The sequence below is a fragment of the Sebastes fasciatus genome, chromosome 4 (assembly GCF_043250625.1).
Source record: "Sebastes fasciatus isolate fSebFas1 chromosome 4, fSebFas1.pri, whole genome shotgun sequence".
NCBI lineage: Eukaryota > Metazoa > Chordata > Actinopteri > Perciformes > Sebastidae > Sebastes > Sebastes fasciatus.
Window position 1 is genome coordinate 31202609 of NC_133798.1, and position 115868 is coordinate 31318476.

Genomic DNA, 115868 nt, shown 5'->3' on the forward strand with positions numbered 1-115868 from the left:
TATATCTGTGCAGTTCATGTTCAGATGTTCATTTCTAAAAATGTATTGTGGTATTTCTAGATAGCCTACTTTATATTTCTGGTGAAGAGAAAAGGAGATATATACTATATGGAGTCTGGACAGACTTTTACTGTGTTTAATGATAGTAAATTAATCAACTGATATATATAAAAAAAAACTGTCACAAATGTATTAATTCAATTTGCATTAAAATGTTGAATTAATGAACATTTTAATAATAAAATATAAACAATAATATATCAAATAAAAAATGTAAATATAAAATGTGTTAATATAATAATAAAGATAATTAAATATACCAATTAATTCATATATTAACTTATTCTGTCTTTAATTTCTGAATTATTATTACATTTAATAATCTTATTATTACATACATTAAGGAAATTGACTTTATAATTAAAAAAATATTTTTATGAATTTATTTAAATGGGTTTATTTTATAATGCCTTATTTAACCAAATTTAAATACATAAATTGAATTGATTTTAACTGAACTCTGTAAAAGGTTTCTAATTATTCCACCAAGCTCCACGTGCACATGCGTTTTATATCACAAAATATTTTGAATATTGGACATTTAACGATATATGTCTTTGTTTATTACTCATTTATTTGCCAACCAGTTGCAGCGTTTTGTTAATCGGCTGGTTGTTTCCTGCTGAGCGATGAGGCGTTCAGGGTCAGGCCTTTCTCTCTCCTCTCTCCATCATGGTGTGTTTATGTGCACTCTGACTTCTAAGCGCTCTGCTGTCTCTCCCACAAACAAAGGTCACCTGCTCGCCTCCTCACCTGTCAATCAACCTGCTGAGACAACACGTGTTGAAACTGGGAGCATGTGGAGAGGATGATACTGCCTCTACGTGTGTGTGATCCTGTACTCCTCTCTTTGTGAGGACCAAGTTATAGTCCTTTAAAAGTGAGAACATTTTTTTGCAAACTGAGGACATTGTTGACAAGATTTTTTCCACCTCAACCAACTACAACAGTAAAATCCTGCTTTTACATGAGTAATAATAATAATGATATGATGTATAATAGTATCACAGTCACAGGGGACATTTTCTGCATTGAGTACTTTTACTTTTAATATTTTAAGTGCAGTTTCCTGATTATTATACTTATAAATACTTTTACTTAAAGGTGCTAAATTCCACAAACGCTGTAGCATTAAACCTGTAGCATTAAACCTAACTTGTTTATTTTGAAAGGACACTATGCATGTAATGAGCGTATATTGACACGCTGTCCCTGACACGTCCAAAAGTAACACAAGAGGGGTTCCCGTGCAGTCTCCAATGCCGAGGGGCACTGACCAAGCCGGGGTATTTGACGAGTTTGGAGTGAGAATGTGTTGGCGCTAAAGGGTGCCGTGTGCGGCAGTATCACACTACGATGGTTGTGACAAAGCCGCGGTATTTGACACCCTTGGAATGAGAACAGGCTGGAATTTCACATTTTGTACGTAACATTTCAATGCAGAACTTTTACTTTAGGTATTAGTACTGTTACTTTAGTTAAGGATTTGGAAACCTATTCAGTAGAAGGATGTTCATGATCACTATCAAATATTTTTTCATTTGTTGAGCACACAATCAAACGTCACCAGGCAACAACATTTTGTCCTCCGTGTTCAGTGTTTATGGATGAACGATGGGAGATGAAACAGTTGGTTGTTGATGGAGACGTTTGACGGTGACAGCAGCAGCAGAGTGTCTCTCCTCTCTGAATGAACCCATCCAGCCGATTGATCGTTCAGGTTACGTTGAGACTCTTATCAAAGCTCTCAGCAGCTCTCGTCTGTCAGACGGACTCACCGCTGCCCTCCTGCTCTGACGGGGATCTGTCTCCGTCAGGTCGCGCTCTCTGAGCCTCTGGCGGCGGTGATTATTGCTGATGTTTTCCCGCCATCGATTAGCTTTCCACAGAGACGTCAGTCAGCGGCCGGAGGCGTCGTATGAGATGAGTCTGTAGAGAGAGAGATCAACACAAACGCTGTCAGGACTCATCTGGTGTCTGTAACAGGAAATGAAATCTGTCTGTTTGACAGGGTTGGAAATGAACACCTGACACATAACTGTGACCCGGTGGAAAGTAACTATTTACTCGTATTAATACCAGAACGTTAAATGTCACCCAACTACGAAAAACACATGACAGATGTTAATAAAAAACCTGTGATAATCATCACGTGACAAACGTCACTAACGTAACTTACAAAACCTCCCCACCCGCCCATCATAAGTGGCCTTTCTCGCTTTTCATACTACGTCACTAACTCTTACCGTAGCATTTATACGCAGATGCGTTTACATTGTGTTCAGTACAGGATACATGGAGTAAAAATTACATGTGGAAATCAGGAAAGGCGTAATTATTGCACGCTAAACGCCTTGCGCATTACCGTAGCATTTATATGCAAAGTATTGTATTTAAGAACCTGTAAGTCCAACCGTAACAAAGTTAACACAAGTGTTTTGTGGTTGTTTGCAGAAGGAACACTGAGATAGTTTTTATTTTGACAGAAGTGTGTCGTAAATTTTTTGGTGAAGAAGTGTAAACCCCATTAAAAACCCTCGCAGGGGGGTTGTTTGTGTTTATTTCATGGAAATCAGCTCCATGTGTCCTTCGCCTTCAAAACTCCTCCAGACTGTGTTACAGTGATTTTCAGCAGCCGTGAAGGAAGCAGAGGATACGCTTCAGTCAGCATGAAACAAATGCAAATTCACCAAAAAGCTACACACAATCAGCGACAAGCGATGCAGCTGACTTTAAAACGAAGAGCGATTCTCCTGATTTCTTTGAGATGGAGAATCTTCTTCTGGAAATCCGTGCTGAGGATCAATTTTCTCTGTTTGTTTCTTTAGTGTTTGGGGTTTATTTTGATCCATCTGGAGCCAAATTAACTCGGTAGCAGTGACGGAGGTGACAGCTCTAACCTAAACCTAACTCTAAAGCTAAACCTAATTTCCGGGGAAACGGAGGTTTATTTTGAAAGGACAATATGCATGTAACAAGCCTATATTGACACGCTTTCCCTGGTCCGTCCAAAAGTACCCCGTGCATCGCTCTCTGATGCCGAGGGGCACTGACCAAGCGGGGGTATTTGACGAGTTGGGAGTGAGAATATGTTGACTGATCCTGCGTTACAGGAAAATTAAAAGCATCGAAGAGCAGTGTGTGAGTCATTCAGAAGCTGAACGCACAATAGTGTTTCTTTAATAATCGAATCATTATAATTACTCTAAAATATATAATAATCTAAATTTGATTATGTGATGCTGTGTGTTTTTTCTTTATCCTAGTGGACTGTGGAAACAAGATCATTTTTTCTTATCTTGAGTGATCTCGACCACTCGCGAAATATTCTCTTACCTAAGAGAAGAGCAAAAATAAGAAAACGTGGTGAATCCTAGAAATCAATGGGTACAAACAAAATAAGAGGAAATTTGTTCTTCTATCGCTTCAGTTTGAGTCCGTCCGGAGTCTTTTATCGCATGTCAATATCCATTTTCATATTCAGATGATTGTGTCATCAGGGCACGTGTTCCTCCTTTTTCGTTTATTTTCCTACGAATGTCCAGCAACACGTCTTCACAGGAAACAACTTTCTTAGGTTTAGGCAATTAAACTACTTAGTCTGGTTTAGGAAAAGATGGTGGTTTGGCTTAAAATAACTACTAAAGTGGAGCTACTTAAGTACGTAACTTACGTGACAAATAAATCAACTTTGACTTTTGGTTTCACACGGGACACGAACGCCGGCCTGCTGGGCGAAAATCCGGTGTTTTTTGACACACCTATCCACCATGACCTTCTCCCTTCGTAGTGTTCGCCGCTATATACTGTATATTTCCTGGTTCACGATTACGTTAATTACACACAAATTGATTTTGTGGGATATATACGAATTACAGTGCATTACTTTTCGTAGGTATAGCTACGAACAGTGTATGAGACTAGCCTGTCAAGCCTGAGCATCCAAAATGTAGCCGAGTAGAAGTAGAAGGTAACATCAAATGGTAATACAAAGTTTGGGTCTTTATTTGATGTAAAAATAAAAATAAAAAATGAACGCAATAAAAATTATTTGGTTCTTTCAGTTCACATACTGTGTATGTGTGTGCGCGTGTGTGTGTGTGTGTGTGTGTGTGTGTGTGTGTGTGTGAAATACGAGGCTCGGACAGCAGCAGCCTGATTACACACAGCGGCAGTAAAAACGTAAGTATCAGTGACTAAACTCGACACATTTTATCACCGTGTGAGTTTGTGAATCACTGCAGAACACTGATCGTCTGCAACACTCTAAGGAAATATTATATAAACTATGCTATATATAATTGCCAGATTAAATATTTAATAAACTTGTGCTACAAAGAAACAAGAAAATCCCATCAACAAACTGCAGCGCAGCCTCTTGAGGAGGGACGACTACTATCAGAGACAGTTTGTTTGTCTTTCACTAACACACTTCTTATCTTCTTGTTTTCTCTTCTGTCAATAAGAAGACACAACAAGGTGGATATTATTCAGCATTACAATAAATTATTTGTTCTGTTTTATCATAAAGAAATATAGATGCATGTCTAGGGGGTTCAGTGAACCAACAATGTAAACTGCGCCTGTGCCCATGGGACCATATTTAAAAAACAACAACAACCTTTGTACGGTAGTCAAGGAGAGAGTTTCCAAATTGGCCAACAAACTGCATTTTCAGGAGATAAAAACAGCCTTTAAAATGCAACGTTTTATTCTCCTGACCTTTCTGTTTCCTGTACAGCTTCATACTTGTAGAGAAACGTAACTGTGCGTGAAAAGAGTCGTCTCCAGTTCTGCCTGCAGTAAAAATGAGCGATGGATTTTTTAACAAACAAGCAGAGACAATTCAACGAGCCATCTCTCCTGCAGATATTGCAGCTGTAAAACAACTTGAACATCGTCTGAGAGCGAGGGCTGGTTCTTCAGCCGGCGGAGGGAGAGAGAGAGAGAGCTGAAATAAGTTTAATGTTCCCATAAAAAGAGGAGGAATGAAGTGAATGAAACTGGCCTCAGGTCAGCAGTGAGCACATTTCATCCAAATTCAATCTGAAATTTACATTCTGCTTCCTGTCATTGCTATGCAGAGCACAGTTTCCCAAGGTGACGCATAAATAAGAAAATATCTAAGAGAACGGGTCTAAAACTCAAGTTTTTTCTTCATCTCTCTCTCTCTCTGCAGAAGTCCATCAGGAAAATGTGCAGAAATTAAAAAACATAATCTATTTTTTTTTTTTTTTTTTTTTAATTAAAAATGGCACACTGGATCAGATGCATTTATTTTTTTATTTGTATTTATTATTCTCAGCAAACATTTGTACTACACAATAAAATACATTCCTCCAGCAGTGATGTAGAATTTCACTCATACTGAGGGTATCAGAAAATTGTTCAATGACAACATATATTATTTATTTTCCTATAATATCCACTCTCACAGCTACAGTTCACCTCTTTTGAGCCTCCTCAGGTGTGAAAAACGTGTACATTTAATTATTTTCTAAAACCGTTTATGATCTTGTGGTGTGTTTATTCCGTGTTATTGTTGACATTGACATTTTTGGATGGCCTTGGATGGTTTGTCTCATACACTGTTTGTAGCTACTGTATAGAGTGGAATCAGGTCAAATGGACCAGACAAGGTTGGAGCATCATAGCTCTATGAGATTTTACAACCAATCACAATAACTGATCTTGCATTGTTGCTACAACACTAGTTGACAGGTTGACAGGTTGTTAATGTGGCCCATTTTACCTGACTCCACCCACAAAAAGTGGTGCACTGTAATTCGTGTACATCCCACTAAATCAATTAATTCATGGAATTGTGATCCAGAAAATATAAAGAGTGGCGAACGCCACATAGAGAAGAGGTCGAGGTGGATGGGTGGGTCATAAAATACCGGACTTTCACCCAGGAGACCGGCGTTTGTGTGAAACCAGAAGTCAATTGTTGATTTATTTGTCACATTATTTACATCACTTCCGGTGTTATTATAAACCAAACCACAATCTTTTTCTAAACCAAACTAAGTAGTTTTCTTGCCTTATCCTAAATAAAGTTGTTTCTTGTGAAGATGGAAGTTTATTTTGAAAAGACTGAGTGCATGTAACGAGCGGAAAATGACACGTGTTGCTGGACATTCGTAGGAAAACGAACAAAAAAGGAGGAATGACTTCCTCCGAAAATATCATACGAACCGCTGTATGAGAATACGTTGAGATGTTAGAGGTGCATATGTTCCCTCAGAGGTCGACGGCTGTATTTCAGGTGAGTCCTCTCTCACAGGTTAACCTCAGAGCTGAGAGGAAGCCCCTCCCCCTGACCGCGCCCCCTCCTGCACGTTCCTCCTTATCATCTAATGGCCACATTATTCAGCCGGCGTCTCTAAAGGCTCTTCTGGATTTATGGTCCGGCTTTAAGTCAGAGGTAGAGCAGCACATTAGGTAGATCAGAGCGGCCTGTGTGGAATTATTACGCTCACTTTGCTGCACAGGAGGAGGATTAATTAAAGGAAACACAGCGGTGATACATCACCGCGCCGTCACTTCATTTCCCACCGCAGACACACACACTGTGGTTAAAACACAGCGTGAGGCTGCTGCACTGAGTATCAGTAGTATAAAGTACTACAAAGAGTCGTCTTCACTGCAGTACAAGCTTTCAAAGAGCAGGCTTCATATACAGGATATATACTTTTATGCAAGTGTTAGACTCCCAGAATAGTAAAAACAAACATGTTGATGTCAGAGAGTTCATGTAAAATTGGCTGCAACGTCACATCCAAGGCTGCAATTGACAATTCTTTTCATTACTGATTCATCTGTTGGTTATTTTCCCAATTAAGTGATTAATCTTTATCAAAAATCACCCACCAAAATTTTCAATTTACAATCACAAAGGATGAAAAACACCATCAATTATTCACATTTAAGAAGCTGGAACCAAATCATTTTTATCCTTTTTACTTCAAAATTGACTTAACAATTAATAAATTGTCAAAATAGTTGCCGGTTAAAATGCCGTTAATTGAGTTATTAACTAAATGACTACACAGCTAAAATGTATTTGTGCTCTCTTGTGAAAAAGGTGGTTCTGGAGGTTTGGTGACGGTCTTCCTTCGAAGGCGTCCATGTTGAAATGAAAAGTGCAGCGCTCGTAGTCGGCGCATAGTTACAAGAATTCAGAGGTGCACGACAAACCACCGCGACATGTTGCCGAGCCTTCGCGCACCACACGAGAGCTGTGATGACGTAATTTTCTGGCACGCGGAAGACCGGCCGAGCAGGTTGGTCTGTACAGACATCTCTATGACTGTTCATTGAGAGACAACAGGGACAGTCACATGACATTAAATACTTTGAAAGAAATAGGCAACACAATGGAGAAAGAAGAGGCTTTTTTCTACGCCCCCCCTGACGTTTCAGAGCATACTACAACGAACAACGCGTTGAGCATAAACGCCTCTGTGCATGCTCGTAGCACACGCCAACTACGGAGGCCCGCGCCAACTACGGAGGCCCACGCCACGGTGTTGCACGCAAGTGTAAAGAAAGGTTAAGCGTCAGTGCGTTGCTCAGAGGCTAAGAACAAGAGCAAACTGTGAACTTTACCTTCTGTTTGGAACTGAGACAAGTTAATCCATGCTGACATTTATCCTGATATCTTATTACAGCAGAAATCTGAGTTCAGGGTGAAAGTTTGGAGGAAACTTACATTTTAAATATTTAGTTAATCCACTTCCCTCCAAGCAGAGCACGTTTCAGCACACACAGCTCCCTGAATCCGATTCACACAGAGCCGACCTCCTGGCGTTTACTGTCATGAAATATCATTAAATACCAGATATTATAAGCAGTCTGGACTCACAGAAACACTGTGATCTCAGTCGGATTCCCCACAGGAAGACAATTAAACATTACAACGATGAACATGAAGAAATATAAAGATAATCTAAAACTAAATCACAGCTGCTAACATGTTTTACCCTCTGCTAAGACAGATACTGAAGGTAACATTTTAGACTGAAGTCACCAGATAGCTTCTATACAGCATACTGTTGCCACAAAAAAAACATCAACAAAAATACAAATAAAAAATTGCTCACTTCCTCATTATAATTAGACATATTTGGGGGCTTTTACAAAAACTTTTTCACATTAGAACAATATATTTTTCATGATATAATGACATATTATGCAAATCAACGGTATATACCGCAAGCCACCGTCTGACTTATTTTGCTCTTAAACTAGTGGCGAACAGCGTTAAAACGGTTTTGCACTCGGCGGAGGAGTGAGCGGAGGGGTACTCAGTTGGTTGCAACCTGCAGCCGCACCACTAGATGCCGTCAAATCCGACACACTGCACCTTAAAGGCCACTGTTGTATCTTTATGTTCGGAGGATTCAGACTGTAAAAATGCTTCGTTGTCTCCAAACTCTCCTTTAAAAGCAGAATTAGTTTGAATTCAGTGTCTCCTTCAGGTATTTTAATTTCCAGGAGTACTTTTAAACATCAGCATCTCCATTTAGAAATAAGAAATAAAGCTCATTTGTAACCGTCCCATGAATTCATTTGTGTAATGAGCCGTTGCTACGGTTTCTCTGCTGAAGAAATATGAAGCTGCAGCTGATTAAATTAAAGTGAGTCTCTGCTGAGCGGGTTCCGACACTCAGTCCACTGTTGTAATCAGCTGTGTGTGGACCCAGTTGAGCATCGAAAGTGTTTCAACACCGGCTCATTTCTCATCATCCTTTTAGCAACTTTATTAACTTTATTTAATGAGATTCATCTCATTGAGATTCAACAGAGACGTGTTAACGACGACGTTTCAGTCAGACAACCAGTGGTGGAGGAAGTACTCAGATCCTTTACTGAGGTGGAAGTACTAATACCAAACTGTGAAAATATCCCAAGTAAAAGTCCTGCATGCAAAAAACCCTTACTTAAAGGTGCAATTGATTGATACCAACGTTGGCTCACAAGCCTTGTTAGAAGTGGGAACCAAACGTCTGATATCTCAGCCCAGTCGCACAGCAGTTTGTGAAATAGTCATGAAATTTAATGTATTGATTGTGACACAAATTAAAAAATGTTTTTGTGATGCTCAGCACGAAAATAATTCATATGTAATTCACGTAATTGTGAACTAGGTAGTATAGAGAGAACCAAACACCAGGGTTGATCGGTGGGTCAAAAAATATCAAACTTTCGCCCAGGAGGCCGGTGTTTGTGTCCCGTGTGAAGTCAAGTTGATTTATTTGTCACGTAACTTCCGTACTTAAGTCACAGCACGTCCGGTGTTATTTAAACCCAAACCGCAATATTTTCTTAAAGTAAGTAACTAAGTAGTTTTGGCAAAATGTGTTGTAGTTTCACCTAATTGATTAATCTGAATCACATAACCAAATCAAATAAAAAAATCAAATCTCTAAGTGTGAAAAAGAATCAAAGAAATCACAATTTATTAATGACGTTTCAGTCCTCAGACTGTGAAAAACACATTTTTGTTTTTCTTTTCACACTAAAGTTGACAAAGACTTCATTTAAAGGTCCAATAGTTTCTTATAAAGCCCTAAAACTGTGAATTCAAAGCAAGTTTGCAGGAGAGAACGTTATTGTTTGGTCCTCATTATATCAAGAAGCAGAAAACATTCAGAACGACCGGCGGACTTTAGAAATAATATTTTTGAAATATTTTACCTCTCTTCCTTCCATCCTTTTTTCTTCCAGTTTCATGAGAAGACAACAACATTTTCTTGGTTCATTTAGGACTTTTGATTGAAGATATTCTAGATATATCTTTGATGGCTCTGCGTGATCCACATTTAAATATTTACATGTGAAAACAATACTTATATGTGCTTTTTAAAAAACTTTTAGGCATTGTCCGACCCTGATTTCCAGCTGGGGTTTATTGTTTAACTCCTCCGTGCAGCAGGTGTGATATCATTTCAAAGTGTATGTTATTGTCAGTTAAATTCCCCCAGATATCATCGTCTGTGACACAGGACACCGTCTTCCTGTCTGCCGTGCATGTAAACTCCTCAGATAAATGGCGACGGGGGAAGGCTCGGTGCGTCGGTGGAAAAGAGGGCTGCAGGTGACGCTGAGAAGCAGGTGATAAGAGAGCAGGATGAATCAAAGTCTTATCGGAGAAGAACTCTTATTGCTCTTTTGTTTACTGCTCGTCCTCAGACGAACGAGCTGCTGGGGAGCGTCATCAAACATCCTGCAGAGGTTCCTCCTCTGGCTGAACCGCCACAGGAAAATAAAAAGCTAAGTGAAGTTTTATGGAACATGTTAGCTTTAAGTCTGATTGAATGAAATCAAATTTAAATCTGGATGTAAATGTCTTTCAGAGCTTCATCAGAATTCAAACACAGAAATTGTATATAGAGAGCTATAGGAATGAGTCTATAACCCAGAAATGAGTCAGCATTTTAGCACTTACAGTTCCCTTGTCTGGAAGGTTTTTTGAATGGGTTTTTAATTACATGCCTGAAATAAGGTCTGTGGTTAACACAAGCTGAAGAGATTTTAACATTTTGTTCTACTACATAAAATACATCAGTAATCGGCACATGAATTTTATGTGTCTTAAATGAGGCTACTAAACATCATCATGCTAACTCATCCTCCTTTACAGCCTTGTTGTGTATACTCGTGTTCATGTGACCGTGGTGTAGTTTGTTTATAGCCTTAATGTTAGCTTTTTACTTCTGGTGATTGCATTCACACTTCAAAAATCATAAAGTGGTATTCCTTTGTGGAGATTATCTTGCTGAACAAAACGCGTAAGTATCATAAACGTGTGTTTGCCACAGGGCTTATTTTATTTTTTATTTGGGAACAATCCCATTGGCCTTTTGTCGAGGGAACCAGGGCGATGCTAACTTCCTGGTTGGCCTACAAAAACACACCATCCCTGGATCACTCTATTCAGAGTTCAAATGGAGCATCGAAGTCCCGCCCCTTCCGGTGTCTCTCTCTCACTTCTCTCTCGCTGAAGCTACGATGCCTGTGTTTCCTACTGGGATATATGGTGCCAAATGAAACTCGTGAGCTCGTGTTTACAACATGGGAAATTAATTATAACGTGTAAATTGTGAACTTGTAAGCAAGTAAAAGTTCATACCTCATATGTGACAGATTTATTTCTCAAATTGTGTCGACACTATCAAGTTTCAAGTCTTTATTTGTCATATGCACAGCAATAACAGTGGAGCAGTCGTTTGCTCTAAAGCTCAAAATGTATAAAAAGAATAAAACGCAGTAAATTTGAGAATCCAAGACATCAGTGTAAAACACAAAATATAGTGCAGAAGTTGAAATAGGATTAAACTAGAATATAAAATAGGATAAAAAGAAATATCGTGGTAGACAAAAAAAGATATATAAACGGAGGTGTGTCAATAGCATCACCTGTAGACCCGGAGTTTTCAATATTATGTAAATAAATAAGACATTATCTTGTTTTTTTCTTCATGATAAATAAATAATGAATGAACACAAAAACATATTTAATATAGCCATGAAATTGTGAAATAATCCAATAAATATATAACACAATGTTAATTAATTCGATGCTGCCTCATCCTGCAACAACATTTCCCAATGACCATTTTCATTAATTTTCATCACAAAAAATCCAGCAAAGAATCATCTTTTCCCGAGTAAAAACAAATGAAGTTAAAGTTTAGATGTACAGTGAAGAAAATAAAGAGGAGGAGAAAAGGCAGACAGGAAAATACAAAGAGAGGGAGGATACAAAACAAAAAGAGGATGAGGAAGGATCAGGAAGAGGAAGAAAATGTGTAAACGTGTTTGAAAAGGCCAGTCATTTTTCATCCATTATTTTCTGACTGAATCAGATTACAGACGAAATATTAAAAGAGTGAAAAATGTTTTGTTTCAAAAATAGAGTGAAGTGACTGTAATGAGCAGATATTAGGATCACATCTGCTGCACAAGACTTAAATAGCTCCAGTCTTTAATAACTCCAGCAACCAGCAACCAGTATTACGTAAAACTGCTGTACATGAAGTCATGAGTCCTTAAATCCAGAATAAAAGAGACATAATGTGATATTATTCTGATGAGTAATATAAGTATATAATGTTTTTTTTTGTCTTCTAAGTCTCATTAAGAAGAATAGTTGGTAATACTTTATAATAAACATAATTTATAAATGGTAAATTGATTGTTAATGAAACTTAATTAATAGTTATTTTACTGTTAACAATGAAATGATAATTTATAATGTTTACTAATTATTAGTAATGCTATAATTTCTGTTATATTATCATTAGTTTGTGTATTTGGATATGAAATAATGTGAAATAATTAGTTTATAAATGATTGTATCATAGCTGATAAGAGACGAAAACAATTACATCCTGATTACATTAGTAAAATATGTATTAACAGTTTATTGTTGCACACTTTACAACATTTTATATATACTAATATTATTAGGTATTTGTTAATTATTCCAAAATTATTTTTTAACCTTTAAAAAAATGTTTGTAAAACATCTATAAACATTACAGAGATAGATGAACCAGTAACCAATTATTATTAACCATAACAAAGTATTAACTATCTATCTAAATAATGATCCATTACAAAGTATTTTTAACCATTTAACAAGGTATTATAATCATCAGTTGAAACTAAAGTAATTAATACTTTACACTATATATATATATAATATATATATATTATATATATATATAGTGTATACAAGGTTAGAATGTGTGCAACAGTAAACTGATAAAGTAACCGAAATTATAGCATTACTAATAATAGGTAAACATTATTTATTGTAATTTTGTTGATTTTAACATTAAAATAACTATTGATTAAGTTTGATTAACTATCAATTCACCATTTATAAATGATAGTTATTATAAAGTGTTACCGAATAGATAAGGGATAATGTACAGCGAGCCGGTCATTATTGTGAAATAACAATCTTGCATCGCTCTGAAGGCGTTTATTTCACAACAATGACCCGCTAGCTGTACATTATCATGCTTATTACACGGCTAATTACTTAAGAAACCAATAATTTAACACAAAAACGGTTCGACAGAGTCCGACATCAGAACTGCGCCCATAGCAACGGTCTGTTAGAAAGAGATAACAGACCGTAGAACGCCGTGATTGACCAATCAGAATCGAGTATTTAACAACGCCGTGTAATCATAAGTTATAACCATGTGACTATTAATATTCAGGCTGAACACTACGTAAAGTAAGTGAGTAAAGTTTATTTAATATAACACCTTTCCTAGAACAAGATCACAAAGTGCGGCACAAGAATAAAACCATATTAAAAAATAAGAGCATAAAAAAAGTGTCATAAAAATCTTCATGTCTGTTGGTGCTAAAACCAGTTTATAGGCACATTATACCGCCAACATCTGGACAGGTGTGGAGCAGTAGACCGTGGTGAATTGTGTGATAAACTTTAGTGCTACAAGCGTGCACCGTTAAGTGGACTTTGTGTTGGCATTTTTCCGACGTGGGACACACAAGCCTGTATTCTCCCTGCAGGCACATAAACTTACTGTTCTGGCTGTTTTTACATCCTGATGAAGATCCAGAAGTAAAAAGAACTCATGGATATTTGCTGTAGGTCACTGATGTGGAGTGAGGAACCCACAGTTTGCTGTTTAACAGATTGTTTAGGTCACTAATTTTATCTTTTATCTTTTATATTGTGTTTAATATTTTCTGTAAAGCATTTTTAATTGCCTTGTTGCTGAAATGTGCTATATAAATAAACTTTCCTTACTGTGATCAACCGCTTATAGTGATCAAAAAGCATGGGACAGAATCATTCTCATACAAATGTTGTTTAAATAATTCACAAATAGTAATCGAGTATCTTTTCATGCATGACAACATTTGGAAAATTTTTTTAAAAATATAGTAATTCTATTAGAGCTGTCAATCGATTAAAATATTAGTAAAAATATAGTTAATCGTGATTAATCGGAAATTATTTGCACATTTTATATCTGCTCAAAATGTACCTCAAGTATTTAATACTCTTATCAACATGGGAGTGAACAAATATGCTGCTTTATGCAAATGTATGTATATATTTATTATTGGAAATCAATTAACAACACAAAACAATGACAAATATTGTCCAGAAATCTCACAGGTACTGCATCTAGCATAACAAATATGCTCAAATCATAACATGGCAAACTCAAGCCCAAAAGGACTTGCCCCAAACTGCATGTGATTAGCATAAAGTGGGCATGTCTGTAAAGAGGAGACTCGTGGGTGCCCATATAACCCATTTACATTCACATATCTTGAGGTCAGAGGTCAAGGGACCCCTTTGAAAATGGCCATGTTGGTTTTTCCTCGCCAAAATGTAGCACAAGTTTGGGGCGTTATTTAGCCTCCTTTTTTACAAGCTAGTATGACATGGTTGGTACCAATGGATTCTTTAGGTTTTCTAGTTTCATATGATACCAGTATCTCCACTGTAGCTTTAAAACTGAGCCCACTATAAAATCACAAGTTGCATTAAAGAAATTTGTATCATTAAAACGAATTTGTGTTAACGTGTTGTTATCACGTTAACTTTGACAGCCCTAGTTTCTTTGTTTTGTTTCAATTTACAACATTAACCGCGTGTTTAAAACTGCGGTTAATGAAAATATGTTTCCCTCAAAAGGTATATATAAAATATGTATAAAAACAACATACAATGTCTTTATACAAGTGTTTCTGTAAACTGTAAACAAATACAATAGTGCAAAGGAATGAATATTGACTGAAATGATGCGTACATGTTAAAGCATGTAAAAGATGACAGTATCTGCAAATTTAATGCAAAACTGGCAGATGTTCCCGTCCGACTGCAGCTGCACCGACACTAATGTTAACCAGCAGGAGCTCCGTGAATCCATCACTGATATACTGACTGATTGGTCTGCCATGTCGCCTCCTGGAGCTCTAAACAGCAGATTTCAGCAGTCAGATAACAACCGTCATCATCTCAGCAGCAGAAATAGCAGAGCCATTATCCTGCTGTGTGTTATCAGGCGACGGATGAGGAGGCAGGATATCAGCTCCTAATCTCCCTCCGCCGCTGTCGCTCGCTGCCGCCACTGCAGCAGCAGGCCGAGGAAAATGGATTCTTCATGCTCAGCGCCAAAACATTCCTCCTCCTCCTCCTCCTCCTGGCCAACAGTTTGGTGAACAATGAAACGTTGGCAGAAGGAGTGGAGATCTCTGACCACAAACAAACAGTCAGTCTGACTTTTAATTAATGTAAAGAGAGACAAACTTTCTCTGTTTAAAGACGGTGAGGGAGGTGTAGAGTCCAGGACACAATACTACGGTCAAAACAAAACAGTAAAGCTACTGATGAGAATGAATTTATGTTTTTTGGGGGGAAATTATGTTAAAGGGCCAGTGTCATTTCGAGGGAGCTAATGTAATTGAAGTGTTCTGGGTGATAATTAGACTTCTGCACTGTTTTATAGGCTTTAAAAACTCTAACCCGTGACGGGACACTTTGGCCAATCACAGGTCATTTCAGAGAGTGAGAGAGCGATCCTATTGGCTGTGCTCCGGCTGGTGGGCGGTGCTTGGTATTTCCTCAACAGATCTCAACATGGCTGCCGGGTCACAAACTTTCTAATTTTACAGCTAAACAGTACACTACAAGATGTTTCTGAAAACATTTGAGGAGAGAAATAGGCATTACAGTAACAGAATATTGATTCATATTTGATCAGCGCTGCCTAGTTTGACCATTTGATCAAAATTTACAAGTGATTGACAACTGCTCAGAGACGGCAGGCTCCAGCTCAGCTCTGACTGGTTGTTTTCCTCCGGTCTGTGAAATCTTGCAGATGCCGTTAGGAGCACCGGAGGACACAGAGGAACATGATTTTTTTCATATAGTTTAGATATAGTAACTGTTTCAAAATCAGATTTGCTCCAACCTGCCTACTGCTGCTTTAATAACTATGTTTTCTTTTGTGTATAATCACCTGAAACTAAGAATCATTGTGTTTTCGATACCGTAGAATGAGCCGTTCATATCTACATAGGAAGCGGGACCTCTTCACGGAGTGTCGTGTCTAGAAGGTAACCCACATTTGCAAAATCTGACCTGAGATCTGCAAAAACTCTCGTGAGACTCGCTGCCCGTCGACCTATCCTAACTATTCAAGATCAATGCTTAACGTTAACCATCTCACGAGAGTTTCCCCTAACTCCGCCATATTGCTCCTCCATGTTTCTACAATAGCCCAGAACGGATAAAACCAAACACTGGTTCACTGAGAGCCTTTCACGTTTTTATGCTACCTGAAGGCCACCGTCGTTCTCCAACACACTTGTGAAAATGCAGTAACATGAGCCGCATAGTGCAAAACCGTGGTACCGCCAGCCGCCGTCTGACTACCGTTGCTCCTAAAATAGTGTTATTATGGTAAGGATGGCCTCTGAGTGAGGCGATTGGCATTTTTGCACTACAGTTTTGCACTTGCCGACTCCCGTTACTGCAGTCATGGAAAGGGAGGTGTGAGCGGAGGGGTACTCAGTTGGTTGCAATCTGCAACTACACCACTAGATGTCACCAAATCCTACACAATGTGCTGTTGAATAATTGTGTGAAGGATATGTGTAAAACACATATATAGGTGCAGTATACAGGGGGAGAGTGTAGTCTTTGGTATTTGCTGTCATTTCCCTTTTCCCCAATTCATTTGAGCTGAAAAGTTGTTGAGTTGATTAGAGGTTATTCAGATCACCTGTTGACCACGGTGGGGAGGGGGGGGGGGGGAACTGACTCCTAATTAACAACTGAGAGCAGCTTGGTGCATTCCCCCTCTCAGACAATTAAGGTGTGACGGCGCCCTTTCTTTAGGGTTAAAGAGAGGTGGGGAATTGCACACCCAGTGTATTCTGATCCTGCAACAAAATCACTTAGTAAAGTTTAGGAAAGACATCATGGGCTTGAAATAAGTATGTAAACTGAGTAAAATACATATGGAAACAATGTGACAGAAGTAAAGAAAACAAGTCCCACACGTAACTTCAAACTCAACAACACTTTGGGACACAAACCGGTCTCCTGGTTGAAAGTCCTGTGTTTGCTGGACAGATATATTTTATTGTAAATTTATATTTCGTATTTATGATACCTGACTTTTGCAGTTGCTTTTTGCTTTTGTCTTACTTTTTTTATTGTGACCTTTATGCACAAAAATGCCATCGCAAATTTCTTGTTAGAGAAAAAATTATGACAGCTATTTCATAATTATGACTTCTTAAGTCCAAGTATCTGAAAAAATAAATCTATTAAAATTATTACTTTATAAATCAGCAATTTGAGTAAGTAGTGCACAAACATTTTTGATGTATACCAGAGTGTTTATGTATTTTTAGTTTTATCATTTCAAACTTTTCATCTGTTGTTTTTCCCTGACAAAAATGGGCTTCTATCGCTGCCAAGTAATAAATGAATGAGAATCGTCAGTGTGTGAAATGTTTTGTCGTCCTGCAGGTTCAGTTTAGCTTCATAAATGCTGAAAACTCAGAGAGACTGTGTGCTGCTGAGGTGACAAACCCTCCAGAGAGGTTTATTAAAATGTCAGAGAGGAGGAGACGCAGGAGGACCAACAAAGACACAGATGGCAGCAGGTTTCTGACCTTTGAACGCTTCAGACAACTTTACTGTGAAGACGTGCGGAACTGCAGGATGGCGTCTCTCCTCGTACTCCAGACAACTGTGAAAAACTGAAGATGTTTTAAGAGCAGAGAGCCTGAGACTAACTAAAGTTAAAGTCCTCTAGATTACAACTCAAAATCCATCATAACTGCCCTTTAGATCGACATGTAGAGCGATTTCTGATAAAACTACTGAAAAATACATGTTCTGATCAACACTATGGTTTAAGTGGCTATAATCAATATATTTTATATTAATAATGTATCATATAACAATGTGAAAACAGTGTTTGTGATGAACCTACAGAGAATGATCAGCTGCTCTCGGCTCAATCCGGTCTCACAGGAAGGCGTAAAAATAGCACGACATTACAAGGACATTGCGCGTGTCATGAGGACGCATTTTAGCCTTTTCACGTGTCCTTTTTACGCCATGCAACAAAACTACTAACCACTAACTCATCAGTGTGTGAAAAGGTTGAATATACATTCTTCATCATTCTTCACCTGTCCACCAGATACCCTCGGACTCTCCCGCCAACCCTGGTCACCTGACTCCCACATCCACAGGTTCACCTGTTCACCATCACAAACCACACTCACCTACTTACACACCTGCCTCTCATTATCTCGTCAGTCCTTCAGTGTATATAAACCAGCTCACCGGTAGTACAATATTTACCCTTGGGATGTAATGGAGTAGAAGTAGTATAAAATGGAAATACTCAACTAAAGTACGAGTACCTCAAAATGTTCTTACCCTCTCACTGCTAGTATCTGCTGACCCGAGTCTTTAAACTGCAGCTCGGTGTGTTCAGATACAACTCGTCCTGTAACCGAGGAGCCCAGTGAGAAGTCATTACTGTGAATAATGACTCGCTGAAGGCGCTCGTGGCCTTCGCCTTATTAGAGCGCTGATGATGACACCACCAGCAGAGAGAACAGAGAGAAGCGACGGGGGGGCCGAGCAGGACCAGGATCCAATTACCACCAGCGCTGAAAGCTCTCCGTGGGCGAGAGGCGGCCTTTTCTCCAGGCGGTGGCAGTCATGGAGGGTTTCTGTCGTCAAGGTCAGACGGTGAAGAGCTCTGAGACAGTTTTTCAGGTCAGAGAGAGAGAAAAAAAAACGGTATCTATCGTCTCTGTTGGAGGTCAGAAGTGACATCCTGGTACTGGATACATACTTGTAATCCATTTAAAAAGCACTCCAGCTGCTGCGATCTTTGACCTTGTCTCTCTGTGTGAGATAGACCAAGAGAAGAGACTACGGATTTTATCCTTGAAAAAACATACAAGACATATAACACCCTCTCTGTTAAACCAGCCTTCAATTAAAGGCACGTTCATCCTTGAATTACAGTCTTTTAAAGCTGCACTAACCGATATGTTTGATACTCAAATAGCTAATTAATAAGTTCTGCAGCAAAATGGAATGGAATATTAGGCAAAAAAGAGTTTGTGTGTTGTGTGTTAAGGTCCAGACACAACAAGCCGACATCAGAGAGCTAATGACTTGCGAAATACCGTGTTATTCATACGCTGTTTAGTGCGACCGGTCCGCATTATTCACAGTAATGACTTCTTCTCTGAAGCTGTGTTTGCCAAAATCACCCGAAGAAGATTATTTTAAATCAGTAGAAATCACTATAAACAGTGTTTCATCTTTTACATTTTCTACATTTAAACTCAGAGTTCATTAAATGTAGCACCTTCATCAGTGACTTCATCATCGTCACTGCAGTAAAAAAAAAAAACTGCAGTTGGTTTCTGTGTGTTTCTCTGAGCGGCTGAATCCGATGATTTGGTGTCCTCAAAAAACCAAACCCATGTTTTATTCATCACTTTCTGCCTCAGAAAGAGTCCATTTCTTCAGTCGCAGGACAAAACACAGCACGCTAACAGAGAATAAAGACAGAGGAAATCCTTCAATCAGCCTTTTTATTTGAGTCAATTCTTTTCTTCTTCCTTTCCTCCGTCTGTTGAAGGAAGGAGACGGTTTATAATATTATTAGTATCACTGCTGCAGAGAGATAAAGTCACTGAATTCAAGAGCAGTTTCACCTTCCTGTCAACGTAACATCTTGCGAAATCTGAATAGAATTGGTGATTTTCTTTCTATAGAAAATACCTTTAAGTCTTCTCTGACTTAACAACTGCATCATTTTATTATATTTTTTTCATTATGCATTGTGGTTGGTTAATAATATGTAGACTTCACTTTAATTTATGGAAAACAATTGTAATTTTAATCGCAATATTTGTCAGAAAAGTCATATTTTCCTCAAATCATTCAGCCCTAGTTTGTGTAGTTGAGGTGATTTAAGTCTATTTTTGTATTTCATATAAAGTGTGTTTATTTCATGTCCTCCGCAGATCAACTGAGTGCGATGTTATGAACCGGAGCTTCTCCTCCATCAGCGTCATTCAAACGGCTTCAGACAGTTTGTTGGTGATTCGCTGCTGTTAGTGTTTCCTCCACAGCTCAGCGTGAATATGAAGTGGAGAAGAAGACTCATTGATGTCTTAAAGAGCGGTTTTCTATCAAAGAAGAAGAAGTAGCGGCTTGAGAGGAGATGCTCAGCGGGAGGCTGAGGACTCTCCGGAGACTGGAAACTATCTTCAGAAACAAAAAAAACTGCATTTTAAACTCTGGTGTTTAACTGAGGTCGTGTGGACGTCATGATTTATTCTCAAAGTCTGTTTCTATTGCACTTTGTTTCATTTTGTTTTCATCAAAACAACAACTGTTGTCAGTCAGATGGTTTGGTGCCGCTTTGGCCTGTTGTTTTAGCCATGGTTTTGTCCAATATTCTCTGTTCTTTGCCCTGGTTTTGTCCAGTATTCTCTGCTGTTTTAGCTTCAGTTTTGTCCAATATTCTCTGTTCTTTGAGCCCTGTTTTTGTCCAGTATTTTCTGGTGTTTAAGCACCGAATTTGTCCAATATTATCTGGTGCTTAAAACCTGGACTTGTCCAATATTCTCTGTTCTTTAGCCCAGGATTTGTCTAATATTATCTAATGTTTCAGCCCTAGATTTGTCCAATATTATCTGGTGTTTAAAACCTGGACTTGTCCAATATTCTATGCTCTTTAACCCTGGGTTGCCACAATATTCTCTGGTGTTTTAGCCATGGTTTTGTTCTGTATTCTCTGGTGCTTTGCTTTGCTTTACTCTCCCTCCTCCATCCACCGATTGATCAATATCTTTCATCCCTCCCCTCATCCTCCTCTCTCTGCCCCTTCTTCATTTGCAGCACTTGACCTCTGACCTCCGTATGGATCCAGTCCTCTTCAGTTCATCTTGTCCTCTCTGACAGTCTGAGTTGTTCTTTGGCTCCAGAAAACATCCGCAACTCCAACTCAGATGCTCACAGAGGTCACAAAGGTTAATGGGATCAGGATGTGATCAGTAGTATCAGTTTGTCAGATTAACTGTGGGGATATTGATTACTGTAGATGTGATCGGCTGTAAAAACACAGATGGAGAAAACACAGAAACACAGCTGACTGTTTTGTCTCTGGAGACAAATTAACCCCAAAATGTCAATAACGGCTCAGTTTGTCCTGAATTGCCTCCACGAGTCACTCTGATCAATATCGAAAGATGGTGAGTAATGTTATACTGAACTAAGACTTATTTTCGATTCTTATTTATTTGTATTTATTTATTCTTCCACTGTTACCCTCCCACTGAGGCTGCACACACACTGCAGTCAGTCAGTTCTCACTGGTTATAAACTGTATCAGTGATGTTGCTGAAGTGTTTCAGTGAATCTAATCTGTCATTGTGTCTCTGCAGCTTTTTTTTTCTTCCTTCCAAACTCTTCCCTCATTAGTGCTTCGTCGGGTACAGGAGTCCTGTTGACAAGGTCACCGTTGCCTCGGCGACGTTTTGCAGGCAGGACGATGCTGGGAATAATGACGAGGCCTATCAGAGCGACATCAGCTGCATCAGGAGATAAAAAAAAAAAATATCCAGAGAGAGAAAAAGCAACTTTATCAAGAAGATTACAGCCTGAAGGAGAGAGGAGGAGGGTCAGTGTGTTCAGGTCCAGGTCCTGTTCTGTTTGTATCAGCAGTTTGAGTCTGAACTTTGTTACATGTCACACTGCCTGTCTGTCCGTCTGTCTGTCTGTCTGTCTGCCTGTTCTTCTGCACACTGAGCCAACCTGTACGGTGACGACATTATAGAGCCTCAAAACCCTCTCAGGGTTGATGGAAAGATGTGTGGTCTTTTTGTGTTCGTTCTGCTTTTCTTTGTGTTCATTTTGCGTCTTTGTGGTCATTTTATGCCTCTTTGTGGTCGTTTTATGTTTTATTGTGGTCATTTTATGGCTCTTTGTGGTCGTTTTTTGTCACGTTGTGGTCATTTTGTGTCTCTTTGTGGTCGTTTTATGTCTCTTTGTGGTCGTTTTTGTCACGTTGTGGTCATTTTATATCTCTTTGTGGTCGTTTTTTGTCACGTTGTGGTCCTTATATGTCTCTTTGTGGTTGTTTTATGTCTCTTTGTGGTCGTTTTGTGTTTCTTTGTGGTCGTTTTGCATCTTGTTGTGGTAATTTATTTGTCTTTGAGGTCATTTCCTGTTTCTTTGTGGTCATTTTATTCATCATTTATCACACACTGATGATACCGCGGCTCCTGTTTGATGCATGAAGTCAGAGTCTCTAATCTCTCGATCTGCCTGAGTCAACTCTGCTAACAGCCTGTACAAACTCCAACAAACCTCTGAATTATTGATCAGCACCCAGTGTTTCCTCTCGTCAGCTGTGGATATCTGATCAATACGTTTCAGACCACACAGTCGTTTAGCAGCAGCGGAGCATCTTTTATCACAGGGTTTCACCTGTGAAGGTTACAGCAGGTCATTTTATAATTTTAGCAGTTTAATCAGTGGCTGCTGCTGCACAGCACCCTTCTTCTTCTACAGCTGTAATGTTTGAAGAAGAACGAGTTGCTGTCTTCGTGCTTTGATATAACGTGTCCATTAGGGTCTGCTTTTTTCAAGAGATCATTTAACACAATATTTCAATAAGTGCATTTCCATCGACCACTATTTATGCACCTGTCAATATATGCATACAAGTGGAAATCCCTCACCAAAAAAAAGTTTTTTCCAGTGTGCTAATAGTATACTTCTTTAAAACTTAAAATAGGATAGTATGATTTCACTTTACTTTTTATGTACTTATCAGAGATATACTTAACAAAATGATACTTAAGTATACTTGGCTTATACTGACAAGTTTGCAGAAAAGAAGTATACTAATACCACACTTGAATAAACTTATTTTTTGTAAGGGCAGATTACCATGTATTACATTACATGAATCACAAAGTAACCTAAATCTGTAGCTAATGTACTACATGTTGCAAAATCTTCAGTACCACGAAAGATGAATCACTTGACTGTCTGAGTCTCACTCCACTCGATCATAAAATATGCAGGTTGTACAACGAACTGGCAACCACTTGTTGTGAAGTGAATGCAATTGAACGGGGGAGGAAGAGTGAGACATGTAGTGGCTGAATGTTATCAATGTTACCAATAGCACCTTTAATAAAAGACACCATTCTACTAATGTTCCTAAAACGAATGTTGCATTTTGAGTAAATTGGTTTATGCAGAGACAGTGAAGGAAGTTGCAACATTCGCTCGTTGGGGAAACCCGGTGCCCTCGGGACAGGGTGGGTGTCAGAGAGGGAGATGATGTGTTTGACGTGTGAGGCTGGTTTGTCATGTCGGCGCCTTAGTTTATGCCTGTTAATGTCACATTAAGCGTTGATGAGACACAGAGGATGATGGGAAACAAACGGAGGGATCAGCTGGAGGGGATTTTTGATTGACAGGTAGTATTTAAAAAACATTTGACACCAACATGACATCACATCCCGTGTCCGTCACTCGTCGCGAACGCATCATCATCGCTGACTCGGAGCGTCTCCTGCTGAAAGGTTAACGCCTGCTGCACGAGCTGCACTCCCCACACGTCTCTCAGCCAATCACTGACGTCCCACTGACAGGTCGTCAGCCATCGTTACGGCGTCAGACAGCAGGAAGTGCCACCTGTCACCGTCACAGTGTGAGACATCAGCACGGACAGACAGACAGACAGACGCGGAGTCGCCTCGGGCAAAGTCACGACGAGAGGACGGCGGCGCTGCAGCGAGAAGGGCGCGATGATGACGAGACAGCTGCAGAGAGCTGAAACAAAAGCTGCTGAAAGAGAAACAGAGAAAAAGATCACTATTATTTATTTATTAATCACCTGTTAATACGAGAGCTAATAAAAAATTAGTATTTTATCAGATCTAAAATGGAAACAGCCATCAGAATCCAACTGTAGTGAAAGTATTGTTTCCATATTCAAAGTCTGAACATTTTAACATTTATCCAATCAATGTTCTTTTAATGTTCCTGTTGAACTCGTCGTGAACGTTTCCTTGTTGTTTTAGTTCAGCTCTGGAGAACAAATGACGTCACAACCACAACATTTAGTCACACAAGAAGTAAGGCCTTGTTCACACTGCCAGCCCAAATCCGCTGTTTGGCATATCCAGATTGTATCCAGAAATGCGATTCCAGTCGGATTTCTAAAGAGGCGTCTCAGTCCGGACGCTCTGGACGCTCAAATCGGATGCTGAGCCGAATCCGTGCTGCTTCTAGCAGAGCGCTTCTCATTTTGAATAAAGCGGTCAGCCTGAACAGCAGCTGTTGATATTTACGATCCTCGTCATCCAGTCAGCAGCAGGATTCACTTTTATGGAGGGGAGCATTAATACAACTGTTATTCAGCGATTTATGAGTCCATCCTGCAGCGGCCGTTTGTCCCAGCAGGCACTAAAACGCACCACAGTGTAATAACCAGCATAAGATGTTCAACAGCAGACTGTAAAACTTCAGAGTGAGTGTGTGTTAACACATGTTGCTTAGAAGTGATCAGACTGTATCATCACTACAAGTAAATATTGAAATATTGGAGGTCTGTCCAGCAGGTGTAACGAAAGATCTGTTTATCAGTTCATAAGCAAGACTTAGTTAGATGAGAGGTTTGATACCATGCAGGGTCCGACTGATCAATAAGTCAAAGTGAGATGGAATAAGCTCACTGATAGGTATGAGTATCGATTCAGACACTTTCCTCATCATCTTTATCTGCTTTCATGACTTCTCCAAACACGTCTGAATATAAACCTGCAAGAATGACTGACAGCAGATCTGTGAGAATATCTGAAGACGCTGCCGGACTGAGAGTTTGCAGCCAAACTAACAGCTCTGAGGCTGTAGCCTACTTATAGGCACAGTGGTGCTTTGAGCTAAACGCTAACATCAGGATGCTAAGATGCTTACAGCGACAATGGCAATGTGCATTGCATGCCTACCCTGGGTTTAGACCAGATCAGACTGAGTTTGCGCCAGATTAAACTCAGTTCAAACCAGATTAGACTGAGTTTAGGCCAAATTAGACTGGGTTAAAATCAAGATAGACTGGGTTTAGGATAGTTTTGAACCAATCAGACTGGGTTTAGACCAGATAGGTTTCAATAACATTCAATTTTCCCTTTTATTTATATATGTATTTATTTTTATTAATTTTTAAATGCATCATTTTTTTAATTTATTTTCTATTTATTTATTTAGTTTGCATATATTTTTATTTTATTATTAATTAATGTCTACATTAATTTTTTTAATATTATTTTGCTACATTTAATTATATATTTATTTATTTATTGAGTAGTCTATTTATATATTCATTTATTTTAAAATTTCAAAATTTCTTTGGTTAAGGACAGCCCTAGTTTTTAGATCAGGTTATACTGGTTTTTGATCGAATTAGACTGGATTTAAAACAGTTTTTTTTTTTTTCAAGAATCCCTGCCTGCCTGCTGTGGATAATTTGTGGCTGGAAGACAGAATCGAACATATTTGATTAAAGGTTCCACATCTTCTGATCAGTTCAACAAGAAATCTCAGGAAAAGTTTTAAAAACTGCAGCTTGTTGTGTAATCGAGCGTCTCGCTGTTTCTGAAAAGTTCAAGTGAACTCTGAGCCAACAGAAGGAGTTTGAGTTTTCTGAGCGGGTGGATCGATATTTATTACAAAATGAGATTCTGCTCAAAGTCTGCAGGTGAGTCTGTCAACTGGAATGAGCTCATTACTTCAGCAGAGGTGAGACATCCAATCACCGACTGTCTGACTGTCTGACTTCCAGCTCTGAGAACACGCACGCTCAGCAGGGTGAAGATCACTGTGATCTTCAAGTCTATCAAAATAAACACTCTCAACTCTCCATCGCACCGTGCTTTCAAAATGTCTGTGGCTACCTGTCCTTCATCAAGGTGGTCACTCTAATGAAGGACAGGTAGCTGATCTGAATATTAATCATCTCAATAATGACTCATAATATTCACACGCAGACAAAATATTCCTGATTCAATGGGTTTTCTTCACCTTGTCACAATCAACACGACAGCTGTCAGTTACAATCATAGACTGTATATAAGAAGTGGACGTAGTGACGTCACCGATAGGTTTGTGCACTGCGGTTTTGAAGCCTCGAGTTCGGCATTTTGGCTGTCGCCATCTTGGTTTTTTGACCATCGACATGTTGTTTTTTTGCAACAGAAGTGACACGAGAGGGTGGAGCTAAGTCCAATCATGGACTGAAAACACACTGTGAAAGGGTTAAAGTTGTAAGACGAAAACAAGGACAACTACCAGACTGGACAACACCGTGGTAGCGGCCTGTCAATCACAAAGTAGCCTATTTAGTCTATTTGGTTCTAAATGGGATCATAATTCACTAAATGAACATCATGCTGTATTGAAGAAGACTTGAAACTAGCGATTGAGACCATAAACTCATGTTTACAATGTTTACTGAGGTAATAAATCAAGTGAGAAGTAGGCTCATTTTCTCATAGACTTCTATACAATCAGACTTCTTTTTGCAACCAGAGGAGTCGCCCCCTGCTGGCTGTTAGAAAGAATGCAAGTTTAAAGCACTTCAGCATTGGCTTCACTTTTCAGACCTGGAGGTTATAAATAAATAAACCAACACTATTTTGATCGATCTTCCCTGGAATGCATAATTTAAAAAAAATGATTTAAGGAAATAAATAAAAACGGAGATATCTGTATTTGCAAATTAACCCTTCTTCTTTATCCCCCTTTTATGTTCTCAAAACTGTAAATTATTTCATTCAATAAATTAAAGAGGGGAAAAAGCTCTCAGCTCTTTAGCTTGCTCACTAACAAGACAATAAGTTCACAAAGACATATGTATGTATCTTAGCTTTTTATGGGTAATGCAGTTTAGCTTTCAACTCTGCCAGTTTTACTATTCATTTTTTTTCAGGAGTGCAGTGCAAAGCATTCACGCTTTACGATTTCTGCATTTTCAGCAATGCTTTGCAATTTCAGCTGTCAGCGTTCACATGCATTTTCTGCAGGAAATGCATGCTGTAGTTTTGAGTGAAGTTCACTCCTCACGTGTCATGTTTGGTTTTACTTCTCGTCTTTGTGTGTTTTCCCGCCTTTTTGATTGTCTGCTACGCCCTGATTAGTTTCACCTGTCCTTCGTTTACTTTACCTGCAGTTTCCTCATCAATCCGTCTGTGTTTAGGTCCAACTCTGCAATGACCTGAGACTGCATCCAAATATGGTCACTTCTGGCTTCAAAAAAACAAGATGGCGACGTCCAAAATGCCAAACTTGAGATTTTAAAACCGTAGTCCACAAACTAATTTGTGACGTTACTGTGACTACGTCCACTTATTATATACAGTCTATGGTCTCTGCTACAGAGGAGGTTAAACCGGAGCGAATGGTTTATTTTTATTTAACCACAATGTCTTAAAACAAAGACGCAGTCAAGTTGTCATTTCTTAAATTGTAGATATCTTCTTTTAGAACCAGACTTCAGATGTTCTCGAGGAGTTAAAGGAACAGAAAACATGGCTTCTGAGTTCACTCCCCTCAGCTGTCACTCTCTGAGCCGGAGACAATACATTTTAAAGTAGAAAAGAAACTTTTTTGATCCAATAAATCTCAGTGCGGACGAAGTTGAAGTGTTTCTTGAGAGTTTCCAACAAGCGATGCCGCGCTGCAATCACGCCGAGGCCTTGAAGAACCGTTCGGAGGGCGGAGGTGTTTTATTGCAGGTGGAGGACGCAGCGTCTCCAGGCATCGTGAACAGACTTCTGATGGAAATGTCAACGTTCGTCTCCACCTTCGATCCGTGTCTGGACGCCACGCCGCTGTCACCGCCTCGCCTCGGCTGTCCATCACACCTGGCAGGGATATTATTGTTGTGACGCAGGTGTGAGCTGATGACAGATGAGGCGTCCTGCTCAGAGAGGACCATGGGGAGGAAAAACATAGTGCGAGAAATGAAAAACTGGAGTGGGGATGTCAGAGATGAACAGCTGTCTGCTGTCAGACAACATGAAACATCATCATCATCAACAACAACTGGAACTGTCTGGCATTAAATCTGCAGAGAGTCTGAGGCCTTCACCTACCCCTAAAAAATATTCTGCACTGCGTTTATGTGGATTTGCACCGAAGACTTCATTCTCTTTTTAATTTTTAATGTTTTGTCTCTGTTGTAGAAAGAAAGGGGAAATTGCAGACCACTTTTAATGTAAAAAGTTTCTCACTAAATAACATTCTTAAACCTCTCTTACGGTACATGTCCACAGGCTCCGTTCTTTCCACGCTTCCCATTCATTGTCTATGTAAGCTGTCATGCAATGCATTCTGGTAACGTGGCGGCGCAATTCTAGAGGGGGGCGTCACGTTGGCCGCTCCTCATTTGCATAATGTTGAGGTCTAGGCTACTTTATGCAAATCAAGGGCGTCCGACGCAAGTTGCCACATCTGCAAACTCCCTAGAAACTTTTAAACTAACTGTTGTCGATCCAAAATAAAGACAGATTCAGCAACTGCATGGCTTATTTCTCACATAAAATGTTTTCAGAAACCCATTTCGCTGAACTATTTTCATGATATAAGAGAAGAAAGTTTCCAAACGAGACGCCATGTTGCTCCAGTTTGAAAGCTGGGAGAAGCAGCCCATGAGGGAAAGTGTTCGTTCAATCAGGTGCCGAGTGCCTTATATCTCGTGGCAGCCCATCAAGCGTCCAATGCTGGGTTGCGAGGCGATCCCTCGCGATCAAAAACCCCCCATTTTGTACCATTCATTTTCTTTGAGGTTTGCAAGTAAAAAGGACTGAGTGGGCTATAATCTGTCACATATAATCCTCATGAATGATACCAAACCATTCTGAGTCAGAAATAAACTTTCAGTCACAAGGCAGGAGCTGCAGTCACTTTTTGGCAGGTGAAAACTATGAGTTGTAATGGTCCTTTAAAGGAATTTCAAAAGGTAAAAAGGACTGAGTGGGGTATAATCTGTCAGATATAATCCTCATGAATGAAATCAAAACCATTCTGAGAGAGAAAAAAACTTTCAGTGTGGCAGCCGGTTACAGCGTTACTGACTAATTTAAAAAAATGTTGTCCCCGTTAGTCACAGAAGAAAAGGGTCCAGGTTGGTCACGTTTATGTACGTCACGATTAATTCACTAAGTCTGTTTCCGTTGTCGTATTTTATTTTTAATGATACATTAACTTTCCTACATTAGCCAACAGTAAAGACTAATCTGAGGTTTTCTTTATCAAATTTCTAACGCTTCCACTCAGGATTTTTTTAATGCATAAATTTAAAATGCACATAAAAACACACCTAAAGTGTCCTTGAGCAAGACACTGAACCCCATTTGTTCCTGATGGTTAGGCCGTCGGGAGCTCACTGCCATCAGTGTGTGTGTGAATGGGTGAATTAGAGTAGAGCGCTACATAAATTCAGTCCATTTAGAAACCAGTTAACAGGTGAAGTGAGAAGTCCTAACAAACAGGTGTCTCAATATGAATTTCAGATTGTTTCACAGCAGTTTTGGGACTGAGGAGCCACGGCAGATAATGAGGGTTGAAGCTCTTTAATAAGAGGCAGATTTCTAATAAATTAGTGCTAATAGCTCACTATTTATATCAGACTAATGTGGCATAATGAGCTACGCCCTCAATTACAGCGTGTTTCATTATAGAATTGATTTTCATCTTCGTTTCATTTCATTCAGAGACACGCAGAAAGAGAGAAAGAAAGAGGAGAGCTCAGCCTGCGGGATAAAAAAAAAAAGAAAAATGTTTGAAGTTTAAAGAATCGCCTGAAGGAATAAAGTTTCTTAGTCTGATCAGTTTACACGAACACAAAGAGTCAAGTCTATGTAAGTTGACCGATCAAATCCAAAACCCCAAAATGCCCCAAATTCACTGGTTCTGGCTTCTAAAATGTGATGTTTTTCCTTGTTTATTTTATCTTTTATAATGGAAAACTGAATATTTTGGGGGGTTTTGGACTTCTGAAGATGTCACCTTGGACTTTGGGAAATGGTTACAGGTGTTTGTTTTTTTTAACTTTTTTTCTGACATTTTAAAGATTACACGACTAATCGATTAATTGAAAGAAAATAATTGGCAGATTAATCGATAATGAAAAAAATATTTTATTTGCATCCCAATTTTTTTTTTTTAACTTTAAAAAAATATCATGTTTAATTTGTTTGTTTTTCTCTAACTGAGAGTGCAGCTATTCACATTTTACATGAAAACAACTCAAAATGTTAAAAGTTGTTATCACAGCATTTTCTCAAAATAAAGAACGTCCACCAGCCATTATGTTTTAATAGTAGCAGTAGTAGAGGAAGTATTCAGATCTTAATATAGAGCAAATACTCTCCATTCAAGTAAAATTCCTGTATTAAAAATGTGAAATAAGTAAAAGTAAAGAAGTATTATCGACAACGAGGGCAGCTTTAATGTGCACTAAACCAACAGCAGAACAACACTCAGCAGAGGACGGACTCTGAACATCTCTTTGCATTTAAATCAGCAGTTTCCTCACTGACCAGCCTTAGAAACCTTACCCACAATCCCTCTGCAGCCCCTCAAACCATGCAGACTGACATCAGCTCCGTCAGATCGTCTTCCAGCTGACAGCAAAGACTCAGAGAAGATCAGACAGACAGAGACGCTGGTCTGAGTCTAGGTCCCTTTTATCTTTTATCTGTTCAAAATGTATCTTAAAGGGAGATTCGTCAAGTATTTAATACTCTTATCAACATGGGAGTGGGCAAATATGCTGCTTTATGCAAATGTATGTGTATATTTATTATTGGAAATCAACTAACAACACAAAACAATGACAAATATTGTCCAGAAACCCTCACAGGTACTGCATTTAGCATAACAAATATGCTCAAATCATAACATGGCAAACTGCAGCCCAACAGGCAACAACAGCTGTCAGTGTGTCAGTGTGCTGACTTGACTATGACTTGCCCCAAACTGCATGTGATTATCATAAAGTGGGCATGTCTGTAAAGGGGAGACTCGTGGGTAACCATAGAACCCATTTTCATTCACATATCTTGAGGTCAGAGGTCAAGGGACCCCTTTGAAAATGGCCATTCCAGTTTTTCCTCGCCAAAATGTAGTACAAGTACGAAGCATTATTTAACCTCCTTCCCGAAAAGCAAGTATGACATGGTACCAATGGATTCCTTAGCCACAGGCTTCCAATGTATGATCAAGTAGGATTCTTCATTCAGCCCACCTGAGCAGATTTGGATGGTTATGAACGTTTGGTGCATCTGAAGTTGACTTCTCTTATTTTTTTTCTTAACAGAAAACTAAGAGAAAATAATTTATAAGAGAAATGTAAGAGAATGTTGCTGCATGAGGCCCATTGTCTCTGGTTCTGCTGCATCAATTTTAATCTTCAGACAATGTTACAGAAGTGTGATGCTAAATCAGCAGAGCACTCTTTTAACCAACCCCTCAGACATCAGAGCTTAAATTACTTCATTATAAGTCTTTCCCTGTCCTCTGAACGCCGTTGGTTCGCTTTCTTTCTCCCAGTGTCGGCTCTGTTTGTTCCAGACATGAATAATACAGTTGAGCTGAAACATGTTTTGACTCCTCAGAGTGGATGTTGGAGAGGCTAAATATCTTCTTCTTCTGCTCCTCCTGGACTTCCTGTCTCCTTCCATCTGCTCGTTCTGAGCTGCTCTTCAGTTTATCCCACACATGTCTGTGTTTTGTGCTCCACCTTCTCCACCCTCTGCAGCGCATAGGGCCTAATGTTAGGAAGCTTTCAGACACAGGGTTTCTGGCATACTTGCCAACCTTGAGATCTCAAAAAATAAGGAGGATTTCTCACCCAAAGAGGGGGGTCTGGGGGTCCTCCTCCAGAAAAATCTGAGTTTCAGAGACTTTGTTTCCTGCATACTGGTGACCTTTAAAGAATGAAAATAACAAAATAATAAAAAAGAAATGAAAGTCAAAGAAAACTGAATAATTAGCCTCTCTGGTGTGAATTTTTTGCCCCTGCTGGAGTATTTCTTTCTCTTAGTTCTCTCCATTTCTCTCTCCATCTCTCACTCACTGAAGGTCCTTTCAGACACAACTTCCCAGGTACCACTGCGCTCTGAAACCCTTTTTTTTCCATTTCAAGTGGTTTGCACTGATCTGCAATGGCTTTACGCTGCGTCGAGCAAATACCAACTTGGGCGCTGCATGTTGTGATGTGCAGCAGGCGCAGCTCAAACTGCGTTGTGTCGGTCGTGAGCATATATATATATATATCTATGGTTGCCAGCAGCTCTCTCAACGCCAGGAAACGACATTAGGTGTAGCTCTATTGTCGTCCGGGTGGAAACAGTAGGGATTATACACTCTGTACAGCGCCAGAAACAGGTTGAGATAACGAAACGAAACAAAAAAGTGTGAAAATTGGGTGAAAAATGGGAGAATTGTGACGCCGAGAGGAAACCGGGAGAGGGCCATGAAATACGGGAGTCTCTCGGGAAAATCGGGAAGGTTGGCAAGTATGGTTTCTTGTTTGATGAGGCATCAACATGATGATGTTGATGATGATTATGAGGATGATGAGGATTGTGATGGGCAGTGGTGGAGGAAGTATTCAGATCTTTTACTTCAGTAAAGGTATAAATACCGCACTGTAAAAAATACTCAAGTAAAAGTCCTGCAATGAAAATGTTACTTAAGTAAAAGACTGTAATTATATTCAGGAAAATGTACTTAAAGTTCTCAATGCAGAAAAATGTCCCCCTGTGACTGTTATATATATTATATCATATTAATTATTATTACTATTGAAAATAGTGAGGAATGCAACAGTCCAAACCTCAACATTATTACTAACAAATTAACATTATTAACATTATTAAAAGGAATAACAGCAAATATTCACATTTGAGGAGCTGGAACATTTTTTTACATGAATTTTATACATTTTATACATACAATTTATAATCAATTATGTGAGGAAATATTAAGCAGATTAATCAATAATGAAAAAAATCGTTACTTGCAGCCCTATTCCGAGGTATGATAAGCAAAACGTAAATAAATAAATACAAAAAAGAGTGCTGATCGTGATTTCAACTTTGTTTATTTCAAAAATAAGGGTTCACCTTTATTCAAGATAACTTCATCTAAAGTAAACTAATCGAGATTTACTTTATTGTTTGATGGAGATGATGTTCGTAGCTCTGTTTTAAATGGTTCTTTATTCATTAAACCAGACACACAGTACCAGTTGGTGTATTTTTGATTCAGAAAGCAGAGGGGGGCGGAGCAGGAATGTGTTTATGGGATGGATGGTGGAGGTCAGAGGTCAAACAGGAAATGCAGCACTCAGCAGATTCCACAACAGCGCTCGCTTGTCTTCTGACGACCTTTGACCTCACCTGTCCGAGCAGCTATACCTCCACCATGTCCCCAAAATGTCTCCAATAACACACAAACACACAGTAGAGTACAAAAATTAAAAAAATAAAAGCCTGTATTATATTTATACTGTTTAAGAAATTCCTGAAAATATAAAGAAAAACAACACAGAACAGAAATTTTATGTTGTTATGCAAATTATTATTGTAATAAAACGTATATCCAGATCTCTCCTTACAGTAATAAGATTGTATTCTGTATACTTACACGTACTTTTCTACATTTATTTTACATGTATATATTTAATTTAATTTAATTTAATTTAATTTAATTTAATTTAATTTAATTTAATTTAATTTAATTTAATATTTATTTATTTATTTATTTATACTATATTATATTCAAGTGTGTGGACAATATTCACAATAAAACTCATGATTTCAAACTTGCTTTCACCTAAATCTGTATCATATTTTTCCTCACCCACAGTATTAATCCCTTTTATTAACTGTTAATTTAATTTGTTATGAAATATTTGTTTTATGTATCTTAAATATATTTTTATTTTTGGTCTGCTTTACAAATTCTTGCTCTTTTGTTTTTAATGGTTCTTTATCCATCTGTCTTTTTAGGTATACCTTTTTAATCTCTCATGAATAAGACTGTATTATTATTATTATTATTATTATTATTATTAATAATATTATTATAAATAGTATTAATATAATAATTATTATTATAATATAAAAGTATTAACATTATTATTATTATTGCCTGTGACCATCCTGTCACAGCAGAGTTTTGTCATCTACAAACTCTCTGCTTCTTCATCAAGGTCGTCCCAAAAACTTGCTGCCATCATCATCATTAACAAACTGCTTCGTTTTCGAGAAACAAAAAGAAACAGCCACGTCTGCGTAAAAATAACAACATTAAACTTAAACGACTGAACTCCTTACACACACGCGCACACACACACACACACACACACACACACACACACACACACACACACACACACACACACACATACACACACACACACACACACACACACACACACACACCTCTTTCCTCTGGCTGTTAGCGGTTAATAAATAAAGGAAATGAGCAAAGAGAGAGGGCTCATTAATATCAGTGAAGGTGAGCAGCCAGCAGCCCCAAGAGGCAGGAAATGAATGGAGAGAGACGACCAGAGCTAACGCTAATGCTAACACACACACGCACACACACACGCACACACACACACACACACACACACACACACTGGTTATCTGGTGGTGAAACTCTATATATTTAAACAACACTACATATCCCAAAATAAAGAAAACTAAATTCATAAATCACTAACAACAACATGCTTTGTGGAGGCATCCGAATATTATTAAATATATTATTAAATAGTCCAGCTCACCTTCTTCATGTATCAAACTTAAACACACCACGATTTATTTTTCATCTGTACACAAGAATATTTCAGGGTTTTTACCAGATATTTCCCAATAATCTGAATATTTTGCTGATTTTCTTTCCCTGATATTTTACTAATAATTTCTTGGGATATTTAACAGATTTTCACTTTGATATTTTACAGTTCTTGTGTAAATTTACTTTTGGATATTAACAAAAAAATTTCAGGTTTTACTTATTTTTCATCAGATATTTTATGACTAATTTTCTGATACTTTAAATTTTTTTCTGATATTTTACTTTTTTAAATATTTTATAAATAATTTTGAATATTTTTTCCAATATTTTATCACCTTCCTTTACTATGTACTATGTACAATATACAGTACGAAAACACTTTGCAAAATATTAAAGATATGTTCTCTATTTCACAGAGGGAAAGAAAAGAATTACTACTAATAATCACTCAAGTTTTATTACGTAACGTACTTAGAAAATCATTTTTGTAATATTTGTATATTGTTTCGTCACAGTCAGATGTTGCTGGATGTTTGATTAATATAAGGGGCAAAACTATATCCATACCTCATATATTATCATATGTTAGAAATTATTTATTATTTATGCATACCGTATATAAATAATATGTAAATACATATTGTAGGTATGTAACTGACACACTGACAGCTGTTGTTGTTGGGCTGCAGTTTGCCATGTTATGATTTGAGCATATTTTTTATGCTAAATGCAGTACCTGTGAGGGTTTCTGGACAATATTTTTCATTGTTTTGTGTTGTTAATTGATTTCCAATAATAAATATATACATATTTTCCCACTCCCATGTTGATAAGAGTATTACGTACTTGACAAATCTCCCTTTAAGGCACAATTTGAACAGATAAAAAATGTGTGATTAATTTGTGATTAATTGTGATTAACTATGGACAATCATGCCATTAATCGCGATTAAATATTTTAATCGATTGACAGCCCTAGTTTGAATATCTACACTGACTCCTGAGTAATAGTAATTGTACATAATATTGTGCGTAAAACAAGTAAAATAAAGGAAGGAGGCTTCACCTCACTTCCTCGTCTTCTCTTCCATCTTCCTGTTTTCTGTCTCTTCTCATTTTTCTCTCGTCTTCTCTTCCCTCTCAGGACCTCCATCACCAAAAAAAACAGTGTGTGTGTGTGTCGGTGTGTGTGTGTTTTTGTGTGTATTAGTATTAGTGTTAGCACGAGTGTTGGTGTGACCTTGGCTGGACTAATTATTTATGGAGGACACAGGAGGGTGAGCACGTTTTTTCTGCCTCTAATGATTCATAAACAATTTTAACAGGATGAACTCCATCAGGACCTTAATTAGTCTACGACACACACACACACACACACACACATGCTTCACACAAAACTCTGTTATATGGCCATATATGTAAATTATATTTCCATGTTATGCTACTTTATACTTCTACTCCATTAACTGTTAAATGCAGTACCTGTGAGGGTTTCTGGACAATATTTTCATTGATAATAATAATAATAATGATAATACATTTTATGTATAGAGCATTTTTCATAACAAGGTTACATAGTACTTTACAGAAAAAAACAGCAGATAAAAACCAAAAAATATAAAACAACACTGATTATAATTAGTGCTGTCAATTTATTATAATATTTAATCGTCATTAATCGCATGACTGTCCATAGTTAATCGCAATTAATCGCAAATTAGTATTTAACACTCTTCTCAACATGGGAGTGGACAAATATGCTGCTTTATGCAAATGTATGTATATATTATTATTGGAAATCAATTAACAACACAAAACAATGACAAATATTGTCCAGAAACCCTCACAGGTACTGCATTTAGCATATATATATATATATATACATATGTATATATATACATATGTATATATGATATTGTACACGCATATTTTTAGAATAATGTCTGCACTTTGGCATCTTTGGAAACTTTAAGTTTAGGGTTGTGTGTGTTTTTAAGGTGAGTCTCATAAGGTCGGTGCAGGTGAACGAGGCTCAGCTGGAGAGCAATCAGGTCAATCAGGTGGTGGGCGGAGCCAAACTTCCACTCTACAAATCAATCTGCTGCACAGCTGACTTTGTTTCAAACACAGGAAACACAGAATAAACTCTTCAGCATGATGCTGTCCGTCAGAATCTTTTTCTGTCTGTTCTGTGGAGTTTTATCAGCAGCGCAGAATTTAAAGGTGAACATTCGCCCTGCAGCCGGCAGGTTTGGAGGCCAGAGACCAGACCAGCCTCAAATCCAGGAGCCAGCAGGTAGACCTGATCCACACCACAAGAATCACTACAACACTGACCACTTTTAGTAACTGATAATAATAAAACTAATGAGTTTTATTAATGTGGTTGATTTAATACTCAAATGTTTTGATTAGTAGAAATTAGGGCTGTCAATCGATTCAAATATTTAATCACGATTAATCACACATTTATCAGTTTAAAATGTACCTTAAAGGGAGATTCTTTTCAAGTATTTAATACAATTATCAACATAGATATTGCATTAAGCATAACAAATATATGCTAAAATCATAACATGGCAAACTGAAGCCCAACAGACAACAACAGCTGTCAGTGTGTCAGTGTGCTGACTTGACTGACTTGCCCCAAACTGCATGTGATTATCATAAAGTGGGCATGTCTGTAAAGGGGAAACTCCTGGGTACCCATAGAACCCATTTTCATTCACGTATCTTGAGGTCAGAGGTCAAGGGATCCCTTTTGAATATGGCCATGACAGTTTTTCCTCGCAAAATTTAGCGTTATTTAATCTCCTTGTGGACAAGCTAGTATGACACGGTTGACACCAATGGATTCCTTAGGTTTTGTAATTTCATACACCATCTTTACTCCAGCTTTAAAACTGAGCCCGCCACAACCTTAAAATTGCAAGTTGCGTTAGAGAAATTAGTGGCGTATAAATGAATTTGCGTTAACGCTATATAATTGCGTTAACTTTGACAGCCCTAGTAGAAACGTCAACACTGAAATGGATATTCAGTTATTTTCGCTCAGATTACTGTGACTCAATGATAATTTTTCAACACTGAAAACCTGCATTAATACATGGAATGAGAGTTATTATTTGAGGATCAGCATTATTTGGAGAGACTGATTTTGACATGAGTGCAGGAAGGGGGATGCCTTAAAGGAAACGCTACTGCGTCTGCTATATGGTCCCAATGGATGCGGAAGATCGCCGGATGATCCGGGTACTTTATCACTCGGCAGTCGAGCCATTTTGGCTTCATGCACCACTGAGCAACTCTCGTAGGAATGACCGGGAGCCTCCAACGCTGTATCCAGTTATCTTTATACATCCGTGGTTTGCATACTGTAATATTTCACCTGAAATGGTATGCAAGTTACATGCTATTGGCTTCATACTGAGGTTTTGGACATACTAAAAAATCTCCTGTACTAAATAGCATGTTGGTATGGAATTTCAGACGCAACCTAAATCTCATCTGTGTGAGACTTGTCCACGTAAGTGTCATCGTTAAATGTTTCAGTTTTACAAGAGTAAAAACATCAATGATGAGGACTAACTGGTTGTTCTGGTAATGATTTAAAGCTGATCAATTTAATCATTTGACATTTTCCAAGGGTGAGAACGCCTTTCAAGTACTCGTTTGTATTATTTATAGCATAACAAATCAAACTGATAGATAATATCCAACCTCCCTCCCAGCTGTCCTCCAGGAGAAGCAGTCTTTCACTGAACCGTTGACTTGGAGGTTTCCAGAGCCGCCGGCTGAGGAGGAGCCTCTGTTCCCTCCAGACTTTGAGCTGAAGGCTCCGTCGATGGCCGACAGCGTCAGCGCAGTCTGCAGTGAGAGCTCCGTCCAGGTGGAGGCCAAGAAAGACCTGCTGGGGATCGGTCAACCTGTCCTGGCTGCAGACGTCACGCTGGGAGGATGTGCTGCCACGGGGGAAGATCCCGAAGCACAGGTCCTCATCTTTGAGTCGGAGCTGCACGGATGTGGGAGCCAGCTGCTGGTGAGGGTTTAATGTGAAAAAATTACATCTTGTTTGACTCCAAATGAGTGTACATTTTCAGTAAAATTCAGTTTATTTGAAAATCAGGAGTCTTTGTGTCCACCTGATAAATTTAACTCCAATATTCAGGTTTTTAGCTCCGTTTTTGGTCTCCACCAACTCCTGAGAGAAATTTCTGTCTCTTTAGCTGCTAAATAGTCTCTAAGGGTACGTGTCCACATTATCCGTCATTTCCACGCTTCCATTCATTGTCTATATAAGCAGCCGTGCAATGCATTCTGGTAACGCAGCGTTGCGTTTCGAGAGACGGTCCTTGGCGGCGGTCCTTCGCAGCGGCTGCTCCTCATTTGCATAAATTTGAGGTCTAGGCTGAACATTTCCCGCCTCACATGTTTTCAGAAACACATTTCGGTGAATCATTTCAAGTTTCCAAAAGAGCAGCCATGTTGGTTCCGGTTTGAAAGCTGGGAGCAGCAGCCCACAAGTGAAAGCATTCGTCTAATTAGGTGCCTCGTGGCGGCCCATCAAGCATCCAATGCTGGGAAGTGACGCGACCTCCCGTGTCCAAAAACGCCCTTGTGGACATGTACCATAACACTAAATATCCACGGTCATGTCTAGAAGGTAACAAATGAGTTGGGAAACTCTTGCGAGATAGTTAAAGTTAGGCGTTGACCTCGACTGGCTGAGGTTAGGCGTCGACTTCAACTGGCTGAGGTTAGGATAGGTTGTCAATAGTTTTTGCCAGATTTCCCAATTTGCAGGTTATCTTCTAGACACAACCCAGGTCCGGCGAGGACACTAGGGGATGCGCTGCTCCTCTCAACTGGCCATTCAGATGGCAATCTACCCTACTGTTGAATGCACCTGATTGGTCCGTGGTTCTCTGCTCGCCGTTTCAAACAGGAAATAACATGGCATCCTGCTCGTAAACTTTCGAGTATTCCATCTAAACAATCCACCGAAATCTACTTCTGAAACATTTGAGAGAAATAGTTTATGCCACTGCTAAATCTCGTTTCATTTAGAACTACATTGCCTAGTTTGATAGCTTGGTCCAAGTTTTGTGAGCCGGACGTGACGTGCTGGATGGGCTCGTATGCATAAAGACCCTCTCCAACTCGCCACAACACTCTTCCTCGCACTGGGTGACTGCTTCTCCTGCTTTCCACAGGAAATGAATGGAAAGCATTGAGACGCCCTCTGTCACTGGATCTGGTGGGAATGCGCCCTAACTGTCTGTCAGCATGTAGTGTACTGCGGGTTTATCAGAGCGCGTTTGACGAAAACATTGAAACTAAACCGCAGTAAATGTGCCGTAAAAGACAAAACGAGGAGCTAAAAGAGACTAAAAAGCTTCCCAGAGCTGCAGAGTTGGTCCACAAATACCAGAGACACTTTACCATTAGTTATTTGATTGGTGTTAATTTAAAAAATACAGATTAATGTCATGTGTTTTCAGACTTGACACTGTAGTAAACTGTGCTTCAGATGTCTGAGGACTCGTTCATCTACGCCTTCACGCTGCTCTACACTCCCAGTCCTCTGGGGGACAGTCAAATCATCCGAACCGGAGATGTCGCAGTCGGCATCCAGTGTCACTACCAGAGGTCAGATTTTACACAATGAACCAGAATAAAGCGGTTTTGTCTTGAGTTTCTGTCATTTTAGCCAGTAGTGGAAGAAGTACTCAGATCTTTTACTTCAGTAAAAGCAGCAAGCCCACAGTGTAGAAATACTTAGTTACAAGTAAAAGTCCTGCATTGAAAATTAAAACATTTAAGTACCAAAAGTAAAAGTCACAATGCAGAATGTCCGATTTCAGAATAATATACATTATTGGATTATAATTAGTAATGCATTAATGTGTACATCATTTTAAAGTTGCAGCCGGTAAAGGTGAGGCTAATTTAAACTACTTTATACTGCTGGATAGCTTAAACGATAATAATGCATAATAATTTATTAGTTAATAATATTTTGTATTAAGATCTAAATCTGCAAAGTAATTAAAATTGTCTAAATATAGTGGAGTAAAAAGTGCAATATTTTCCTCTGAGTTGTAGTGGAGTTGAAGTACTGTGCATTTCCATATGCTATAAAGTAGCCTATACCTCAAAATTGTACATAAGCACAGAACTTGAGTAAATGTACTTCCACCTCTTAATTTTCTGTCTTTAAATGTTGACAACTGGACTTTTTGCTTTCAGAAATCACAGAATTGTTTTTTTTAGATCTTTGCTGTTAATGTCTTTTTGTTTTTTAGGAAGCATGATGTGAGCAGCGGGCTGTTGAAGCCGACCTGGAGTCCGTTCAGCATCACTAAAGCTTCAGAGGAAAGTCTCTACTTCTCCATCAGACTCATGACTGGTGGGTGTTTCGTTCTAACGTAATAATTTATTGTTGAATCACTTTCTTACATGTGTGTCTTGGTGGTACATATCCGTGTCAGTTATTTTAATAACCAAACACTAGATTTTTGTAGCTTCAAAATCAGCAGTTGTGGGAGAAGTTTTCAAATATTTTTACTTAAGTAAAAGTAGCAATACTACAGTATAAAAATACTCAATTACAAGTCCTGCATTCAAAACTTCTCTTGAGTAAAAGTCCAAAGTATTGGCAGCAAACTACACTTAAAAGTATTTAAAGTAAAAGTACTAGGGCTGTCAAATTGAACGTGATAATAACGCATTAAAGTAAATTTGTTTTAAGGCCATTAAGGCATTAACGCAACTTGTGATTTTTAGATTGTAGCGGGCTCAGTTTTAAAACTAGAAAACCTAAGGAATCCATTGGTACCAACCATGTCATACTACTACATCGCGAAGGAGGATAAATAACTCAAGTTATGCAAAATTAACAAGGAAAAACTGTCATGGCCATTTTCAAAGGGGTCCCTTGACCTCTGACCTCCAGATATGTGAATGAAAATGGGTTCTATGGGTACCCACGAGTCTCCCCTTTACAGACATGCCCACTTTATGATAATCACATGCAGTTTGGGGCAAGTCATAGTCAAGTCAGCACACTGACACACTGACAGCTGTTGTTGCCTGTTGGGCTTCAGTTTTGCCATGTTATGATTTGAGCATATTTCTGATGCTAAATGCAGTACCTGTGAGGGTTTATGGACAATATGTGTCATTGTTTTGTGTTGTTAATTGATTTCCAATAATAAATATAGACATACATTTGTATGAAGCAGCATATTTGGCCGCTACCATGTTGATAAGAGTTTTAATACTTGACAAATCTCCCTTTAAGGTACATTTTGAACAAATTAAAAATGTGTGATTAATTTGCGATTGAGCGCGATTAACTATGGAATCATGTGATTAAATATTTTAATCAATTGATAACCCTAAAAAGTACTTCTAATGCAGAGTGGCTATTGTCAGTGTTTAACTATTGTCTAATTGATGTATTAATATGTAAGCGGTAATTTAATGTTGGTGTTTATAACATATTTTATAAATCAGCTTTTGTCTGTAAAGTCTTAATTTGAAAAGTAACTGTTAAATAAGTGAAAAGTACAATATTTCTCTGAATTGTTCTAATTGTTGTATTGTTGCAGTACTTAAAATGTTTTTGGTTACCTCCCACCACTGAGGTTCAGTCAGTTTGTCTCTATTATAGAATATTTTGTTAGATTACCTGTAAAATTGAGATGAAGGTGAACACCTCCTCTGTTCTGAACACTCCTGTCTTTTCTTTCTTTCTCTCAGATGATTGGCAGTTCTCTCGCCCGTCCGCTCAGTTCCTGCTGGGAGACATGATAAAGTTTGAGGTTTCAGTCAAACAGTTTCATCACGTCCCCCTCAGAGTGACGGTGGACAGCTGCGTGGCCACCGTGGTCCCAAACATCGACACCGTCCCACGATACGCCTTCCTGGGAAACAACGGGTCAGTTTACTGTACTGGTGGTGGTTCTTAAAGTCCACCTCACTCAGAAATACTAAACATTACATCTCAGTTTAACAGGTGTGTATTTCTTGCGTGAGTTTTATTCCAAAGCCTTGCAAACATTTTTCCTCATATCTTTTATTAAGGTCAGTTGTCTGTCTGACTGTACTGCATGTGTTGCATTCAGGCGTCTTGTCTCTGACGGTCCTCTGTCTTGCGTTCAAGTGTGCTGCGTTCAGGTATCTTGTCTCTGACTCTAGGCTACTCTGTGTTGCCTTTAGGTGTCTCGCTTCTGACGGTGTTCTGCGTTGCCTTTAGGTGTCTTGCTTCTGACGGTGTTCTGTGTTGCGTTCAGGTGTCTTGCTTCTGACGGTGTTCTGTGTTGCGTTCAGGTGTCTTCTCTCTGACGGTGCTCTATGTTGCGTTCAGGTGTCTTGTCTCTGGTCCTCTGTGTTACGTTGAGGTGTCTTGTCTGTATGACGGTCCTCTGATTTGCGTTCAGGTGTCCTGTCTCTGATGGTGCTCTGTGTTGCCTTCAGGTGTCTTTTCCCTGACTGTAGGCTGATCAGTGTTGCCTTCAGGTGTCTTTTCCCTGACTGTAGGCTGATCAGTGTTGCCGTCAGGTGTCTTGTCCCTGACTCTAGGCCACTCTGTGTTGCATTCAGGTGTCTTGTCTCTGACAGTCCTCTGTGTTGCGTTCAGGTGTCTGTTTGACAGTCAGCTGACAGGCTCCAGCTCTCAGTATCTGCCTCGGTCTCAGGACGACACACTGCAGTTTGAGGTGGAGGCGTTCAGGTTCCAGCAGGACGACAGCGGTGTGGTGAGACTCAAACACATCACACACTTCCTGTTTATCTCCTGGTTTCCTGTCCAGACAGCTGTTGGTTTCTATGACGACCAACTTGAATGATCACCTTCTATGTGTCTTTTTAGATCTACATCACCTGCAGTGTGAGAGCCACGGCAGCTGCTGCAGCTGTTGATGCTACCAACAAGGCTTGTTCATTCTCCAACAGGTGAGACACTACAACTCCCATCATGCCATCTGCTGCAAACACTACAAATACCATCAATCTCAGACAGTGGAGTCTGTGCTTTGTAGTATTTCAGCACAGAGACACACTGAGTTAAAAACATCTGTCTAAATGTTGTGTGCTCAGTGAAAACAAACTTAAGATATTTTAGGGACAGGTGATGGGTAAAAATCTCATGTTGGAAAGGGATGAAAGAATTTAAATTCTATTTAATCGTTTTGTTGATTTGACAGGTGGAGGGAGGCCAGCGGAAGCCATCAAGTCTGTACCTGCTGTGATACAGACTGTGGGACAGGAAGACAGAGTCCCCTGACCGGAACAGGTGAGTGGGTGGACTCCAAAACCAGTTGGCCTGCCTGACGGTCCTCTGTGTTGCGTTCAGGTGTCTTGTCTGTCTGTGACTGTCCTCGGTGTTGTGTTCAGGTGTCTTGTTGCCGGACGGCCCTCTGTGTTGCGTTCAGGTGTCTTGTCTGTCTCGCACTCCTCTGTGTTGCGTTCAGGTGTCTTGTCTGTGACGGTCCTCTGTGCTGTGTTCAGTTGTCTTGTTGCCGGATGGCCCTCTGTGTTGCGTTCAGGTGTCTTGTCTGTCTGACGCTCATCTTTGTTGGGTTCTGACACTCCTCTGTGTTGCATTCAGGTATCTTATCTGTCTGACACTCCTTAGTGTTGCGTTCAGGTGTCTTGTCTGTCTCTTGACAGTCCTCTGTGTTGCGTTCAGGCGTGTTGTCTGTTTGCACTGACTGGAACAGGTGAGTGGGTGGACTCCAAAACTAGTTGGACGAGCTTTTCCACTCCAACTGGATTCAGCACAGAGACGGCACATGCTGCTCGGGCCAACCTGAGTCTACTGTTCTGTAAACAAAATACCTCATACAGCATTGAAAACATAGACTGAACTTTAATGTTAAATTAAAGAATTAGAGTTGTTTAATTTAGGTTTACAGGTGCCTGGCATATAAAAGCTTTTTATAGTGTGACCGAATAGAGAGGCGAAGTCCCGCCCCTTCCGGTGGACCACCATGGGACCTTATTTCGGAAAAAATATGTACAATAGTCAACGGCGAGAGACAAATATTTTTTTGATCCTGTTTGATTTGCGCCATGAATCACACACATGATGTTTGTCAATTTAAAACATAATTTTGCAAGTCAAGAAAGTCTCAGTTTGTTGTAAAACTGTTGAAGTATAAAACTGAAAATACGTCATTAGAAAGACAAAACGCCCAAAAGTGTCGTAATGGCGTCTCTCTCTCTCTCTCTCTCTCTGAAGCTACGATGCCTTTGTGTTTCCTCCTGGGATGAACTCGTTTCAAATCGTTTGAACACCAACAACGGATCTCACTCTTCTTTCACTTCCAGGCTGATAAAAATACCAGAAGTTGCTGAATGAAACACAATTACTTTAATTAAATTCTAAGGTGTACCTGTAATGGTGTTTTTATAGACATTAAGAGTTTTGTGTTGTGTTTCTGTTGCAGGTGTTCAGTGGGAACAGGAAACAGCTGTTGGACCAATCACAGTGAAGGAGAGACCTCTAGAGAGACAAAACAAAATAACAACTTTTAAAATGTAGGAGATTAAAGTTCTTTATACTCTGAGATCTGTTTTTTTTCTCGTGGTTAAATCGGAAGAAGTACAACTGAGTTTCCAATCTGCTGATGATTCAGTGGGTCCAACTGATTTTTCTGAACACTCTGATATATTTGACTTTGGCGTTTAAATTATACAGAAATCCAACAACAAACAAACAAACATGGAATCAGCCAAACTCCTATCAGCCAAAATCTTTTTTTTTTTTACTGTTATTTATTCCCCTTTTGTGCCAGAGACAGAAAAAAAATTAGCTCTTATTGAAGTCATTGAGCATTTCATAAGTCTTTGATTGAGCACAAATTCAATCATACAAATATATGAACCATCTTTTAATATATCCTTCTTTAACAAGAAAAATAGTATTTTTTTTTTTTCTTTTTTTAAATAACTGCTTCAAAAGGCTTTCCAGCTGCTATACAACTACCTTCTCAATGAGGAGAATGTTTCAGTACTTGCAGAGCCCGACAAAAATATAAGCTTTTGTTTTCTGAAATTTAAATTAAATGTAAGTGATTTAAAAACAAAAGCTGTGTTTCTCACACACAGACTTTACTGCCAAATCGTTGCATCCCTAATTATTTTAACCCTCGCACAACCAACTCTGTGGTCATAATTTTTTCTACCATCCGTCCCATGTGACTTGAACGTTAACATGCTCTTTGCTGCAGAGTTCAGCGGCTCAGAGCTTCTCGACCGACTTCATTACGTTTCAATTATCTGAAAAAAATCAGTGTTCTGAGACAATTGGTTGAAAAATCTACGTGTGATTAACAGGCAGCTCCACCATCACACTCATATACACAGATTATTCTAGATGAAAGTGAAATCACAAAGATTTAAAAACTTCTGTGGAAACTTGTTGACTTTGTTAAACTTTCCACTGTGCAATAGCAATATTCAATATTCTGTGCAATATCAACAATATCTTACTGACTTTATCTTTATTGTTTGCTTGCTTATTTATTAGATCTTTTTTTGTTTTTTACTGATGCTTCTTGTTGTCTGCACTGTACCCCTTTGCTGCCATAATCCTGCAAATTCTGAATTAATTAAGGATTATCTAACTTTATCTATGCAGTCTGCAGAGAGGTGGACAATATGGAATGAAAATAACACAACAGACACAACTTTTCTTCTTTTCTGGTGTTTAAAACCACTGCAGCTTTATTCATATTTAATATTTTAGGATAAGATTTTGTTGATGTTCCAAATATCTGTCAATTTTGTACCATTAGGAATTAACCCTTAACTTACCCCTGAAAACATACCAGAGATCACTTAATTTGTCCTTTTTAATTTGAAATTATAAAAACTAAAACCATTAAAACACCTTATTAAAATACAATTAAGGTACATGGAAATGTTTCTTATTAATTGATAAATTGTTTATGATGATTTTAATAGTCTTGAAGGCAGGTAATGCAGTCTTTAGAATAAATTAGACTACATTAGATAATATAAATCAGTGCTGTAAAATCAGTGTGTTGTAAGTAGCAATGTGAGAGATCAGAGGGAAATAAAGGAAATGAAACATAATGATCAGAATCTGGAAAAACAATGTATACACCCTAGATCACCAATAATATACATTCATTACATTAAATGATAGAGAATATTTCTGTAGAAAATCAAATGGTTGTTCTACTCAGTGTGATTGACAGGAGAGATGATCAGAGGGGCAGAGTTTTCACCACCATAGTTAATACTAGGATTAAAGTATGGGTAGAGTTTCTCAGTGAAGGAGCAGCCAGTAAAGGAGTAGATAAGAGCTGCAGCATCAACATCATAAAAGGAGACCAGACCCTCCTCATAATCCACAAACACCCCCACCTTCTCAGGCTGAGACTCCAGAGAGAGACAGACTGAAGGGTTAGTACAAACGTTGTACTCCTTTTTATTCCTCAAACACATCGTCCAGTAACCATCCTCAGGAGACAGTTCGATTCGTCCCTTCCTGTTGATCGACTCTCTGGCCACTCCTAAATCCCAGGTAGTCTTCCCTTTAACCTGAACCTCGTAGTAAAACCTTCCTGAAGAGAAACTCTGCTTTGCTAAAACAGTAACACAAGGATTAAATCTCTCTGGATTGTCTGGGAGATTCTTCTTTACATCACCACAGTTTACTTGTTTTCCATCATCAGACAGGATGAGGTTGGGATGTGCTGTATCAGGATCAAGTGTCACATCCACTGCAGACTGCTGGACCCTCTTCAGCTTGGCCTCAAACAGCTTCTTCATCTGTTTACTGAGCGTCTCCCCCAGCTGATTCACAGCTCTCACCACAGTCCCCTCATATGAAGGTGGACGGACGCTGACTTCTGTCCAGTCCTTGGTGGGTGGAGCAGCATTCAGGGCTGCTCCCAGCTTTCAAACCGGAACCAACATGGCGGCTGAAATGGCTGAATGACTGAAATGTTTCTGAAAACATTTTATGTGAGAAATAATCCATGCAGTTGCTGAATCTGTCTTTATTTTGGACTGACAACAATTAGTTTAAAGGTTTCTCTGTATTTTCCAGAGGCATCGAGTCACACTGGTCGGCCGCCCCTGATTTGCATAAAGTAGCCTAGACCTCAACTTTATGCAAATGAGGAGCGGCCGACGTGACGCCCCATCTCACGAATTGTGCCGCCACGCTACCAGAATGCATTGCACGGCTGCTTATAGACAATGCATATGAAGCGTGGAAAGGACGGAGGCTGACATGTACCATCAGCTGTCCGGGCTGGACGGACCCACGGCGGAGACGCGGGATTACAATGTGGCAGCCCCGATGTGCTGGTGCACTCTGCTCACCTGGGACTGGATACCGGTATGTGGGACGGACTGCTGCACAGGCTGCACGGCATGGAGGATGTTCCCACTGTAACATACAGGATGTTACGTCATCCTCATCGGACTAACGGGCTTCTAGTGACACATTACGCACACATGTGGTTTGTTAATCCAGACCGCCAGGATCGTTTTTAAGAAATCTTGTAAACCGTCGTTTTACTGCTTAATTTGACACTGAACATAACAACGTTCTTGTTGCTGATCTGTCTCCAAGACGGTGTAATTGTAACTGAGGAATCTTTCTTAGGCTGGTGGATATATGACACTCGCCACTGGGTGTCGTTCAAGACACAAAACTCCACTCTCTGTTAACTGTTAAGTCCTCTCTTCTTTATTGATGGATGTAGGTTATGTATGTGTGGTCTATGTGTGTTGTGGTCCTACAGAAACAGACAGAGAAATACAATATCAGCTTACTTGACTAAAAGTAACTTACAATTTACCCAAATAATATAAGCAACTTAAACAGCAGTATTTCTTGTGTTAATAATATAGCCACCGTGAACTCAATACTGTACATTTACACATAACCTGACAGCCGCTACATACTGTAAAACCGTTTCTTTCAGTACAATATACACACTGATTACCACAATACTATAGAGCTGAATTAACATAATGAATAAGCAGTGACATGTGGTGGCATATAGAGCAGCCTTAATTAATGACACTTAATGACCTACAGACTGAACATGAGCTGAACACTAGGCAATGTGTAATGAGACACATTTAACCACTCTATACAGTAGACAATACTATAACAGAAATATAGCAATATAGTCAAATATCAATGCACGTGAATAAAGACTGGAGAGCCTGATATTCCAATAGCATGCTAATTAGCCTATACTGTAAGCACAGCACGGTACTTTTGAAGCACGAGATAAACCAGCACAGAAAGGAATAAATTGACAGTTTCTACATAGGAGTCAAAGGAGAGCAAATAAGAAACCACTTACTGTATGTCATGAACGCACAGCAACACATGAATTAGCTCCCTCTACTCAGCCACATACCAACCACCGAGCCTCTGCTTCCCCTGGTGCTTACTAGGATATTACCTCAGTCAGCCAGCAGGGAGCGTATTTTGACTGTCACTGCATACTCATAGAAAGGTGGGAATTAAGTGATACAGTTATTATAAACCTAATCAACAGTAGGAACTTTCATACAAACAAATTCTGAACTTTACATTATCATAGTCCTATTACAGTCCAGGCCTTTCTAATAGTAATACTCCCTCATGGCAGATGTTTTTTTTCCACTTTTATTTATAACCAAACCACACGTGCACACGGCGCCCGCCGTCAGAGTCATGTCCAGCTACTGGCTCTGAATCAGCAGCTGGTCACTGTTGTCAGAGACCGACCGCAAATAACTAACACATCATTTAGCCGGCGCAAAATTGATGAAACGCAACAGATAAACATCGGCCACTGCCATCGGCAAATGTCATCGTATTTGGGCAGTCAGCAAGACGAATATCGGACAATACCGATGTTCAGACGATAACTCATTGCATCCCTAATTATTTTAACCCTCGCACAACCAACTCTTAGGTCATAACTATTCTCTACCATCCGTCCCATGTGACTTGAACGTTAACATGCTCTTTGCTGCAGAGTTCAGCGGCTCCAAGCTTCTCAACCGACTTCATTACGTCTCCAATTATCTGAAAAAAAATCTGTGTTCTGAGACAATTGGTTGAAAAATCTACAGTATGTGTGATTAACAGGCAGCTCCACCATCACACTCATATACAGAGATTATTCTAGATGCAGGTCAAATCAAAAAGATGTAAATAAAATCCTGTGGAAACTTGTTGACTTTGTTAAACTTTCCACTGTGCAATAGCAATATTCAATATTCTGTGCAATATCAACAATATCTTACTGACTATCTTTATTATTTGCTTACTTATTTATTAGATCTTTTTTTGTTTTTTACTGATGCTTCTTGTTGTTTGCACTGTACCCCTTTGCTGCCATAATCCTGAAAATTATTAATTAATTAAAAAAGGATTATCTCATTTTATCTATGCAGTCTGCAGAGAGGTGGACAATATGAAATAAAAATAACACAACAGACAAAACTTTTCTTTTTCTCTGGTGTTTAAAACCACTACAGCTGAATATTTTGTTATCAGATTTCGTCGATGTTCCAAATATCTGTCAATTTTGTACCAAAATGAATCAAGAATTGATCCTTAATTTACCCTGAAAACATACCAGAGATCCCTTAATTTGTCCTTTTATTTGAAATTATGAAAACTAAAACCCTTAAAACACCTTATTAAAATACAATTAAGGTACATGGAAATGTTTCTTATTCATTAATACATTGTTTATGATGATTCTAATAGTCTTGAAGGCAGGTAATGCAGTCATTAGAATAAATTAGACTACATTAGATAATATCAATCAGTGCTGTAAAATCAGTGTGTTGTAAGTAGCAATGTGAGAGATCAGAGGGAAATAAAGGAAATAAAATGTAATGATCAGAATCTGGAAAAACAATGTGTACACCCTAAATCACCAATAATATACATTTTTCATTAAATTAAAGAGAATATTTCTGTAGAAAATCAAATGGTTGTTCTACTCAGTGTGATTGACAGGAGAGATGATCAGGGGGGCAGAGTTTTTACCACCACAGTTAGGACTGGGACCAAAGAATGGGTAGAGTTTCTCAGTGAAAGAGCAGCCAGTAAAGGAGTAGATAAGAGCTGCAGCATCAACATCATAAAAGGAGACCAGACCCTCCTCATAATCCACAAACACCCCCACCTTCTCAGGCTGAGACTTCAGAGAGAGACAGACTGAAGGGTTAGTACAAACGTTGTACTCCTTTTTATTCCTCAAACACATCGTCCAGTAACCATCCTCAGGAGACAGTTCGATTCGTCCCTTCCTGTTGATCGACTCTCTGGCCACTCCTAAATCCCAGGTAGTCTTCCCTTTAACCTGAACCTCGTAGTAAAACCTTCCTGAAGAGAAACTCTGCTTTGCTAAGACACAGGGACAAGTAACAAATCTCTCTGGGTTGTCTGGGAGATTCTTCTTTACATCACCATGTTTAATTTGTTTTCCATCATTAGACAGGATGAGTTTGGGATATGCTGTATCAGGATCAAGTGTCACATCCACTGAAGATTGCTGGACCTTCTTCAGCTGGACCTTCTTCAGCTGGACCCTCTTCAGCTCGGCCTCAGCGAGCAGCTTCTTCATCTGTTTAATAAGCGTCTCCTCCAGCTGATTCACAGCTCTCCTCACAGTCCCCTCATATGAAGGTGGACAGACTTCGACTTCTGTCCAGTCCTTGGTGGGTGGAGCAGCGTTCAGGAATGTGAAGCTTTGGAGGAGGTGGAGGTGGTCTTCAGAGCGTGAGAGCTGCTCCACCTCAGTGCTTCTCTTCTTCAGCTCAGAGATTTCCTGTTCCAGCTCTTTGATGAAGCCTTCAGCCTGTTTCTCTGTCTTTCTCTGCTTCTCTTTGATCGAGTCGATGAGCTCGGCCTGGCTTCTCTCAACAGACTCTTTCAGGGCGGTGAAGGCCTGAACACCATCTGCTATCTCTCTGTCTGCATTTTCCTTACTGAGTCCCACTGAGTGTTTCATCTCCTGAATCTTCAGTCGTCTCTTCTGGATCATCTGCTGAATTTCAGCCTCTGTCTTCCCCAGCTCGGCCTTCTTTCCTTCATATTCTTTTTTCAGAGGAACAACATTATGTGTCTTGTGGTCTAAAACAGTGCAGAGCATGCAGACACACATCTGGTCGGTCTTACAGAACAGCTCCAGCAGTTTATCGTGCTTCGTACACATCCTGCCTTCCAGGTTCTCCACAGGGTCGATCAGCTGATGTCTTTTCAGGCCTGACCTCGTCAGATGAGGCTCCAGGTGAGTCTCACAGTAGGATTCCAGACACACAAGGCAGGACTTCAGGGCCTTCAGTTTGGTTCCAGTGCAGACGTCACAGGGAACTTCTCCTGGTTTGGCAGCTTGTTGCTCTGAGCTGCTGCTGCTGGCTTTCTGTTGAGCTGACTGTCTGAACTGAGCAGCCATCTCAGAGATGAAAGTATTGACCCACAGCTCAGGTCTGGTGTAGAAAAGCTCTTTACAGTTGGGACACTGAAACGGGACATTAATATCCCAGTGTTGAGTGATGCAGGTTTTACAGAAGTTGTGTCCACATGGTGTGCTGACTGGATCAGTGAACACATCCAGACAGATGGAGCACAGAAACTGATGTTCAGTCAGCACACAGCTGGCAGCAGACATATCTACACTCTGAGGACAAAAAACAAAACTGTAATTACATTTCTTTTGATTATTTGTTTAATAAAATCAAACACACACAGTAAGTTGGGCTGGTAGTTTGCTTTTTACTTGCCCTTAACACATTTATTACAATTTACTGTGATATATTTATCCAGTAATTTACTTTATTATTTGTTTTATTGAAGCGTCTGAGGGAGCAGAGTAAAATAAAAATCTCCTTCTCTGTCTAAAGAGCGTTAGAGTCAGAGAGTCGGCTTGGACAAAGAGGAGGAAGAGGAGGATCAGAGAGAGGATGAAGATACAGAGAGCAGAGAATCAGACACATTCGATGTGCAGAAGAAAAGATGGAAGCTACTGCTCTGGACTGCAGGACATTATATATATATAATATCATTTCTCTCCACAACCCCCACGGCCACCGATGGACCTCAATGAAACATTTACCCTGAGGGGAACTTCCTGTCTGAGTAGAGCTGAGGTTTGGAGTTCAGACAGGAAACAGGTCTGTGAATTAGCTCAAACTAATGCTAGCTGTGACTGTATTCTGTCTAACCTTAACTAGCCGGAGTTCAGTCACTGTGGTTTACCTCTGTTTAGTATTTCTGGCAACATTTCCAGGTTGTTTTTATCTATTCTTTAAACAGATGTAAAACAGTCAGATTCTGGTTTGAACTATATTTAGTTAGTGTATTTAGTCTCTGTAGGTCAGTGTACTCACCAGCGTTTGGCAGAGATTCTGCTGTGTTGTTGATAAAAATCTGCTGGATTCAGTTGAATGTTTCTTTAGAGAGAAACGGAGAGACTCGTCTCGACTGCAGCTCTGCTGTCGCTCAGACAAACTTCACTTTCCTACCGGGAAATGTGACGCTGAAGACTTCCTCTTTCAGTGTTGCTCCACCTCTCAGTGGCCTGTCGCCAACAGGGAGTAGTGGAGGAAGTATTTAGATCTGATCCGTTTTTTTCTACACTACAAATAAATGTCTTGCATTCAAAACCTTTACTTAGAGCCAAATATGTAATCTACAGCAATGCATCATGGTCTGTAAGATCATCATGTGTTTGTAGCGTCGCTGTCCTGTGAGAACCACGTATCTCTAAAAGGTCAACTTTTCATTGGTGTCAAACAAAACAGCTCTGCTTTAAGCTTTGTGACGATGCATTTTCCAGCTGATCCAAGAGGCTTTTTAAAGGGACCGTTTGTAACTTTTTAAGCGTATAAATGTACCGGGTCGGGACACATGCGCGCTCGCATATGCGCGTTCGCGTGTAGCCGCTGCCTCTCCTCCGCTGCCTGCTCGCCTTCACTCAGACAGAGCCCGCGTTCTCGCTCAGCTCGCTCCACCTCTAGACGTGAACGCGCGCTCACTCCACACTGCAGAAGAGTTAGTTTAGCTCTGAGAATATCTAGTGAGGGTGCCGGTGTCTTCCTGTTCTCTCCGGCTGCGGGCGGAGACGAGACGTTACTCGCTGCTGAGCCCCGCTGTCTCAGCCTGCGCTGACACAGGAAAAGCCAACACTAGTATCTCCTTCATGGAGAGACCTTCGTCTGGTCAGCTAACATTACTGCCAGGCTGCTGAAATATAGAGTGATATTGTGGTTTTAGCTGACGTGTGTCGCATCACTGTGTTGAGCGATGCTCGTTCAGGTATATTTAGAGCGAGCAAGCGCGAGCCCGACTCTGACTTTCGTTGATTTCAAAGCCACAGGTGTCGCTGTTAACAAGCATTTCTGAAAGTTACAAATAGTCCCTTTAAAGAGTTTATTTAGCTTAAGAAGGATTTTCTCAACACATAAAGGAACACTTCATCCTCCATGAACATTCAACATCAACATATCTAGAGATACGTGGTTGTCACTGGACAGGAAGGGGATGAAGGATTATAATCTGAAAAGATACTCAAGTACAAGTACCTCCGATTTGTACTCAAATACAGGACTTAAGTAAATGTACTTAGTTACATTCCACCACTTACCTGTAACAGAGTATTTTTACAGTATGGTATTACATTGGTGGACTCAGGATGTAAAGTGCCCTCTTGGTAACCCCATGTCTGAAAAAACGCAGCAAAACTGCCATGTAGTGTGTTGACCCTAAATTTATTTCAATTCCCTTTATCCCTTATTAATGTAATCAAGGTCATTTTAATGAGCTTTTAAATTAATACTGTATTACTGTTGGATAGATTATCTGCTAAATAAGGGATTTTTTAGAAGTCAAACTTCCCTTAAACTTGACCAACTAACACAAAATGTACACCTTTTTTTTCAACTAAGTGAAAATTAAGGGATGGCTGATTTTAAACCCTGCCATGAACCACTAAACTGTATCTTACAATAATCCATTAATTAACTGCAAATTTGATTACTTAATTACTTTAATTAAATTTTAAGGCGTACCTGTAATGGTGTTTTTATAAACATTAAGAGTTTTGTGTTGTGTTTCTGTTGCAGGTGTTCAGTGGGAACAGGAAACAGCTGTTGGACCAATCACAGTGAAGGAGAGACCTCTAGAGTGACAAAACAAAATAACAACTTTTAAAATGTAGGAGATTAAAGCTCGTTACTCTGATGAGATCTGGTTTGTGTGTGTGTTTTTTTCTCTCGTGGTTAAATCAGAAGGAGTACAACTGAGTTTCCAACCTGCTGATGATTCAGTGGGTCCAATAGATTTTTCTGAACGCTCTGATATTGTCACAGTCTGGCGCTGTGCCCAGAGGCCGTTGGACTTTTCCTTTTTGTTAAGACTTCCGACTATCTTGTGTTCATCTATTTAGTGGCTTATTGGTTCTGAAATTGTCTTGAGGATTTTGGGGGTTTTCTGTTATATGCCTGGTTACATTCATTCTAGTGTTTCCTGTTTTATTTTGATAAGTTCACTCCTCTTGTGTCTTGTCTGGTTTTACTTCCTGCCTTTCTCCTTTAGTGATTGTCTGCCCTGTCCTGATTTGTTCCACTTGTGTTCAATCACCCTGTTCTTCTGGTGTATTTAGTCTGTGTGTTTCCCCTTTTTCTCTGTCAGTTCGTTGTCGCTCCTCATGTGTAGTGTCTCACCTTTGAGAGAGTTTTTCCAGTGTTTTGTATTTCAAGTTTATTCCTTTGGATTGTTTTATGTGAACCTGCCTGACGGACAAGCTGCATGTTTGTTCCTGGTAAGTTTTCTTTCATTGAATCCTTCACCTCTGACTGCTGCCTCCTCATCCTTACCTGCATCTTGGGTCCAAGCCTGTTATCCCAGAAACCCTGACAGATATATCTGACTTTGGTATTTCAATAATACAGAAATCCAGCAACAAACTCAAAGAAACATGGACGCCTCACATCAGCTGGATTAACGAGTAATAGGCTATATTTGTACACCCATTTTAGCATTTTTCATTTTTATTTTTTTTAATCTGTCCGAAAGAACGACAACATCCGTGATCAGTTAGCTAGTGGACTAGTTGCGTCAGAACGCTGCCAGGGAGCGGATGAAAAGTTCCGGCTTCGCTGCCTCATGGTGCGTGTCCACAGGGGTGTTTTTTTATCGCGAGGGATGGCCTCGCTTCCAAGCATTGGACGCTTGATGGGCTGCTACTAGACACAAGGCACTTTCTACCTGATTGGACGAACGCTTTCCCTCGTGGACTGCTGCTCCCAGCTTTCAAACTGGAACCGACATGGCGGCTCGTTTGGAAACTTTCTTCTCTTATATCACAAAAATAGTTCACTGAAATGTTTCTTAAAACATTTTATGTGAGAAATAATCCATGCAGTTGTTGAATCTGTCTTTATTTTGGACCGACAACAGTTAGTTTCAAATATTCTCGGGAGTTTCCGGAGGCATCGAGTCACGCTGGTCGGACGACCCTGATTTGCATAAAGTAGCCTAGACCTCAACTTTATGCAAATGAGGAGCAGCCAACGTGACGTCCCGTCTCTTGAATTGCGCCACCACGCTACCAGAATGCATTGCACGGCTGCTTACATAGACAATGAATATGAAGCGTGAAAAGGACAGAGGCTGACATGTACAATCAGCTGTCCGGGCTGGACGGATCCACGGCGGAGACGCGGGATTACTATGTGGCGGCGCCGACGTGCTGCTGCACTCTGCTCACCTGGGACTGGATACCGGTATGGGGGACGGGCTGCTGCACAGGCTGCACGGCATGGAGGATGTTCCCACTGTAACATACTGGATGTTACGTCATCCTCATCGGACTACCGGGCTTCTAGTGACACATTACACGTTACACATGTTTTTTTTTCACTTTTATTTGTAACCAAACCACACATACACAAGGCGCCCGCCGTCAGAGTCGTGTCCAGCTACTGGCTCTGAATCAGCCGCTGGTTACTGTTGTCAGAGACCGACCGCAAATAACCAACACAACAATTAGCCAGCACAAAATTGATGCAGCACAACAGATAAACATCGGCCACTGCCATCGGCGAGTGTCATCATATTTGGGCAGTCAGCAAAATGAATATCGGACAATACCGATGTTCAGACGATAACTCGGTGCATCCCTAATTATTTTAACCCTCGCACAACCAACTCTGTGGTCATAACTATTCTCTACCATCCGTCACATGTGACTTGAACGTTAGCATGCTCTTTGCTGCAGAGTTCAGCGGCTCCAAGCTTCTCACACACTCACACACTCATATACACAGATTATTCTCGATGAAAGTGTAAGATGTAAAAAATCCTGTGGAAACTTGTTGACTTTGTTAAACTTTCCAATGTGCAATAGCAATATTCAATATTCTGTGCAATATCAACAATATCTTACTGACTTTATCTTTATTGTTTGCTTGCTTATTTATTAGATCTTGTTTTGTTTTTTACGGATGCTTCTTGTTGTCTGCACTGTACCCCTTTGCTGCTATAATCCTGAAAATTATTAATTATTAATAAAGAATTATCTCATTTTATCTATGCAGTCTGCAGAGAGGTGGACAATATGAATTAAAAATAACACAACAGAAATAACTTTTCTTCTTCTCTGGTGTTTAAAACCACTGCAGCTGAATATTTTATGATCAGATTTCGTCGATGTTCCAAATATCTGTCAATTTTGTACCATTATGAATCAAGAACTAATCCTTAATTTACCCCTGAAAACATACCAGAGATCCCTTAATTTATCCTTTAATTTGAAATTATAAAAACTAAAACCCTTAAAACACCTTATTAAAATACAATTAAGGTACGTGGAAATGTTTCTTATTCATTAATAAATTGTTTATGATGATTGTAATAGTCTTGAAGGCAGGTAATGCAGTCATTACAATAAATTAGACTACATTAGATAATATCATTCAGTGCTGTAAAATCAGTGTGTTGTAAGTAGCAATGTGAGAGATCAGAGGAAATAAAGGAACTAAAACGTAATGATCAGAATCTGGGAAAACAATGTATACACCCTAAATCACCAATAATATACATTTGTTTCATTAAATTAAAGAGAATATTTCTGTAGAAAATCAAATGGTTGTTCTACTCAGTGTGATTGACAGGAGAGATGATCAGAGGGGCAGAGTTTTTACCTCCATAGATAGGACAGGGACTAAAGTATGGGTAGAGTTTCTCAGTGAAGGAGCAGCCAGTAAAGGAGAAGATAAGAGCTGCAGCATCAACATCATAAAAGGAGAGCAGACCCTCCTCATAATCCACAAACACCCCCACCTTCTTAGGCTGAGACTTCAGAGAGAGCTGGACTCCAGGGCTGGCAAAAGCTTTGTACTCATTTTCATTCCTCAAACATATCGACCACTGACCATTCTGAGGAGCTGCTATGATTATTCCCTTCCTGTTGATCGACTCTCTGGCCACTCCTAAATCCCACTCAATCTTCCCTTTAACCTGAACCTCGTAGTAAAACCTTCCTGAAGAGAAACTCTGTTTTGCTAAGACAAAAGCACCAGTATCAAATCTCTCTGGGTTGTCTGGGAGATTCTTCTTTACATTACTATCATGTACTCGTTTTCCATCATCAGACAGGATGAGTTCAGGATGTGCTGTATCAGGATCAAGTGTCACATCCACTGCAGATTGCTGGACCCTCTTCAGCTCGGCTTCAAACAGCTTCTTCATCTTTTTACTGAGCGTCTCCTCCAGCTGATTCACAGCTCTCACCACAGTCCCCTCATATGAAGGTGGACGGACACTGACTTCCGTCCAGTTCTTGGTGGGTGGAGCAGCGTTCAGGGCCGTGAAGCTTTGTAGGAGGTGGAGGTGGTCTTCAGAGCGTGAGAGCTGCACCACCTCAGTGCTTCTTTTCTTCAGCTCAGAGATTTCATGTTCCAGTTCTTTGATGAAGCCTTCAGCCTGTTTCTCTGTCTTTCTCTGCTTTTCTTGGATCGTGTCGATGAGCTCGGCCTGGCTTCTCTCAACAGACTCCTTCAGAGCGGTGAAGACCTGAACACCATCTGCTATCTCTCTGTCTGCATCTTCATTACTGAGCCCCACTGAGTGTTTCATCTCCTGAATCTTCAGTCGTCTCTTCTGGATCATCTGCTGAATATCAGCCTCTGTCTTCCCCAGCTTGGCCTTCTGTCCTTCATATTCTTCTTTCAGAGGAACAACATCATGTGTCTTGTGGTCTGAAACAGTGCACATCATGCAGACACACATCTGGTCGGTCTTACAGAACAGCTCCAGCAGTTTATCGTGCTTCGTACACATCCTGCCTTCCAGGTTCTCCACAGGGAAGATCAGCTGATGTCTTTTCAGACCTGACCTTGTCAGATGAGGCTCCAGGTGAGTCTCACAGTAGGATTCCAGACACACCAGGCAGGACTTCAGGGCCTTCAGTTTGGTTCCAGTGCAGACGTCACAAGGAACTTCTCCTGGTTTGGCAGCTTGTTGCTCTGAGCTGCTGCTGCTGGCTTTCTGTTGAGCTGACTGTCTGAACTGAGCAGCCATCTCAGAGATGAAAGTATTGACCCGCAGCTCAGGTTTACTGTTGAAAACCTCTTTACAGTTGGGACACTGAAACGGGACATTAATATCCCAGTGTTGAGTGATGCAGGTTTTACAGAAGTTGTGTCCACATGGTGTGCTGACTGGATCAGTGAACACATCCAGACAGATGGAGCACAGAAACTGATCTTCAGTCAGCAGACAGCTGGCAGCAGACATATCTACACTCTGAGGACAAAAAACAAAACTGTAATTACACATCTTTTGATAATTTGTTTAATAAAATAAAAACACACACAGTAACTTGGCTGGTAGTTTTCTTTTTACCTGCCCTCAACACATTTATTACAATTTACTATGATGAATTTATCCAGTAATTTACTTTATTATTTGTTTTATTGAAGCGTCTGAGGGAGCAGAGCAGAATAAAAATCACCTTCTCTGTCTAAAGAGCGCTAGAGTCAGAGAGTCAGCTTGGACAAAGAGGAGGAAGAGGAGGATCAGAGAGAGAGGATGAAGATACAGAGAGCAGAGAATCAGACACATTCGATGTGCAGAAGAAAAGATGGAAGCTACTGCTCTGGACTGCAGGACATTATATATATAATATCATTTCTCTCCACAACCCCCACGGCCACCGATGGACCTCAGTGAAACATTTGCCCTGAGGGGAACTTCCTGTCTGAGTAGAGCTGAGGTTTCGAGTTCAGACAGGAAACAGGTCTGTGAATTAGCTCAAACTAATGCTAGCTGTGACTGTATTCTGTCTAAACTTGACTAACCAGAGTTCAGTCACTGTGGTTTACCTCTGTTTAGTATTTCTGGCAACATTTCCAGCTTGTTTTGATCTATTCTTTAAACAGATGTAAAACAGTCAGATTCTGGTTTGAACTATATTTAGTTAGTGCATTTAGTCTCTGTAGGTCAGTGTACTCACCAGCGTTTGGCAGAGATTCTGCTGTGTTGTTGATAAAAAGCTGCTGGATCCAGTTGAATGTTTCTTTAGAGAGAAACAGAGAGACTCGTCTCGACTGCAGCTCTGCTGTCGCTCAGACAAACTTTCACTTTCATACCAGGACATGTGACGCTGAAGCTCTCCTCTTTCAGAGTTGCTCCACCTCTCAGTGGCCCGTCGCCAACAGGGAGTGGTGGAGGAAGTATTCAGACCCTTTACTGAAGTAAAAGTACTAATACCACACTGTGAAAATACTCCACTAAAGTCCTGCATTTAAAACCCTTACTGAAGTAAAAGCATTTAAGTATTATCAGTCAAATGTACTTGAATTAGTCGATCTATATATCCTATATGAGTGGCTGGACTCCAAAACCAGTCGGACGAGCTTTCCCACTCCAACTGGATTCAGCAGAGAGACGGCACATGCTGCTTGGGCCAACCTGAGTCTACTGTTCTGCAAACAAAATACCACATACAGCACTGAAAACATACAGACTGAACTTTAATGCTACATTAAAGAATTACAGTTGTGTAATTTAGGTTTAGCCTGGTACATGACATATAAAGGCCTTTTATAGAGTGACTGAATTCCTTTTTAAATTTTTACCTTATATATTTCTATTTATTCCTTTTATCCTTTAGTAATGTAATCAAGGTCATTTTAATGAGTTTTTAAATTAATACTGTATTACTGTTGGATGGATTATCTGCTAAATAAGGTTTTTTTTAAGTCAAACTTCCCTTAAACTTGACCAACTAACACAAAAGCTATCCCTTAATGTATACCTTTTTTTTTCATCTAAGTGAAAATTAAGGGATGGCTGATCATTTTTAAACCATGCCATGAACTGTATCTTACAATAATCCATTAATTAACTGCAAATTTGATTACTTAATTACTTTAATTAAATTTTAAGGGGTACCTGTAATGGTGTTTTTATAAACATTAAGAGTTTTGTGTTGTGTTTCTGTTGCAGGTGTTCAGTGGGAACAGGAAACAGCTGTTGGACCAATCACAGTGAAGGAGAGACCTCTAGAGTGACAAAACAAAATAACAACTTTTAAAATGTAGGAGATTAAAGGTCTCATATTATGCTCATTTCCAGGTTCATAGATGTATTTAATGTTGTACTAGAACATGTTTATATGCTGTAATGTTAAAAAAAAACTTTATTCTTCTCATACCGCAGCCTGCCTCAGAGCCTAATTCAGCCTCTGTCTGAGAGACCCTAAGTGTGTTCCAATCCGCGTACTTCTGTACTTACACTTACTATTTTGAGTTCATAAGTGCGTTCACACTGGGAAGTACGGCAAAATGCAGTGCACTCAAAGTACCCGGATGTTGTACTCAAAACGGTCAGATCGTTGAGTGTGGAACGCTGGACACTTTCCACACTCAACTGTCGCCATCTTGGCTCCGTAGCGGAAGGGGCGGAGCCACGACCACTATTCAAACAGACGTAGATAACAGAATAAAACAATACAATACGTAAACATACCGGTGCATTTTCAGCCAACAGGAGGACACATCGAAGGCATAGGCGACGACGCTGGAAACGTAATTTCCACTTTCCTTTCATTTCTTTTCAGAAGATATTTTGGCTGGTAGCGAGCCGCGGTCAAATATTGCGATCGTCATTTCCGGTCAGTGCGCCGCAGAGTATTCGATTAGAGACGACCCTACCCCGTTGAAATTTACGCACTACTCAAGTGAGCACAGAGTGCACAAAGTGCACTACATTGAAGTGTACTTCTGGAAGTACGTGGATTGGAACACACTCCCTGATTTAGAGCCTGTCTCCTCCCACTCTGCTCTGATTGGTCAGCGTTTCTTGCTGTCCTGTCAATCAAACGCCCTCAACACAGCATCACTTTCTCCCCGGAGCTCTCCCTGTAGCAACCTTGGCTGCAACTAGCTGAGCACAGAGAGAGAAGCAAGCCGCAGGAGTTTCACATATAAACTACTGAAAAGTTTATAAACCAGAAACTTCACTCCAGGTTTTCCTGACGTTTTTTCTCAGGTAAATAATGCTATTTATAGCTCTGTTAGTTAGCTCAGTATTTACGTTATGCATAAACTCTGTAAACCGTAAACATACACTCTGTTTTACGTTTGTCTTTACAGGTCCATCTATGAGAAATGACCGACAGAATCATCCCAGAGGAGAGCAGATAGCTGAGAGCAGATAGCTGAGAGCAGATAGCTGAGAGCAGATAGTTCTATTTACATGGCGATACAGAGCTAACATGTTAGCATGTAGATACATGACACGGTGTGTAAACACAGCAAACATCAGGGTGGAAAATAGAAGATGTGAAACAGTAGTCAATTCATTATTTCTGGTAAAAGACACCTGATAAACGTATGAAAGTAATCAGAGTAATGGTGTATTAGTTACTGTAGAAGCTGTCTCTGTGTTACCATGACTACAGGCCGGTTAACGTTTCACTCACCGGAGCTTAGCTTGCCGTAGCTGAAAGACTTTCTCCTGTACCATGTCAACATAACTGCAGGTGGGATGATTAAAAATGCTGTGTATAATTAATATTGTCATCTGTCTACTCAAATAAAGTTTGACTGTGAAACAGAAATGTGTTGTGTTGCTTACAAGTCACTATTTACTACCTGTACTCTTCTACATGCATGACATCAAATATATATAATATATAAATATCACCTGTTTAAACAGTGTAATTACATAAAGCCTTTGTGAAAGAACATGTTATATTTAGATGATGGGAGTACATGAAGCCTTTTCTGCTGGTTCTTGCAGACTAACAGAAGTAGGACCAAACTTTGCTCATAGTTAGGATGCGGAGGAGAGAGTGACGCTCTGTGGGCGGGGTCACCTAGCTGCTGGTTCTGCTCATTGTTCCACCAGGAAACCCTTATATGGCTTTCAATTCGTCCCCGACGTCACCAGTGTAAAGAAAAGCTGCTTAGCGTTTTTTTAGACCCATTTTTGGACAGATGGAGCAGGAGAAAAAGAGAGAGGATGTTTTTTTATGATACTATGGTGACCTGTAGACACACTGGGGACAGACATTGATGTTTAAAAGACATGAAATAGGTGACCTTTAACTCTACACTCCCTCCCTCACACTGGCGTGTTCAGGGAGTGGCCTTGGGTGGCACAGGCCACCCCTGAAATCTGATTGGCCACCCCAAGTGCCACCCCAATATCTTAAAATATGATTGGCTATATGCCCAGTCAGAGGCGGGCCACGGCACTGAATGTAAACTGCACTCTTGTTTAGAGTTGCAGTTCCTTCTCAAACCTGAGAGGCAGAGATGCGCTAAAGTAGTATGTAGCCTGCAAAAAAAAAAGGCGCGAAGAAGAAGAAGTTTGAGCAGGTGAACCTACAGGTGAAACAAACTTTTTTTCTACAGTCAGTCTATCGAAGCAACACGTCTCTGGAGCGTCGTCGTGAAAGATGTGAGTAGCCTACATTTTACTACACTTACTGTGCCTGTAGTTAAAAGCTGTAACGGTCTTGTTTTATTTCTTTTTATTGTAATTGGCACAAGGCTGTCATCATCTCATCTCATTAGCAAACACTGTTTTGACTGTCAACGATGCTAAAGCTAACATTTAGCTATTCTGTACTGCGTAACATTGTTATGTTAGACCCGTGTAACATCAATTACATTTCGTTTTCATTCGTGTGTATGCACAATTATCTATTGTACAACATATAAGAATGTCGTGCATTATGGGACTATTACAGTATGAAAAGAAATCAGAATATAAAGGATTTCTTCAAAAGAAAGAAATCCAAAATAGAGCCAGAGCAGTCAGTCAGAGGATGAGAGCCAGCTTGTCCTGAAACAGCCTTCAGCTTCAGCTGTACACATAGGTACCATACCAAGAGGTGTTTGTTGAGCTCTTCAGGCTATGCAAAATAGCTCTAGCCCTCCCAGTCAGCAGTGCTGCATGTGAGCGGAGTTTTTCAGCTCTAAAGCTCATTAAAACTCATTTGAGGACAACCATGCTAGACAACAGACTAAGCCATTTAGGTTTGCTAAGTATTGAGTCAAGAAGAGCGAGGGCACTCAACATGGATGATTTTATCAAAGTGTTTGCAAGCAAACACAAGAACAGGTGAATTGCACTGTTTTAACCCTCCTGTTTTCCTCAGGTCAAGGAAGGAAGAAGGGAGGGAGGAAGGACGGAATAAAGAACAGAGGAAGGACAGAGGACAGAGGGAGGAAAGAAAGAGAGAAGGACAGGAAGAAGGGAGGGAGGAAGGAAGCAAGGAAGGAAGGAACTGTCAAAACAGATTGGGTCTCTTGAATGGTAATACTAGGTAATACTAGAGTAACCAACACTAGCACATGTAAAGTTTATAATTTGTTTGGTTAAATAATTTGTTCAAAGAGGCGTATGTATTTTAAATATGTTTGCACTTTATAGGCGGAGAGTGACTGTGTTTTTTAATGTGCATTGTTTTCTTATGTTGGCTTTTGGGGTCACAGGTTATTTTGTAGCATTATTACTGTAACAAATCAGTGTTGAAACAAGATTTGTTACAAGTGATGTAAGCTTTTTTTATGCACACATAAGCTCTGGTAAGGTCAGCTATCTCTGTTGATAAAATATTCTACACGGTCTGTACCTCCAACCATTTACATTGTTGCACATGTAAAGTTTTGCACAGTTTTGTCAAGTAAATATTTTGCCCAAAGAGTCTTATTTATTTTAATTTTGTTGGCACTTTATAAAGTGACTGTTTTAGAATAAGGATTTTCTTTTGTATGTAACCTACTTTGGGAATTTACAAATTATTTTGGCATTATTTAACGGTTCACTTTACAATGTTAAAAGAAGATTTGCTGGTATGTGAGGAGGGATGTGACTTTTGTTTATACCTGGGAGTTCAGGTTTCTCTGTTGCTGAGAATACTACAGTAACTTACTACACTGTGGCACATGTGACAAGTTTTGTCAAGTAAATGTTTTGCCCAAACAGGCTTATTTATTGTAATTTTGATGGCACTTTATACAGTGCACTTTATACAGAAAGTGCATTGTCTTTTTTGTATGTACTGTATATCATACCTTGGAAGGTTGTTTTGAGGTTAGAATAAAGTATGGTAGTTTTCAATCACATTTGTATGTTGCCTTTTCCTGAATGTTGTGACTAGTAGGTCTATTCTTGCTTGCAGTGTTAGTAAGTGAAGTAGATATGGGTTGTGGAGACAAAAATGGTAAATTAATGCTATGCCGACACCTGGGTGTGGGTGTGTATTTTCTTGTGTGTGTGTGTGTGCGTGCATATGTGAGTGTATATGTCTGTGCGCAGGCGCTCCTGCTCACACTTCATGCCACCCCTGCATAAGTCAGTGCCCCACTGTTGCCACCCCTATCAAAAATGTCTGGACACGCCCCTGACTGTAAGCACAGCACGGTACTTTTGAAGCACAAGATAAACCAGCACAGAAAGGAATAAATTGACAGTTTCTACATAGGAGTCAAAGGAGAGCAAATAAGAAACCACTTACTGTATGTCATGAACGCACAACAACACATGAATTAGCTCACTCTACTCAGCCACATACCAACCACCGAGCCTCTGCTTCCCCTGGTGCTTACTAGGATATTACCTCAGTCAGCCAGCAGGGAGCGTATTTTGACTGTCACTACATACTCATAGAAAGGTGGGAATTAAGTGATACAATTATTATAAACCTAACAAACAGTAGGAACTTTCAGACAAACAAATTCTGTACTTTGCATTATCATAGTCCTATTACCGTCCAGGCCTTTCTAACAGTAATACTCCCTCATGGTAGACGTTTTTTTCCACTTTTATTTGTAACCAAACCACACGTGCACACGGCGCCCGCCGTCAGAGTCGTGTCCAGCTACTGGCTCTGAATCAGCAGCTGGTTACTGTTGTCAGAGACCGACCGCAAATAACCAACACAACATTTAGCCGGCGCAAACTTGATGAAACGCAACAGATAAACATCGGCCACTGCCATCGGCGTATGTCATCGTATTTGGGCAGTCAGCAAAATGAATATCGAACAATACCGATGTTCAGACGATAACTCGGTGCATCCCTAAGTATTTTAACCCTCGCACAACCAACTCTTAGGTCATAACTATTCTCTACCATCCGTCCCATGTGACTTGAACGTTAACATGCTCTTTGCTGCAGAGTTCAGCGGCTCCAAGCTTCTCAACCGACTTCATTATACTTACTTTACTTAATACTTTATTGTCAGACAGGTCTGAAATTTGTTTTGCATAACAGCAGCTCCGTTTGCAACATCACAGAAAGGACAAAGACAATAAACAAGGATACAAACATTTAAACATTACAATCACAGAAGACAATATTCAGGGCCCTTTAACGCACATTTGATCTGGGATTAGGCTCCATATTTAGTTTAAGGATTGACTGATGCAAAAAAGAGTGCTTCAGTCTAACCTTATTAAATCGTGGAACCCTGTATCTCCGATTCGATGGTAACAGTTGATATTCACTGTTCAAAACATGGTTGGGGTTAGAGACGATGTTGTTAGCTAGCCTTAAGATGTTATTATGATAGGCTGATTCATAGAGTTTCTCAAGGGGTTGACCAACAATCTTTGAGCAGATTTTCATTTGTTGGAGCAGTTTTGACTTTAAAGTAGTTGACAAATTCTTGTACCATGTAGTATAAAAATACTGTAGAACACTCATAATCACAGAAGTAAAAAACAATAGAAGAATTTGTTTACTCGCCCCAAAAGACCTGAGGCGGCGGAGAAAGTAAATTCTTTGTTTTGTCTTTTTACAGACAAATTCAATGTGGTCTTTCCAAGATAGCAGATGATCAATCATTACTCCCAAATATTTATATGAAAATACCTGCAGGATTTTTTCGTTATGAATAACAATAGGAACTTTATGAGAATCAGATGGTGAACCAAATACAATTTCTTCCGTTTTCTTTGTGTTAATCTGAAGAGCATTACTGTCACTCCACTCGGCCATTTTGTTCACGCCATGTTGGTGCAGCTCAGGGTTGTCCGAGTGACTTAACAGGGATATTATAGCCGTATCATCAGAATACTTTAGGATGTATTGATTTGGTGTATTTGTACGACAGTCATCGGTGTAAAAGGTGAAAAGCATAGCTGAACTCACGCAACCCTGAGGGGCCCCGACGTTGGTCGTGATGGCAGTGGAAAGGGTTTTATTTATTTTTACAATTTGAACTCTGTTAGTGAGAAAGGAGGCATACCAGTGTATCAAATAGGGATTCAGTTCCCGCTGGACCATTTTTGACACCAAGATGTCATATGCCATTACGTCTCCAATTATCTGAAAAAAATCAGTGTTCTGAGACAATTGGTTGAAAAATCTACAGTATGTGTGATTAACAGGCAGCTCCACCATCACACTCATATACACAGATTATTCTCGATGAAAGTGAAATCACAAAGATGTAAAAAAAATCCTGTGGAAACTTGTTGACTTTGTTAAACTTTCCACTGTGCAATAGCAATATTCAATATTCTGTGCAATATCAACAATATCTTACTGACTTTATCTTTATTGTTTGCTTGCTTATTTATTAGATCTTGTTTTGTTTTTTACTGATGCTTCTTGTTGTTTGCACTGTACCCCTTTGCTGCTATAATCCTGAAAATTATTAATTCATTAATAAAGGATTATCAAATTTTATCTATGCAGTCTGCAGAGAGGTGGACAATATGAAATGAAAATAACAGACAAAACTTTTCTTCTTCTCTGATATTTAAAACCACTGCAGCTGAATATTTTATGAATATTTTGTTGATGTTCCAAGTATCTGTCAATTTTGTACCAATATGAATCAAGAATTAATTCTTAATTTACCCCTGAAAACATACCAGAGATCCCTTAATTTGTCCTTTAATTTGAAATTATAAAAACTCAAACCATTAAAACACTTTATTAAAATATAATTAAGGTACGTGGAAATGTTTCTTATTCATTAATAAATTGTTTATGATGATTTTAATAGTCTATAAGGCAGGTAATGCAGTCATTAGAATAAATTAGACTACATTAGATAATATCAATCAGTGCTGTAAAATCTCTGTTTTGTAAGTAGCAATGTGAGAGATCAGAGGGAAATAAAGGAAATAAAACGTAATGATCAGAATCTGGAAAAACAATGTGTACACCCTAAATCACCAATAATATACATTTTTCATTAAATTAAAGAGAATATTTCTGTAGAAAATCAAATGGTTGTTCTACTCAGTGTGATTGACAGGAGAGATGATCAGAGGGGCAGAGTTTTTACCTCCATAGTTAAGACTGGGACTAAAGAATGGGTAGAGTTTCTCAGTGAAGGAGCAGCCAGTAAAGGAGTAGATAAGAGCTGCAGCATCAACATCATAAAAGGAGACCAGACCCTCCTCATAATCCACAAACACCCCCACCTTCTCAGGCTGAGACTTCAGAGAGAGACAGACTAAAGGGTCAGCAAGAGCTTTGTACTCATTTTCATTCCTCAAACATATCGACCAGTAACCATTCTGAAGAGACGGTGTGATTCCTCCCTTCCTGTTGATCGACTCTCTGGCCACTCCTAAATCCCAATCAGTCTTCCCTTTAACCTGAACCTCGTAGTAAAACCTTCCTGAAGAGAAACTCTGCTTTGCTAAGACACAAGCAACAGTATCAAATCTCTCTGGGTTGTCTGGGAGATTTTTCTTTACATCACCACAGTTTACTTGTTTTCCATCATCAGACAGGATGAGGTAGGTATGTGCTGTATCAGGATCAAGTGTCACATCCACTGCAGACTGCTGGACCCTCTTCAGCTCGGCCTCAAACAGCTTCTTCATCTGTTTACTGAGCGTCTCCTCCAGCTGATTCACAGCTCTCACCACAGTCCCCTCATATGAAGGTGGACGGACGCTGACTTCTGTCCAGTCCTTGGTGGGTGGAGCAGCGTTCAGGGACGTGAAGCTTTGGAGGAGGTGGAGGTGGTCTTCAGAGTGTGAGAGCTTCACCACTTCAGTGCTTCTCTTCTTCAGCTCAGAGATTTCCTGTTCCAGCTCTTTGATGAAGCCTTCAGCCTGTTTCTCTGTCTTTCTCTGCTTCTCTTGGATCGTGTCGATGAGCTCGGCCTGGCTTCTCTCAACAGACTCCTTCAGAGCGGTGAAGACCTGAACACTATCTGCTATCTCTCTGTCTGCATCTTCCTTACTGAGCCCCACTGAGTGTTTCATCTCCTGAATCTTCAGTCGTCTCTTCTGGATCATCTGCTGAATTTCAGCCTCTGTCGTCCCCAGCTCGGCCTTCTTTCCTTCATATTCTTCTTTCAGAGGAACAACATCGTGTGTCTTGTGGTCTAAAACAGTGCAGAGCATGCAGACACACATCTGGTCGGTCTTACAGAACAGCTCCAGCAGTTTATCGTGCTTCGTACACATCCTTCCTTCCAGGTTCTCCACAGGGTCAATCAGCTGATGTCTTTTCAGACCTGACCTTGTCAGATGAGGCTCCAGGTGAGTCTCACAGTAGGAGTCCAGACACACCAGGCAGGACTTCAGGGCCTTCAGTTTGGTTCCAATGCAGACGTCACAGGGAACTTCTCCTGGTTTGGCAGCTTGTTGCTCTGAGCTGCTGCTGCTGGCTTTCTGTTGAGCTGACTGTCTGAACTGAGCAGCCATCTCAGAGATGAGAGTATTGACCTGCAGCTCAGGTCTTGTGGAGAAAATCTTTTTACAGTTGGGACACTGAAACGGGACCTTAATATCCCAGTGTTGAGTGATGCAGGTTTTACAGAAGTTGTGTCCACATGGTGTGCTGACTGGATCAGTGAACACATCCAGACAGATGGAGCACAGAAACTGATCTTCAGTCAGCAGACAGCTGGCAGCAGACATATCTACACTCTGAGAACAAAAAACAAAACTGTAATTACATATCTTTTGATTATTTGTTTAATAAAATCAAACACATACAGTCAGTGGGGCTGGTATTTTGCTTTTTACCTGCCCTTAACACATTTATTACAATTTACTGTGATATATTTATCCAGTAATTTACTTTATTATTTGTTTTTTTGAAGCGTCTGAGGGAGCAGAGCAGAATAAAAATCCCTTTCTCTGTCTAAAGAGCATTAGAGTCAGAGAGTCAGCTTGGACAAAGAGGAGGAAGAGGAGGATCAGAGAGAGAGGATGAAGATACAGAGAGCAGAGAATCAGACACATTCGATGTGCAGAAGAAAAGATGGAAGCTACTGCTCTGGACTGCAGGACATAATATATATAATATCATTTCTCTCCACAACCCCCACGGCCACCGATGGACCTCAGGGAAACATTTGCCCTGAGGGGAACTTCCTGTCTGAGTAGAGCTGAGGTTTGGAGTTCAGACAGGAAACAGGTCTGTGAATTAGCTCAAACTAATGCTAGCTGTGACTGTATTCTGTCTAACCTTAACTAGCCGGAGTTCAGTCACTGTGGTTTACCTCTGTTTAGTATTTCTGGCAACATTTACAGGTTGTTTTGATCCATTCTTTAAACAGATGTAAAACAGTCAGATTCTGGTTTGAACTGTATTTAGTTAGTGTATTTAGTCTCTGTAGGTCAGTGTACTCACCAGTGTTTGGCAGAGATTCTGCTGTGTTGTTGATAAAAAGCTGCTGGATTCAGTTGAATGTTTCTTTAGAGAGAAACAGAGAGACTCGTCTCGACTGCAGCTCTGCTGTCGCTCAGACAAACTTTCACTTTCCTACCAGGAAATGTGACGCTGAAGCTCTCCTCTTTCAGTGTTGCTCCACCTCTCAGTGGCCCGTCGCCAACAGGGAGTAGTGGAGGAAGTATTCAGACCCTTTACTGAAGTAAAAGTACTAATACCACACTGTGAAAATACTCCACTAAAGTCCTGCATTTAAAACCCTTATTGAAGTAAAAGCATTTAAGTATTATCAGTCAAATGTACTTGAATTAGCCGATCTATATATCCTATATGAGTGGCTGGACTCCAAAACCAGTCGGACGAGCTTTTCCACTCCAACTGGATTCAGCAGAGAGACGGCACATGCTGCTCGGGCCAACCTGAGTCTACTGTTCTGTAAACAAAATATCTCATACAGCACTGAAAATATACAGACTGAATTTTAATACTACATTAAAGAATTAGAGTTGTGTAATTTAAGTTTAGCCTGGTACATGACATATAAAGGCCTTTTATAGAGTGACTGAATTCCTTTTAAAATGTTTACCTTAAATTTCTATTAATTCCTTTTATCCTTTATTAATGTAATCAAGGTCATTTTAATGAGTTTCTAAATGAATACTGTATTACTGTTGGATGGATTATCTGCTAAATAAGGTTTTTTTAGAAGTCAAACTTCCCTTAAACTTGACCAACTAACACAAAAGCTATCCCTTAATTTATACCTGTTTTTCAATTAAGTGAAAATTAAGGGAAGGCTGATCATTTTTAAACCATGCCATGAACCACTAAACTGTATCTTACAATAATCCATTAATTAACTGCAAATTTGATTACTTAATTACTTTAATTAAATTTTAAGGCGTACCTGTAATGGTGTTTTTATAAACATTAAGAGTTTTGTGTTGTGTTTCTGTTGCAGGTGTTCAGTGGGAACACGAGACAGCTGTTGGACCAATCACAGTGAAGGAGAGACCTCTAGAGTGAGAAAACAAAATAACAACTTTTAAAATGTAGGAGATTAAAGCTCGTTACTCTGATGAGATCTGGTTTTCGTGTGTGTTTTATTCTCTCGTGGTTAAATCAGAAGAAGTACAACTGAGTTTCCAACCTGCTGATGATTCAGTGGGTCCAATAGATTTTTCTGAACGCTCTGATATTGTCACGGTCTGGCGCTGTGCCCAGAGGCCGTTGGACTTTTCCTTTTTGTTAAGACTTCCGACTATCTTGTGTTCATCTATTTATTGGCTTATTGGTTCTGAAATTGTCTTTAGGATTTGGGGGGTTTTCTGTTATATGTCTGGTTACATTCATTCTAGTGTTTCCTGTTTTATTTTTGATAAGTTCACTCCTCTTGTGTCTTGTCTGGTTTTACTTCCTGCCTTTCTCCTTTTGTGATTGTCTGCCCCGCCCTGATTTGTTCCACTTGTGTTCAATCACCCTGTTCTTCTGGTGTATTTAGTCTGTGTGTTTCCCCTTTTTCTCTGTCGGTTCGTTGTCGCTCCTCATGTGTAGTGTGTCACCTTTGAGAGAGTTTTTCCAGTGTTTTGTATTTCAAGTTTATTCCTTTGGTTTGTTTTATGTGAACCTGCCTGACGGACCAGCTGCATGTTTGTTCCTGGTAAGTTTTCTTTCATTAAATCCTTCACCTCTGACTGCCGCCTCCTCATCCTTACCTGCATCTTGGGTCCAAGCCTGTTATCCCAGAAACCCTGACAGATATATCTGACTTTGGTATTTCAATAATACAGGAATCCACCAACAAACTGAAAAAAACATGGACGCCTCACATCAGCTGGATTAACGAGTAATAGGATATATTTGGCGACCCATTTTAGCATTTTTCATTTAAATTTTTTTAGTCCGTCCGAGAGAACGACGCCATCCGTCATCAGTTAGCTAGTGGACTAGTAGCGTCAGAACGCTGCCAGGGAGTAGATGAAAAGTTCCGGCTTCGCTGCTTCATGGTGCGTGTCCACGGGGGTGTTTTTTTATCGCGAGGGATCGCCTCGCTTCCCAGCATTGGACACTTTGGACACTCAGCATTGGCTGCTACTAGACACAAGGCACTCGGTACCTGATTGGACGAATGCTTTCCCTCGTAGGCTGCTGCTGCTCCCAGCTTTCAAACCGGAACCAACATGGCGGCTGAAATGGCTGAATGACTGAAATGTTTCTGAAAACATTTTATTTGAGAAATAATCCATGCAGTTGTTGAATCTGTCTTTATTTTGGACCGACAATGGTTAGTTTAAAATTTTCTCAGGAGTTTCCGGAGGCATCGAGTCACGCTGGTCGGACGCCCCTGATTTGCATAAAGGAGCCTAGACCTCAACTTTATGCAAATGAGGAGCAGCCAACGTGACGCCCCGTCTCTCGAATCGCGCCGCCACGCTACCAGAATGCATTGCACGTCCCTAATGAATGGGAAGCGTGGAAAGGGCAGAGGCTGACATGTACCATCAGCTGTCCGGGCTGGACGGACCCACGGCGGAGATGCGGGATTACAATGTGGCGGCCCCGACGTGCTGCTGCACTCTGCTCACCTGGGACTGGATACCGGTATGGGGGACGGACTGCTGCACAGGCTGCACGGCATGGAGGATGTTCCCACTGTAACATACTGGATGTTACGTCATCCTCATCGGACTAACGGGCTTCTAGTGACATATTACGCACACATGTGGTTCTTTAATCCAGACCGCCGTGATGGTTTTTAAGAAATCTTGAAAGCCGTCGTTTTACTGCTTAATTTGACACTGAACATAACAACGTTCTTGTTGCTGATCCGTCTCCAAGACGGTGTCATTGTAACTGAGGAATCTTTCTTAGGCTGGTGGATATATGACACTCGCCACTGGGTGTCGGTCAAGACACAAAACTTCACTCTCTGTTAACTGTTAAGTCCTCTCTTCTTTATTGATGGATGTAGGTTGTGTATGTGTGGTCTATGTGTGTTGTGGTCCTACAGAAAAAAACAGAGAAATACATTATCAGCTTACTTGACTAAAAGTAACTTCCAATTTACCTAAATAATATAAGCAACTTAAACAGCAGTATTTCTTGTGTTAATAATATAGCCACAGTGAACTCAATACTGTACATTTACACATAACCTGACAGCCACTACATACTGTAAAACCATTTCTTTCAGTACAATATACACACTGATTACCACAATACTATATAACTGAATTAACGTAATGAATAAGCAGTGACATGTGGTGGCATACAGAGCAGCCTTCATTAATGACACTTAATGACCTACAGACTGAACATGAGCTGAACATGAGCTGAACACGAGGTAATGTGTAATGAGACGCATTTAACCACTCTATACAGTAGACAATACTATAACAGAAATATAGCAATAATCAAATATCAATGCACGTGAATAAAGACTATGGAGAGCCTGATATTCCAATATAATGCTAATTAGCCTATACTGTAAGCACAGCACGGTACTTTTGAAGCACAAGATAAACCAGCACAGAAAGGAATAAATTGACAGTTTCTACATAGGAGTCAAAGGAGAGCAAATAAGAAAACCACTTACTGTATGTCATGAACGCACAACAACACATGAATTAGCTCCCTCTACTCAGCCACATACCAACCACCGAGCCTCTGCTTCCCCTGGTGCTTACTAGGATATTACCTCAGTCAGCCAGCAGGGAGCGTATTTTGACTGTCACTACATACTCATAGAAAGGTGGGAATCAAGTGATACAATTATTATAAACCTAATAAATAGTAGGAACTTTCATACAAACAAATTCTGAACTTTGCATTATCATAGTCCTATTACAGTCCAGGCCTTTCTAACAGTAATACTCCCTCATGGCAGACGTTTTTTTTTTCACTTTTATTTGTAACCAAACCACACGTGCACACGGCGCCCGCCGTCAGAGTCGTGTCCAGCTACTGGCTCTGAATCAGCCGCTGGTTACTGTTGTCAGAGACCGACCGCAGATAACCAACACAACATTTAGCCGGCACAAAATTGATGAAACGCAACAGATAAACATCGGCCACTGCCATCGGCGAATGTCATCTTATTTGGCCAGTCAACAAGACAAATATCGGCGATTACCGGTGTTCTGCCAATAAATCGTTGCATCCCTAATAATTTTAACCCTCGCATAACCAACTCTTAGATCATAACTATTCTCTACCATCCGTCCCATGTGACTTGAACGTTAACATGCTCTTTGCTGCAGAGTTCAGCGGCTCCAAGCTTCTCAACCGACTTCATTACGTCTCCAATTATCCCCAAAAAATCTGTGTTCTGAAACAATTGGTTAAAAAATCTATGTGTGATTAACAGGCAGCTCCACCATTACACTCATATACACAGATTTTTATCGATGAAAGTGAAATCACAAAGATGTAAAAAAAATCCTGTGGAAACTTGTTGACTTTGTTAAACTTTCCACTGTGCAATAGCAATATTCAATATTCTGTGCAATATCAACAATATCTTACTGACTTTATCTTTATTGTTTGCTTGCTTATTTATTAGATCTTGTTTTGTTTTTTACTGATGCTTCTTGTTGTTTGCACTGTATCCCTTTGCTGCTATAATCCTACAAATTATTAATTAATTAATAAAGGATTATCTCATTTTATCTATGCAGTTTGCAGAGAGGTGGACAATATGAAATGAAAATAACACAACAGACAAAACTTTTCTTCTTCTCTGGTGTTTAAAACCACTGCAGCTGAATATTTTGTGATCAGATTTTGTTGATGTTCCAAATATCTGTCAATTTTGTACCAATATGAATCAAGAATTAATCCTTAATTTACCCCTGAAAACATACCAGAGATCCCTTAATTTGTCCTTTAATTTGAAATTATAAAAACTAAAACCCTTAAAACACATTAAAATACAATTAAGGTACATGGAAATGTTTCTTATTCATTAATAAATTGTTTATGATGATTTTAATAGTCTTGAAGGCAGGTAATGCAGTCATTACAATAAATCAGACAACATTAGATAACATCATTCAGTGCTGTAAAATCAGTGTTTTGTAAGTAGCAATGTGAGAGATCAGAGGGAAATAAAGGAAATAAAGCATAATGATCAGAATCTGGAAAAACAATGTATACACCCTAAATCACCAATAATATACATTTTTCATTAAATTAAAGAGAATATTTCTGTAGAAAATCCAATGGTTGTTCTACTCAGTGTGATTGACAGGAGAGATGATCAGAGGGGCAGAGTTTTTACCACCATAGTTAGGATTCGGACTAAAGTATGGGTAGAGTTTCTCAGTGAAGGAGCAGCCAGTAAAGGAGTAGATAAGAGCTGCAGCATCAACATCATAAAAGGAGACCAGACCCTCCTCATAATCCACAAACACCCCCACCTTCTCAGGCTGAGACTTCAGAGAGAGACGGACTAAAGGGTCAGTCCAAGCTTTGTACTCATTTTCATTCCTCAAACATATCGACCAGTAACCATTCTGAGGATTCGCTGTGATTTTTCCCTTCCTGTTGATCGACTCTCTGGCCACTCCTAAATCCCAATCAGTCTTCCCTTTAACCTGAACCTCGTAGTAAAACCTTCCTGAAGAGAAACTCTGCTTTGCTAAGACACAAGCAACAGTATCAAATCTCTCTGGGTTGTCTGGGAGATTTTTCTTTACATCACCACAGTTTACTTGTTTTCCATCATCAGACAGGATGAGGTAGGTATGTGCTGTATCAGGATCAAGTGTCACATCCACTGCAGACTGCTGGACCCTCTTCAGCTCGGCCTCAAACAGCTTCTTCATCTGTTTACTGAGCGTCTCCTCCAGCTGATTCACAGCTCTCACCACAGTCCCCTCATATGAAGGTGGACGGACGCTGACTTCTGTCCAGTCCTTGGTGGGTGGAGCAGCGTTCAGGGACGTGAAGCTTTGGAGGAGGTGGAGGTGGTCTTCAGAGTGTGAGAGCTTCACCACTTCAGTGCTTCTCTTCTTCAGCTCAGAGATTTCCTGTTCCAGCTCTTTGATGAAGCCTTCAGACTGTTTCTCTGTCTTTCTCTGCTTCTCTTGGATCGTGTCGATGAGCTCGGCCTGGCTTCTCTCAACAGACTCCTTCAGAGCGGTGAAGACCTGAACACTATCTGCTATCTCTCTGTCTGCATCTTCCTTACTGAGCCCCACTGAGTGTTTCATCTCCTGAATCTTCAGTCGTCTCTTCTGGATCATCTGCTGAATTTCAGCCTCTGTCGTCCCCAGCTCGGCCTTCTTTCCTTCATATTCTTCTTTCAGAGGAACAACATCATGTGTCTTGTGGTCTAAAACAGTGCAGAGCATGCAGACACACATCTGGTCGGTCTTACAGAACAGCTCCAGCAGTTTATCGTGCTTCGTACACATCCTTCCTTCCAGGTTCTCCACAGGGTCAATCAGCTGATGTCTTTTCAGACCTGACCTTGTCAGATGAGGCTCCAGGTGAGTCTCACAGTAGGAGTCCAGACACACCAGGCAGGACTTCAGGGCCTTCAGTTTGGTTCCAATGCAGACGTCACAGGGAACTTCTCCTGGTTTGGCAGCTTGTTGCTCTGAGCTGCTGCTGCTGGCTTTCTGTTGAGCTGACTGTCTGAACTGAGCAGCCATCTCAGAGATGAGAGTATTGACCTGCAGCTCAGGTCTTGTGGAGAAAATCTTTTTACAGTTGGGACACTGAAACGGGACCTTAATATCCCAGTGTTGAGTGATGCAGGTTTTACAGAAGTTGTGTCCACATGGTGTGCTGACTGGATCAGTGAACACATCCAGACAGATGGAGCACAGAAACTGATCTTCAGTCAGCAGACAGCTGGCAGCAGACATATCTACACTCTGAGAACAAAAAACAAAACTGTAATTACATATCTTTTGATTATTTGTTTAATAAAATCAAACACATACAGTCAGTGGGGCTGGTATTTTGCTTTTTACCTGCCCTTAACACATTTATTACAATTTACTGTGATATATTTATCCAGTAATTTACTTTATTATTTGTTTTTTTGAAGCGTCTGAGGGAGCAGAGCAGAATAAAAATCCCTTTCTCTGTCTAAAGAGCATTAGAGTCAGAGAGTCAGCTTGGACAAAGAGGAGGAAGAGGAGGATCAGAGAGAGAGGATGAAGATACAGAGAGCAGAGAATCAGACACATTCGATGTGCAGAAGAAAAGATGGAAGCTACTGCTCTGGACTGCAGGACATAATATATATAATATCATTTCTCTCCACAACCCCCACGGCCACCGATGGACCTCAGGGAAACATTTGCCCTGAGGGGAACTTCCTGTCTGAGTAGAGCTGAGGTTTGGAGTTCAGACAGGAAACAGGTCTGTGAATTAGCTCAAACTAATGCTAGCTGTGACTGTATTCTGTCTAACCTTAACTAGCCGGAGTTCAGTCACTGTGGTTTACCTCTGTTTAGTATTTCTGGCAACATTTACAGGTTGTTTTGATCCATTCTTTAAACAGATGTAAAACAGTCAGATTCTGGTTTGAACTGTATTTAGTTAGTGCATTTAGTCTCTGTAGGTCAGTGTACTCACCAGTGTTTGGCAGAGATTCTGCTGTGTTGTTGATAAAAAGCTGCTGGATTCAGTTGAATGTTTCTTTAGAGAGAAACAGAGAGACTCGTCTCGACTGCAGCTCTGCTGTCGCTCAGACAAACTTTCACTTTCCTACCAGGAAATGTGACGCTGAAGCTCTCCTCTTTCAGTGTTGCTCCACCTCTCAGTGGCCCGTCGCCAACAGGGAGTAGTGGAGGAAGTATTCAGACCCTTTACTGAAGTAAAAGTACTAATACCACACTGTGAAAATACTCCACTAAAGTCCTGCATTTAAAACCCTTATTGAAGTAAAAGCATTTAAGTATTATCAGTCAAATGTACTTGAATTAGCCGATCTATATATCCTATATGAGTGGCTGGACTCCAAAACCAGTCGGACGAGCTTTTCCACTCCAACTGGATTCAGCAGAGAGACGGCACATGCTGCTCGGGCCAACCTGAGTCTACTGTTCTGTAAACAAAATATCTCATACAGCACTGAAAATATACAGACTGAATTTTAATGCTACATTAAAGAATTATGTTGTGTAATTTAAGTTTAGCCTGGTACATGACATATAAAGGCCTTTTATAGAGTGACTGAATTCCTTTTAAAATGTTTACCTTAAATTTCTATTAATTCCTTTTATCCTTTATTAATGTAATCAAGGTCATTTTAATGAGTTTCTAAATGAATACTGTATTACTGTTGGATGGATTATCTGCTAAATAAGGTTTTTTTAGAAGTCAAACTTCCCTTAAACTTGACCAACTAACACAAAAGCTATCCCTTAATTTATACCTGTTTTTCAATTAAGTGAAAATTAAGGGAAGGCTGATCATTTTTAAACCATGCCATGAACCACTAAACTGTATCTTACAATAATCCATTAATTAACTGCAAATTTGATTACTTAATTACTTTAATTAAATTTTAAGGCGTACCTGTAATGGTGTTTTTATAAACATTAAGAGTTTTGTGTTGTGTTTCTGTTGCAGGTGTTCAGTGGGAACACGAGACAGCTGTTGGACCAATCACAGTGAAGGAGAGACCTCTAGAGTGAGAAAACAAAATAACAACTTTTAAAATGTAGGAGATTAAAGCTCGTTACTCTGATGAGATCTGGTTTTCGTGTGTGTTTTATTCTCTCGTGGTTAAATCAGAAGAAGTACAACTGAGTTTCCAACCTGCTGATGATTCAGTGGGTCCAATAGATTTTTCTGAACGCTCTGATATTGTCACGGTCTGGCGCTGTGCCCAGAGGCCGTTGGACTTTTCCTTTTTGTTAAGACTTCCGACTATCTTGTGTTCATCTATTTATTGGCTTATTGGTTCTGAAATTGTCTTGAGGATTTGGGGGGTTTTCTGTTATATGCCTGGTTACATTCATTCTAGTGTTTCCTGTTTTATTTTTGATAAGTTCACTCCTCTTGTGTCTTGTCTGGTTTTACTTCCTGCCTTTCTCCTTTTGTGATTGTCTGCCCCGCCCTGATTTGTTCCACTTGTGTTCAATCACCCTGTTCTTCTGGTGTATTTAGTCTGTGTGTTTCCCCTTTTTCTCTGTCGGTTCGTTGTCGCTCCTCATGTGTAGTGTGTCACCTTTGAGAGAGTTTTTCCAGTGTTTTGTATTTCAAGTTTATTCCTTTGGTTTGTTTTATGTGAACCTGCCTGACGGACAAGCTGCATGTTTGTTCCTGGTAAGTTTTCTTTCATTAAATCCTTCACCTCTGACTGCCGCCTCCTCATCCTTACCTGCATCTTGGGTCCAAGCCTGTTATCCCAGAAACCCTGACAGATATATCTGACTTTGGTATTTCAATAATACAGGAATCCACCAACAAACTGAAAAAAACATGGACGCCTCACATCAGCTGGATTAACGAGTAATAGGATATATTTGGCGACCCATTTTAGCATTTTTCATTTAAATTTTTTTAGTCCGTCCGAGAGAACGACGCCATCCGTCATCAGTTAGCTAGTGGACTAGTAGCGTCAGAACGCTGCCAGGGAGTAGATGAAAAGTTCCGGCTTCGCTGCTTCATGGTGCGTGTCCACGGGGGTGTTTTTTTATCGCGAGGGATCGCCTCGCTTCCCAGCATTGGACACTTTGGACACTCAGCATTGGCTGCTACTAGACACAAGGCACTCGGTACCTGATTGGACGAATGCTTTCCCTCGTAGGCTGCTGCTGCTCCCAGCTTTCAAACCGGAACCAACATGGCGGCTGAAATGGCTGAATGACTGAAATGTTTCTGAAAACATTTTATTTGAGAAATAATCCATGCAGTTGTTGAATCTGTCTTTATTTTGGACCGACAATGGTTAGTTTAAAATTTTCTCAGGAGTTTCCGGAGGCATCGAGTCACGCTGGTCGGACGCCCCTGATTTGCATAAAGGAGCCTAGACCTCAACTTTATGCAAATGAGGAGCAGCCAACGTGACGCCCCGTCTCTCGAATCGCGCCGCCACGCTACCAGAATGCATTGCACGTCCCTAATGAATGGGAAGCGTGGAAAGGGCAGAGGCTGACATGTACCATCAGCTGTCCGGGCTGGACGGACCCACGGCGGAGATGCGGGATTACAATGTGGCGGCCCCGACGTGCTGCTGCACTCTGCTCACCTGGGACTGGATACCGGTATGGGGGACGGACTGCTGCACAGGCTGCACGGCATGGAGGATGTTCCCACTGTAACATACTGGATGTTACGTCATCCTCATCGGACTAACGGGCTTCTAGTGACATATTACGCACACATGTGGTTCTTTAATCCAGACCGCCGTGATGGTTTTTAAGAAATCTTGAAAGCCGTCGTTTTACTGCTTAATTTGACACTGAACATAACAACGTTCTTGTTGCTGATCCGTCTCCAAGACGGTGTCATTGTAACTGAGGAATCTTTCTTAGGCTGGTGGATATATGACACTCGCCACTGGGTGTCGGTCAAGACACAAAACTTCACTCTCTGTTAACTGTTAAGTCCTCTCTTCTTTATTGATGGATGTAGGTTGTGTATGTGTGGTCTATGTGTGTTGTGGTCCTACAGAAAAAAACAGAGAAATACATTATCAGCTTACTTGACTAAAAGTAACTTCCAATTTACCTAAATAATATAAGCAACTTAAACAGCAGTATTTCTTGTGTTAATAATATAGCCACAGTGAACTCAATACTGTACATTTACACATAACCTGACAGCCACTACATACTGTAAAACCATTTCTTTCAGTACAATATACACACTGATTACCACAATACTATATAACTGAATTAACGTAATGAATAAGCAGTGACATGTGGTGGCATACAGAGCAGCCTTCATTAATGACACTTAATGACCTACAGACTGAACATGAGCTGAACATGAGCTGAACACGAGGTAATGTGTAATGAGACGCATTTAACCACTCTATACAGTAGACAATACTATAACAGAAATATAGCAATAATCAAATATCAATGCACGTGAATAAAGACTATGGAGAGCCTGATATTCCAATATAATGCTAATTAGCCTATACTGTAAGCACAGCACGGTACTTTTGAAGCACAAGATAAACCAGCACAGAAAGGAATAAATTGACAGTTTCTACACAGGAGTCAAAGGAGAGCAAATAAGAAAACCACTTACTGTATGTCATGAACGCACAGCAACACATGAATTAGCTCCCTCTACTCAGCCACATACCAACCACCGAGCCTCTGCTTCTCCTGGTGCTTACTAGGATATTACCTCAGTCAGCCAGCAGGGAGCGTATTTTGACTGTCACTACATACTCATAGAAAGGTGGGAATCAAGTGATACAATTATTATAAACCTAATAAATAGTAGGAACTTTCATACAAACAAATTCTGAACTTTGCATTATCATAGTCCTATTACAGTCCAGGCCTTTCTAACAGTAATACTCCCTCATGGCAGACGTTTTTTTTTTCACTTTTATTTGTAACCAAACCACACGTGCACACGGCGCCCGCCGTCAGAGTCGTGTCCAGCTACTGGCTCTGAATCAGCCGCTGGTTACTGTTGTCAGAGACCGACCGCAGATAACCAACACAACATTTAGCCGGCACAAAATTGATGAAACGCAACAGATAAACATCGGCCACTGCCATCGGCGAATGTCATCTTATTTGGCCAGTCAACAAGACAAATATCGGCGATTACCGGTGTTCTGCCAATAAATCGTTGCATCCCTAATAATTTTAACCCTCGCATAACCAACTCTTAGATCATAACTATTCTCTACCATCCGTCCCATGTGACTTGAACGTTAACATGCTCTTTGCTGCAGAGTTCAGCGGCTCCAAGCTTCTCAACCGACTTCATTACGTCTCCAATTATCCCCAAAAAATCTGTGTTCTGAAACAATTGGTTAAAAAATCTATGTGTGATTAACAGGCAGCTCCACCATTACACTCATATACACAGATTTTTATCGATGAAAGTGAAATCACAAAGATGTAAAAAAAATCCTGTGGAAACTTGTTGACTTTGTTAAACTTTCCACTGTGCAATAGCAATATTCAATATTCTGTGCAATATCAACAATATCTTACTGACTTTATCTTTATTGTTTGCTTGCTTATTTATTAGATCTTGTTTTGTTTTTTACTGATGCTTCTTGTTGTTTGCACTGTATCCCTTTGCTGCTATAATCCTACAAATTATTAATTAATTAATAAAGGATTATCTCATTTTATCTATGCAGTTTGCAGAGAGGTGGACAATATGAAATGAAAATAACACAACAGACAAAACTTTTCTTCTTCTCTGGTGTTTAAAACCACTGCAGCTGAATATTTTGTTATCAGATTTTGTTGATGTTCCAAATATCTGTCAATTTTGTACCAATATGAATCAAGAATTAATCCTTAATTTACCCCTGAAAACATACCAGAGATCCCTTAATTTGTCCTTTAATTTGAAATTATAAAAACTAAAACCCTTAAAACACATTAAAATACAATTAAGGTACATGGAAATGTTTCTTATTCATTAATAAATTGTTTATGATGATTTTAATAGTCTTGAAGGCAGGTAATGCAGTCATTACAATAAATCAGACAACATTAGATAACATCATTCAGTGCTGTAAAATCAGTGTTTTGTAAGTAGCAATGTGAGAGATCAGAGGGAAATAAAGGAAATAAAGCATAATGATCAGAATCTGGAAAAACAATGTATACACCCTAAATCACCAATAATATACATTTTTCATTAAATTAAAGAGAATATTTCTGTAGAAAATCCAATGGTTGTTCTACTCAGTGTGATTGACAGGAGAGATGATCAGAGGGGCAGAGTTTTTACCACCATAGTTAGGATTCGGACTAAAGTATGGGTAGAGTTTCTCAGTGAAGGAGCAGCCAGTAAAGGAGTAGATAAGAGCTGCAGCATCAACATCATAAAAGGAGACCAGACCCTCCTCATAATCCACAAACACCCCCACCTTCTCAGGCTGAGACTCCAGAGAGAGACAGACTGAAGGGTTAGTACAAGCTGTGTACTCATTTTCATTCCTCAACCATATTGTCCAGTAACCATCCTGAGGAGACGGTGTGATTGGTCCCTTCCTTTTGATCGACTCTCTGGCCACTCCTAAAGTCCACTCAGTCTTCCCTTTAACCTGAACCTCGTAGTAAAATCTTCCTGAAGAGAAACTCTGCTTTGCTAAGACACAGTGACAAGGATCAAATCTCTTTGGGTTGTCTGGGATATTCTTCTTTACATCACCACAGTTCACCTGTTTTCCATCATCAGACAGGATGAGAGCAGGATGTGCTGTATCAGGATCAAGTGTCACATCCACTGCAGACTGCTGGACCCTCTTCAGCTCGGCCTCAGCGAGCAGCTTCTTCATCTGTTTACTGAGCGTCTCCTCCAGCTGATTCACAGCTCTCACCACAGTCCCCTCATATGAAGGTGGACGGACGTGGACTTCTGTCCAGTCCTTGGTGGGTGGAGCAGCGTTCAGGGCCGTGAAGCTTTGGAGGAGGTGGAGGGGGTCTTCAGAGCATGAGAGCTGCACCACCTCAGTGCTTCTCTTCTTCAGCTCAGAGATTTCCTGTTCCAGCTCTTTGATGAAGCCTTCAGCCTGTTTCTCTGTCTTTCTCTGCTTCTCTTTGATCGTGTCGAAGAACTCGGCCTGGCTTCTCTCAACAGACTCCTTCAGAGCGGTGAAGACCTGAACACCATCTGCTATTTCTCTGTCTGCATCTTCCTTACTGAGCCCCACTGAGTGTTTCATCTCCTGAATCTTCAGTTGTCTCTTCTGGATCATCTGCTGAATTTCAGCCTCTGTCTTCCCCAGCTCGGCCTTCTTTCCTTCATATTCTTCTTTCAGAGGAACAACATCATGTGTCTTGTGGTTGTCGTATCTTTTCTGCGACCGTGCTGTTGAAGTGATGATGAAGGAAGCTCCGAGGACACTGTTCTTGCTGGTAAATAGAGTTTATTACAAACAAGTCACACATGTCATACGGACGTCTCGAGCAGTCCGGAGGCCTCCAGTCGAATATGAAAGTCCTGCTCGTTTGGGTCCCTCGCACCCCCATATATTGGGTTCAGATCGTCCAATCCCTGAGCTAAGATATGAACTCATGCCTTAGGTATTCCCTACATGTTATCTTTCAGCCCCTGGCCTTTGCCCTACTTCTTTCACATATGTTTACAATTAGGGGCCTCTCAGTCCGGCATCAGACCTGAAAATATACCACATGGTCTAAAACAGTGCAGAGCATGCAGACACATATCTGGTCGGTCTTACAGAACAGCTCCAGCAGTTTATCGTGCTTCGTACACATCCTGCCTTCCAGGTTCTCCACAGGGTCGATCAGCTGATGTCTTTTCAGACCTGACCTTGTCAGATGAGGCTCCAGGTGAGTCTCACAGTAGGAGTCCAGACACACCAGGCAGGACTTCAGGGCCTTCAGTTTGGTTCCAGTGCAGACGTCACAGGGAACTTCTCCTGGTTTGGCAGCTTGTTGCTCTGAGCTGCTGCTGCTGGCTTTCTGTTGAGCTGACTGCCTGAACTGAGCAGCCATCTCAGAGATGAAGGTATTGACGCGCAGCTCAGGTCTGGTGTTGAAAACCTCTTTACAGTTGGGACACTGAAACGGGACCTTAATATCCCAGTGTTGAGTGATGCAGGTTTTACAGAAGTTGTGTCCACATGGTATGGCGACTGGATTAGTGAACACATCCAGACAGATGGAGCACAGAAACTGATCTTCAGTCAGCAGACAGCTGGCAGCAGACATATCTACACCCTGAGGACAAAAAACAAAACTGTAATTACATTTCTTTTGATTATTTGTTTAATAAAATCAAACACACACAGTCAGTTTGGCTGGTATTTTGCTTTTTACCTGCCCTTAACACATTTATTACAATTTACTGTGATATATTTATCCAGTAATTTACTTTATTAATTGTTTTATTGAAGCGTCTGAGGGAGCAGAGCAGAATAAAAATCACCTTCTCTGTCTAAAGAGCGTTTGAGTCAGAGAGTCAGCTCGGACAAAGAGGAGGAAGAGGAGGATCAGAGAGAGAGGATGAAGATACAGAGAGCAGAGAATCAGACACATTCAATGTGCAGAAGTAAAGATGGAAGCTACTGCTCTGGACTGCAGGACATTATATATATATAATATCATTTCTCTCCACAACCCCCACGGCCACCGATGGACCTCAGTGAAACATTTGCCCTGAGGGGAACTTCCTGTCTGAGTAGAGCTGAGGTTTGGAGTTCAGACAGGAAACAGGTCTGTGATTTAGCTCAAACTAATGCTAGCTGTGACTGTATTCTGTCTAACCTTAACTAGCCGGAGTTCAGTCACTGTGGTTTACCTCTGTTTAGTATTTCTGGCAACATTTCAGGTTGTTTTGATCTATTCTTTAAACAGATGTAAAACAGTCAGATTCTGGTTTGAACTATATTTAGTTAGTGCATTTAGTCTCTGTAGGTCAGTGTACTCACCAGTGTTTGGCAGAGATTCTGCTGTGTTGTTGATAAAAAGCTGCTGGATTCAGTTGAATGTTTCTTTAGAGAGAAACAGAGAGACTCGTCTCGACTGCAGCTCTGCTGTCGCTCAGACAAACTTTCACTTTCCTACCAGGAAATGTGACGCTGAAGCTCTCCTCTTTCAGTGTTGCTCCACCTCTCAGTGGCCCGTCGCCAACAGGGAGTGGTGGAGGAAGTATTCAGACCCTTTACTGAAGTAAAAGTACTAATACCACACTGTGAAAATACTCCACTAAAGTCCTGCATTCAAAACCCTTACTGAAGTAAAAGCATTTAAGTATTATCAGTCAAATGTACTTGAATTAGCCGATCTATATATCCTATATGAGTTGCTGGACTCCAAAACCAGTCGGACGAGCTTTTCTACTCCAACTGGATTCAGCAGAGAGACGGCACATGCTGCTTGGGCCAACCTGAGTCTACTGTTCTGCAAACAAAATACCACATACAGCACTGAAAATATACAGACTGAACTTTAATGCTACATTAAAGAATTATGTTGTGTAATTTAGGGTTTAACCTGGTACATGGCATATAAAGGCCTTTTATAGAGTGACTGAATTCCTTTTTAAATTTGTACCTTATATATTTCTATTTATTCCTTTTATCCTTTAGTAATGTAATCAAGGTCATTTTAATGAGTTTTTAAATTAATACTGTATTACTGTTGGATGGATTATCTGCTAAATAAGGTTTTTTTTAAGTCAAACTTCCCTTAAACTTGACCAACTAACACAAAAGCTATCCCTTAATGTATACCTTTTTTTTCATCTAAGTGAAAATTAAGGGATGGCTGATCATTTCTAAACCATGCCATGAACTGTATCTTACAATAATCCATTAATTAACTGCACATTTGATTACTTAATTACTTTAATTAAATTTTAAGGGGTACCTGTAATGGTGTTTTTATAAACATTAAGAGTTTTGTGTTGTGTTTCTGTTGCAGGTGTTCAGTGGGAACAGGAAACAGCTGTTGGACCAATCACAGTGAAGGAGAGACCTCTAGAGTGACAAAACAAAATAACAACTTTTAAAATGTAGGAGATTAAAGGTCTCATATTATGCTCATTTCCAGGTTCATAGATGTATTTAATGTTGTACTAGAACATGTTTATATGCTGTAATGTTAAAAAAAAACGTTATTCTTCTCATACCGCAGCCTGCCTCAGAGCCTAATTCAGCCTCTGTCTGAGAGACCCTAAGTGTGTTCCAATCCGCGTACTTCTGTACTTACACTTACTATTTTGAGTGCATAAGTGCGTTCACACTGGGAAGTACGGCAAAATGCAGTGCACTCAAATTCCCCATGATGTTGTACTCAAAACGGTCAGATCGTTGAGTGTGGAACGCTGGACACTTTCCACACTCAACTGTTGCCATCTTGGCTACGTAGCGGAAGGGGCGGAGCCACGACCACTATTTAAACATACGTAGATAACAGAATAAAACAATACAATACGTAAACATACCGGTGCATTTTCAGCCAACAGGAGGACACATCGAAGGCGTAGGCGACGACGCTGGAAACGTAATTTCCACTTTGCTTTCATTTCTTTTCAGAAGATATTTTGGCGCCGCAGAGTATTCGATTAGAGACGACCCTACCCTGTTGAAATTTACGCACTACTCAAGTGAGCACAGAGTGCACAAAGTGCACTACATTGAAGTGTACTTCTGGAAGTACGTGGATTGGAACACACTCCCTGATTTAGAGCCTGTCTCCTCCCACTCTGCTCTGATTGGTCAGCGTTTCTTGCTGTCCTGTCAATCAAACGCCCTCAACACAGCATCACTTTCTCCCTGGAGCTCTCCCTGTAGCAACCTTGGCTGCAACTAGCTGAGCACAGAGAGAGAAGCAGGCAGCAGGAGTTTCACATATAAACTACTCAAAAGTTTATAAACCAGAAACTTCACTCCAGGTTTTCCTGACGTTTTTTCTCAGGTAAATAATGCTATTTATAGCTCTGTTAGTTAGCTCAGTATTTACGTTATGCATAAACTCTGTAAACCGTAAACATACACTCTGTTTTACGTTTGTCTTTACAGGTCCATCTATGAGAAATGACCGACAGAATCATCCCAGAGGAGAGCAGACAGCTGAGAGCAGATAGCTGAGAGCAGATAGCTGAGAGCAGATAGTTCTATTTACATGGCGATACAGAGCTAACATGTTAGCATGTAGATATTGTTGAATCTGGAAATCTCAAGCCTTGGGCCAAGAACGGCAGAGATCCCAGCTCAATATTCTTCAATGTTCAATTCTAATAGTGTCAGAAAGTCAACACAGGTTACTCAAATGAATCACTTGATGCTGTATAAGTATGTTGCAAGAAAAATAGAGTTTTATTGTGTTTTAAAAATCAGAAGACAAAACACAATCAAACCCGAGCCGATCCGGAACACGACTGCCCGCTAGCTTAACATCATATGGGTATATACTTGAAACAAAGGACACATCCTTCTTATCTTGTCATCATAAAATTTACGTTCTCCACTTCTACTGGTCGCCGTCAAACTAGCCTACAAATCAGCATAAACTCGTCCTCCTCTGCCATCCGTTAAGTTAGAGATGTCCTTTTTTGGGCCTCTTGGGGTGGCATCTTTTTCTACACAGCTATGAAGCGACTTGAAGTTCGTTTGCGTTACGTCATTAGAGCTGTGAGTTACAGCGGCCAGTGTGAGTATTACAGCACTGGGGTCTATATCCTGTACCATGTCAACATAACTGCAGGTGGGATGATTAAAAATGCTGTGTATAATTAATATTGTCATCTGTCTACTCAAATAAAGTTTGACTGTGAAACAGAAATGTGTTGTGTTGCTTACAGCCACTATTTACTACCTGTACTCTTCTACATGCATGACATCAAATATATATAATATATAAATATCACCTGTTTAAACAGTGTAATTACATAAAGCCTGTGTGAAAGAACATGTTATATTTAGATGATGGGAGTACATGAAGCCTTTTCTGCTGGTTCTTGCAGACTAACAGTAGGAGCTACTTTGCTCATAGTTAGGATGCGGAGGAGAGAGTGACGCTCTGTGGGCGGGGTCACCTAGCTGCTGGTTCTGCTCATTGTTCCACCAGGAAACCCTTATATGGCTTTCAATTCGTCCCCGACGTCACCAGTGTAAAGAAAAGCTGCTTAGCGTTTTTTTAGACCCATTTTTGGACAGATGGAGCAGGAGAAAAAGAGAGAGGATGTTTTTTTATGATACTATGGTGACCTGTAGACACACTGGGGACAGACATTGATGTTTAAAAGACATGGAAAAGGTGACCTTTAACTCTACACTCCCTCCCTCACACTGGCGTGTTCAGGGAGTGGCCTTGGGTGGCACAGGCCACCCCTGAAATCTGATTGGCCACCCCAAGTGCCACCCCAATATCTTAAAATATGATTGGCTATATGCCCAGTCAGAGGCGGGCCACGGCACTGAATGTAAACTGCACTCTTGTTTAGAGTTGCAGTTCCTTCTCAAACCTGAGAGGCAGAGATGCGCTAAAGTAGTATGTAGCCTGCAAAAAAAAAAGGCACGAAGAAGAAGAAGTTTGAGCAGGTGAACCTACAGGTGAAACAAACTTTTTTTCTACAGTCAGTCTATCGAAGCAACATGTCTCTGGAGCGTCGTCGTGAAAGATGTGAGTAGCCTACATTTTACTACACTTACTGTGCCTGTAGTTAAACGCTGTAACGGTAATAAGCTAAACATTTACCCTGTCTTGTTTTATTTCTTTTTATTGTAATTGGCACAAGGCTGTCATCATCTCATCTCATTAGCAAACACTGTTTTGACTGTCAACGATGCTAAAGCTAACATTTAGCTATTCTGTACTGCGTAACATTGTTATGTTAGACTCGTGTAACATCAATTACATTTCGTTTTCATTCGTGTGTATGCACAATTATCTATTGTACAACATATAAGAATGTCGTGCATTATGGGACTATTACAGTATGAAAAGAAATCAGAATATAAAGGATTTCTTCAAAAGAAAGAAATCCAAAATAGAGCCAGAGCAGTCAGTCAGAGGATGAGAGCCATCTTGTCCTGAAACAGCCTTCAGCTTCAGCTGTACACATAGGTACCATACCAAGAGGTGTTTGTTGAGCTCTTCAGGCTATGCAAAATAGCTCTAGCCCTCCCAGTCAGCAGTGCTGCATGTGAGCGGAGTTTTTCAGCTCTAAAGCTCATTAAAACTCATTTGAGGACAACCATGCTAGACAACAGACTAAGCCATTTAGGTTTGCTAAGTATTGAGTCAAGAAGAGCGAGGGCACTCAACATGGATGATTTTATCAAAGTGTTTGCAAGCAAACACAAGAACAGGTGAATTGCACTGTTTTAACCCTCCTGTTTTCCTCAGGTCAAGGAAGGAAGAAGGGAGGGAGGAAGGACGGAATAAAGAACAGAGGAAGGACAGAGGACAGAGGGAGGAAAGAAAGAGAGAAGGACAGGAAGAAGGGAGGGAGGAAGGAAGCAAGGAAGGAAGGAACTGTCAAAACAGATTGGGTCTCTTGAATGGTAATACTAGGTAATACTAGAGTAACCAACACTGTAGCACATGTAAAGTTTATAATTTGTTTGGTTAAATAATTTGTTCAAAGAGGCGTATGTATTTTAAATATGTTTGCACTTTATAGGCGGAGAGTGACTGTGTTTTTTAATGTGCATTGTTTTCTTATGTTGGCTTTTGGAGTCACAGGTTATTTTGTAGCATTATTACTGTAACAAATCAGTGTTGAAACAAGATTTGTTACAAGTGATGTAAGCTTTTTTTATGCACACATAAGCTCTGGTAAGGTCAGCTATCTCTGTTGATAAAATATTCTACACGGTCTGTACCTCCAACCATTTACATTGTTGCACATGTAAAGTTTTGCACAGTTTTGTCAAGTAAATATTTTGCCCAAAGAGTCTTATTTATTTTAATTTTGTTGGCACTTTATAAAGTGACTGTTTTAGAATAAGGATTTTCTTTTGTATGTAACCTACTTTGGGAATTTACAAATTATTTTGGCATTATTTAACGGTTCACTTTACAATGTTAAAAGAAGATTTGCTGGTATGTGAGGAGGGATGTGACTTTTGTTTATACCTGGGAGTTCAGGTTTCTCTGTTGCTGAGAATACTACAGTAACTTACTACACTGTGGCACATGTGACAAGTTTTGTCAAGTAAATGTTTTGCCCAAACAGGCTTATTTATTGTAATTTTGATGGCACTTTATACAGTGCACTTTATACAGAAAGTGCATTGTCTTTTTTGTATGTACTGTATATCATACCTTGGAAGGTTGTTTTGAGGTTAGAATAAAGTATGGTAGTTTTCAATCACATTTGTATGTTGCCTTTTCCTGAATGTTGTGACTAGTAGGTCTATTCTTGCTTGCAGTGTTAGTAAGTGAAGTAGATATGGGTTGTGGAGACAAAAATGGTAAATTAATGCTATGCCGACACCTGGGTGTGGGTGTGTATTTTCTTGTGTGTGTGTGTGTGTGCGTGCATATGTGAGTGTATATGTCTGTGCGCAGGCGCTCCTGCTCACACTTCATGCCACCCCTGCATAAGTCAGTGCCCCACTGGTGCCACCCCTATCAAAAATGTCTGGACACGCCCCTGACTGTAAGCACAGCACGGTACTTTTGAAGCACAAGATAAACCAGCACAGAAAGGAATAAATTGACAGTTTCTACATAGGAGTCAAAGGAGACCAAATAAGAAACCACTTACTGTATGTCATGAACGCACAGCAACACATGAATTAGCTCACTCTACTCAGCCACATACCAACCACCGAGCCTCTGCTTCCCCTGGTGCTTACTAGGATATTACTTCAGTCAGCCAGCAGGGAGCGTATTTTGACTGTCACTACATACTCATAGAAAGGTGGGAATTAAGTGATACAATTATTATAAACCTAACAAACAGTGGGAACTTTCAAACAAACAAATTCTGAACTTTGCATTATCATAGTCCTATTACCGTCCAGGCCTTTCTAACAGTAATACTCCCTCATGGTAGACGTTTTTTTCCACTTTTATTTGTAACCAAACCACACGTGCACACGGCGCCCGCCGTCAGAGTTGTGTCCAGCTACTGGCTCTGAATCAGCCGCTGGTTACTGTTGTCAGAGACCGACCGAAAATAACCAACACAACATTTAACCGGCGCAAACATGATGAAACGCAACAGATAAACATCGGCCACTGCCATCGGCGTATGTCATCGTATTTGGGCAGTCAGCAAAATGAATATCGAACAATACCGATGTTCAGACGATAACTCGGTGCATCCCTAAGTATTTTAACCCTCGCACAACCAACTCTGTGGTCATAACTATTCTCTACCATCCGTCCCATGTGACTTGAACGTTAACATGCTCTTTGCTGCAGAGTTCAGCGGCTCCAAGCTTCTCAACCGACTTCATTACGTCTCCAATTATCCAAAAATAAAATCAGTGTTCTGACACAATTGGTTACAAAATCTGTTTGTGATTAACAGGCAGCTCCACCATCACACTCATATACAGAGATTATTCTCGATGAAAGTCAAATCACAAAAATGTAAAAAATCCTGTGGAAACTTGTTGACTTTGTTAAACTTTCCACTGTGCAATAGCAGAATTCAATATTCTGTGCAATATCAACAATATCTTACTGACTTTATCTTTATTGTTTGCTTTCCTATTTATTAGATCTTGTTTTGTTTTTACTGATGCTTCTTGTTGTCTGCACTGTATCCCTTTGCTGCTATAATCCTGAAAATTATTAATTGATTAATAAAGGATTAGCTAACTTTATCTATGCAGTCTGCAGAGAGGTGGACAATATGGAATGAAAATAACACAACAGACACAACTTTTCTTCTTCTCTGGTGTTTAAAACCACTGTAGCTTTATTAATATTTAATATTTTATGATCAGATTTTGTCGATGTTCCAAATATCTGTCAATTTTGTACCAGTATGAATCAAGAATTAATCCTTAATTTACCCCTGAAAACATACAAGAGATCCCTTAATTTTTCCTTTAATTTGAAATTATAAAAACTAAAATCCTTAAAACACTTTATTAAAATACAATTCAGGAACGTGGAAATGTTTATTATTCAATAATAAATTGTTTATGATGATTTTAATAGTCTTGAAGGCAGGTAATGCAGTCATTACAATGAATCAGACTACATTAGATAATATCATTCAGTGCTGTAAAATCAGTGTGTTGTAAGTAGCAATGTGAGAGATTAGAGGGAAATAAAGGAAATAAAACATAATGATCAGAATCTGGAAAAACAATGTATACACCCTAAATCACCAATAATATACATTCATTACATTAAATGATAGAGAATATTTCTGTAGAAAATCAAATGGTTGTTCTACTCAGTGTGATTGACAGGAGAGATGATCAGAGGGGCAGAGTTTTCACCACCATCATTAAGACAGGGACTAAAGTATGGGTAGAGTTTCTCAGTGAAGGAGCAGCCAGTAAAGGAGTAGATAAGAGCTGCAGCATCAACATCATAAAAGGAGACCAGACCATCCTCATAATCCACAAACACCCCCACCTTCTCAGGCTGAGACTACAGAGAGAGATGGACTGGAGAGTTAGTCCAAACTTTGTACTCATTTTCATTCCTCAAACATATCGACCAGTAACCATTCTGAGGAGACGGTGTGATTCCTCCCTTCCTGTTGATCGACTCTCTGGCCACTCCTAAATCCCAACCAGTCTTCCCTTTAACCTGAACCTCGTAGTAAAACCTTCCTGAAGAGAAACTCTGCTTTGCTAAGACATTAACACAACTATCAAATCTCTCTGGGTTGTCTGGGAGATTCTTCCTTACATCACCATGCTTAACTTCTTTTCCATCATCAGACAGGATGAGTTTGGGATTTGCTGTATCGGGATCAAGTGTCACATCCACTGCAGACTGCTGGACCCTCTTCAGCTCGGCTTCAAACAGTTTCTTCATCTGTTTACTGAACGTCTCCTCCAGCTGATTCACAGCTCTCCTCACAGTCCCCTCATATGAAGGTGGACGGACGCTGACTTCTGTCCAGTTCTTGGTGGGTGGAGCGTTCAGGGACGTGAAGCTTTGGAGGAGGTGGAGGTGGTCTTCAGAGCGTGAGAGCTTCACCACCTCAGTGCTTCTCTTCTTCAGCTCAGAGATTTCCTGTTCCAGCTCTTTGATGAAGCCTTCAGCCTGTTTCTCTGTCTTTCTCTGCTTCTCTTTGAGCGTGTCGATGAGCTCGGCCTGGCTTCTCTCAACAGACTCCTTCAGAGCGGTGAAGACCTGGACACCATCTGCTATCTCTCTGTCTGCATCTTCCTTACTGAGCCCCACTGAGTGTTTCATCTCCTGAATCTTCAGTCGTCTCTTCTGGATCATCTGCTGAATTTCATCCTCTGTCTTCCCCAGCTCGGTCTTCTTTCCTTCATATTCTTCTTTCAGAGGAACAACATTATGTGTCTTGTGGTCTGAAACAATGCACATCATGCAGACACACATCTGGTCGGTCTTACAGAACAGCTCCAGCAGTTTATCGTGCTTCGTACACATCCTGCCTTCCAGGTTCTCCACAGGGTCGTTCAGCTGATGTTTTTTCAGAGCTGACCTTGTCAGATGAGGCTCCAGGTGAGTCTCACAGTAGGATTCCAGACACACCAGGCAGGACTTCAGGGCCTTCAGTTTGGTTCCAGTGCAGACGTCACAGGGAACTTCTCCTGGTTTGGCAGCTTGTTGCTCTGAGCTGCTGCTGCTGGCTTTCTGTTGAGCTGACTGTCTGAACTGAGCAGCCATCTCAGAGATGAAAGTATTGACCCGCAGCTCAGGTCTGGTGTTGAAAAGCTCTTTACAGTTGGGACACTGAAACGGGACCTTAATATCCCAGTGTTGAGTGATGTAGGTTTTACAGAAGTTGTGTCCACATGGTGTGCTGACTGGATTAGTGAACACATCCAGACAGATGGAGCACAGAAACTGATCTTCAGTCAGCAGACAGCTGGCAGCAGACATATCTACACCCTGAGGACAAAAAACAAAACTGTAATTACATATCTTTTGATTATTTGTTTAATAAAATCAAACACACACAATATGTTGAGCTGGTAGTTTTCTTTTTACCTGCCCTCAACACATTTATTACAATTTACTGTGATATAATTATCCAGTAATTTACTTTATTAATTGTTTTATTGAAGCGTCTGAGAGAGCAAAGCAAAATAAAAATCTCCTTCTCTGTCTAAAGAGCGTTAGAGTCAAAGAGTCAGCTTGGACAAAGAGGAGGAAGAGGAGGATCAGAGAGAGAGAGGATGAAGATACAGAGAGCAGAGAATCAGACACATTCGATGTGTAGAAGAAAAGATGGAAGCTACTGCTCTGGACTGCAGGACATTATATATAATATCATTTCTCTCCACAACCCCCACGGCCACCGATGGACCTCAGTGAAACATTTGCCCTGAGGGGAACTTCCTGTCTGAGTAGAGCTGAGGTTTGGAGTTCAGACAGGAAACAGGTCTGTGAATTAGCTCAAACTAATGCTAGCTGTGACTGTATTCTGTCTAACCTTAACTAGCCGGAGTTCAGTCACTGTGGTTTACCTCTGTTTAGTATTTCTGGCAACATTTACTGGTTGTTTTGATCTATTCTTTAAACAGATGTAAAACAGTCAGATTCTGGTTTGAACTATATTTAGTTAGTGCATTTAGTCTCTGTAGGTCAGTGTACTCACCAGCGTTTGGCAGAGATTCTGCTGTGTTGTTGATAAAAAGCTGCTGATTCAGTTGAATGTTTCTTTAGAGAGAAACAGAGAGACTCGTCTCGACTGCAGCTCTTCCTTCGCTCAGACAAACTTCACTTTCCTACCGGGAAATGTGACGCTGAAAACTTCCTCTTTCAGTGTTGCTCCACCTCTCAGTGGCCTGTCGCCAACAGGGAGTAGTGGAGGAAGTATTTAGATCTGATCCGTTTTTTTCTACACTACAAATAAAAGTCTTGCATTCAAAACCCTTACTTAGAGCCAAATATGTAATCTACAGCAATGCATCATGGTCTGTAAGATCATCATGTGTTTGTAGCGCCGCTGTCCTGTGAGAACCACGTATCTTTAAAAAGTCAACTTTTCATTGGTGTCAAACAAAACAGCTCTGCTTTAAGTTTTGTGACGATGTATTTTCCAGCTGATCCAAGAGGCTTTTTAAAGGGACTGTTTGTAACTTTTTAAGCGTATAAATGTACCGGGTCGGGACACATGCGCGCTCGCATGTGCGCGTTCGCGTGTAGCCGCTGCCTCTCCTCCGCTGCTTGCTCGCCTTCACTCAGACAGAGCGCGCGTTCTCGCTCAGCTCGCTCCAGACGTGAACGCGCGCTCACTCCACACTGCAGAAGAGTTAGTTTAGCTCTGAGAATATCTAGTGAGGGTGCCGGTGTCTTCCTGTTCTCTCCGGCTGCGGGCGGAGACGAGACGTTACTCGCTGCTGAGCCCCGCTGTCTCAGCCTGCGCTGAGACAGGAAAAGCCAACACTAGTATCTCCTTCATGGAGAGACCTTCGTCTGGTCAGCTAACATTACTGCCAGGCTGCTGAAATATAGAGTGATATTGTGGTTTTAGCTGACGTGTGTCGCCTCACTGTGTTGAGCGATGCTCGTTCAGGTATATTTAGAGCGAGCAAGCGCGAGCCCGACTCTGACTTTTGTTGATTTCAAGGCCACAGGTGTCGCTGTTAACAAGCATTTCTGAAAGTTACAAATAGTCCCTTTAAAGAGTTTATTTAGCTTAAGAAGGATTTTCTCAACACATAAAGGAACACTTCATCCTTCACGAACATTCAACATCAACACATCTGGAGAAACGTGGTTGTCACTGGACAGGAAGGGGATGAAGGATTATAATCTGAAAAGATACTCAAGTACAAGTACCTCCGATTTGTACTCAAATACAGGACTTAAGTAAATGTACTTAGTTACATTCCACCACTTACCTGTAACAGAGTATTTTTACAGTATGGTATTACATTGGTGGACTCAGGATGTAAAGTGCCCCCTTGGTAAACCCATGTCTGAAAAAACGCAGCAAAACTGCCCTGTAGTGTGTTGACCCTAAATTTATTTTAATTCCCTTTATCCCTTATTAATGTTATTAAGGTCATTTTAATGAGTTTTTAAATTAATACTGTATTACTGTTGGATAGATTATCTGCTAAATAAGGGATTTTTTAGAAGTCAAACTTCCCTTAAACTTGACCAACTAACACAAAATGTACACCTTTTTTTTCAACTAAGTGAAAATTAAGGGATGGCTGATTTTAAACCCTGCCATGAACCACTAAACTGTATCTTACAATAATCCATTAATTAACTGAAAATGTGATTACTTAATTACTTTAATTAGATTTTAAGGCGTACCTGTAATGGTGTTTTTATAAACATTAAGAGTTTTGTGTTGTGTTTCTGTTGCAGGTGTTCATTGGGAACAGGAAACAGCTGTTGGACCAATCACAGTGAAGGAGAGACCTCTAGAGTAACAAAACAAAATAACAACTTTTAAAATGTAGGAGATTAAAGCTCGTTACTCTGATGAGATCTGGTTTGTGTGTGTTTTTTTCTCTCGTGGTTAAATCAGAAGAAGTAAAACTGAGTTTCCAACCTGCTGATGATTCAGTGGGTCCAATAGATTTTTCTGAACACTCTGATATTGTCACGGTCTGGCGCTGTGCCCAGAGGCCGTTGGACTTTTCCTTTATGTTAAGACTTCCGACTATCTTGTGTTCATCTATTTAGTGGCTTATTGGTTTCTGAAATTGTCTTGAGGATTTTGGGGGGTTTCTGTTATATGCCTGGTTACATTCATTCTAGTGTTTCCTGTTTTATTTTGATAAGTTCACTGCTCTTGTGTCTTGTCTGTTTTTACTTCCTGCCTTTCTCCTTTAGTGATTGTCTGCCCGCCCTGATTTGTTCCACTTGTGTTCAATCACCCTGTTCTTCTGGTGTATTTAGTCTGTGTGTTTCCCCTTTTTCTCTGTCAGTTTGTTGTCGCTCCTCATGTATAGTGTGTCACCTTTGAGAGAGTTTTTCCAGTGTTTTGTATTTCAAGTTTATTCCTTTGGATTGTTTTATGTGAACCTGCCTGACGGACAAGCTGCATGTTTGTTCCTGGTAAGTTTTCTTTCATTGAATCCTTCACCTCTGACTGCTGCCTCCTCATCCTTACCTGCATCTTGGGTCCAAGCCTGTTATCCCAGAAACCCTGACAGATATATCTGACTTTGGTATTTCAATAATACAGAAATCCAGCAACAAACTCAAAGAAACATGGACGCCTCACATCAGCTGGATTAACGAGTAATAGGCTATATTTGTACACCCATTTTAGCATTTTTCATTTTTATTTTTTTTAATCTGTCCGAAAGAACGACAACATCCGTGATCAGTTAGCTAGTGGACTAGTTGCGTCAGAACGCTGCCAGGGAGCGGATGAAAAGTTCCGGCTTCGCTGCCTCATGGTGCGTGTCCACAGGGGTGTTTTTTTATCGCGAGGGATGGCCTCGCTTCCAAGCATTGGACGCTTGATGGGCTGCTACTAGACACAAGGCACTTTCTACCTGATTGGACGAACGCTTTCCCTCGTGGACTGCTGCTCCCAGCTTTCAAACTGGAACCGACATGGCGGCTCGTTTGGAAACTTTCTTCTCTTATATCACAAAAATAGTTCACTGAAATGTTTCTTAAAACATTTTATGTGAGAAATAATCCATGCAGTTGTTGAATCTGTCTTTATTTTGGACCGACAACAGTTAGTTTCAAATATTCTCGGGAGTTTCCGGAGGCATCGAGTCACGCTGGTCGGACGACCCTGATTTGCATAAAGTAGCCTAGACCTCAACTTTATGCAAATGAGGAGCAGCCAACGTGACGTCCCGTCTCTTGAATTGCGCCACCACGCTACCAGAATGCATTGCACGGCTGCTTACATAGACAATGAATATGAAGCGTGAAAAGGACAGAGGCTGACATGTACAATCAGCTGTCCGGGCTGGACGGATCCACGGCGGAGACGCGGGATTACTATGTGGCGGCGCCGACGTGCTGCTGCACTCTGCTCACCTGGGACTGGATACCGGTATGGGGGACGGGCTGCTGCACAGGCTGCACGGCATGGAGGATGTTCCCACTGTAACATACTGGATGTTACGTCATCCTCATCGGACTACCGGGCTTCTAGTGACACATTACACGTTACACATGTTTTTTTTTCACTTTTATTTGTAACCAAACCACACATACACAAGGCGCCCGCCGTCAGAGTCGTGTCCAGCTACTGGCTCTGAATCAGCCGCTGGTTACTGTTGTCAGAGACCGACCGCAAATAACCAACACAACAATTAGCCAGCACAAAATTGATGCAGCACAACAGATAAACATCGGCCACTGCCATCGGCGAGTGTCATCATATTTGGGCAGTCAGCAAAATGAATATCGGACAATACCGATGTTCAGACGATAACTCGGTGCATCCCTAATTATTTTAACCCTCGCACAACCAACTCTGTGGTCATAACTATTCTCTACCATCCGTCACATGTGACTTGAACGTTAGCATGCTCTTTGCTGCAGAGTTCAGCGGCTCCAAGCTTCTCACACACTCACACACTCATATACACAGATTATTCTCGATGAAAGTGTAAGATGTAAAAAATCCTGTGGAAACTTGTTGACTTTGTTAAACTTTCCAATGTGCAATAGCAATATTCAATATTCTGTGCAATATCAACAATATCTTACTGACTTTATCTTTATTGTTTGCTCGCTTATTTATTAGATCTTGTTTTGTTTTTTACGGATGCTTCTTGTTGTCTGCACTGTACCCCTTTGCTGCTATAATCCTGAAAATTATTAATTATTAATAAAGAATTATCTCATTTTATCTATGCAGTCTGCAGAGAGGTGGACAATATGAATTAAAAATAACACAACAGAAATAACTTTTCTTCTTCTCTGGTGTTTAAAACCACTGCAGCTGAATATTTTATGATCAGATTTCGTCGATGTTCCAAATATCTGTCAATTTTGTACCATTATGAATCAAGAACTAATCCTTAATTTACCCCTGAAAACATACCAGAGATCCCTTAATTTATCCTTTAATTTGAAATTATAAAAACTAAAACCCTTAAAACACCTTATTAAAATACAATTAAGGTACGTGGAAATGTTTCTTATTCATTAATAAATTGTTTATGATGATTGTAATAGTCTTGAAGGCAGGTAATGCAGTCATTACAATAAATTAGACTACATTAGATAATATCATTCAGTGCTGTAAAATCAGTGTGTTGTAAGTAGCAATGTGAGAGATCAGAGGAAATAAAGGAACTAAAACGTAATGATCAGAATCTGGGAAAACAATGTATACACCCTAAATCACCAATAATATACATTTGTTTCATTAAATTAAAGAGAATATTTCTGTAGAAAATCAAATGGTTGTTCTACTCAGTGTGATTGACAGGAGAGATGATCAGAGGGGCAGAGTTTTTACCTCCATAGATAGGACAGGGACTAAAGTATGGGTAGAGTTTCTCAGTGAAGGAGCAGCCAGTAAAGGAGAAGATAAGAGCTGCAGCATCAACATCATAAAAGGAGAGCAGACCCTCCTCATAATCCACAAACACCCCCACCTTCTTAGGCTGAGACTTCAGAGAGAGCTGGACTCCAGGGCCGGCAAAAGCTTTGTACTCATTTTCATTCCTCAAACATATCGACCACTGACCATTCTGAGGAGCTGCTATGATTATTCCCTTCCTGTTGATCGACTCTCTGGCCACTCCTAAATCCCACTCAATCTTCCCTTTAACCTGAACCTCGTAGTAAAACCTTCCTGAAGAGAAACTCTGTTTTGCTAAGACAAAAGCACCAGTATCAAATCTCTCTGGGTTGTCTGGGAGATTCTTCTTTACATTACTATCATGTACTCGTTTTCCATCATCAGACAGGATGAGTTCAGGATGTGCTGTATCAGGATCAAGTGTCACATCCACTGCAGATTGCTGGACCCTCTTCAGCTCGGCTTCAAACAGCTTCTTCATCTTTTTACTGAGCGTCTCCTCCAGCTGATTCACAGCTCTCACCACAGTCCCCTCATATGAAGGTGGACGGACACTGACTTCCGTCCAGTTCTTGGTGGGTGGAGCAGCGTTCAGGGCCGTGAAGCTTTGTAGGAGGTGGAGGTGGTCTTCAGAGCGTGAGAGCTGCACCACCTCAGTGCTTCTTTTCTTCAGCTCAGAGATTTCATGTTCCAGTTCTTTGATGAAGCCTTCAGCCTGTTTCTCTGTCTTTCTCTGCTTTTCTTGGATCGTGTCGATGAGCTCGGCCTGGCTTCTCTCAACAGACTCCTTCAGAGCGGTGAAGACCTGAACACCATCTGCTATCTCTCTGTCTGCATCTTCATTACTGAGCCCCACTGAGTGTTTCATCTCCTGAATCTTCAGTCGTCTCTTCTGGATCATCTGCTGAATATCAGCCTCTGTCTTCCCCAGCTTGGCCTTCTGTCCTTCATATTCTTCTTTCAGAGGAACAACATCATGTGTCTTGTGGTCTGAAACAGTGCACATCATGCAGACACACATCTGGTCGGTCTTACAGAACAGCTCCAGCAGTTTATCGTGCTTCGTACACATCCTGCCTTCCAGGTTCTCCACAGGGAAGATCAGCTGATGTCTTTTCAGACCTGACCTTGTCAGATGAGGCTCCAGGTGAGTCTCACAGTAGGATTCCAGACACACCAGGCAGGACTTCAGGGCCTTCAGTTTGGTTCCAGTGCAGACGTCACAAGGAACTTCTCCTGGTTTGGCAGCTTGTTGCTCTGAGCTGCTGCTGCTGGCTTTCTGTTGAGCTGACTGTCTGAACTGAGCAGCCATCTCAGAGATGAAAGTATTGACCCGCAGCTCAGGTTTACTGTTGAAAACCTCTTTACAGTTGGGACACTGAAACGGGACATTAATATCCCAGTGTTGAGTGATGCAGGTTTTACAGAAGTTGTGTCCACATGGTGTGCTGACTGGATCAGTGAACACATCCAGACAGATGGAGCACAGAAACTGATCTTCAGTCAGCAGACAGCTGGCAGCAGACATATCTACACTCTGAGGACAAAAAACAAAACTGTAATTACACATCTTTTGATAATTTGTTTAATAAAATAAAAACACACACAGTAACTTGGCTGGTAGTTTTCTTTTTACCTGCCCTCAACACATTTATTACAATTTACTATGATGAATTTATCCAGTAATTTACTTTATTATTTGTTTTATTGAAGCGTCTGAGGGAGCAGAGCAGAATAAAAATCACCTTCTCTGTCTAAAGAGCGTTAGAGTCAGAGAGTCAGCTTGGACAAAGAGGAGGAAGAGGAGGATCAGAGAGAGAGGATGAAGATACAGAGAGCAGAGAATCAGACACATTCGATGTGCAGAAGAAAAGATGGAAGCTACTGCTCTGGACTGCAGGACATTATATATATAATATCATTTCTCTCCACAACCCCCACGGCCACCGATGGACCTCAGTGAAACATTTGCCCTGAGGGGAACTTCCTGTCTGAGTAGAGCTGAGGTTTGGAGTTCAGACAGGAAACAGGTCTGTGAATTAGCTCAAACTAATGCTAGCTGTGACTGTATTCTGTCTAACCTTAACTAGCTGGAGTTCAGTCACTGTGGTTTACCTCTGTTTAGTATTTCTGACAACATTTCCAGGTTGTTTTGATCTATTCTTTAAACAGATGTAAAACCGTCAGATTCTGGTTTGAACTATATTTAGTTAGTGCATTTAGTCTCTGTAGGTCAGTGTACTCACCAGTGTTTGGCAGAGATTCTGCTGTGTTGTTGATAAAAACCTGCTGGATTCAGTTGAATGTTTCTTTAGAGAGAAACAGAGAGAATCGTCTCGACTGCAGCTCTGCTGTCTCTCAGACAAACTTTCACTTTCATACCAGGAAATGTGACGCTGAAGCTCTCCTCTTTCAGTGTTGCTCCACCTCTCAGTGGCCCGTCGCCAACAGGGAGTGGTGGAGGAAGTATTTAGACCTGATCCTTTATGTTCTCCGCTACAAGTAAAAGTCCTGCATTCAAAAACCTTACTTAGAACCAAATATGCATGAAGTACTGATAGTAGAGTATTGATTGAGCAGTAAAATGTTCCCTGTCAGTGTTTTACTATTATATCTGATGTTTCTGGATTAATATTACTGCTGCATTAATGTGTGTGTTGCATTTTAACTCATTTATATCCTGTTGGGTAGTTTAATCTACAGCAATGCATCATGGTCTATAAGATCATCGTGTGTTTGTAGCGCCACTGTCCTGTGAGAACCACGTATCGCTAAAAAGTCAACCTTTCATTGGTGTCAAACAAAACAGCTTTAAGCTTTGTGACGATGCATTTTCCAGCTGATCTAAGAGTTTTTTTAAAGAGTTTATTTAGCTTAAGAAGGATTTTCTCAACACATAAAGGAACACTACATCCTTCATGAACATTCAACATCAACACATCTGGAGATACGTGGTTGTCACTGGACAGGAAGGGGATGAAGGATTATAATCTGAAAAGATACTCAAGTACAAGTACCTCCGATTTGTACTCAAATACAGGACTTAAGTAAATGTACTTAGTTACATTCCACCACTTACCTGTATCAGAGTATTTTTACAGTATGGTATTACATTGGTGGACTCAGGATGTAAAGTGCCCTCTTGGTAACCCCATGTCTGAAAAAACGCAGCAAAACTGCCCTGTAGTGTGTTGACCCTAAATTTATTTTAATTCCCTTTATCCCTTATTAATGTAATCAAGGTCATTTTAATGAGTTTTTAAATTAATACTGTATTACTGTTGGATGGATTATCTGCTAAATAAGGGTTTTTTTAGAAGTCAAACTTCCCTTAAACTTGACAAACTAACACAAAATGTACACCTTTTTTTTCAACTAAGTGAAAATTAAGGGATGGCTGATTTTAAACCATGCCATGAACCACTAAACTGTATCTTACAATAATCCATTAATTAACTGAAAATTTGATTACTTAATTACTTTAATTAAATTTTAAGGCGTACCTCTAACGGTATAGGCACGGTGGTGCAGTGGTTAGCACTGGCGCCTCACAGCTAGAGGGTTGCAGGTTCAAATCTGGCTTGGGGCCCTTCTGTGTGGAGTTTGCATGTTCTCCCGGTGTTAGCGTGGGTTTTCTCCGGGTACTCCGGTTTCCTCCCACAGTCCAAAGACATGCAGGTTAGGTTAATTGTTGACTCTAAATTGCCCGTAGGTGTGAATGGTTGTCTGTCTCTATGTGTCAGCCCTGTGATGGACTGGCGACCTGTCCAGGGTGTACCCTGCCTTCGCCCAATGTCGGCTGGGATTGGCTCCAGCCCCCCCGCGACCCCTGACGGGATAAGCGGTTGCAGATGAGGATGCAGATGAGGATGAGGACCTGTAACGGTGTTTTTATAAACATTAAGAGTTTTGTGTTGTGTTTCTGTTGCAGGTGTTCAGTAGGAACAGGAAACAGCTGCTGGACCAATCACAGTGAAGGAGAGACCTCTAGAGTGACAAAACAAAATAACAACTTTTAAAATGTAGGAGATTAAAGCTCGTTACTCTGATGAGATCTGGTTTGTGTGTGTGTTTTTTTCTCTCGTGGTTAAATCAGAAGAAGTACAACTGAGTTTCCAACCTGCTGATGATTCAGTGGGTCCAATAGATTTTTCCTAACGCTCTGATATTGTCACAGTCTGGCGCTGTGCCCAGAGGCCGTTGGACTTTTCCTTTTTGTTAAGACTTCCGACTATCTTGTGTTCATCTATTTAGTGGCTTATTGGTTCTGAAATTTTCTTGAGGATTTTGGGGATTTTCTGTTATATGCCTGGTTACATTCATTCTAGTGTTTCCTGTTTTATTTTGATAAGTTATTTTGTTACGTCATCCTCATCAGACTAACGGGCTTCTAGTGACACATTACACACAAATGTGGTTTGTTTATCCAGACCGCCGTGATCGTTTTTTAAAAAATCTTGTAAGCCGTCGTTTTACTGCTTAATTTGACACTGAACATAACAACGTTCTTGTTGCTGATCTGTCTCCAAGAACTGTCATTGTAACTGAGGAATCTTTCTTAGGCTGGTGGATATATGAAACTCGCCAACTGGGTGTCGGTCAAGACACAAAACTCCACTCTCTGTTAACTGTTAAGTCCTCTCTTCTTTATTGATGGATGTAGGTTATATATGTGTGGTCTAGGTGTGTTGTGGTCCTACAGAAACAAACAGAGAAATACAATATCAGCTTACTTGACTAGCCCTTTAGTATAATATCATAGTGGTCACTACAGTGGACAGCTATTCAAAAGCCATTTTCTTGTATTTGCATGGGTTTTGATGGTATAGTTGCACATCAGCCACCTCAGTGGACGTTATAGCATCATCCCATACACTGCCACCCTTTGGCCAGCCATTGTAATTGCACAAAAAAATCCTCAAAACCAAGACGGCCGACGGAAGGCCAGAAAAGCTGAGCAGCTGAGGAATATCTTCCCAATCCTTTTATAGCAGGAGACCCTTGCAGGTAAAAAAATATATAGTAACATCAACTAACATCTTAGGAGTAATATAATTGTTAAAATTTTGAAGTATTGATTTTATGATGGGAGGAAATTTCAATTAATCATCTGTCCATTAAATTGGACATCATGCATCACTGGTTATATTTCAATTACAATTCATACTATTACTACAACTTGGTTGTTCTTGAACATTTTTCCTCTGCAGTAACATTTTGGGCTGAAAATCAATGTATTTATGTTATTAGATTTTAACTTGCAGTTTTTGTAACAAAAACAATACTTTGTGCAGATTAATCCCATTATGTGAGTAACAGTTTGAGTGTTTATATTTTGTAGAGCTCAAGTGCAGCGCGTGATAGAAAGGCCTACAGGATGTTGGAGCAAATACCATCTGAGTCAAGTGAGGATGATGCTAGTGGCAGTGATGATGAATGGTTGCAAGAAAAAGAAAGATCAGCAAATAGAAGCAGTAGTGAGAGTGGAGCTGAGGATGCTGAAGGAGTTGAGGATGCTAAGGGAGCTGAGGATGCTGAGGGAGTTGAGGATGCTGAGGATGCTGAGGATGTACCACCTGACAGAGCTCAAGGACAGAAAAAAACAGAAATATCTGGAAAACCAAAGACAACCAGTTTGATGGAGACTTGCCTACTTTTTTAGGAGTGTGGAAAGTGAATGTTGAGGGAACAGAGCCAATAGATTTCTTTATGCATCTATTTCCTGAAGAGCTGATAAATTAAATAGTGAACAATACAAACCTGTATGCACTCCAAAAAGGAAAAGAAAATCTGGCCTTGACAAAAGATGAAATGAAGACATTTCTAGGAATTAATATGTCCATGTCATACCACAGATATCCAAGATCAAGAATGTACTGGTCATCAGAGGAAGAGCTTTGTCTTGATTTGATAGCAAATGCCCTGCCATGATGCTGCATGCACACGAAAGACCAAGTACATCTGCATGCAATGTCTTGTGGCTTTGTGTCCTGGGTGCTTTGCCAATTTTCATAGAAGATACACTTGGTGAACTGATGCAAAAGTCAGTAAAACTGAAGAGACTATATTGCTGAATTAGCCTGAAAGAGAGTATTTGGAGAGCCATGGACAATATCGTTGTTATTTTTGTAGAAAATGTTAATTAAAAAAAAAAGTTCAGCAGGTGGAGGTGGGGAAGGGCTGAAGAGTCAAGAGTGAGAAGCTGAATGAGGGAAGAAGGGAGGAGACAGGAGCAAAGAGCAGAAAAAGAGAAGGGAGAGGCTGAGGAATCAGGAGCTAGGTTCTACCTTTTTGCATTGCATTGAACAGTGTTAGAATATGTTAAAATATGTGAACACATTAGTTTAGCAGCATTAAAAATAAATACGATTTTATAGTTTTCACACAATTTATCATTTTATTCATTGGTTTGGGAAAAACATAGTTCTTCAGTTGAAAACTTAAACTCATGCTGCACAAAAAAGTGGACATGTGAAAAACTCCTTCAAAAATGACTCAATATTTTTTTTTTTCATGCCTAAAGATGAATAAAAACACTTAGTGAAAAATACTGACTGAGGTTATCATAAGTCATGCATGAAAGGGCTAGAAGTAACTTACAATTTACCTAAATAATATAAGCAACTTAAACAGCAGTATTTTCTTGTGTTAATAATATAGCCACTGTGAATTCAATATATACTGTACATTTACACATAACCTGAAAGCCACTACATACTGTAAAACCGTTTCTTTCAGTACAATATACACACTGATTACCACAATACTATATAGCTGAATTAACGTAATGAATAAGCAGTGACATGTGGTGGCATACAGCACAGCCTTAATTAATGACACTTAATGACCTACAGACTGAACATGAGCTGAACACGAGGTAATGTGTAATGAGACGCATTTAACCACTCTATACAGTAGACAATACTATAACAGAAATATAGCAATATAGTCAAATATCAATGCACGTGTATAAAGACTATGGAGAGTCTGATATTCCAATAGCATGCTAATTAGCCTATACTGTAAGCACAGCATGGTACTTTTGAAGCACAAGATAAACCAGCACAGAAAGGAATAAATTGACAGTGTCTAAATAGGAGTCAAAGGAGAGCAAATAAGAAACCTCTTACTGTATGTCATGAACGCACAACAACACATGAATTAGCTCCCTCTACTCAGCCACATACCAACCACCGAGCCTCTGCTTCCCCTGGTGCTTACTAGGATATTACTTCAGTCAGCCAGCAGGGAGCGTATTTTGACTGTCACTACATACTCATAGAAAGGTGGGATTTAGTGATACAGTTATTATAAACCTAACAAACAGTAGGAACTTTCATACAAACAAATTCTGAACTTTGCATTATCATAGTCCTATTACAGTCCAGGCCTTTCTAACAGTAATACTCCCTCATGGCAGATGGGTTTTTTTCCACTTTTATTTGTAACCAAACCACACGTGCACACGGCGCCCGCCGTCAGAGTCGTGTCCAGCTACTGGCTCTGAATCAGCAGCTAGTTACTGTTGTCAGAGACCGACCGCAAATAACCAACACAATATTTATTAAAATTGATGAAACGCAATAGATAAACATCGGCCACTGCCATCGGCGAATGTCATCATGTTTGGGCAGTCAACAAGAAGAATATCGGACAATACCGATGTTCAGAAGATAAATCGGTGCATCCCTAATTATTTTAACCCTCACACAACCAACTCTGTGGTCATAACTATTCTCTACCATCCGTCCCATGTGACTTGAACGTTAACATGCTCTTTGCTGCAGAGTTCAGCAGCTCCAAGCTTCTCAAACGACTTCATTACGTCTTCAACTATCTGAAAAAAAATCTGTGTTCTGAGACAATTGGTTAAAAAATCTATTAACAGGCAGCTCCACCATCACACTCATATACACAGATTATTCTCGATGAAAGTGAAATCACAAAGATGTAAAAAAATCCTGTGGAAACTTGTTGACTTTGTTAAACTTTCCACTGTGCAATAGCAATATTCAATATTCTGTGCAATATCAACAATATCTTACTGACTTTATCTTTATTGTTTACTTGCTTATTTATTAGATCTTGTTTTGTTTTTACTGATGCTTCTTGTTGTTTGTACTGTATCCCTTTGCTGCTATAATCCTGAAAATTATTAATTAATTAATAAAGGATTATCTAATTTTATTTATGCAGTCTGCAGAGAGGTGGACAATATGGAATGAAAATAACACAACAGAATCAATTTTTCTTCTTTTCTGGTGTTTAAAACCACTGCAGCTGAATATTTTACGATGATTTTGTTGATGTTCCAAATATCTGTCAATTTTGTACCATTATGAATGAGGAATTAATCCTTAATTTACCCCTGAAAACATACCAGAGATCCCTTAATTTGTCCTTTAATTTTAAATTATAAAAACTAAAACCCTTAAAACACCTTATTAAAATATAATTAAGGTACGTGGAAATGTTTCTTATTCATTAAGAAATTGTTTATAATGATTTTAACAGTCTTGAAGGCAGGTAATGCAGTCATGACAATAAATTAAACTACATTAGATAATATCAATCAGTGTTGTAAAATCAGTGTGTTGTAAGTAGCAATGTGACACATCAGAAGGAAATAAAGGAAATAAAACGTAATGATCAGAATCTGGAAAAATAATGTGTACACACTAAATCACCAATAATATACATTTTTCATTAAATTAAAGAGATATTTCTGTAGAAAATCAAATGGTTGTTCTACTCAGTGTGATTGACAGGAGAGATGATCAGAGGGGCAGAGTTTTTACCACCACAGTTAAGACTGGGATTAAAGTATGGGTAGAGTTTCTCAGTGAAGCAGCAGCCAGTAAAGGAGTAAATAAGAGCTGCAGCATCAACATCATAAAAGGAGACCAGACCCTCCTCATAATCCACAAACACCCCCACCTTCTCAGGCTGAGACTTCAGAGAGAGACGGACTGAAGGTTTAGTACAAACGTTGTACTCATTTTCATTCCTCAAACATATCGACCAGTAACCATTCTGAGGAGACAGTGGGATTATTCCCTTCCTGTTGATTGACTCTCTGACCACTCCTAAATCCCAGTTAGTCTTCCCTTTCACCTGAACCTCGTAGTAAAACCTTCCTGAAGAGAAACTCTGCTTTGCTAAGACGGTAACACAAGGATCAAATCTCTCTGGGTTGTCTGGGAGATTCTTCTTTACATTACTATCATGTACTTGTTTTCCATCATCAGACAGGATGAGTTCAGGATGTGCTGTATAAGGATCAAGTGTCACATCCATTGCAGACTGCTGGACCCTCTTCAGCTCGGCTTCAAACAGCTTCTTCATCTGTTTACTGAGCGTCTCCTCCAGCTGATTCACAGCTCTCAACACAGACCCCTCATACGAAGTTGGACAGACGCTGACTTCTGTCCAGTCCTTGGTGGGTGGAGCAGCGTTCAGGAATTTGAAGCTTTGGAGGAGGTGGAGGTGGTATTCAGCGCGTGAGAGCTGCACCACCTCAGTGCTTCTCTTCTTTAGCTCAGAAATTTCCTGTTCCAGCTCTTTGATGAAGCCTTCAGCCTGTTTCTCTGTCTTTCTCTGCTTCTCTTTGATCGTGTCGATGAGCTCGGCCTGGCTTCTCTCCACAGACTCCTTCAGAGCGGTCAAGACCTGAATACCATCTGCTATCTCTCTGTCTGCATCTTCCTTACTGAGCCCCACTGAGTGTTTCATCTCCTGAATCTTCAGTCGTCTCTTCTGGATCATCTGCTGAATTTCAGCCTCTATCTTCCCCAGATTGGCCTTCACGTCACAGGGAACTTCTCCTGGTTTGGCAGCTTGTTGCTCTGAGCTGCTGCTGCTGGCTTTCTGTTGAGCTGACTGTCTGAACTGAGCAGCCATCTCAGAGATGAAAGTATTGACCTGCAGCTCAGGTCTTGTGGAGAAAATCTTTTTACAGTTGGGACACTGAAACGGGACATTAATATCCCAGTGTTTAGTGATGCAGGTTTTACAGAAGTTGTGTCCACATGGTATGGTGACTGGATCAGTGAACACATCCAGACAGATGGAGCACAGAAACTGATCTTCAGTCAGCAAACAGCTGGCAGCACACATATCTACACTCTGAGGACAAAAACATTACATATAAATAAATATATAAATAAAAACTATGATTAGTGGAATATAAGGAGGGTCATCCTGGATGTTGTTACATTATATGAATTTGCTGTGAGTGTAGGAGAGCTCAGATGAGCAGTTCAGTGGTATTTCTATGAGATCATCAAGCTCAGAAGATAAGTGATAACATGTACTGTAGATCTTCATTATTAAATGTTTACTTCACAACAGAGTGCCACAGTTTGAGACTATTTTCCAAAGATCAGACTGAGTTTGTTGCATTGGTGGATTATTGAAACTTATCAAGTGGAACAGGGTCAGTCTGCCTTTTTTTCTCTGTGGTTTTACTTCATTTCTGAAGGCTGCCTCTGGCTGATCGCCGCCTGCTGCCAGTCACTTACACGACTGTAACATTTGGTAATTAGTTGCTTGTTAGTTCTTCAAAAAATATTAAAAATAATAACAAAACACTTATAAACTATTCTGATGTTTTAAGGCCCTGACACACCAAGCCGACAGTCGGCCGTCGGACAGTTTAGGGCCATCGGTGAGCATCCGTCGGACTAGTTTTTTTGATGTGTCCCGCACCGTCGGCTCTAGTCTGCCTGTGTTGGAGGTTTTTCGGCCGTATAAGCATGTTGAATCAGCAGCGGCATCCGTCGGTGAGAGAAATCACTCTGGTTGTCTGTTCAGCATAAACTAGTCAGTGCACAAGAAGAACAACGGAAGGGAGGAAAGCTAGCAAACGAGTAAAGTCGAGAGGAAAAACACAGAAGGCTCTTCTCATTTTTCATCTTCATCTCATCTGATCATTCCAACACACGGATATTTTCACAGCAACATGAACATCTGGAATGAAGCTGAGTGGTGAGTGAGAGTGCTGTGAAAATGGTCGGTAAAAGCTGCTTTGTTTCATGTACGTATCATAACAAAGCCTTTGATATCCACCTTCCTTGGTCTTCTGGTTACCCTTTTTGAATGACGAATACAGACTACCGCCGCCTGCTGGTGTGGAGAGTTATTTCATCTCACCCAGGCACAAAACGTATGTGGTAGTTGGCCATCTGCTGTAGTCTATGAGGTGTGTTCGAGTACAACTGGTCGGCCAAAACATAGGTGACGTGAGGCAACACAACAGGCAGCCTTCGTCGCCGCTAGTTCTCTGTCGGGTTGGTGTGTCTGTGGCTTAAAGCATTGAAGTGCTAACATCCAGAGCCCTCTGCTTTTTTAATATCATAATTTAAATCTGTAAAATCATAATAGAATTCAATTTTAAACAATATTAAAACAATAGTAATTCCTCCCTTACTTGTTTTGGCATGCTTGCCTTTATTGGACAGATGAAAGTGTAGAGGCAGACAGGAAAAGGGGTTTATGTTGATACTGGCTGTTGAAACACAGTAAATATGATCAGCTGTCCTGCCTGTACAGCAGACAGCTGAAACTACAGAAACAGTGAGGTTGAGAAAGAAGGGTTTAAAGTTCAAGGCTATTTATCAAAGTGTTTAACAGTTAAGTTGTAAAGCATTGATTTTATGCCTTTATAGACAATAAAAGAAACTGTACTTTGCACAATCCAAAGATCATCTAAGATTTGGCTACTTCTTCATATATGTATGTAGTCAAATCATTATTATTAAGATGTTGGAGCATCAAAGTTGATTTTTCAATTGAAAGAAATGGGTTGGAAAGAAATGTAAATTAGCTGAAGCTAATGCTAGCTGTGACTGTATTCTATCGGACCTGAACTTGCTGGAGTTCAGTCACTGTGGTTTGGTGTTTACCTCTGTTTTATATTTCTGGCTAAATTTAGATATTTGTTTATCTAACATGACACATTTCTGTGTGGTGACTGGATCAGTGACCACATAGAATATTCTCTATATAATAAAACAGATGTAAAACAGTCAGATTCTGGTTTGAACTATATTTAGTTAGTGCATTTAGTCTCTGTAGGTCAGTGTACTCACCAGTGTTTGGCAGAGATTCTGCTGTGTTGTTGATAAAAAGCTGCTGGATTCAGTTGAATGTTTCTTTAGAGAGAAACGGAGAGACTCGTCTCGACTGCAGCTCTGCTGTCGCTCAAACAAACGTTCACTTTTATTTCAGGAAATGTGACGCTGAAGCGCTCCTCTTCCAGTGTTGCTCCACCTCTCAGTGGCCCGTCGCCAACAGGGAGTGGTGGAGGAAGTATTCAGACCCTTTGCTGAAGTAAAAGTACTAATACCACACTGTGAAAATACTCCACTAAAGTCCTGCATTCAAAATCCTTACTGAAGTGAAAACATTTAAATATTATCAACAAAATGTACTAGAGTATCAAAGTAAAAGCTGAAAACAGGCTGTTTTTCTGACTTTTTAGAGATACGTGGTTCTCACAGGACAGCGACGCTACAAACAGATGATGATCTCATAGACCATGACTCATTGCTGTAGATTAAACTACCCAACAGTATATAAAGGAGTTAAAATGCAACATGCACATTAATGCAGCGGTAATATTAATCCAGAAACATCAGATATAATTGTAACACACTGACAGGGAACATTGTTCTGCGCAATCAATTTATCTTAAAGAAGAATTTTCTCAACACATAAAGGAACACTTCACTCAACATCAACACATCTGGAGATACGTGGTTGTCACTGGACAGGAAGGGGATGAAGGATTATAATCTGAGAAGATGCTCAAGTAAAGTACAAGTGTTTCAAATTTGTACTTAACTACAGTAGGCTACTTGAGTAAATGTACTTAGTTACATTCCACCACTTACCTGTAGCAGAGTATTTTAACAGTATGGTATTACATTGGTGGACTCAGGATGGGGGCCCCCCTTGGTAACTCCATGTCTGAAAAAAACACAGCAAAAGGTCCCTCTAGGGCAGGGGTCTCAAACTCGCGGCCCGCGGGCCAATTGCGGCCCGCAAGACGATATTTTGTGGCCCCCACCTTGATATGAAAGTTTAATGTTAGTGCGGCCCGCAAATTTTTTTTTTTTTTATAAAGTTTTTTATAAAGTTTTTTTTGGGGGCATTTTTTCATTTTTATTGACAGGACAGTGGATAGAGTCTTGGAAAGGGGGGAGAGAGAGAGTGGATGCGGAAAGGGCCACAGGCCGGATTCGAACCCGGGCCGCCGCGGTCAGGACCAAGTCTTGTTACATGGGCGCCCGCTCTACCAACTGAGCTAACCAGGCGCCCTCGGCCCGCGAGTTTTATGTGAATGGCATTTTGCCGTGGAAGGTCCCTTTGTTGCGCGAGCCCGAGCTGAACGAACCTACCAATCACAGCGGGGTATATGGCTCCCGGGGGCGGGCAATCGGCCGGGCTTGATGCAAGCAGAGAAACATTTCACAACAACTGTGGCGGCGCCCGTGTAACATCGCATAAACTCGATTAAAGCTTGATTTATACTTCTGCGTTGAATCGACGCCGTAGCCTGACGTGCACCTCTCCAGAAATGTAACTACACGTCGCGGCGACGCAGACCGCAACAGCTGTGATTGGTCCAGTCTCTCAGCGATGCTGAGCGGCCAGGACCAAGTTCTACTTCTCTCTGCCTCCATCTTTTCAATGTTTGTTCACACAAATCCACTCAGATATATTTTCTCTTTTCGGCGTTGCAGTAATGTAAAAGTTCTGTGGTTCAACAGTTATTAGCTCCAACTCCCTCAGTTTCTGTTTGTAGTACAAGAAGAAGAAGGAAACTCATAGAGACGCCGCCGCCAACTAGCGGTTTGGTGGTGTAATTGCAGAGCAACACAAACACAGCAGGCACAACTTTATTGCGGAGTGACACCAAGTGGAATGAATATATATCTTGTCACACAGCCCCAATCATGTCTTTTTCAAAGCCTGCAGTGAAGAGAAAGGTTGGTGACGAGCACAGACAATTTCAGGAAAAGTGGGAGACGCAATAGAGGCCATGTTCAGAAGAACCGTTCATGTTCTTCAATGTTCCATTCATGTTCAGGACAGTTCATGTTCAGAAGAACCCATTCAAGTTAAAGAACTGTTAATAATGACGTTTGAGAAGATTGTTGTTTTTTTTAACAAAGCTTTTTTTGTGGAATACCTGATGCGGCCCAGCCTCACCCAGACTCTGCCTCCAGCGGCCCCCAGGTAAATTGAGTTTGAGACCACTGCTCTAGGGTGTCCTTCCAGTGGAGAAAATGTGATTAAGTGTCCTCTAAGGTGTCCTTCCTGTGGAGAAACATGGTGAGTTGCCCTCTAGGGGTGTCCTTCCAGTGGAGAAAATGTGATGCAGTGCCATATAGGCTGCCCTACATGCTATTTGCTGTGGGCCAATGCCCT

At 40.3% G+C, this 115868-nt stretch overlaps 10 protein-coding genes across 14 annotated transcripts; 1 reads left to right on the top strand and 9 right to left on the bottom strand.

The window, feature by feature from the left end:
- The first annotated feature begins 37071 nt into the window (after window positions 1-37071).
- Window positions 37072-55265, top strand: LOC141766624 (zona pellucida sperm-binding protein 3-like). 2 transcript variants are annotated; one of them, XM_074633597.1, is made up of 9 exons: window positions 37072-37313; window positions 38749-39056; window positions 40548-40666; window positions 41323-41426; window positions 42782-42959; window positions 43662-43779; window positions 43893-43975; window positions 44227-44315; window positions 55148-55265. In XM_074633597.1, the coding sequence occupies exons 1-9, from the start codon at window positions 37172-37174 to the stop codon at window positions 55210-55212; spliced, it is 1206 nt and encodes a 401-aa protein (XP_074489698.1). In that variant the 5' UTR covers window positions 37072-37171; the 3' UTR covers window positions 55213-55265. The 2 variants fall into 2 exon arrangements, with proteins under 2 accessions (XP_074489698.1, XP_074489697.1); XM_074633596.1 differs by lacking the exon at window positions 55148-55265 and adding an exon at window positions 45472-45616 and having other exon boundaries at window positions 37073-37313.
- Window positions 46715-47854, bottom strand: LOC141766625 (E3 ubiquitin-protein ligase TRIM21-like). Its single transcript, XM_074633598.1, has one exon. The coding sequence runs from the start codon at window positions 47822-47824 to the stop codon at window positions 47228-47230; it is 597 nt and encodes a 198-aa protein (XP_074489699.1). The 5' UTR covers window positions 47825-47854; the 3' UTR covers window positions 46715-47227.
- On the bottom strand, window positions 50743-54164 carry LOC141766622 (E3 ubiquitin-protein ligase TRIM21-like). Its single transcript, XM_074633592.1, has one exon. It carries the CDS (start codon window positions 52693-52695, stop codon window positions 51019-51021), a length of 1677 nt encoding a protein of 558 aa, XP_074489693.1. The 5' UTR covers window positions 52696-54164; the 3' UTR covers window positions 50743-51018.
- A 1680-nt stretch (window positions 55266-56945) lies between the features above and the next one.
- On the bottom strand, window positions 56946-61166 carry LOC141766621 (E3 ubiquitin-protein ligase TRIM21-like). Its single transcript, XM_074633591.1, has 2 exons — window positions 60541-61166; window positions 56946-59831 (listed from the first exon to the last, which is right to left on the bottom strand). Exons 1-2 carry the CDS (start codon window positions 60829-60831, stop codon window positions 58179-58181), a joined length of 1944 nt encoding a protein of 647 aa, XP_074489692.1. The 5' UTR covers window positions 60832-61166; the 3' UTR covers window positions 56946-58178.
- Window positions 61167-68291: 7125 nt separating this feature from the next.
- LOC141766623 (E3 ubiquitin-protein ligase TRIM21-like) lies at window positions 68292-71279 on the bottom strand. 2 transcript variants are annotated; one of them, XM_074633595.1, is made up of 3 exons: window positions 71157-71273; window positions 69560-70447; window positions 68292-69391 (listed from the first exon to the last, which is right to left on the bottom strand). In XM_074633595.1, exons 2-3 carry the CDS (start codon window positions 70436-70438, stop codon window positions 68795-68797), a joined length of 1476 nt encoding a protein of 491 aa, XP_074489696.1. In that variant the 5' UTR covers window positions 70439-70447; window positions 71157-71273; the 3' UTR covers window positions 68292-68794. The 2 variants fall into 2 exon arrangements, with proteins under 2 accessions (XP_074489696.1, XP_074489695.1); XM_074633594.1 differs by having other exon boundaries at window positions 68292-70447; window positions 71157-71279.
- A 4642-nt stretch (window positions 71280-75921) lies between these two features.
- LOC141766620 (E3 ubiquitin-protein ligase TRIM21-like) lies at window positions 75922-78902 on the bottom strand. Of its 2 annotated transcripts, XM_074633589.1 has the most exons (3): window positions 78786-78897; window positions 77189-78076; window positions 76167-77020 (listed from the first exon to the last, which is right to left on the bottom strand). In XM_074633589.1, exons 2-3 carry the CDS (start codon window positions 78065-78067, stop codon window positions 76424-76426), a joined length of 1476 nt encoding a protein of 491 aa, XP_074489690.1. In that variant the 5' UTR covers window positions 78068-78076; window positions 78786-78897; the 3' UTR covers window positions 76167-76423. The 2 variants fall into 2 exon arrangements, with proteins under 2 accessions (XP_074489691.1, XP_074489690.1); XM_074633590.1 differs by having other exon boundaries at window positions 75922-78076; window positions 78786-78902.
- Window positions 78903-82985: 4083 nt separating this feature from the next.
- Window positions 82986-86059, bottom strand: LOC141766626 (E3 ubiquitin-protein ligase TRIM21-like). The gene is made up of 2 exons (XM_074633599.1): window positions 85505-86059; window positions 82986-85152 (listed from the first exon to the last, which is right to left on the bottom strand). The coding sequence occupies exons 1-2, from the start codon at window positions 86048-86050 to the stop codon at window positions 84052-84054; spliced, it is 1647 nt and encodes a 548-aa protein (XP_074489700.1). The 5' UTR covers window positions 86051-86059; the 3' UTR covers window positions 82986-84051.
- A 7662-nt stretch (window positions 86060-93721) lies between these two features.
- LOC141766627 (zinc finger protein RFP-like) lies at window positions 93722-96666 on the bottom strand. 2 transcript variants are annotated; one of them, XM_074633601.1, is made up of 3 exons: window positions 96564-96666; window positions 94967-95854; window positions 93722-94801 (listed from the first exon to the last, which is right to left on the bottom strand). In XM_074633601.1, exons 2-3 carry the CDS (start codon window positions 95843-95845, stop codon window positions 94409-94411), a joined length of 1272 nt encoding a protein of 423 aa, XP_074489702.1. In that variant the 5' UTR covers window positions 95846-95854; window positions 96564-96666; the 3' UTR covers window positions 93722-94408. The 2 variants fall into 2 exon arrangements, with proteins under 2 accessions (XP_074489702.1, XP_074489701.1); XM_074633600.1 differs by having other exon boundaries at window positions 93722-95854.
- Window positions 96667-101196: 4530 nt separating this feature from the next.
- Window positions 101197-103793, bottom strand: LOC141766629 (E3 ubiquitin-protein ligase TRIM21-like). Its single transcript, XM_074633602.1, has 2 exons — window positions 103682-103793; window positions 101197-102972 (listed from the first exon to the last, which is right to left on the bottom strand). The coding sequence occupies exon 2, from the start codon at window positions 102961-102963 to the stop codon at window positions 101320-101322; it is 1644 nt and encodes a 547-aa protein (XP_074489703.1). The 5' UTR covers window positions 102964-102972; window positions 103682-103793; the 3' UTR covers window positions 101197-101319.
- A 2263-nt stretch (window positions 103794-106056) lies between these two features.
- On the bottom strand, window positions 106057-111551 carry LOC141766630 (E3 ubiquitin-protein ligase TRIM21-like). The gene has a single exon (XM_074633603.1). The coding sequence runs from the start codon at window positions 111549-111551 to the stop codon at window positions 110184-110186; it is 1368 nt and encodes a 455-aa protein (XP_074489704.1). The 3' UTR covers window positions 106057-110183.
- Between the last annotated feature and the right edge of the window lie 4317 nt (window positions 111552-115868).

Coding starts and splice junctions, on each gene's coding strand:
- LOC141766622 (XM_074633592.1), bottom strand. CDS start 52,695: ATGTCTGCTGCCAGCTGTGTGCTGACTGAACATCAGTTTCTGTGCTCC.
- LOC141766630 (XM_074633603.1), bottom strand. CDS start 111,551: ATGTGTGCTGCCAGCTGTTTGCTGACTGAAGATCAGTTTCTGTGCTCC.
- LOC141766621 (XM_074633591.1), bottom strand. CDS start 60,831: ATGCAGGACTTTAGTGGAGTATTTTCACAGTGTGGTATTAGTACTTTT. Junction 59,832..60,540: donor AGAATCTCTGCCAAACGCTG/GTGAGTACACTG, acceptor TTTTGTCCTCAG/AGTGTAGATATGTCTGCTGC.
- LOC141766627 (XM_074633600.1), bottom strand. CDS start 95,845: ATGTCTGCTGCCAGCTGTCTGCTGACTGAAGATCAGTTTCTGTGCTCC.
- LOC141766625 (XM_074633598.1), bottom strand. CDS start 47,824: ATGAAGAAGCTGTTTGAGGCCAAGCTGAAGAGGGTCCAGCAGTCTGCA.
- LOC141766624 (XM_074633596.1), top strand. CDS start 37,172: ATGATGCTGTCCGTCAGAATCTTTTTCTGTCTGTTCTGTGGAGTTTTA. Junction 39,057..40,547: donor GATGTGGGAGCCAGCTGCTG/GTGAGGGTTTAA, acceptor ACTGTGCTTCAG/ATGTCTGAGGACTCGTTCAT. Junction 41,427..42,781: donor CTCCATCAGACTCATGACTG/GTGGGTGTTTCG, acceptor TCTTTCTCTCAG/ATGATTGGCAGTTCTCTCGC.
- LOC141766626 (XM_074633599.1), bottom strand. CDS start 86,050: ATGTCTGCTGCCAGCTGTCTGCTGACTGAAGATCAGTTTCTGTGCTCC. Junction 85,153..85,504: donor GCACTGTTTTAGACCATGTG/GTATATTTTCAG, acceptor GACAACCACAAG/ACACATGATGTTGTTCCTCT.
- LOC141766629 (XM_074633602.1), bottom strand. CDS start 102,963: ATGTCTGCTGCCAGCTGTCTGCTGACTGAAGATCAGTTTCTGTGCTCC.
- LOC141766620 (XM_074633590.1), bottom strand. CDS start 78,067: ATGTCTGCTGCCAGCTGTCTGCTGACTGAAGATCAGTTTCTGTGCTCC.
- LOC141766623 (XM_074633594.1), bottom strand. CDS start 70,438: ATGTCTGCTGCCAGCTGTCTGCTGACTGAAGATCAGTTTCTGTGCTCC.